Source organism: Vulpes vulpes, chromosome 11 (assembly GCF_048418805.1).
Source record: "Vulpes vulpes isolate BD-2025 chromosome 11, VulVul3, whole genome shotgun sequence".
NCBI lineage: Eukaryota > Metazoa > Chordata > Mammalia > Carnivora > Canidae > Vulpes > Vulpes vulpes.
Window position 1 is genome coordinate 54,721,827 of NC_132790.1, and position 117,426 is coordinate 54,839,252.

Genomic DNA, 117,426 nt, shown 5'->3' on the forward strand with positions numbered 1-117,426 from the left:
GAAAGAGTTCATAGGCTGGGAAAACACTTACCTGGCCTCCCCTCTAGATGTGCAGGGATACCCTAGCAACTTTAGCCAACACTGTTGGTGACTTCTTTTACAGCCTTCCGTGCAGCTAAGGATGGCTACCTGACAAAGGAGATGTGAAGCTGGGAATTTCTGGGAAAACTTTGTTCCTGATCATTTCCAAGGAGGATGGGCTGCTTTTACCTCTTCTTGCGTTCAATGCACATGTAATGCTGGAACATCCTGTGACCAGGGACAAAAGCCCAAATGCTATGGACAGTGGCAAGGATAAAGGAAGCTGAGTCCCTGAGGGCATCACTGAACATTAGAACCAAGGCCAGCAACTGCCTATGCACCCACCTCTTAAGTGAGAGAAAAAACAATCTTCGTTGAAATCACGAACCCATTGTTTACTACTAGCAGCCAAATATAATCTTTTTTTTTTAAGATTTATTCATGAGAGACACAGAAAGAGAGAGGCAGAGACACAGGGAGAGGAAGAAGCAGGCTCCCTGTAGGGAGCCCGATGTGGGACTTGATCCAGGACTCCAGGATCACACCCTGAGCCTAAGGCAAATGCCCAAGCGCTGAGCCACCCAGGCGTCCCACTATTCCCACTTTTCCATCAACCAACCAGCAAGCAAGGAAAGTTCTCATTTCCTGAGATTTCTCCAAAGATATTTTGGCCTCAGGTACAATAAACAGGCCTTTATGACTTCACAATACCAAGACCTTGTGGGTCTGGTGACTCACTCTCCAGAAAACGCCCAGGATTGTAGCAATTCTGCTACCATCCTGCAGCACATGAGCGGGTCCCACAGTGCTGCTGCAAGTCTTGGACTTGGAAAAAGCAGACTTGGACCACCACTAGGGAAGCTTAAGGATCATTCTCTCATCTGGAAACAGCTTTGAGAAGCCCACAGAAGCAAGGCCACTGCTTTTGGTATCTACCTGGAAAGAATTTACTGTGTAAAAACAAATTGTGGCTCTTAAGAGCAATAGAACCCCTATGTACCCACCCCTCCCATGTTTAACTGAAAAAAGAAACTTCCACCTACTCTGAGTCCTCTGTGGGCAATGTCTAGTTGCAACCAAATACCCTGTTATAGTAGATATCCCTATCTAAAGTGATTTCAGCAACAGAATAAGATCAAAGGTAAATTATGTGCTTTGTTATCCACTTTCCTCTCCAGGCCAGAAAGTGAGGAAGCACTGAGATTCAGCTGGTGTGCCATACTTCCCTATCTAAATGTGGTCTCTAAACTAGGGAGCTGAAGAGATATAGACAACAAAGGATGCTCCTAAATAGCAAACTTTGATGGATCTACAAAACATGATCTCAACCAGGAGGTCACCCAATATTTCCTTCATTCTTTTCATTCATTCATTTTTAAAAAATATTTATTTATTTTTTTTTTTTGAGAGAGAGAGAGAGAGAGAGAGAGAGAGAGAGAGAGAGAGAGAGCTTCAATCAGACTGAGATCCTAGCATTCTGAGATCGAGTCCTGCATTGGGTCCCTGCAGGGAGCCTGCTTCTCCTGCTGCCTATGTCTCTGCCACTCTGTCTCTCATGAATAAATAAATAAAATCTTAAAAAAAAAAAAAAAAAGTCTCGCGGGGGTTAGCAATGAGCCCTGAACTCCTTGGTAGCAGACTCTAGAACCAGTGCCTCTGCCTAAGGGTACAGGAGGATGAACATGGCCAGTGCCCTGAACCTGGTTTGTCTTCATCTATAATCTGGAAGCAGTAATTCCTATCAGACCAGTCATCTCTTCTTAAGCCAATGTTACTGGCCCTATGGGTTCTACTATGCATTTTCTGGTCCTTTTAGTTATAAGTAGGCAGAAAACACATCTACCTCCCCTTCTCTCTGCCCCTAGACGAGGTTCTGGATTGGCTACTCAACTGCTGACAGGTCTCTCATATTTTAAAACTTTAACACTAAACCTCAGAGGTTAAAATAGTCCAACTGTTGCAAGAAAGACAAAATGTACCATATGAGATTGTTCTGATAAGACCATGTTTTAATTGCCTATGACATGGATACAGCACATAATGGCTCAAAATGTAAGATTAAAGAAAAACATGAAAATGAGTTCGTGAATCCTTAATTTTAAGTAAGCTTCCAGCAAAAAAACCAAAAACAGGACCTCCCCCCAAAAGAACCCCGCCAAAAAAACAAAAAAGCAAAAACCAAACAAACAAAAAAAACCCACAGGGGTTAGAATCATTTTAAAATTGTATCTTCAAAACTAGCACCTTTCATCATCTGTCTTTTATTCATTTTGCTGTGATACAACTAAAAAGGCCCAAAAGTACTCCCCTCGGTCTCAAGTAACAGTTTTCTGAGAGCAAAAATGTCACTTTCTTTGTGCAGTGAAGGCTGGCATTTGGATGGGCTGGATCGGGTGGACAGGCTGGAACACTGGCTTCTTTCTCATTTCAGACAGTGTTTTCACTGCAGGGAGCAGCTGATTTCTTTTGATGATCTGTAAGGCCAGCTGGGTATTACCTATAAAAACAATTCCCATTAAAAAAAGGCATAAACAATACCACCACACACAAAGCAAGTCATCAGCATCATGAAACTAAGAGTTGGTAAGAGCAGTGGTCTGCAACCTTTGCTAGACACTGGAGCCACATCATGCCTCCATCCATCCCCAGAAATTCTTACTTAAGAGACCTGGGGTGTGACCTGGGCATAGGCATTTTCCAAAGCCCTAAGGTTTTTCTTAGATATAACCCAGCTTGCGAACTGGTCTCCAGGTAGACGGCATAGAAGAAGGGCGTGTGGGACCAATGCACTAACCCTAATCACACCTTTTATTTAGGAGGACAAGGCCAGCTGGGTACCAGGCACTTAACGCTATAAAAAAAATATCAAAAGAGGGAACTATGTAAGGATCCCCATGATTCCAAAAGGAGGCATGATTTATTTTATTATTTTATTTTATTTTTAAAGATTTATTTATTTATCCATTCAGAGAGAGTGAGAGAGAGGCAGAGACAGGCAGAGGGAGAAGCAGGCTCCATGCAGGAAGCCCGATGTGGGACTTGATCCCCAGTCTCCAGGATCACACCCCAGGCTGCAGGTGGCACTAAACCGCTGCGCCACCAGGGCTGCCCAGGAAGCATGATTTAAAACTTTTTTTTTTTTTAATTTAAAACTCTTAATATTTTAAAAGATTTCTTCCATTTGTGTCTCTTCTCTACTTCATTCTGTCTCTTACATAGGGCCCACAGTCTAATTTTTTCAGAAGCCACATCCTTAAAGGCTTTATGTGCCCCAAAGGTAGGACCTGGATTTAGGTCTGGATAACTGTCAGCAAGAACTGGTTTGCTGTAAAAGTCATTAATGACATTTCTATTCAAAATAATATAGTGTACAACTCTTAGCAACTGGCATTCGGACTCATGTTCTGTATTCAAGTCATTTGGCTGCCTAAGAAAGTTTAATTAGTAGGAATTAATTATAATTAGGTGTCAGAGTTAAGTAACCTCTACACCTAACATGGGGTTTGAACTCACAACCCTGAGATCAAGAGCTGCATGCTCCTCCAACTGAGCCAGCCATCTCTGAAGGAATACAGTCCTAACTAGAGAGAATTACTTACCATTTTGCAGTTCAAGGTAGACTGCCAATAAGATGGCTTCAGGTGGCACCTCTTTAGGATGGATCATTGAAGCCGCCTTTGCTCAAAACAAAAAAAGACACCCATGAAAAACCATCAGCTTAAGACACAAACACCAAGTAATGCTGGGAGGCTGGGGTGAGGGTGGGGGAGTCTACCAATGACAAGTCAGCAGACTTACCTAAGCTCATTCCCACATGACCTCCTAGGAACTACTACCATTCTGTTCTGATGTCCCTCAACTACCTTTGTCCTCATCCCTACTGATTAAACTAGACGTGTACTTTTTTGTTAAATGATTCGTTATTTTCCTTTACCTAGTCCATGAATTCTTAATAGGGGAAAGCTTTTCTTCCCTCTTGGTTTTCACCTACTTGGGACTCTGCTTCCATGTCTTGGCTCTATTTGGTTTTAATTTTTTTTTATTTTTATTTTTATTTATGATAGTCATACAGATAGAGAGAGAGAGGCAGAGACACAGGCAGAGGGAGGAGCAGGCTCCATGCACCAGGAGCCCGACGTGGGATTCGATCCCGGGTCTCCAGGATCGCGCCCTGGGCCAAAGGCAGGCGCCAAACCGCTGCGCCACCCAGGGATCCCGTCTATTTGGTTTTGAGAAGGGTGATCAGACACTCCTGATTCTAAACTCCAGTCATTGGTCCAGGTCTCTTCACCACATGGTTACACTTATATTAAAACATGCATGTCCGGGATCCCTGGGTGGTGCAGCGGTTTGGTGCCTGCCTTTGGCCCAGGGCGCGATCCTGGAGACCCGGGATCGAATCCCACGTCGGGCTCCCTGCGTGGAGCCTGCTTCTCCCTCTGCCTGTGTCTCTGCCTCTCTCTCTCTCTCTCTCTGTGTGTGACTATCATGAATAAATAAAATCTTAAAAAAAAAAATGCATGTCCATTTGTTTTCCTAATAATGACTCAGTAGTGTGGGTCCCAAGTTCCCAATGTCAGCAATAAGAATTCAAACTTAAAAAAGAAAAAAAAGGGATCCCTGGGTGGCGCAGCGGTTTGGCACCTGCCTTTGGCCCAGGGCGCGATCCTGGAGACCCGGGATCGAATCCCACGTCGGGCTCCTGGTGCATGGAGCCTGCTTCTCCCTCTGCCTGTGTCTCTGCCTCTCTCTCTCTCTCTCTGTGACTATCATAAATAAATAAAAATTAAAAAAAAAAAAAGAAAAAAAAAAAAAGCACCACTAGACATGTTCACTATCTCCATTCTTATGGACTGAAACAGTAAAAGTCTGTCAAATAAAATAATTTAATTGTTTAAGCAACATGCTGTTCTTTCCTGGATCTGAGAGTCACATCTCCAGCTAGCAGCTTCTGTCTGACCCAGTCCTGAGAAAAGCAGCCTGGCCTGCTCTGGTCAGCTGTGCCAAGATCATAGGGTTATTTCCTCAGTCTGGGCTCTGGGCTGCAGCCTTTTCCTGCCACCTTACTATCCCCTTGTATTCCCCCACCCAGTTTCAGGAGCTCTGGCTTCCAGGTTGTTCTGCTTTTTCCCTTCATCTTATCAGAAAATGTACTTGTAGGAACATTTATTAACCAGAGGTGGATGTGTGGGTAAGACAGGGGACTCATCCTGATCATAAACAGGAATGCAAACAACAATAATCCAAATTTACCCAAATGCTAGAGAGAAGAGTGAAAGTACTGTGACTATGAGAGAGAAAAAGGTTTCTTTTGAATGGAGAGCTTCAGGGCAAAGGGCACCTGCCTTAGTCCTCTCAGGGTAGACACTGGGTAGGCAGAAAATGGGGAGAAAGGCCTTGTATGCCAAGCTGTGAAGATGGAAGATGTCTAGGGGACCAGACGCTTGCTGCAGGGTCAATTCCCTGCAGCCTCAGAAGAGATTATGATGAGTGGGGACTCTTATCCAGGGCACACACTAAGTTCTTCATGCATGGAGCAGGGAGGCTTTTTTCCTCTTACCACGTCACTGAGGTATAATGACTCAGTTTAGAAAATGAGAGTTTACACTTATAGGCCAAGCTTTATACAGGCAAGGTCATCTGTACAGCACTTCGTGGGTATTAAAATCTCCATTTTGCCTCCCAAGTGACTGGTTAACAGAGGTCATTTATTGTTCTTTGAGCTGACCAAAGTCTGCAGCTTTCCCTAAAATACACGAATTCACAAGAGCAACTTTTTAAGACCTTTTTTTTTTTGTTTTAATATTTTATTTATTTATTCATAGAGACAGAGAGAGAGAGAGGCAGAGACACAGGCAGAGAAAGAAGCAGGCTCCATGCAGAGAGCCCGACGTGGGACTCAATCCAGGGTCTCCAGGATCACACCCTGGGCTACAGGCGGCGCTAAACCGCTGCGGCACCGGGGCTGCCCAACTTTTTAAGACTTAATGGTGCTCTGCTTACTGGCTGTTCAGAATGGCTACTGATGGCTACTGGCGGGCAGACAACCTTGGAAACATCTCCGCGGAGCCCTTTCAAACTCTTCACGTCACTGTCCTGCCCTCCCAGGCAGGGCGGCCTCCCAACTAACAAAGGTCCAGCCACTGGATTAACCTAAAAACCAAGGGACCAAACAAAACAAAACCTCCTTCAGACCCTGAGTCAGGTCTGACCTCGTTTGTCTCTCCCAGCGTGGCAGCTGCCAGGGCCACCTGCTGTATGAGAACCTTGAGCTAGACTGTGCATCCTGTAAATTTAGATCAAAAGTCCTGTCTGCTGCAGTCAACTCCTTCCCAATCAACTTGTATAACTCAACCATACAAGTGAGATAACAGCAAGTATGTTTCCCTGGATAGTCCATCACTTAACATTTCTGATTTTGGATCAGAATGCCGACCAGATGCCACTAAGTTAACTAATATCACTTGTGGTTATTTCCCACATGGTAAGATTCTTCACGGCTATACGCAAGGTGGTCTTCATAGGAAGAACATTTCCAGAAGCCACTATCTCTCTTGAGAATAGGTTTAATTTCAATTTCAACTACTGTGACAAGTGTACAGCGACACGGACTCTCTCCTGTGCTGCTGGTGAATCTATCATTTGGCACAAACTTTCCATATTAGAAGACTTAAACCTACAGATGCTCAGGAGACCTACTGATGATGTGCCATTTCAGTGGTAGGATTTAGAGGTGTATTTTATTTCTATGTTGCCAGTGGCTTTCTTTAGTGTACGTGGAGTTTCTTTGGCACCAACTTTCTTCTGAAGTCTCCCGTTTTAGTGCTCCAGCCACACAGTACTTATCCTGCTATCCCATAACCAATGTTGGTTGCTTCTAGCTTTTATACGCACATACACAATTTTAAAGGAAAGGTATTAAATCTTGGTCTTTTCGCTTAATATGTCTTGGATATCCTATTGTAATACAGAGTTTACAGCTGCACTGTGTTAGGCTGTATGGATGCACCATTATTTAAGTGAGCCCTCATTTAGATGGTTTCCAATCTTCTGAAATTCTAATTATTTTTTAAAAAGATTTTACTTATTTATTGACAGAGAGAAAGAGAGCACAAACAGGGGGAACAACAGAGGGAGAGGAGAAGCAGACTCTCCTCAAGCAGGGGCCCAATGTGGGGCTCGATCCCAGGACCTTGGGATCATGACCTAAGTCAAAGGCAGACACTTAACTGACTGAGCCACCCAGGCACCTCTAAAATTTTAATTATTAAAACCTTTGGGGAAAACCCTTCATTAAGTGTCTAGATTCATTTGTAATAGCTGATCAGTTGTTTGCCTTACATGACTATTTTTAAGCTTGGAAAAGTAATACTCCAATTTTTAACAAGCTGACCAGAGCCTCAAACAAAATAACAAAAGCTGCCGTTTGCTGGCTACTTAACAAGAGGGCTTGGCCCCGCCACCTCCAGCCTCACCTGATGGAGACACTTTCGAGCTTTGTCATATTCACTCCTCAGGCAGTAGGCGCTGCCAAGATTAAACAGCATCACGGTTCTGGCAGAGGTGACGGAACTGGGGTAGCACTGAGGGGCCCGCTTCCCAGCTGGGGAAAAAAAGCATGGACCCTGGTGAAGAGGCCGGGTCAAGGGCAAGAGGGGAAACCCAATCCACCACCCCAGCAGCTGCTCAGAATAAAGCACAGTGCTACTTCTTAGGCTGCCAAACGAAGGACACATCACAGAAGGCTTGAGTCTACATCTATGGGATGCAAACCAGGCTACTTTAAGTATTTACAAAACTTCTTACTCACAGGATTCCATTGCTTCATTTTCACCTTTGTCTGATCCTATAAAAACATGAAAATAAACCTGAGGAAGAAGGACAACAGAGTATATTTTCTAGAAACCTAATTTTTTCTTTTTATTTATTTTTTTAAAAAATGAAAATCTAGTATCAAAGCGATCTGTCACAGTGTTTACTATTCATGCAGTGTTAGTTCTATTAGAAGATATCAGAAGGTACCACCCACCACCTCCCCATGCCTTCATAATAATACTGAACAAGGTGAATGCCAGTCTCCCTTCCTTAAAAACTGAACCATGATTTAAAACTGACTTCTGAATGCTTATTTCTACTTTCCTCTGACTGCAGATTCCCTTCAAGGAGAAATATACAGTATGAGAATCAAATTTTTCTAACATTATCACAACCTTTCAAAGGTGACAATTTATTATTTATTTAAAAGTCTTTCTTTGGGGATCCTTGGGTGGCTCAGCGGTTTAGCGCCTGCTTTTGCCCCAGGGTGTGATCCTGAAGTCCCGGGATGGAGTCCCACATCGGGCTCCCTGCATGGAGCCTGCTTCTCCCTCTGCCTGCATCTCTGCCTCTCTCCCTCTCTCTCTGTGTCTCTCTCATGAATTAATAAATAAAATCTTTAAAAAAATAAAAAATAAATAAAAAAATAATTCTTTTTTCTTTCATTTTTAAAAGATTTTATTTATTGAGGGCAGCCCAGTGACTCAGAGGTTTAGCACTGCCTTCAGCCCAGGGTGTGATCCTGGAGACCTGGGATCAAGTCCCATGTCGGGCTCCCTGCATGTAGCCTGCTTCTTCCTCTGCTTGTGTCTCTGCCTCTCTCTCTCTCTCTCTCTCTCTCTCTCTCATTGGGCGCCTGGGTGGCTCAGTGGTTGAGTGTCTGCCTTTGGCTCAGGTCATGATTCCAGGATCCTGGGATTGAGGTCCGCGTCGGGCTCCCCACAGGGAGCCTGCTTTTCCCTCTGCTTACCTCCCTGCCTCTCACTCTGTGTTTCTCATGAATAAATACATAAAATCTAAAAAAAAAATTATGTATTTGAGAGAGAGATAGCAAGGGAGAGACAGAGCACACCGGTGCCCACAGCAGGCAGAGGGCGACAAAGAAGCAGGGTCCCTGCTGAGCAAGGAGCATGATGCAGGGCTCCATCCCAGGACCCCGGGATCATGACCTGAGCTGAAAGTAGACATTTACCTAACTGAGCCAACCAGGTGTCCCTTTCTTTTTCTTTCTTTCTTTTTTCTTTTAGGTAAGTCATCTCTACACCCAATGTGGGGCTTGAACTCATGACCCTGAGATCAGAGTTGCATGCTCTTCAAACTGAGCCAGCCAGGTGCCCCTCTAGAGTGAGCACTTAGACCATGTGATAATCAACTCTTATGTCTACTCAGAAAACAATTACTACAAAATATGTACAGCTAAAAATGTAGAAAGCCAACCTAAAACTTCTTTCCCTTGACAACTATGCCTTTAAATCTCTACACATCCAGGAAAGCAGTGGAAATGGTGACTTGTTCTGATCAAATGTATCCTCACTAACCTTGGTCCTGCTCATTTGAAGAGATCCCTAAGGAAACATCAGTGACATTCTCCGGGTTCAAGTGAGTAATGGCATCAGATATTCTGTCCAGAGAGATGAGGGCTTCTGCAGCATATAAATGGCCCAAAAACCTAAGATGATAAGAAAAGATTCCAAAACAGGTAGTAGGTTATCACAAAACACCCAATGTATAACAAGATTTGGTGTACACATGCTCACATATTTCATATATTTGAATTGAAATAAAAGTTTACAAATGGATCAATTAAAGATCACTTAAAAAAATAAATAGGGCAGCCCCCATGGCGCGGCGGTTTAGCGCTGCCTGCAGCCTGGGGTGTGATCCTGGAGGCCTGGGATCGAGTCCCAAGTCAGGCTCCCTGCATGGAGCCTGCTTCTCCCTCTGCTTGTGTCTCTGCCTCTCTCTCACTCTCTATCTGTGTGTGTCTCTATGAATAAATAAATAAAATCATAAATAAATAAAATAATAAATAAATAAATAAATAAATAAATAAAATAAAGGTCACTTGAATCTTATCTCTATAAAAATATCTTAAAATATACAATAATTTTTATATAGCTAAGCTGGAACACGTATCAAGAAAAAAGTTAAAAATTGGCAAATTTACTGTTCTGTTTATGCAGAAAATAACATTAACATAAGAAGGGAATGAAGTTCTAAAATAAGAGGCAGGTCCAAGGATGAATCCTCCAGTCTCTGCTGCTGGAAAAATCAAAAGACACCAGAGTACCAGACTGGACTGGGAACAGATTTGGGACAGATCAACTTTACTTCTATCCCAAAGATTCCCTGCTTTTCAAATAATCTTTTTTATGCCCATTGATGTTTTAGGACAGATATGCATCCTCCTGGCTTATAATAGCCTGCTTCTTCAGGTCTTTTACTTACAGGCCATGTTTCTCTATGATCACTTGATAGATTTTTCAAAATTAAAACAGAATGAGATATATATACCTTTGCTGAAAATCTTAATGACTTTTCCTACCTGAGAACAAAACAAAACTTCTATTTACAGTTTTCCACATTTGGTCCCACTTTTCTATATCTAGTCAATATTCCTACCCCCTCAAAAATTGCTCTGATCCTACCAGACAGTGTCCCGGGCAGGGTACACCTGCTGCTCCCCCGGGGCCTGGCTTTCTGGAGCAAGCCTGGTTTCATCTCCACAAGTCAAAATCTACTCTAAGATTTTATTTTCAAGTAATCTCTATACTCCTTGGGGCATGGGAACCAGGGCAGCCTGGGTGGCTCAGCAGTTTAGTGCCTGCTTTTGGCACAGGGCGTGATCCTGGAGTCATGGGATGGAGTCCCATGTCAGGCTCCCTGCATGGAGCCTGCTTCTCTCTCTGTCACCCCCCCCCCCCCACCTCTCTGCGTCTCTCATGAATAAATAAAAAAAGAAAAAGAAAAAAGAAAATAACTGAGCCAGTTAGGCATCCTCTAGTCCTCCTTTTAAATGGCCAGCTAGGTCTCACCTGCCCCAACTGAATCTGTCCCCATGAATCTCAAATCTTCAAATTTTAGGCTTTCTTTTCTTTTCTTTTCTTTTCTTTTCTTTTCTTTTCTTTTCTTTTCTTTCCTTTCCTTTCCTTTCTTTCTCTCTCTCTCTCTCTCTTTCCTTCTTTCTCTTTCTTTCTTTAAAAGATTTTATTTATTTATTCATGACAGACACAGAGAAAGAGAGGCAGAGACACAAGCAGAGGGAGAAACAGGCTCCACGCAGGGAGCCCGACATGGGACTCGATCCCAGGTCTCCAGGATCACACCCCAGGTTGAAGGCGACATTAAACTGCTGGGCCACCGGGGCTCCCCTTTTGGCTCTTTTCAATATGACTTTTTAAGGGATTTATAAACACTCAAGGGCTCTTTAATTCTTTTTTTTTTTTTTTTAAGATTTTATTTATTTATTCACGAGAGACACACAGACCGAGAGAGGCAGAGACACAGGCAGAGGGAAAAGCAGGCTCCATGCAGGGAGCCCGACGTGGGACTCGATCCTGGGTCTCCAGGATCACACCCTGGGCTGAAGGCAGCGCTAAACTGCTGAGCCACCTGGGGCTGCCCAGGCTCTTTAATTCTTAAGCAATTTCTTTTAACTACCAGGGGCTGCAATGATCTTTTATTTTGCTTGTCCACCAAATACCCTAACAGAAATGACAAGTTTTTAAAAAATCAGTAACTTTAATTATGAGAAAATATAATTTAAAAATTTAATTAAAGTAGTATCCACAAGCCAGTAACACATAAATTAAAAGCCAAACACATACATTCAAAGAACTACTTCAAAAACACTTAAAAGGCAAAAAAGTAATTTTACTTTGGAGATTATAGCTTATATACTCACAGGATGAATGAAAAAAACAACTGTCCTAACGTTATACAGAGTATTTGTAGTGTTGAATAAAATTTCTAGCTGGGCATCATACAAAGACTCAAAGAATGCTGCATCTCATTCAGTCCCCATAAAAGGAAAGACATGCTTTAGCAGATTGTAGAATGACAATGTTACTAATCTGAAGTTTGAATAAAATTCCTATAGTCTCAATTCTTATTTGTCTATTTAAATTGCATTCCTTGAAGCAGATCTATCATGCTGACTAAAGTCCTTTTTCTGTGGGTCTTCTTCCTGAGGACTGACCTTATTTTTGGGACTAATATGCGAAAACACACTCCAGTCTGGCCTAGTAGTGGACACTAGAGAGTGCAAAGTTGCTACCTCCTGATGCTCAGTAGAGTGAACACTATTTCCCTGAATCTCTGAGGTACAGCAAGGCTAAAGAGCCTAACACAGACCTACCAAATTAATGTTTCAATTAGTTGTTGCTTTGTCTAGATAATATATCCCACTGGGGGAGTAGCAGCAATATGCACCACAAACTAACTGAAAACCTCCAAACAAAACGAACCTGGGACACACAGGGCAAGTCACACTTACTTAAGCGATCCTGACAGCTTGGGCTGCTGAAGAAGTTTATCTGCATGATTCAAAGCCATAAGGTTATCACCCAAAGCCAGAGCCACGTAAGCACTACAGGCAAGTATGGAGCATCTGGAACACAAAAGGGAAGGGTTGAAAACTTGAATTACAAAATGGACAATGGTTGTATCTGCTACTAAATAGGAAAGAATGTCCTAATTATAGCTGTGACAATCTGGACACTGGAAAAGAAGAGAGGAAGCCACAATAGTAATGGTAAGAATTAGGATGACATAGAACTACCATTTGAGGCACAGTGTGGCTATTTGCCTAAACCATCTTTAGCTTCCATCCAACTCACCCCCATCTCCAACAAAACCAAAAGGAGTTACAATATATACTTAGCCTATAAAAAAAAAATAACATAGTTAATGGCCTAGTGAGAATTTACTTCCCACAGAACATTTAACACCCTAGAAATAAAGCTATAGAGGCAGATATTCTTTCAAACTCATTTCACTAAGAAACACAATTTACTCATTAAAAAATCCATTTAGCTTACTGTAAAGTGTTCTTCTCTGAACCTGTTAAGTCTATAGTTCTTAAGCAACAGTATCAAGAGTAACTAAAAGAATTTCATTCATATGGGTACTATCACCCTAAATGAATATTCAAGAAAGAAACAAGGCTGAATAAATACACGTGAAGGTAAAAAAAATTAAGTTATATTGACTTTGCTAAGGTGGGCTAGAAAGCTAAATTTCTGCTTGGTTTTCTACTTAACGGGCAGCTCATTTAAAACAGGCCCGTGCCTACGTCTTGGTGTCTTGAACTGTTTAGTGTAAGATGTCGAAAGACTTTTCTGTCGGATTGTCTCGAGGTATAGCAGATCATTGGTTCAGAGGGAGGCAAGTCTGCTTCAAGGTTGTGAAGACTATTTACTGGCTTCTCTTGAATATTTTAAACTGAATTGGCATTTTCAGTAATAACTGCAATTTCTTTTCAAAGCATTTTATAGAGGGGCTCTTAATTTTCTACCATTAGTATATATATCTTTTTATTAAAGGAAAAAGAATGTTCCAAGAATAATAAAGAATAAAGAAAAAAAAAAAAAACAGGTCTTGCAAAAGACTTGACACTAATAGATCACCTGAATGTTAAACAACTGCTCCAAAAAGCAATCTTAAAATAAACCTCTGTCAAATAGAAATGAGGTCTGAATGGCCAACCGCAAATGACCCAACTTAGATACAGGGTTTTGAGTTATGTTTACAAATTACAGTACATATGTGTATCATTAAGTGCATTCGGGTTGTAATTTCATTCTAAGGAAGAATGCAACTCCCATAGCACTGCAGTTTTCTAATAATCTGAAATTCTTATAGAAATGGCCCTTCTAAAAGCGCAGCTAGGCAAATCCAGAAGTAGCTTGCTGTATACTCTTCACTGAATGAGTTCTGGTTGTTGGGACCTTGGAAACTTGGGATTGTTGGGATCTGGGTTGTTGTTGGGATCTACACAGAAAAGTAGACTGGCCAGGGAGGAGACACAAGGAAATTTAGATTTATGGCCTCAGGCTATAATCGTAGGTGCTGAAAGGGTGCCTAATGTGGTCCCTTGTTTTAGGAAGGTAGAGACTGAAACCCAAAATTATTATAAATATATTCTGTAGCTTAGAGTATGTGATTAGAGTTAGGTCTAACATTTAACATCATGGACTCTGAATTCACTGCCCTTCCCATCCTATTACTTCACTATCAGTTCACAAGACTGCCTGAAAATAAAGTAGAAAGAAAAGATTGTTGTAGTTTTTCTAATGCGTATGTAACTGTGTATACAACTGTAGGTACTCAAGCTTGCCTCTTCATTTATTTATTTATTTATTTATATTTTTTTATTAAGTTTTTTTTTTATTTTTATTTATTTATGATAGTCACACACACAGAGAGAGAGGCAGAGACATAGGCAGAGGGAGAAGCAGGCTCCATGCACTGGCAGCCCGACGTGGGATTCGATCCCGGGTCTCCAGGATTGCGCCCTGGGCCAAAGGCAGGCGCCAAACCGCTGCGCCACCCAGGGATCCCTCTTCATTTATTTTTTAAAAAAGATTTTATTTATATATTCATGAGAGAGAGAGAGAGAGAGAGAGAGGCAGACACACAGGCAGAGGGAGAAGCAGGCTCCATGCAGGGAGCCTGATGTGGGACTTGATCCCGGGACTCCAGGACCACGCCCTGGGCCAAAGGCAGGCGCTAAACCGCCGAGCCACCCAGGGATCCCTTGTCTCTTTATTTTTAAAAAAGATTTCACTTATTTGAGAGAGGGAGCATAAGCAGAGAGAACAGAGAGCAGGGAGAAGCAGACTCCCCTGTCTGAGTAGGGAGCCTGATGTGGGGCTCGATCCCAGGACCCTGAGATCATGGCCTGAGCTGAAGGCAGATGCTTAACTGACTGAGTCACCCAGGTGCCCCATGCTTGTTTCTTTAAAAGGGAAGAAAACAGAATGTAATCCAAACAAAGTTTAAATTTTCTTACGAAGCCTAGAATTTAAAATCTGAACCCTGTTCACAGGAGTAAGAGCCGGCAAGCAAGGTCCTTCTCAAAGGGATTTTTTTGAGAAAAAAATCTGGGCTGCCCTGTGGCCACAACCTCTGGGGAGCATCCTCTCTCTGATGGAATAAGCAAGGGCCCAAAGATGGAAGGCACTGACTAGTTAGCTCCTTTGTGCAGAAGCTCCTCAGGGCTTACTCTGTGTTGTGAGATTAGGATGACTTAATTTCCTCTTTTGGCTTATTTGTACTATGTTAAAATGGCCATGAACACCCATTCATCAGGCAGGTGTGTACTGCTTATGAAGAAAAGGACTTTTTTTTTTTTTTTTTTAAGAAAAGGACTTTTAAGGCCTAGGTCTACAGAGGCCCAAGACCACTATCAGCCTGGGACCCATATGAATGAAACTCATAAAGTTTATTTATTTATTTGTTTGGTAAAGATTTTATTTATTTATTCATGAGAGACACACACACACACACACAGAGAGAGAGAGAGAGAGAGAGAGGCAGAGACACAGGCAGAGAGAGAAGCAGGCTCCATGCAGGGAGCCCGACGTGGGACTCGATCCCAGGTCTCTGGGATCACACCCGTGGGCTGAAGGTGGCGCTAAACCGCTGGGCCACCAGCGCTGCTCGAAAATCATAAAGTTTAATATCTGTTTTCATCTGTGATGTGGCCAAAGGTCAGGGCAAAATATAAGCCCCTTAAAAGCAGAAGCTTTGTGTTTCCTACACAAAGACTAGAGCAATTCCTCAGCATTTGTGCAGTAGGTATTACACAGGTCATCACTGAAGACCACAGCTCTGGATACCTTTTCACTCACTGCTCCAGGCACCCAGACCTCCACCTGTCTCAATGGTGAAGCTACCTCTTTCCCAGCTCCCACAGACAGGAGAGTCATCCTGCATGCTTTGGGGCCTATCATCTAGGACTGCCGCACGTCAGGCAGGCTCGCTGGGAAAAGCCTGCCCTGGCCTCTCCCGACAGTAGGGGGCTATTACTGCTCCAGCCCACTGTCAAGCCCACTTTGGGTCCAGAAATCAGTCATGTAAGATTGCAGCAGGTTCCTGTTATCCAGGAAGTCCAAACTACAGTTACGTACCAGGTAAAAATTTGTTTTCTTCAGCTTTTACCTCTTTTCCCAGAAGATATCATATCAAATCACAACAGTATAGAAGATTCTAATAATAATCTTTCTTTGCAAAAATATTTAAGTATGTGAATGCAGAACTCTGTGGCTGGCATTCTTATCAAGACTGACAGGATTAACCAAGTTTCACTGCACAAAACTAAAACTAACATTTATGGCTCCTCTTCCCTTAGTGCCTCACAACCAACCCCAACCTCTCACCACACTCACCCATCTTTCCTCTAGGAAACAATATTCCATTCTGCATAATTCCTACTGAATGGTGACACCAGAAGCACATAGAGATCTCTCTAGTAAGCCCCTGGAGAAATTACTTTACTTTCAAGAGTTGCTACTTAAAATACTGAACAGCAACCCCCCCCCCCCCCCCCCCATTTCTTCGAGTCACTGTCCAATCTGCTTTACCAACCACACAGTGGATCTGACAGTTCATCAGACTGGAAGAACCATACCTCAAGGGAAGAGACACACTAGCTTCCCACCCCTCCCATCCCCCCCACCATGGAGGATCTGACTCAACCCCACACTCTCCTCTCCAAGTGGGAGGAGCTTGCTCTAGATTCACAGAATGCCAACCCTTGGAAAAGAAAAAACAAAAAAGACAGGAAAAAAGAAAGGGAAGAAATGGGGGTGGGGACTTTCCTTAAAGCATCAAATTACAGCAACAAGGCATATAAAACTAGGCATTAAAATCTGTCAAGTCAGATATTCCGTGAGTTAAGTGAATCTAAACCAAGAGGTCTAAAATGGGGGTAAATCTAGTCAATCACCATGTGTCAAAAGAAAATAAAAACAATCTTATGGCAAACATGTTTGAAAAACTGGCCAAAAATCCAATGAAGTATCTCTTCCAAGATGAATATGGTTACTAGATTATATAATTAAAAAAAAAATCGGGCGCTTGGCTGGCTCAGTTGGTAGAGCACTCCACTCTTTTTTTTTTTTTTTTTTTTTAGCACTCCACTCTTGATCTCAGGGTCATGAGTTTGAGCTTTATAGTGCTATAAAGCAGAGTCTACTTTAAAATAAAGTCTGTCAACCTATTTCCATTTCTATAATAATCTAAAAAATGTTAAACTTGTCAACTTTCAAATCTTAAGAAACTTAAAAGTTGGGATCCCTGGGTGGCGCAGCGGTTTGGCGCCCGCCTTTGGCCCAGGGCGCGATCCTGGAGACCCGGGATCGAATCCCACATCAGGCTCCCGGTGCATGGAGCCTGCTTCTCTCCCTCTGCCTATGTCTCTGCCTCTCTCTCTTTCTCTCTGTATGACTATCATAAATAAAATAAAAAAAAAAAAAAAAAAAACTTTAAAAAAAAAAAAAAAGAAACTTAAAAGTTAAATGTTTTTCACTTCATGTGCTTTGTAAACATTTTGCTTTCTAGTAACAGATCTGTGCAAAAACGCTGACAAACACACCCCGAAATCCAAAACAAATAGAAGCCCAACACAAAGAAGCTGAAAAAAGGCTTTTTCAACTAAATCTAGGATCTCAAATGACCCAGTCCTAACCTAGGCAGCAAATAAAATTCATAAAGTCATAGACAGCATTTTATATACAAACGGGACCTGAAGACCACCCAACCCAATTCGCTTTCTTGACAGAAGAGAATTGTAAGGCCTATAGGGGTTAAATGATTTGTCCAATGTCAGCAGTGGCCGTATGGGGCTTACACAGAATGACAGCACACTGAAGAATTACTCGAACTCTGCCAATTGATGAACACTGTTGATGATGTGAAGTAAGTGCCACACATACAGGTTTTCTTTGGTAGGGCTGATTATAGATGGATACATTTCAGCAGGACCACACACTCAGTTATAAAAGCAACAGGAGATTCAAAAGATTATTAGCTATAATTCTGTTTTAGGTATGTCTCATGAGCTACAACAGGATAACACTAAAAGAAACTGGATTTCCTAAGTACATGAGGACTACCTATAATATTTATATTATCAACCATTTGTTTGATTCATCTTCTCTCATAAACACTGGGTCATGGGAGGGCCCTCTTAATTGAATGGGATATCATTCACTGAGTATTACAGCAGATTCTAAATGAACTAATAAAAGTTCTATTATTTATGCTTGTAGAGTAATTTGATCTGAATGCTTCTTTTTTTTTTTTTTTTAAAGATTTTATTTATTCATGAGAGACACAGAAAGAGAGGCAGAGGGAGGAGAAGCAGGCTCCATGCAAGAAGCCCGATGTGGGACTCGATCCAGAAAATCCAGGATCACGCCCTGAGCCAAATGTAGATGCTCTACCACTGAGCCATCCAGACGTCCCTGAATACTTCTTTTAATCCATTTTTGAGCTTCTTATATATATACAAAAAAGACAAATAGAAATTTCATTTTTACTCTGTGTGCTATTTTTAATTTTTTTAAAAAATTATTTATTTATTTATTCACGAGAGACACAGAAAGAGAGAGGCAGAGACACAGGCAGAGGGAGAAGCAGGCTCCATTCAGGGAGCCCGAAGTGAGACTTGATCCCGGGACTCCAGGATCACGACCTGAGCTGAAGGCAGATGCGCCCAACCACTGAGCCACCCAGACATCCCTATGATTTTTAATTTCTAATAGATATTTCCCATGTAGGTCCCCAAATTATTTCCTACCCTTTTCAAGTTCTGTTACACTTACTTCCGAGTTCTAGAGCAGCCTCCATTTTAGTTTTAGAGATTAAAAGTTCATTTAATATCACAATCTCAGAATGAGTAACAAAGATGTCCTAGAATATGCAATATTTAAGACTCAGTATACACCCAAGCTAGCTATTAAACCACTATGCAACAAGGAAATGTTAATATGTGATGAATCCTATGAACTTATTTCTTTCCTGTTAATAAAGCACTAGTATGGGGGCACCTGGGTGGCTCAGAAGGTTAAGTGTCTGCCTTTAGCTCAGGTTGTGATGCTGGGGTCCTGGGATCAAGTCCCACATCAGGCTCTTTTCCGAGCAGAGCCTGCTTCTCTCTCTCTGAACCTGCCCCCGATTCTCGTGAATAAATAAATAAAATCTTTTAAAAACAATAAGGTACTAGTACACAAAAGAATTAAGTTGAGCCCTTACTTCATATCATATATAAAAATTAATGGAAAAACAGGTAAAAGACCTAAATGTAACAGGTAAAAACTATAAAACTCTTAGAAGAAAACATAAGGGGGATCCCTGGGTGGCTCAGCGGTTTGGCGCCTGCCTTCGGCCCAGGGCGTGATCCTGGAGTCCCGGGATCTAGTCCCACATCGGGCTTCCTGCAGGGAGCCTGCTTCTCCTCTGTGTCTCTGCCTCTCTCTGTGTCTCTCATGAATAAATAAATACAATCTTTAAAAAAAAAAGAAGAAGAAGAAAACCTAAGGGCCAACCCTTATGACCTTGGATTTGGCAATGGATTCTTAGATAGGACACAAAAAGTACGACCAAGGGGCAAATGGGTGGCTCAGTTGGTTAAGTGTCTGCCTTCAGCTCAGGTCATGATCTCAGGGTCCTGGGATTGAGCCCCATGTCGGGCTCCCTGCTTGGCCAGGACTCCTTCTCCCTTTGTCCCTGCTTGTGTTCTCTCTCTCTCAAATAAATAAATATAATCTTAAAAAAAAAAAAAAAAAGTATAATCAATAAAAGAAAGAAAGAAAAACAAACAAACAAGAAGTGCCTGGGTGGCTGAGTCAGTTGGGTGTCAGGCTTAGTTTTAGCTTGAGCCATCATCTCAGGGTCCTCGGATCAAACCCGTGTTGGGCTTCATGCTCAGTGGGGAATCTGCTTGGACTTCCCTCCTTCTTCCTTTACCCCATCCTCCCACCACTCACGTTCTAAAATAAATAAATCTTTAAAAAAAAAAAAAGATAAGTTGAACTTTATCAAACTAAAAAATTTTCACTTCAATTTTATTTTTTTTTTACCTCAATTAAAATGAAAAACTTCTGTGACTCAAAGTTTACCTTCAAAAAAGTAAGAAGATAACTGATAGAATGGGAAAAATAATTGTAAATTATGATAAGGGTCTTGTGTCTAGAATGTATAAAGAACTCTTACAACACAATAAAAGGGCAATAACCCAATTACAAAATAGAAAGAAGATCTGAATAAACATTTCTCCAAGGAAGATATACAAATGCCCAATAAGAACATGAAAAGAAGCTCAAAAGCATTAGTCTGTAGGATGCCTGGGTGACTCAGCAGTTGTGTATCTGCCTTTTGCTCAGGGCATGATCCTGGGATCCGGGACCAAGTCCCTCATTCAGCTCCCTGTGAGGAGCCTGATTCTCTCTCTGCCTACATCTCTGCCTCTCTTTGTGTCTCTCATGAATAAATAAATCTTAAAAAATAAATTTCTTAAAAAAGACAAATAATCCAAGTGTCTATAATGAATGAAAGGATAAATAAAATGTGGTGTGTCCATATGATGAAATATTATTCAAAAAAACAAGTATGATACTTGCTACAACTTGGATAAACCTTGAAAACATTCACTATCCTACGTGAAAGAGGCCAGTCATAAAAGCCTCCAACATTGATTCCATCCATATGAAAGTCCAGAATAGAAAAATCTATAGAGCTAGAATAATTAGGGCTGGGGAGTATACTGGGGGCAAAGGGATGATAGCTAAGGGTTGCATGGTTTCTTTTTGAGGTGATGAAAGTGTTCTAAAATTGACGGTGGTGATGGTTGCACAACTATGCACTAAAACCCACTGGGTTGTAAATTTTAAATGGGTAAATTGCATGGTTTGTGAATTATATCTCAGTGTTTTAAAAACATAAGTTATCAGTAGAAAGTAAAAAAATGTTTTGTTAAATAAGATCTTAAAAATATACCCTTATAACTAATCATTGTATAAGAAAAACATTATCTCTCAAATGCATGTGGCAACATCAATATTTAAATCAAAGCAGATGGCCAAAATATCAGTCCTGCATAAGTGTCTCTATTCTTTTTTTTGTTTTGTTTTAAAGATTGTATTTATTTAAGAGAGAGGGAGAGAGAGAGCAAGCGAGCGAGCGCACACGCCCATGAGCAGAAGGAGCAGACTCCCCGGTTAGCAACAAGCCTGAAGACAGCCTGAATACCTTAGGATCATGATCTGAGCTGAAGGCAGACGCTTTACTTACTGAGGCACCCAGGTGCCTGACGGGTCTACATTCTAATAAGATTCATTTGGAAATCAGGGCTTTTTTTTTTTTTTAATTAGGGCTTTTAAGATAAAAATTTCTCGAAGAGATGGCTAAAATTATGGCATGTAAGAAAACTGGCATAGTAACAATATTAGACATTTGTAAAAACCATGTATCAACAAATACAAACAATTCAAACAGGGTTCTAAAAACTCAGAGCACCTGGGTGACTCAGACCCTTAAGCAGTTAAGGATCTATCTGCCTCTTGGTTTGGGCTCAGATGGTGATCTCATGAATGGTTGAGATCAAGCCTGACAAAGGGCTCTGCACTCAGCAGGAGACTGCTTGAAGACTGCCTCTCAATCAACTCATGTAAACACGTGCAGTCTAAGATAAAGTAAAAACTCAGAGAGCACTGTCCAATAGAAATGTAACTGGAGCTGTAAAGCGTACTTTACATTTTCTAGTGGACACATTAAAGAAATTAGAAGAAACAGGTGAATTAGTTTTAACATTTATTTTTTACTTATTTATTTTTTAAAGATTTATTTATTCAGAGAGAGAGAGAGAGAGAGGCAGAGACACAGGCAGAGGGAGAAGCAGGCTCCATGCAGGCAGCCTGATGTGGGACTCGATCCCAGGTCCCCAGGATCACACCCCGGGCTGCAGGCGGCACTAAACCGCTGCGCCACCGGGGCTGCCCAGTTTTGACATATTTAAAATAATCTATCTAAAATATCATTTCAGGGCAGCCCGGGTGGCTCAGCGGTTTAGCGCTGCCTTCGGCCCAGGGTGTGATCCTGGAGACCTGGGATCCAGTCCCGCGTCGGGCTCCCTGCATGGAGCCTGCTTCTCTCTCCCTCTGCCTGTGTCTCTGCCTCTCTTTCTGTGTCTCTCATGAATAAATGAATAAAATCTTTAAAAAAAAATCATTTCAACGTATAATGAATATAAACATTACTGATACATTTTACATTGTTTTTGGTAGTTTTGAAATCCCTTATTGTACCATACACTTAAACAGCGCACCTTTTTTTAAAAAATATTTTATTCATTTATTCATGAGAGAGAGAGAGAGAGAGGCAGAGACACAGGCAGGAGAAGTAGGCTCCGTGCAGGGAGCCTCAAGTGGGACTCGATCCCAGATCTCCAGGATCACACCCTGGGCTGAATGCGGCACTAAACCACTGAACCACCCGGGCTGCCCAATAGTGTAACTTTTATGTGCTTAGTGGCTCTGGTACTGGACACTGCAATCTTAGGGTTTAAGGAATCCATGTTATTTTTTTTTAATTTCTTCATTTTTTTAAAAGATTTTATTTATTTATAGACACACACACACACACAGAGAGAGAGAGGCAGAGACACAGGCAGAGGGAGAAGCAGGCTCCGTGCAGGGAGCCCAATGTGGGACTCGATCCTGGGTCTCCAGGATCGCGCCCTGGGCTAAAGGCAGGCGCCAAACTGCTGAGCCACCCAGGGATCCCAGGAATACATGTTAAATACAAATAGGTTTTTTGCTGTTAAGAAATTAAGTTTTTGGGACGCCCGGGTGGTTCACTGGTTGAGTGTCTACTTTGGCTCAGGGCGTGACCCCAGGATGGAGTCCTATATCGGGCTCCCCACAGGAAGTCTGCTTCTCCCTCTGCCTTTGTCTCTGCCTCTCTCTGTGTTTCTCATGAATAAATAAAATCTTAAAAAAACAAATCAGGTTTTCCTGTCCTGCCACCTTGTAAGTGATATGTAAGGGAAACTGACCATGTATCAGTCATTAGTGGTTAAATTATATTTCCCAAAAGAATATATTTAAAATTATATTAATTTTTGTAAAATTTAAAAATACTTCAAATTTTTTAGTAACCTCTACACCCAACATGGGACTCAAACTCACAACCTGAGATCCAAAGTCACATGCTCTACTGACTGGGCCACCCAGGTACCCCAATATCTTAAAATTTTAATGAGATATAATTTATATATACTAAAATGCATCACTTTAAGTGTAGTTTGATGAGTTTGAATATATACATGTAACCACTAGCCCAATTAAGATACAAAACATTTCTATCACTGAAGAAAGACTCTCCCAGTCAATTCCTCCCAACCACTGCTCTGATTTTTTTTTTAATTTTTATTTTTTATTTATGATAGTCACACACAGAGAGGGGGGGGGGGGCAGAGACATAGGCAGAGGGAGAAGCAGGCTCCTTGCACCGGGAGCCCGACGTGGCACTGGATCCCGGGTCTCCAGGATCACACCCTGGGGCAAAGGCAGGTGCTAAACTGCTGTGCCACCAGGGATCCCTGATTTCTATCAACATAAATTAGTTTTGTATAGTTTAGCCTGTCCTATAAATGGCATAAATGGAATGATATAGTAGGTACCTTATGCTGCATAAAAGAAACACAAAATGTTTGTGTGCAACAATTTGTTGCTTTTTATGGCCAATAAGTACTCCAATGTATACAGTAGATTATTAGTTATCCATTCTCCTAATGGTTACTGGGGCTATTTCTAATTTTTCTATCATGAGTAAAGCTGCTGTGATTTATTGTGTGGACAAGTTTTCATTTATCTTGGTAAGCACCAAGGCTAGCCCAGGTGGCTCAGTGGTTTAGCGCCACCTTCAGCCCAGGGTGTGATCCTGGAGACCTGGGATCGAGTCCCACGTTGGGCTCCCTGCATGGAGTCTGCTTCTCCCTCTGCCTGTGTCTCTGCCTCTCTCTCTGTGTCTCTCATGAATAAATAAATAAAATCTTAAAAAAAAAAAAAGTTTTCATTTATCTTGGTAAGTACCCAGAAATAGAATCACCTTTTATTTTGAAATTTTTAAGTCATAGCACTTATTTAAGGCTGTAGAATGTGTATGTGTGTGTATCTGTGTTTGCTTTCCTAATTGAATGAAACCAATGGCTTTGCAGAGCTCTGAGTGATTCAGCAACTGAACAATATTCTAATAGTGTTCATCTGAGCCTCACAATTAAACTTAGTTGATTTCTGAGATATTTCCTGATTTGGGGCAAATTTGTTTTAATTTTGAGAATATTCTTCTGTAAAACAATTTGAATTCTAATACAGAATCTCACAATTGCTTTAGGTGTCATCTGTCTTCAAAAATATACTTGAAACTTGGTTAGAATGAATATTTTTTGGAACCCATCTTCATTTATATACAAATGAAAAAAAAATCTAAGTATTAAAGAGGCTGTGAATCCATACTATAAGAAGTGGCCATTAGAACACACATGATAATTTACTGCATATTAGTTATGCTGGAAATAGAAAATGAGGTTTTACATTGATGTCTTGGATATTATAGGGCACAAAGGGTCAAATATAATAGTCCATAAAAGCTAAACTATACACTAGTCACAGACATTTCCAATCACATAAAAGAATTCAGGTCAGAAATGGATGGAATCTCTAAGAATTCCATGATCTTAACAGAAAACCAATCTACTCCGTCTTCTTCCTTCTACAGAAGACAGCTGGCTCCTGCCACAGAACTGCCCTTTAACACACCCAACTGCATTATGAGCTCTTATAGCTCTGAAAATTAGGACACAAATCTTTTACTACTCCTTTCCTGCACCATTTGTCTCCACATTACCATTACTACTGTCTTGCATAGCAGTTCTTTTTACAAATCTACCCTAAGGCTCCTTCCATCTTGTTCCATTTCCTTTCTCCCATCTGCTCCATAAGAAAAAAGGTTAATATATACCAGCAAACCCATCTTTACTTCACTTTATGATCATGGAATTCCCTAAGGAGACCCTTTGTCCCTGTCCACAAAAATAGGGAAGTAATTTTATTTTCTCTGAAAATCATCAATCCTCCTACTAGGGCATGTGGAAAGCAAAGAGTTGTGCCATGAAAGGTACAAAACTTAAAGAGGATGTATGCCACTCTGCACATACCCTTCTCTTTAATGCCATTTTCAGAAGGCAAAATTAATTTTCACAACTCTGCAGCTGTTCAACCATTACAGAATAATATACTTGTTAAATTGCATAAAGCCATCCTAAGATTAGTACTCAAATATATTTGTAAAAATTAAACCAAATTTAAAATTGTTTAAAATACTTTATTCATTAAGGATTCTCCTTAAAAACTATGTACAAAAAAAAAATAAATAAAAACAAAACAAAACAAAAAAAAAACTATGTACAATGATGTTCACTACAGCATTAATTTGTAACATCAACGACCGAAAACATAAACAGCTAAATATAAAAGAATGATAAATTATGGCATATCTATATAATACAATTCTATGCACCTATCAGAAAGGATGAAAAGAGCTTTGTACCAATACAGAGCAATCTCTAAAGATACATTGTCAAATGGGAAATCTCTTTTAAAGATTTATTTCAGAGCGAGTGAGCAAGCAAGAGATTCCGTGTGTGTGCCAGTATGCACACGCCCATACAAATGAGACGGGGGCCAGAGGGAGAGGGAGATGGACAGAAGCAGATTCCACATTGAGCGCAGAGCCCAAAACGGGGCTCAATTCCACGACCCTGAGATCATGATGTGACCTGAAATCCAAAGTTGGACACTTAACTGATTGAGCCACATAGGCACCTCTTCACTGGCAATGTGTTACACTATTTTTATTTCCTTGCTATCTTATGACTCATATGATAATTCAAGAAATTTTAATGAACTACAGATTACTGAATAAAACATTTAATTACCTTTGTCAGGCTTTAATAAAACAAAACTCTACTTTCAAAATCTTAAATGACCAATTCCTCATCTAACTAAACTTGAGATTTACGATTTTCTTCCATATAATCAGAGCATTAGTTCCTTCCCCTGATAATTTTTTTTTTTTTTTTAATTTATGATAGTCACAGAGAGAGAGAGAGGCAGAGACATAGGGAGAGGGAGAAGCAGGTTCCATGCACCGGGAGCCCGACGTGGGATTCGATCCCGGGTCTCCAGGATAGCGCCCTGGGCCAAAGACAGGCGCCAAACCGCTGCGCCACCCAGGGATCAGTTTCTTCTCCTGATAAAACCCAGGACAGAGAAAGCATTAATGCAAGTGAAAATTTATGGTACACTCTGACAGAATTAAATAAATTAAAAAAAAAAAAAAGTTGTCGTTTAGGTGAACATGGTGCATAAAGCCCTTTGCCCATGGACAACAATGCCCTGTCATGAACACACTGATCTGACAGCATCAGAAAAAGGCACATCTTTATTTAAATGGAAAGAAAGAGGGGGGGGGGGGAAGAGAGAGAAGGGCGTGACCAACTGGCCAATCTTCCTCCAAAAATACTAGACATGCAAGGAGGGGCATCACTAACAAGAATGAAATATCTTACTTTTTAAAGAGTTTGAAAAAACAGATACCCAAAAGAAAATAATCAGTTATTCCACCATGTAGGGATAATCATGAAGGTTTTGACAGATCCCTCTAAATTTTTTTTATGCAAATAAACATATACATGCTATTTTATAAAAATGTAATTTTAAATTGTTTAGACAAAATCTCAACATTTTATAGTTTCATACTTTATTTTTTAAAAAATATTTTATTTGTTTGAGAGAGAGCACAAGCAAGAGGAGAGACAAAAAGAGAAAGAAGCAGGCAAGCTACTGAGCAAAGGCCCTATAATCCCAGGATTCTGGGATCATGACCTGAGTGCAGGTCATGGCAGATGCCTAACTGATTGAGCCACTCAGGCACCCCTTTGTTTCTTTATTTGAAAATTAAATGAACAGATCTCTATCTTTTTTGCTTATATATAATACATTCTATTTTTTAAAAGATTTTATTTATTTATTCATGAGAGAAACAGAGAGAGAGAGAGAGAGGCAGAGACACAGGCAGAGGGAGAAGCAGGCTCCACGCAGGGAGCCTGATGTGGGACTCGATCCTGGGTCTCTAGGATCACACCCTGGTCCAAAGATGGCACTAAACCGCCGAGCCACCCGGGTTGCCCTATATGATAGATTCTAAATGAAACAAAAATTTAGATTGGTGCTTGTGACAGTGTTAGAAGAACACATGGGAGAATTATTTTCTAATCTTTGGAGGCAAGAAGGCCTTTCTACACATTAAATGAAATGGACAAAATGTAAAAAAGAGTGATAAATTTGATACTTAAAAAATGAAACTGTTTGACAACTAAATATCAAACAATCTCAGAAATGATAAAGGCCAATTTCTGTAATATATAAGAACTCTAATAAAAACAAAAAAGATGAAAAACCCAGTAAGAAAATGGTAAATTCTATGAAAAGGAGGTTCACAGAAAAACAGGTGCAAGTCATCAGTAAACCTTGTTATCAGATTGAGCACTCTGAGCAGATGGAAAGAAACAAAAAGGTCATATTTTCATTTCTCAGGGTACTAAAATATCACAAGAAAAAAAGAGACATCCCATATTTCACCACCTAATAACTAAGCTACTAAATAATATCATTTTTAAAAGATCTTATTTATTTATGAGAGAGAGAGAGTGAGAGAGAGAGAGAGAGAGAGAGAGAACATGACTGGGGAGGAGGGGCAAAGGGAGAGGGAGAAGCAGGCTCCCCACAAGCAGGGAGCCCAATGTGGGGCTTGATCCCAGGACTCTAAGATCATGACCTGAGCTGAAGGCAGACGCTTAACAGACTGAGCCACCCAGGCATCCCTATATCATTTTCTCCTAAGTATTTCCCATTTGCTTTTTTTTTTTTTAAGACTTATTTATTGGAGAGAGAGTGTAAGCAAGCGAGCACGCCTATGAGCTCAGAGAGGGGAGGAGGAAGAGGAGAGGGAAGCAGACTCCCCACTGAGTGCTAAGCAAAGTTCAGGGTCTGATCCCATAGTCCTAAAATCGTACCTGAGCTGAAATCAAGAGTCAGATACTCAACTGACTGAGATATCCAGGCACCCCTCACCATCTGCTTTTGAAGGCAGTGTTTTTTCCTTTACCTCTAATTCCCTTGTACCTTTCACAAGGCTAAGGCTAGCACTGTTTGTTGGAAAAAATATGGTAATAAATGAAATATTTTCCAAAAATAATCTATTAATTTACAATGCTACCAGCAATGAATAACTAAATAAATATTTAAATGTACTTCTGTCACTCTTCTGCAGTAGGCAAGAATTTAAGAAATCATGGCTCTTAAAATAATGGTTCTTTGTTTCCATTTTAATTTAAGTTCTATTATTGAAATCACTCTTAAAAATAATGCTATACCATTCAGCCTAGTTTCAAAAATAATATGAAGAAATTATGGTCAAAACATATCAAAAGTATTTAAAGATAAATTTATAGAAAGTCAGCTAACTCCAAGGCAAGAGTAAAAATGAAGAAAATCATACTCATCATAGTCTAACTGCTGAAAAACAGAGACAATCTATAGATAGACAGAAAAATACAATGACTATGAACTTCTAATCATAAATAACAGAGGTTAGGGATGCCTGGGTGGCTCAGCGGTTGAGTGTCTGTCTTTGGCTCAGGGTGTGATCCCGGGGTTCTGGGATCAAGTCCTACATCCAACTTCCTGCATGGAGCCTGCTTCTCCCTCAATGTTTCTGCCTCTCTCTCGGTCTCTCATGAATAAAGAAAAACTCTTAAAAAAAAATAACAGAGGTTGAAGATAATGCACTGACCTTTAAAAAGAGCTGACTGAAAGGAAAAATACACTCTACCAACCGAGAGAGTTCTGTTCTCAGCGAAAATATCCTCCAAGAATAAAGATGAAATAAAGACAATTCTTGGGCAGCCCTGGTGGCCCAGCGATTTAGTGCCACCTTCAGCCCAGGGCGTGATCCTGGAGACCCGGAATCGAGTCCCACATCAGGCTCCCTGCATGTAGCCTGCTTCTCCCTCTGCCTGTGACTCTGCCTCTGTGTGTGTGTGTGTGTCTTTCATGAATAAATAAATAACATCTTAAAAAAAGAAAGAAGACAATTTTAGATTTAAATAGTTAAAAAAAAAAACCCTAGGAAAATGAAGACCTGTATTATAAGAAATGTTGAAGGAAGATACTCAGAATGAAGGGAAATGGTATCTTATGGAAACTAGAATTCAGCTGAAAGTGCTAAGTATGTGGCTAAATATAAAAGGCTACTTTTTTCTTTCAGGATTTTTAAGTAATCTCTACATCCAGCATGGGGCTCAAACTCACAACCCTGAGATCAAGAGTTGCATGCTTGGGATGCCTGAATGGCTCAGTCAGTTAAGCACCTGCCTTCAGCTCGGGTCATGATCTTGGGGTCCTGGGATATAGCCCTGCATTGGGCTTCCTGCCCAGTGCAGAGTCTCCTTCTACCTTTCCCTCTGCCCCTCCCCCTGCTCATGCTTGCTCTCTCTCAAATAAATAAAATCTTGAAAAAAAAAAAAAAAAAAAAAAAAGAGTTGCATGTTCCACCAACTGAGCCCACCAGGCACCTCTAAAAGACTGCTTTAAATTAATTTATCTTTCTTTTCTTTTTTTTTTCTTTCCCTCTCTTTTAAAGATTTTATTTATTTATTCACGAGAGACACAGAGAGAGGCAGAGACAAGGCAGAAGGAGAGCAGGCTTCATGCAAGGTGCCCAATGAGGGACTCAATCCCCAGACCCAGCATCATGCCCTGAGCCAAAGGCAGATGCTCAACTGCTTGAGCCACCCAGGCATCCCTGATTTAAATTTCTTTTACATATGACTGTTCAAACCAATAAAGGGCTTATAGTGTACACAGACAAAAGTATATTTTACCCAAATTGACACAGATGAAATAGAAAATGTGAGGGGCATCCTGATGGCTCTCAGTTGTTAAGTATCCAGTTCACTGACTTCAGCCCAGGTCATGATCACAGAATCCTTGGATTGGAGTCCCACACTGGATTTCACAGTCAGCAGGGAGTCAGTTTGAGATTCTCTCTCCCCTTCCCTTTGCCTCCTTCCCTCTGCTAGCATTCCCATCTCCCCCCAATAAATAAATATTTTTTAAAAAAGGAAAGAAATCTGAATAGTTCTCATCTATCGAGGAATTTCAATTCAGTATCAAAAATTTCCCACAAAAAATTTTTAGGCCAGACTGCTTCCCTGGTGAATTCTATTAAACATTTGAGGAAGAAGTAATACCTATCTCACACAAACTCTTTCAGAAAATAGAAGAGGAAGAAGCACTTCTGAACTCATTTATATGGTCAAGTATAACCCTGAAACCAAAGCCTGACAAGAACATTACAAGGAAAGAAAAATATGGATCAACTTTTCTCATGAACCTAGAAGCAAATTTTTAGTTTTTATTTATTTTTTTTTAGAAGCAAATTTTTAGGTAAACTCTACCTCCAACATGGGACTCACACTCACGACCCCAAGAGATCAAGAGTCCTATGCTCTACAGATTGAGCCAGCCAGAAGCAAATATTCTTAACAAAATATTAATAAATCAAACCCAACAATTTGTAAAAAAGATAATACATTCTAGTTAGTTAGATAATACATAGATAATAAACTAGTTAGTGGGGTTTATCTAAGATTGAAAGGTTGGTTTAACATTTGACCTTCCATAAATACAATTCATAATATTAACAAAATAAAGAAGATTAAAAATAACATATGCAATATATGCTATATTAATTTTGTTTAGATACTCACTTTAAGTTTTCCAATTCCTGTTTTCTCAATGGAGAAGAAGGCGGAGCTGGAATGAATTTGTCTCCATCATGGCTTTTACTGCTAAAATAAAGATAGCTTCTGAATTATGAAGAGCAAATAAACAATTAAATATAAAATTTTGTTTCCCTATTCCCACTCCCATGCAATTTTTTTAATGCCAAATGTATACATGAGCAAAAAACAATCAATGAAAAATGCTTAGTAACTTGGCATCACCAATGTGTTAAAGCTATACTGTATTTCAGTTTCTTTCCTTCAATACACAATACTGCTTTTAAAAATTTCTAATTGTAAACAATATCTCTACAAAGGAAACCACCCCTATATTTTCACACATTTCTCAGTCTTCTGATTGTTTATCACCTATAATAAAACTTAACCCCTGGAGGATAAAACTAAACCCCCCACAATTTTGTTTCAAATTTTCCTTAATAAATATATTTCTTAAAAAAAAAAAAAATATATATATATATTTCTACCATAACTTAAAAAAATGCTAGGATGAAAGACTTAAATTTAAAGGTGCCATGTGTAAAAAGAACTTTATATATAATGGAGCTTTATTATTATTAGAAGCTCTCATAATTTCTAGAGACTGGGATAATACTGAACTTATACTACAAAACTAGAAATTTAAAGAAATATTCTGGAGGTTAATGGTTTACAGTATGTTAAGAGAAAAGGCAGAGATTAAGAAGAAATGGTAAGTTTTAGGATTTAAGTATTCATTTTCTTTATGATTTTTAAAATAATTTTTAAAAAAGATTTTATTTATTCATGAGAGACACAGAGAGAGAGAGAGGCCGACACATAGGCAGAAGGAGAAGCAGGCTCCATGCAGGGAGTCGGATGTGGGACTCATCCCAGAACCCCAGGATCATGCCCTGAGCCAAAGGCAGACACTCAACCACTGAGCCACCCAGCCGTCCCTAAATATTCATTTTAATGCAAGTAAAAACAAAGTGCGTCACTGAGTGCAACAAGATTTCTTTACACCTATTCCTCTTGTCAATGAGAAGCTGTTTCTTTCCACTTCTCTTCCAGTGTTCTCTCCTCACTTAGTCTTCGTGTTCTCTCTTCCAGAAATACTCAACATTCATATTTTCCTTTCTTATTATTCAAAACAGGGGATTTAGGGAATTCTGACTGGAGATTTTAGGAATTCATCTAAAGGACAAAGAGGCTTACAATGAAGTCCTTCATTCCCGAGGGGCTGCACCAAAGGGGGCCAAAGGGATTAGAATACCTGCAAGTTTCACTGCTTTCACTGCTCTCCGCGTTCCCACCTAACTGATTACTATTTTTAGATCCATTTTCCTGCTTTGGATCTTGCTGTTCTTCGGGTAACAGCAACAGGGCGTTTCTGAGACAAATGGCTGCAAACTCCATACTGGCTACAGGAATGGCTGAAGATTGTCCATCACTTAAAAGAACAAAACCAAATTAGCTAAATAATTTAAAAATAAATAAGACTTTTCAATTATCAGGAATAAAACTGATATAATTATAAATGAAAATTTGACGATAGGTAGAAATTTGAAAATAAGCAATTATGAGAATCCTAAAGAACCTAAATCCTAAATATTACATATAAAATGTAAAATGTATGAATAATAGATTGCAAGTATATACATCATACAAGTTGTATCTCTAGGAATGGGACTAAGGACAGCAACCAACTTGAAGGTTATCTGCAATGTCGATGTTAATGTAACTGAAGAGTAATAGACAAGGAAAATTGTACTGAGGGCTGGGGCAAGTGTAGAAAGAAAGACCCGGAAAGAAAGGAAGTAGATTTTCACATCTGAGCCTTATTTTGGTTGATCCTTGCTTTTGAAAATGCTTAATTTTTAAGTTTTGTCTTATAATTTTTTTTTTGAGATTTTATGTAACTTTCTATTGGTTTGACACACCACACTAAACTTTATTAGGAAAAAAAGTGAAAAGTAGTAATATATATATTTTTAAAGATTTTATTTATTTATTTATTCATTTATTTATTTATTCATTCATTTATTCATTCATTCATCCATGAGAGAGAGAGAGAAAGGCAGAGATACAGGAGGCAAAAGCAGGTTCCCCATAAGGAGCCTGATGTGGGACTCAATCCCGGATCCCAGGATCACACCCTGAGCCAACTGCTGAGCCACCCAGGCGTCCCGGAAAGTAGTAATAATTTTGAAGTTGTAGGAAATGATTCTTTACCTTAAGTCTTGAGAAAAAAGTCTGCATTATAAATTAAGACCAAAATATTGTGTGCCAGATACTATTTTAAAACTTTGGGGAAACTTTTATTATAACAATTTTATTTTTTGGAAAAGCAAAAAAATTCAGCAATTTTTTTACAAAGCCTACTACTTTAGAAATAATAGCAACTCTAAATTAGAATCTTTATACAAGATAAAGATGTTCATACTTAAAAGTTATTCATTTTTTTAAAAAATATTTTATTTATTTATTCATGAGAGACATAGAGAGAGACAGAGAGGCAGAGACAGAGGCAGAGGGAGAAGCAGGCTCCGTGCAGGGAGCCCGACATGGGACTCGATCCCAGGTCTCCAGGATCACACCCTGGGCTGAAGGCAGCGCTAAACCCCTGAGCCACCAGGGCTGCCCTTTAAAAGTTATTCAGCTGAAAGTTTACATGTGACAGCTTTTTAATGCTTTGGTTACTTTTATACGCATTAGTACCGTTGTCTCCAAATACTACAAATTAGCTTTAGGGACTATAAGAAAATACATAAATGAGGGACACCTGGGTGGCTCAGGGGTTGAGGGTCAGCCTTAGGCTTAGGGCATGATCCCAGGATCCAGGATGGAGTCCCACATTGGGTTCCCTGCAGGGAGCCTACTTCTCCCTCTGCCTATGTCTCTGCCTCTCATGAATAAATAAATCTTAAAAAAAAAAGAAAAGAAAAGAAAAGAAAATACCTAAATGAAAAGCATCAGTGATAAATTGCATAAAAAGGAAACATCAAGATGCCCTCTTCTGGACATTTTGAATAATGGTACTGAATAGAGCAGGGTCTCTTAGGGCATCAACAGTTTCAGCACAGATGTAATAAACTGAAATCCTACGTCAGGTAATATTCACTGCGAACGTATATATGGGCATCTATTTTTTTTTTATGGGCATCTATTTTTAGAAGCAGCAATAAAAGCCAGTTACAAAGTGGTTTCTCCTATAAAATGGTAAGTCTTAAGTATGTTCTTAAATTTCTTTCCTTTTTTTTAAAATTTTTATTTATTCATGATAGTCAACACACACACACAGAGAGAGAGGCAGAGACATAGGCAGAGGGAGAAGCAGGCTCCATGCACCGGGAGCCCGACGTGGGATTCGATCCCGGGTCGCCAGGATTGCGCCCTGGGCCAAAGGCAGGCACTAAACCGCTGTGCCACCCAGGGATCCCTTAAGTATGTTCTTATACAAAAATAACATTATGTGAGACAATATGAAGTATCTATATTTTCTCTTTGCAAAATACTTACTTATATACAGTATTCTGTATGGACTGTGATGCCAAAACTATTTTACGATGATAGCCTTGACCAACAATAGACTGTACAATTCCTTTCTTACTTGGAAGGCCTTTAGTTTCTTGTTCAGCAGTCTACAAAATACAAATGATTTCCAATTAATTTAATGCAATTACAAGACAGGATGTGAAAAATGATCTAATATTTCTCCAGTTAAACCAAGGAAGTTTCTAAGATCCATCAATGTGGAGTTTTGGTGATAAAGGAAAATAGGTTCTGTATTGAAGAGGAGTAGTTAATTAGTACATAGACCCAGACGTCTGTGATGCATGCTATATTGTATTATGAAGTTTGAGGTTATTTATTTATTTTTTTTAAAGATTTTATTTCTTTATTCATGAGACATAGAGAGAGGGCAGAGATACAGGCAGAGGGAGCAGAAGTAGACTCCATGCAGGAGCTTGATGTGGGATTCAATCCTGGAACTCCGGGATCACATCCTGAAGTGAAGGCAGAGGCTCAACCGCTGAGCCACCCAGGTGTCACGTTTAAGGTTATGCTAAGGAAAAAAGGCAAATCAAGATTGACTCAAGCGTTTATTTAGAATGATTTATTTAGAATATTATACATGGGGCAGCCCCGGTGGCGCAGCAGTTTAGTGCCGCCTGCAGCCCAGGGTGTGATCCTGGAGACCCTGGATCGAGTCCCATGTCAGGCCCTCTGCATGGAGCCTGCTTCTCCCTCTGCCTGTGTTTCTGCCTCTCTCTCTCTGTGTCTCTATGAATAAATAAATAAAATCTTAAAAAAAAAAAAAATCTTAAAAAAAAAAATTCTACATGCCAGGGACCATGCTGCATATTAAGGGCACTTTGACATCAGAGTAAGGAAACATAAGAGAGCCACAAAAACTCAGTGAAAAAGGGAAGCAACTCTGCCTTCTGAAACACATACCTTGTTCTTCTCCTTCTTTTTTTATTTATTTGAGAGTGAGCTAGTGAGCAAACATGAGGTAGGTAGGGGCAGAGAGAGAAGCAGACTCCCTGCTGAGCAGGGAGGCCAACATGGGGCCGTGATCTCAGGACCCTGAGATCCCGATCCAAACCAAAGGTAGACACGGTACTGAGCCACCCAGGCGCCCCAATCTTGTCCTTCTTATTGAAAACATTAAATGGTCAACAACTTATAAATTCAAACAAGCTATATGTTAAAATTAACATGGGCACAATTCTCGCCTTCTAGGAAATTAAAATCCCTAAAGCCCTGAAAACATTAAACTGAAAATATACATTTTATGGAATGTAAAGTTCCTTACATATATATAGTATTTTGGGATATTTCACTAAGATGCATCATCTTACTATGGGAACTTGACAGTGTCCAAACTGCCTTTATCTTTCCTTTCAAAGTCCTGGAATTGTCTGCAAGTGGATTCCCAACTATCATTTTATAGTCAGGCAGATTCTCATAATGCAGGAATAAACTGGAGCCAATTCATACGAACTTGCAGAGCTAAACTCTGCCCTGCAAAAAAGTCCTTCTCTAAGCACAATGTTTCTGTACTGTTACTTATTGCTCCTACTGTAAGTTTATTATGGTTATACTTCTATTTATGACTTCTAATAAAACAAGGGTTCACTTGCATATTCATTTGAAACAGAAAATATTACATAATGCTTAAAAAATACAACATGCTTAAAAAATACAAAACTGCTCTGTTTGGAAGAATTTTAAAAATATTTTATTTATTTGAGAGAGAGGGAGAAGGAAAGAGAATCTGAAGCAGACTCCACACTGAGCACAAAGCACAACTCGGCCCTTGATCCTACCACTGTGAGATCACGACCTGAGGAGAAACCAAGAGCTGGACACTTAATCCACTGAGCCACCCAGGTGCCCCTGTGATTGGAAATTTTGTGCTGAGGAGGCAGCCAAGCAATATTAATGAAAAATTACAGAAAATGGATATTCTGATTCATTACTAGGAGGGACTTCCATTCTGACTTCTTTTCCTAGTGGTGGTAATAAATTTATAAGGATTCATCCATATATTCTTTCCTGATCCTTAAGGTAACATAAGCTGATCAGATGGCTAGATTTAAAGATGCGACAGATGAAAACAAAGATGGGATGGAACTATAAATCCACAATAATAAAGTATACTTTCAATAATACACCAATAGGCAAAAAGTGTGTCAGATTAATCATGATGTAGAATTGCAATTAAAATATTACTTTACAGTGCCATAACAAATAGCACTCAACATATCTGAATTTCAGTAGCCTTCCCTTAAATTGCTTAAATATGCTCCCTACAATTGTCTATGTTTAATGATTAGCAGATCTTCTCTCATATATTAACCTAGCCAAGTAAGCATAAGCCCTACTTTTGCCAAAAGCAGTCTGAAGCAATGTGCCAGATAAACAGGACATAAATCATCTCCTTAGCATCACAAACTTAAAACTTAAGTTGGTTCTTTTTATTCAAAAATGTTATTTCTGAAGGTGCAAACTGCTTTGTTCAGTATTCCTTCTTTATTGACGATATACATTCTATGGAATTTTATTTGGAGTTTATAATATAATCTACAATATAATATCTACAATTGGGATTTTGCTTTCTGGTTTTATTCAAGAGTGTTTTGGGGGTTGCTTTTTACTGTCTTTTAGGGCACTTCAGATCCTTTTTAGAAGGAGAAGCATAGACAAAAGCTAATTATTTTTGACAAATTCCTTATTTGTAGCACAAATTGAATATTCTGAGATTCACCAAATTATGGCAATCAAGTCATCTTTACCATTTTTTTTTAAAGATTTTATTCATGAGAGACACACACAGAGAGAGAGAGAGAGAGAGAGAGAGAGAGGCAGAGACAAAAAAAAAAAAAAAAAAGAGGCAGAGACACAGGCAGAGGGAGAAGCAGGCTCCATGCAGGGAGCCTGATGTAGGACTCCTTCCTGGGTCTCCAGGATAATGCCCTGGACTGAAGGTGGCGGTAAACCGCTGAACCACCTGGGTTGCCCTACCATTAAAAAAAAAAAAAGATTATATTTATTTACTTGAGAGAGAGGGAGACTGCATGTGAGCAGGAGGATGGAGAAGCCCAAGCAGACTCCCGGCTGAGTGCAGAGCCCTTAGGCTGGGCTTGATCCCATGACCCTGATATGATATAGGCAGAAACCAAGAGTTGGATATTCAACCAACTGAGCCATCCAGGGCACCCCTACCATTTTTTAAAAATTAGAAATTTAGAATTCTGAAGAAGAAAATGGGGCGGGGGGGGGTTCATAATAAAATCCACAGAATGAAGACAATCCTAAAAGTACTATTTCTAAAAATAAGTATTTTAAAAAGAAATATTAAAAACCTTACTGTATTTCTCTACTCTTTGGAAGATATAATAATCCCCTGGTTTCCAGTAACTATTCAAATGAGATGCCTCCAACACTTAAATTCATGAATGGATTAAAGAGAATAAGCGATTTCTAGAGTTCTTATTTTTTTTTTTTTAAAGGATTTTATTTATTTATTCATGAAGGACACAGAGGAGAGAGACAGAGGCAGAGACATAGGCAGAGGAAGAAGCAGGCTCCATGCAGGGAGCCTGATGTGGGACTTGATCCCGGGTCTCCAGGATCATGCCCTGGGCTGAAGGCAGGTGTTAAAGAACTGAGCCACCCAGGGATTCCCCTAGAGTTCTTATTTTTTTTTTAATTTTAATTTTATTTTATTTATGATAGTCACAGAGAGAGAGAGAGGCAGAGACACAGGCGGAGGGAGAAGCAGGCTCCATGCACCGGGAGCCTGATGTGGGACTCGATCCCGGGTCTCCAGGATTGTGCCCTGGGCCAAAGGCAGGCGCCAAACCGCTGAGCCACCCAGGGATCCCCTATTTTTAAAAAAAGTATAAATACTCCCTAGAACTGTCAGGTAATTTAAGAATTATCCAATAAGAAAGTTGTCTTTTACTTTTTTAAAAAGATTTTATTTATTATTCATGAGAGAGTCAGAGAGAGAGGCAGAGACATAGGCAGAAGAAACAGGCTTCCTGGGGAGTCCGTCCGATGCAGAACTCGATCCAAGGACCTTGGGAACATGACCTGAGCGGAAGGCAGATGGTCAACCACTGAGCCACACAGGTACCCCAAGAAAGTTGTCTTTTAAAAGGCAAATTACAACTAAATAAATCACTAAAGCCCTTCAAAGATACCACTTATCTCTTTCCCTAGTGGTATACCCAAATCATAAACTACTTTTAAGTATCGTCTGAAAACTACCAGGCAAACATACTTCTCAATGGTAGTTTTTGCAGCTGTTTCTCAGGAAGTGCTGTTCAGCAGCAGGAGTACATAAACATCTATATCATCTATGGCAGGCAAATCTTAGGTGCCATACCTCCCAATCTCTACATGGCCAAAGGTGCAGCAAGGGTGGGGGGTGGGCAGGAAACGGGGTAATACAGGCATCTGGTAATTCCGATACAACCTGTCTCCTACCCTTCACTGACCACTCCCCACTTGAGATTCCCAAGGCTTCCACCAACCATCACATGCAGATATCATATGCAAGGACACCCATGTAAACTGGCCTATTTCTCACAGTCACTGTGGACAAAGATGTGAGAGAGACAGCCTGATAATCCTGAACCATTCACTGAATCAAAAGTAAAGTGCCTAGGCACTGAAGGAAATGCAGTGTCATACAGTTCTTTCCACATTCATGGTGTTGGTATCAGTCCTTCTCTAACTATCTGCGGCATGTACCATTCACACCAGCAGATAGATGATATGGCCCCTGCCCCAGGAGCCAATAGCAGCTAGCAGACCTCTATTCCAGCAGGCACAACCCTCTAATTGGCTTCACCTCTTTAATCTGCCTGCTGATACAGGCTGCTATACGTTAAGAACCAGAACGTTAACAAATGACTTTAAGAAACTAAACCTTTGTCCAATCTTTAAAGAACAGTTTATAAATTCCCTGAATTAAAAAGGGAATGAAGTCTTGTATGTTTCCAAATATTTTTTGCTATGTAACAAGTTGGGGGCACAGTATAGGTTCAAAAAGATACCCAAGGAGCACTCACCCCTTTATTTGCAGCAATGCAGCATTCAGCCAGCCTTAGCCAAAGGCGTGGATTTGCATGATAAACCTGAACAGCTTCAATCAGACACTCAAAGGCAGCAAGAGGTCTTCCAATGTGAAGAAGCTGAATGCCACAGTTATACAGCAACTCATACCTCTTGTTGGTTAGTAATGTACACATAGGTCGTCCTGAAAATTTTTTGCCTAATGATACAAATTAGGTAAGAAAGAAAACCATTAAAGTAACAGTTACATTAAAAACATTTATTCCACTAAATACTTAAATACTATCTTACTTAATACCAATGACCCCAGTGTGAAGTTGTAATAGCTCTTGACCAGTGAAGACCTTCATCCCCAACCTCACAAATATTCTCCAGTCATCTCAGTTGTCTGTGCTGGTGTGGCCAGAGAAGTCTCTTCTCATTTGCTAGCTCCTCAGGCAGGCAACAATGGTCCAGAAAGGCAAAAAGAGAGAGGACCCACTGACTCCTATGAATCTTAAACCATCTTTCCACCTTTTTAGAAGACTGCACTTTTTTTAAACTTTAATTTCAGTTAACCATTTTATGTCATGTGCTTTTCTTAGCCAGAAGTATTTTTAAGATTTTTATTTATTTATTCATGAGACAGAGAGAGAGAGAGAGAGAGAGAGAGAGAGAGAGGCAGAGACACAGGCAGAGGGAGAAGCAGGCTCCATGCAGGGAGCCCGACGTGGGACTCGATCCCAGGTCTCCAGGATCACACCTTGGGCTGAAGGCGGCACTAAACCGCTGGGCCATCTGGGCTGCCTTAGCCAGAAGTATTTAGCTAATGTTGGTGAGGGTTCAGGGAACTTTACTATGAAAATAAAAATTAATATACCAATACCCACAATGACTATGGTTCACTTGCTTATTCAAAGTTTCACAGTCTATAATAAAATAAGACTACTTATGATTCTGGATGCTTTCATCATTTTTTTTTTTTAATTTAAAAAAGCTAAATAAAAAAAAAAAAAAAAAAAAAAGCTAAATAATTGCTTTTAAGCATTCCAGGTCAAGCATCCATACCATATGAATAATAAATAAAGTTATAGACTTTAGGAATTTGCTCAAAGACTGTCAGGTGCAAAAAAAAGAAAAATAAAAAAGATTGACAGGTGCTGCCTATAGTGAAACCTTGGAAAGAAGCTATAATAAAACTAGGGGTGCCCAGCTGGTTCAGTCTGTAGAGCATGTGAGTTTCAGGGTCATGGTTCAAGCCCTAGGGTGGGTTTATAGCTTACTTAGAAAAAAGAAAACCAAAACAAAACAAAACAAAGTTTAGCACAGTCGAGAAATCTTAGCAACATATTTTGCTGTATAACATTACCATATGTGATTACTGATTTTCAAGTCCATGAAAAGTGAATGTAATTTAAATTTCCTTAATATTTGAAGTAGCAATTATTTACTAAAAATCTTGAATAAACCTGTTTTTTTTTTCCTTTTAAATAAACCTGTTGATCAGGGTCAATGTTAACTGTAGGTAGGCACATACGGATGCATTTTGACCAGACACTTGATCACTATCTACCTATTTATTCTTTTTTTTTTTTCTATTTATTCTTTTAGAAAAAATTACTTTTTAAATTCTAGTATAATTTATGTACCGTATTATATTAGTTTTAGGTATACAATACAGTGATTCAACAATTTTATATATCACTCAGTGCTCAGTTGCTTGCTCTTTAATATCGTGCTCTCCTCTAGTAGAAAAATATGACTATCCCCCAGCAATGGGCTCACCTGGATCAGTGCTGCCTGCACTGAGCTGTGCACAAACATTGTCATTCTCCTGTAAAGCCTTTTTAAAGTAGAAAATTCCCAGATTGTGCTTGCTCATGGCAAAATGAATGCAACCAAGATTATTCCAGAACATGCATCTCAAGCATTCACCTGAAAAAAAAAAAACACAAACAAATCTATCCTAAAATTTTACTGTTGATACATGCCACACAAGAACTGTCAATGAAACAGCAATTCCACCTAATCCTTATAGAAAAGTTGACAAGGCACCTGAAATTTGGGACATGCGAAAATTCTGTAAGCTCCTTTACTTTTAAAATCCTTTGTTTTAGGTGATAAACCAACCCTACCCATTGATTTGGTTACCCTGCTTAATCTTTTTTCTGATTTAATTTTTAATAATAGGCAAATGATACAATAGTGCAAAGGACAAAAAATACTTCTTAGTAACATTATATGTATTTTGTCCACAAAAAATATTATGTAGAAACTGGAAAGAATAAGTATATATGGACACATTTACTATGGCAACATATTAATGAGTAGCAGGAATGCATAAAACAGAATACATAAATTCCTGCTTTTGCTTGTTAAAGTCTCCACTGCTCTTTCAGTTCACACTTCTTTATTTTTTAACTCTTTTTTTTTAAGATTTTATTTATTTATTTATTCATAGAGACACACAGAGAGAGGCAGAGACACAGGAAGAGGGAGAAGCAGGCATCATACAGAGAGCCTGATGTGGGACTCCAGGATCTCCAGGATCACGCCATGGGCTGCAGGCGGCGCTAAATTGCTGCGCCACCGGGGCTGCCCAGGTGGCTCAGCGGTTTAGCGCCACCTTCAGCCTGGGGTGTGATCCTGGAGGCCCGGAGCCTGCTTCTCCCTCTGCCTGCCTCTCTCTCTCTCTCTGCCATGAATAAATAAATAAAATCTTTAAAAAAATAAATAAATACTATTATGGCTGAGCAGCTATCTTCTCATGCTTATTAGGCATTTGTACTTCTTATCCTGTAATGTACACACTGCTTCTTTCTTTTATCTATTTTTTAATTTGGTTACAGAGGTTTTTCCTATTGGTTACCTGTTAGTATGTTATAGAAATCTTCTGTCACATCTGTTTCAAATATTTCCAATGCCAGCATGTGATCTGTCTTGTGACCTGCTTCAGTGTGTAGGTGTTTAATGATAAACAAATTTTACATGATTATGTGGTTAATTTTAGTCGTCTTTTCTAAACTCTATGGTTCTTGCATTTTGGATAATATTTAATCAATTCCCCCAAATTAAAATATTCAAGTTTCCTTTAGCTGCTTTTATGATTGTATATTTCGACACTTCGTTTCTCTGGGCTTTCTTATGGAATAAACAATCCAAGCTTTAGTTTTCTTCTTCTAAACTGCTTCTCAAATACTCCAAAAGAACCTAATGAGTCCATCTTTTCCTCAATGATATAAAATGCTGGACTAGACTGACAAAATTAAGACTCAGGTTATTCAGGATGTCTGGGTGGCTCAGTGGTTGAGCAACTGCCTCTGGCTCAGGGCGTGGTCCCGGTATGGGGTCCCACATCAGGCTCCCAGTATGGAGCCTGCTTCTCCCTCTGCCTACGTCTCTGCCTCGCTGTCTCTCTCATGAATAAATAAATAAAATCGTAAAAAAAACCCTCAGGATATCCAAAGCTTAATACTAAAATCTAATTTTCTTCTTATGTGCTTTAAAATTGAGCAATGATTTTTAAAAAGACCAAAACTAGGCTTCAGGGCAAGATAGTAAGAAATATACTAACATATTTAAAGGAGGCTGCCTCTGGTTGTGGCACTGTCAACAATTTAAGAAACATTCTATTCCTAGAGCTTCTCTAATAAGTGTATTTTATCAACAGCAAAAACTAAATTTTACATACAAGAATATTTTAATTTTTTTTTAAACATACTTTATTTCATGATTGGAATTCAGTTAGAATTCTTGTCGTTCTCCAGACTTCTTCTTTTTTTTTTTTTTTTAATTTATTTATGATAGTCACAGAGAGAGAGAGAGGCAGAGACACAGGCAGAGGGAGAAGCAGGCTCCATGCACCGGGAGCCCAATGTGGGATTCGATCCCGGGTCTCCAGGATCGCGCCCTGGGCCAAAGGCACGCGCCGAACCGCTGCGCCACCCAGGGATCCCAAGAACAAATATTTTAAAATTAATAACTATAAAAATATCAATATATAAAATATATAACTACTGCATAAAAATCTCCCGTTAGATTTTTTTAAAAATTTTTATTTATTTTTGACAGTCACACACACAGAGAGAGAGAGAGAGAGAGAGAGAGAGAGAGGCAGAGACACAGGCAGAGGGAGAACCAGGCTCCATGCACCGGGTGCCCGACGTGGGATTCGATCCCGGGTCTCCAGGATCACGCCCTGGGCCAAAGACAGGCACCAAACCGCTGCGCCACCCAGGGATCCCCCGTTAGATCATCTTAACTGTTGACTAGTCAACTGCATGTCCTGCTCCTCACTCCACTGTAGAGCTTGACAATATTGATTCTGAAAACTGCATCAAGACAGTCCTAAGCAAAATTTTCTCAAGGATACTGAATTTTTAGCATGAAAGATCATTTCAGCGTTTGGGTATTATGGGCCTCTGAGGGGAAATTATGACAATAAAAACAGCAAAAATGAAAATTCAGAATTAAAAATGGGTACTCAGACAGAATATCCAAGTAAACTATAGTGGAACAAACTGCTTTTCTCCATTTTTACAACCCAGTGAACAGAACAGGCAAAGGGGCTGGGGGCAGTGGGTATGTCTGCAAGTGTGTTCTTTGTATCTGAATAGAATCTAAAATAAAAATTACCCAAAAACTTATTCATTCTTTGTATTTTAAGAGTTTATTTATTTATTTATTTATTAATGAATGAAAGAGAGAGGGCAGGCACATAAGCGGGGGAGGAGAGGTGAAAAGAAGTCTAAGCAGACTCCATTCTGAGCACAGAGTACCACATGTGGCTCAAACTCACGACACTGATACCATTACCTGAGCCAAAACCAAGAGTCAGACGCAAAGCCAACTGAACCACCCAGGCACTTCCATCCTTTGCATTTTAAACTTGGTGTAAAGCATTTTCAATAGTTTTACTTCATTTCTTGAATAAATGGATTTTCCTCCTTTCTCTCCAAAAAATAGCAATGATATGAATTTAAAGCCCCAAATTTTACCTTTTGTTTTTCCAACAGTATTAAGCAAATTTTTTTTAAAAAGATTTTATTTATTTATTCATGGGAGACAGAGAGAGAGAGAGAGAGAGAGAGAGAGGCAGAGGCACAGGCAGAAGCAGGCTCCATGCAGGGAGCCTGATGAAGGACTCGATCCTGGGACTCCAGGATTACGCCCTGGACCAAAGGCAGGCACTCAACTGCCCGGCCACCCAGGTGTCCCAGTATTAAGCAATCCATTAAAACTCTCTTTCTTGGGACGCCTGGTGGTCGTGGGATTGAGTCGCGCATTGGGCTCCCCACAGGGAGCCTATTTCTCCCTCTGGCCTGTGTCTCAGCCTCTCTTTATATCTCTCATGAATTCTTATTTTTAAAAACCTTCTTTCTTATTAAAAAATAAATAAAAACCTTCTTTCATTTTTATTAATTTTTATTTATTTATTTTTAAAGATTTTATTTACTTATTCATGAGAGACAGAGAGAGAGAGAGAGGGAAAGGCAGAGACACCGTGGCAGAGGGAGAAGCAGACTCCATGCAGGGAGCCTGACGTGGGACTGGATCCTGGGTCTCCAGGATCAGGCCCTGGGGCTAAAGGCAGCGGTAAACTGCTGAGCCACCAGGGCTGCCCCGAGGAGAAAGAATCTTAAGCAGGCTCCACACCCAGTGCGGAGCCCAATGTAGGCCTCCATCCAACTATCCTGAGATCATGATCTGAGCCAAAATCAAGATTCAGGTGCTTAATTGACTGAGCCATCCTGGTGTCCCTCATTAAAACTTTCTAATTAGAAAATAAATAATAATTATTTTCCTAACTTTATAGAAATATTTTTTGAAATATTTTTGACATAGTTAATAGTCTAAAAAATCATCATATGCAAAAAAAATCATCATATGCTCACAGCTTTATGGGAGAAAAGGGATAAGTATAAACATTATCAACTCATTTTCTTAAAACGTCTCATTTCACAAAGTAAAAGCCCAAGTACCTACGTATTGGATCTAATTTATAAGCTAGTATTAAAAAATAAAATGAGGGGTGCCTGGGTGGCTCAGTTGGTTAAGAATCTGCCTTCGGCTCAGGTCATGATCCCAGAGTCCTGTGACTGGGTCCCATATTGGGCTCCCTGCTCAGTGTGGAGGGAGTCTGCTTCTCCCTCCTCACTGCTCATGCTCCCTCTCTCTCTCTCAAATAAAATCTTAAAGAATGAAAGAAGAAAACGAATACAATGAGGGGAAAGAAAAGTAAAAGAAGTGAGGCTTCTTCTAAAATGGAAAACACGGGATCCCTGGGTGGCGCAGTGGATCCTGGAGACCTGGGATCGAATCCCACGTTGGGCTCCCGGTGCATGGAGCCTGCTTCTCCCTCTGCCCCTCTCTCTCTCTCTCTCTGTGTGTGACTATCATTTAAATAAATAAATAAATAAATGAATGAATGAATGAATGAATGAATGAATGAATGAATGAATAAATAAATAAATAAATAAATAAATAAATAAAATGGAAAACAAATATGGGCACCTGGGTGACTCAGTTAAGCATCCAACTCTTGGCTTAGCTCAGGTCATAGCATAGGATGGGCCAAGCCCCAGGTTCTGTGCTCAGTAGGAAGTTTGCTACTCTCCCCCTCTCCCCTTCTGCCCCCTTACCCCTGCTCACACACACTAAATAAATAAATCTATAAAATAAATAAAATGGAAATAATAGAATAAATTTCAAGATTTTTCTGCAGCAGAAAAAACATTACATGTAAAAAAAATTAGCAAAAATCACACTGAAGAGCACTGTAGGAAACAACAAAAGACAGAAGAGACAAGAAGAAAATACCAGAATTTCACGTTTTCTTTTACCTGTTTTCATGAATCCTGGATGCTCAGCAATGTTTGAACTATTTAATAGCTTCACAGCTTTTCGATAATTGCCTCTTAAGTACTCAAAATTGCTTTTAAGAAACAGAGAGGGTGCAGACTGTAAAGAAAAGGAGAGTTAAAAAAAAAAAGAAAGAAAAAAAAAAGAATAGGAGAGTTGCTTATATTTTGTTTTCAGATGCCTAATGAGAGATCATAATCATACTGCTATACTGGCATGTCCTGAAGAGCATAAATGAATCATTTAAGTCGTGATCACAAAAAACTATAGTCTCAAAATTTTTCCTTGCTTTCACAATCTAAAAAAATTAAACTTATCAGAGAGCACCTTATCAACTGAATTAAGAGTCTGCCTAAAAAAATACATACAGTATATAAGAACACAAGACTGTCTTCACCTATTATACTACTAACTGAAAACCAATTTAACTAGGCCCTTTACTTCAATGACTATGAGAGACTGGAAGTCTCCCATATTTTTTAGGGTACAAATGCACCTTCATTAGAACCCAAAGGGATACAAACAATCATTCAATGCTTTCCCAAATAGGAAAAAAAAAAGGTGTCATTCTATGGATGGAAGTATTGCCTAACAGAATGCCTTATTTTTGAGAGCTAATCTTCCTGTGACAAAAATCAGATTTTGGATAGTAAATCATGTTTCACTTCCCCTAAGCATCCTCCTAGTGGAGGATCACCTGTATAGTTCCTATTTAGAATGCATTTGCCTACATAGATTTGCACACTGAACATCCAACCAAGAGGACATGAGGAATCCTGGTCTCATCATTTATTCACTTTAGCTTAGCTACAGGCTTTTTTTCTAAGTCCCTGTTCTTGCTTTGCTCTGTACCTCCTGATTTAGGTACTACTTCTACCCTGCATTACAATATTTATTTTCCTGTTTCTCCCCTGTGACTCTGGCTTCTGTTAAGGCGGGGATCATGTCTTTGTCTCAAAAAAGCTTTGATAATGGTTGGCTGGCTAGTTAGGCTTTTCCCTCTTAGCCTCAAGTCTACCCTCTCAGACCTTGCTTACAATTTGTTTTCATCAAAAATCACTTGAGTACTGACCCAGGGATTAATCTGGATCCTGTCTAGGATTTTGAGGGTCAATTTTCCTGAACTATTCCTATTACAAACTGTATCCCTTTATGCCTTCATACTTAAAGTTAACAGTTTTCCTAAAAGCATCAAGAATGTTCACAATTCTGTCTTTTCCTTTCACAGTCTTAAAAAATTACGTATCAGTGGAGGAGTGGGGTAGAGGGAGTGGAAAGGAGTAAGCTTATCTCAAATAGTCTAGCTTAGTCAAACTGAAGTTATTGTCAAGCCAAAGATCACTGGAAAAGGGCAGGTTTGGGCTACAGATGAACTGTTCATCTTTACTAAATGTTCTGAGTATAAACTAAAAAAATCCTGAAGTGTCTAATAGTAAATGTTTACATGAATTATGATAAACTACTCCCAGAATACTAAGTATTTAAAATGGTGGTTTTGAGGACTATACGCCAAGGAGAAATGCTTGGTTTAATTTTAAGTGAGGAAAGTATTAAATTATAGACACAGTATGATCACCACTTCACAACTCAATGTCAAGGTTTGTATCTAGTGGTAAATATACACTACAAGAGACTAAAATAATTTAAAACTGACAAACACTTATTGTACAAATAAGATAGTTTTAGGACATAAAAATTACAAATTGAAAAAAAAAGTCAAAAAGAAACTTACATTTCCAGCTGTGTTCATCACTGACTTGATTTCCCTTTTGCATGCTTTCAGGGACTTCATTTGGATATAAGCTCTCACTTTATACTATCAAAGGAAAATGTGAGTATGTGAGAACTATGATGGATTTTTTTTTTTAAAGATTTTATTTATTTATTCATAGAGACACAGAGAGAGAGAGGGGCAGAGGCACAGGCAGAGGGAGAAGCAGACTCCATGCAGGGAGCCTGACGTGGGACTTGATCCAAGGTCCCCAGGATCACACCCCGGGCCGCAGGCAGCGTTAAACTGCTGCGCCACCGGGGCTGCCTTATGATGGATTTTTTAAAAGATTTTATTTATTTATTCATGCATGAGAGCCAGAGAGAGAGAGGCAGAGACATAGGAAGAAGGAGAAGCAAGCTCCTTGTGGGAAGCCCAATGTGGGACTCCGAATCCAGGATATCAGGATCATGATTGAAGGCTGACGCTCAACCACTGAGCCACCCAGGTACCCCAGGACTATGATGGATTTACACATGCTGAAGCAGTCTTATTTTCTAGTCAAAAGGAAATTCAACCCTATCTGTTTACAACATGGTTATACCAGGTACTGACAAAAGCAGGTTGTATATTATCTTAATCTATTTTTATTATACTCGTAGAAAACATCTAAAAAACAAACAAAAAAAAATGTGGTAGAATAAAATAAAATTTATATTTAAGTTCCACACAAAAATCGTAACAACTTTAAGCTTTAAAAAATTTTTTTATTTTTTAAATACTTATTTATACATGAGAGACACAGAGAGAGAGAGAGAGGCAGAGACACAGGCAGAGGGAGAAGCAGGCTCCATGCAGGGAGCCCGACGTGGGACTTGATCCCGGGTCTCCAGGATCACGCCCTGGGCTGAAGGCAGGTGCTAAACCGCTGAGCCACCCAGGGACCAACCCCCAAATTCATTTATTTTTAATTCAAGTATAATTAATGTACAGTATTAGTTTTAGATGCACAATATAGTGTTTCAGTAATTCTATAATTCCTATCAATTTTTATCTGCACGTGGCTAATTAAGAATGAATTTTGGGATCCCTGGGTGGCTCAGTGGTTTAGTGCCTGCCTTCAGCCCAGGGCATGATCCTGGAGTCCTGGGATTGAATCCCACAACAGGTTCCCTGCATGGAGCCTGCTTCTCCCTCTGCCTGTGTCTGTGCCTCTCTCTGTATGTCTCTCATGAATAAATAAGTAAAATCTTAAAAAAAAAAAAAAAAAAAGAATGAATTTTAATAGTCTACAAACTGATTTTATCATCCAATACATTCCCAGGCCATTTCTCTCAATCTCTTATCAAGAAATTGAAAGATACTGCATTATCATTTTAGGCAAATATAGTCAGAAGAATAAATGTGCTTTTAAATTACAATACTTCAAAGCTAAACAAACATACATGCCTCGAATTATTTACTTCTTTCAATGATTTATCACATTCTTTATCATTCATAACTATTAGTAAAATACATGATAATAAAATCTCTCTTAGAGTGTATGCTACCTGATGTATCTTTGATTTTGCAGCTTCTATTAGGGCTCCACTTTCAGCTTTATGATTAAATCCGTCTTTGTTGGTGTTATTACCAGTCTGTAGTGGTAAAACAAAGTTAACCAAAATTAAATATATATATATTTTACCATTATATATATATATTTTTTACCATAATTTAAATCAGTAGTTTCCAAGGGCGCTAATCTGAATCATCTAGAAAGCATTTTCGAACTACAGAATCCCAGGTCTCACTCTCAGATTCAGGTATAATAGTCTGGAATGAGTAACAGGAAACTTACTTTGTTTTGTTTTGTTTGGAGGAAACTACTTTTGAGAAGCTCCCATTGAATATAATGATATGCCAGGTTTAGAAAGCATGGATTGTACTCTGGCAAAACTCAAGATTATCTTTCTGAAACCCAGAACGGATCATGTTCCCTTTTTTGTCTTTTTTAACCTTTTGAAGCCCACATTTTTCTTTTTTAAAGATTTGTATTTATGTATTTGAGAGAGAGAGAGAGAGAGAGAGAGAGAGAGAGAGAGAGAGAAAAGAGTGGGCTAGGGTCAGAGGGAGAGGAAGAAGCAGATTCTCCGCTGAGCAGGGAGCCTGACGCAGGCAAGGCTCAACCCAGGACCCTGGGATCATGACCTGAGCTGAAGATAGACACTTAACTGAGCCACCCAGGTGCCCCCATGTCAGTCCCTTCTTAAAAACTTTCTCTGGTATAAACACTACCAACATCATATGCTAGACTCCTAGTTATCCTTCACAATGTCTCTTAGCCACTTTCAAGTATGTAATCCTATGGTTTTATTAACAATAATGACCATTTTGTATAGTGAATTATATTTCAATAAAGCTGTTAAAATATTTAATAACCCCAAATATTAACCATAAACTTTGATCACCTCAGAACACTTACCTCATTCTTCCCATTTTTGTTATTGTTACCCTGTGATATCATTTTTTCTAGGACAGCAAGAAGATGCAAAGCTTTCTCAGCTTGATAGGTTAATATATAAAGGTCTACAAGCAAAAAACACACCGCCTGGGCAAATTTTTCTTCTGGGGGAAAAGAAACAGGAAAAGAAAAGTTATAATCCAAAGTGAAGCAAACATACCAGACCACTCCTCCCCAAAAAGTTCTAAAGAGCAAAGACTAAGTTTTGTTTATGTTTTTTAAGATTTTACTTATTTATTTGAGAGAGAGAGAGAGAGAGAGAGAGAGAGAGAGCATAAGCTGAGGAAGAGGTAGATGGAGAGAGGCAGACTCCCCACTGAACAGGAGCCCGGTGTGGTACGGTGCTCTATCCCAGGGCCCTGGGATCATGACCTGTGTCAAAGGCTTAACTCACTGAGCCACTCAGGTGCCCCCTAAGAAAAATGGATTTGAATTCTATGGGATCCCTGGGTGGTGCAGCGGTTTAGCGCCTGCCTTTGGCCCAGGGCGCGATCCTGGAGACCCGGGATCAAATCCCACGTCGGGCTACCGGTGCATGGAGCCTGCTTCTCCCTCTGCCTATGTCTCTGCCTCTCTGTGTGTGTGTGTGTGACTATCATAAAAAAAAAAAATTTGAATTCTATCTAGTTGGTTGCTATATTCTATACTCAGCCACAATATAGATTAATAGGATTTGATGAATTGTTTCAGAAATCCTAAAGACCAGCTTTGTAGGGGGACCCAGCTGGCTCAGTTGGTAGAGTATGTGACTTTGATCTCGGGGTCATAAATTCAAGCCCCACTTAGGTGTAGAGATTACTTTAAAAACAAAAAAAACCAACAAAACCCCCAGCTTTTTGGAAAACACATCTGTGTCATCCTAGAAGTAGAATTCTGATTTCTAGTTTTATAGAGAAAGGTCACAAGTTATACCATCTTCACCACGGGTATTTCTCCTGCCCAATCTGCCCAGCCACCACACCCACAGTACAGAAGAGGAGTATCTTAAAAATGCCTCCCTAGATCCATAGTAAGCAGCTGTTCAACCAGTTGACAGCAAAGGCGATCCTGTAACTCTTCTAAAGCCCCACAGAGGTGCCATCACACTCTACCTCTTGTCCTGTGGGGACTAATCAGCAATCAGGTATTTATAAATCAGGAACTGGCATTAGTGTTTTAAATTCAAAAGAAAGTAATGTAAGAAAAAGACAAAAATGTGAATCACAACTGAAATCTGACTGATTGTGAGTTGGAAACAAACAGCCCTAACAACCATTTCCTGAGTCAGGCTTTGCTACTTTATTTGCTCCCTCTTTGTTCCTTTGCCTTCACCTTTCTTACCATACTTACTCAAGGCTAGTAACTGCAAGCTAATTAAGATATAGAAAACGCTAAGATAGTCTGTACTATCTATTCTATAATTACCCACAAAAATGTCAGTGAGGCAATGGACAAAAAAAAAAAAAAAAAAAAAAAAAAATTGTCCCTTAACATCCCCAAATACTCCTTAATACATTGTCCAAGTAACAAGATTGGGTACACTAGGTAGTGTAAAAAGAGCAGACAAAAATCACTAAATCTTTCCAATCAGAAACATCATTTTTTTAAAGATTTTATTTATTTATTTACAAGAGATAGAGAGAGAGGCAGAGACATAGGCAGAGGAAGAAGCAGGCTCCATGCAGAGAGCCTGATGTGAGACTCGATCCTGGGACTCTGGGATCATGCCCTGAGCCAAAGGCAGTCACTCAACCGCTGAGCCACCCAGGCATCCCAAGAAACATCATTTCTAACAGTTGTTTTTAAAAATAGAGTGAGGAGGAAATGCTGAAAGAAAACCTAGGTTCATCTAAAAGTAATGTCATTTTTATCTTTTCTGGCTATTAAGAAAATCTGACATAGCTTTTTTCTTTTTTTATAAATAGTAACAAGTAATTCCCTGATTTAGGTTAATTAGGTAAAAGTACCAGAGGCCATTGCAAGTATAAGAAGATACAGAATTCTTTTTTTATAGTGGGAGAGGGGCAGAGGAAGAGAGAGAATCCCAAGCAGGTTCCATGCCCACCCAACTTAGGCTTGAACTCACAACTCTGAGATCAAGACCTGGGCTGAGATCAAGAGTCAGGCTCAGTCAGACTTAACTGACTGAGCCACCCAGGTCCCCTGAAAATAGGGAAATTTTCGACAGAAAAATTTTGACAGAACATACCAAAAGGTTCTATGAACTGGTAAAGCTTTTCACCAACTGCTATCGCTTCTGTGTACTGCCGCAGATGATAAAGAATGACTGCCTGATTGTAATACAACATGCTGTTCTCTACATCATCTAATCCATCCATTTCTTCAACAGCTGAGTGGACCTATGAAACAATCAACAAAGAATATGTTCTCACAACAGTAAGAAAACAAAGAGCAAAAATGAAAGAATCTATATGAATAAAAAGAAACAACTCTGAATTTTTCCACATTTTTAACAGGACCTCTAGATTTTAATTATTCTCACATATTAAAAATTATTTTATTCATAATAAAATTCCATTAGGTAAGACGTTTTCATGGACTTTATGTAGTGCCTAGCACAAGGCAAGATAAGTCTCTTCCTTGCCACTGTGAAGATATCATCAATGTTTTAACTGCCAACATGGCTTCCAAATTGGATCCTCACTTTCTAGCCTCCCTGGGAGTGGGTAAAACTCAAAAGACCTTTCCCATATGCACTGTTTTATGCACTATGTATACATTAGCTGGATCCCATTTTGTAAAAGCTAAAGTAAAATTTAAATGTTAGAGGCGCCTGGTGGCTCAGTGGTTGAGCATCTGCCTTTGGCTCAGCTCATGATCCTGGGGTCCTGGGATCGAGTCCTGCATAGGGCTCCCTGCAGGGCATCTGCTTCTCCCTCTGTGTCTCTCATGAATAAATAAAATTAAAAAAAAATTTTAAATATTAATAAACAATAGCTAACTACTTAGCTATGTGCCAGGCCTACTACATTAAACCTTTTATAAAAAATACCTCATTTAATCCTTATCATACTTCTAGGACATAGATATCATCATCATTTGCATTTTATAAATAAGGAGACCAGCACAAAAAGCTTAATTATCTTGCTGAAGACTTTACAGCTAGGAAGTATATTTTCTGATTTTCTTCTTAAGTTCAGGTTTTTGTTCCCACTAACTAAAAAAATAAAATAAAATAAAGGCTTTGCTAAAACTAACATTTACATCTAATCCCAGAAAAAAAAATCACAATACTTTGCATTTTAATAAAGTTTTGCAACCATTCTGTAATTTCATTTAACACTCAAAACTGGAATTCTATTTATATTAAAAGTAATCTTTCTTTTTTTTTTTTAATTTTTATTTATTTATGATAGTCATACAGAGAGAGAGAGAGAGAGGCAGAGACACAGGCAGAGGGAGAAGCAGGCTCCATGCACCGGGAGCCTGATGTGGGATTCGATCCCGGGTCTCCAGGATTGCGCCCTGGGCCAAAGGCAGGCGCCAAACCGCTGCGCCACCCAGGGATCCCAAAAGTAATCTTTCTTTGCCACTACTGTGATTAGAATAAATTATTTTCTTAAGGACTTACTTGAGAGTAAGAGACTGAGAGAAAGAGAAAGAGTAAGCAAGAAGGACCTCAGGGGGGAGGGGCAGAGGGCGAGGGAGAGAGTCCGAAGCAGGCAAGGCACTGAGCTCTGAGCCCTTGACCACAACCTGAGCCAAAACAAGAGTTGGATGCTCAACCGTCGTCACCCAGGGGCCACCGAAGATTGGGACAAATTATTGAGCAATATTAAGCAATCAACTCTAAGGCTGACACTTCCCTAAATTAAGCAGTGGGACTTTGATATACATGACGAACTTAACAACCTTGGTTTGGCTGACAGCAAGGAACCGGAAGGTCCATGACAGACTGATTTGTAATCAGACATCTGCAGACTTCAGTCATCTACACAGTGCACTTGACAGGAGTACTGAAGTGTTAACAATTCGTCCTCTCAGACCACAAGCTCTTGCATCTCCTTGAGTTTGCACATTCTGTATAATCTTCACTTACCAAGTCACTAAAAACAGTCTCTTTAGAGAAAACTCAATTTCCAAAGAAAGACAATACTTCTTCATAGTAATGTAACAGAAAAAAAATGAGCTAAGAAAGGGTTAATTATTAGCCAGAAAGGGGACAAATTAAGGAATTTTGGTTTAAAAAAATGGTTGAGCTTATGACATAAATAACAGTCAGATTTTCTTTTCCCTTTTAAAAAAAGATTTATTTATTTATTCATGAGAGACACACACAGAGAGTGAGAGAAGAAAAGAGAGAGAGAGAGAGGCAGAGGGAGAAGCAAGCTCCATGCAGGGAGCCTGATGCGGGACTTGATCCTGGTACCCTGGGATCACGTCCTGAGCCAAAAGCAGACAGTCAACTGCTGAGCCACCCAGGGGTCCCAACAACCACAATTTCTACAACTTACCAAAAACATCTAGTAAGTACTCCAGCCAGAACAAAAATTACTCGTTAAATGAGATAAAACATCAAGAAAAATGGAATAGATTATAAAGCTATGTAACTATGCCAAGGATATGACTCTGAACAGAAGTGTGATTTAAAGAAAGCTAGGAAAAAAAATAAAGAAAGCTAGGGAACACAGGTACAAACACTTCTAGGAAATACAGGGATTTGGGTGGTATGAGGGGAATTACTGAACCAGCCTTATTAAGAATAAAAGAAAAAAAAAAGACTAAAGGCTGGTTAAAGCATTTCAAAAAGCAGTTTTCTTTGCTTAACAGGAAGTTTGAAAAAAAAAAAAAAGAAAAAGAAAAAAGAAAAAAAAAAAACAGGAAGTTTGCAGGAATCTCTTACTCTAGAAAAGTTTTTTTTTTTTTTTCCTAGAAAAGGTTTTTAAGGATGAACTTGTACTCAAAGACCAAATAAATGTTCCCTGGAAGACACAGTCTATGGGGTCATATGGACAAGTGTACTAGATATCCACAAACATCATCTTTCCTTTGATTCTGGAGCTCCAGATAAAGTCATGGTTAATAAGACTAGAGAAATAATGAAATGTGAAGTCATATAAATTTGTGAAGACTGGGGTAGTTACAAAAACAGGCTCACAGGTCAGAAGGTCTGAGGGTGCCTGGGAGGCTCAGTCTGTAAAGTGTGCAACTCTTGATCTTGGGATCATGAGTTCGAATCCTACATGTAGAGTTTACTTTAAAAAAAAAAAGTCAGAAAGTCTGGTTCAAATCTTGTTCCTCCCCTTCCGGCCTATGTAATTAAAATTATTAGGCTCCCTAAACCTCAGTTTTACAACTGAGATAACAAGCAACTATCTCAGGATTTGAATGTGAGGATTATGAGATAAAACATAAAAAGCAGTTAATATGGAATTTGGAATCACATTAAATATTTGATAAACACTGAGTATTATTCTCATTTTCTCTTTTTTTAATAGTCTCTACACCCAAGTTGGGGCTTTAACTCACAACCCAGAGATCAAGAGTTGCATGCTATACCAACTGAACCAGCCAAGCACTCCTCTTATTCTCATTTTCATTGAAGAATTGTTTTTTGTTTTAAAGATTTTATTTATTCTTTTTATGAGAGATACATAGAGAGAGGCACAGACACAGGCAGAAACAGAAGTAGGCTCCTTGCAGGGAGCCCGAAGTGAGACTCGATCCTGGGACCGGGATCATGCCCTGAGCCAAAGGTAGACGCACAACCTCTGAGCTACCCAGGCATCCCTTCATTGAAGAATTGTAATAGGGTTGAAAAAGTATCCGTGTAGGGATGCCTGGGTGGCTCAGTGGTTGAGCGCCTGCCTTTGGCTCAGGTCATGAGCCCGGGATCTAGAATCGAGTTCCACATCAGGCTCCCTGCCAGGAGCCTGCTTCTCCCTCTGCCTGTAGCTCTGCCTCTCTCTCTCAGTCTATGTCTGTCATGAATAAATAAATAAATCTTCCAAAAGAAAAAAAAAGTATTCCTGTAAAGAATTAGGAAGAGCCTGAACAGGTTACTTATTTCTAACTACACCATGTTTAGGGTGATACTGTAGAGTAGCTTCATTCTTATAAAAAATTACAAAGAGCCTGAAGGGATGAGTTATTTTTTTTTTTTTTTTAAGATTTTATCTATTTACTCATGAGAGACACATACAGAGAGAGAGAGAGAAAGGTAGAGACACAGGCAGAGGGAGAAGCAGGCTCCATGCAGGAAGCCCAACGTGGGACCCGATCCCAGAACTCCAGGATCACATCCTGGGCTGAAGGCGGTGCTAAACTGCAGAGCCACCCAGGCTTCCCGGGGTGACTTATTTCTAACTGTATCACTTATGAGGGAGACACTTTAAAACTGTCTACAGCATGATGCAGTAATCAGAAGAATAGGCCATAAAGTCAAACAGGACTGAGTTGATAGAGCTCTTTTCATTTAAGAGCTTTGTGTCTTTGGACAATTTATACAAGTTATGTGTACCTCAGTTTTCCTTCTGTAAAATGAGAAAAATTATAGTAGTTGTTTCATAGGACTACTGGGAAGAATACATGAGATGCTGCACACAAGGTTCTTAGCAGGATCTTGTTCCATCATAAGCAATAAATGTCTGCTATGTGATCCTAATCATCATCATCATCATAATTATTGTTATTAATTAACAATAATAACTCTCTGGACTATCCAAGCTCTAAATCTGTGATGTTGCTGTTATGACCAAGACAAGCTCCAAACCATACATAAATCAGAATATCTTCTATTTAATCAATTAATCATGTCCTGATCCAAAATGCTAGAACAATCTGACATTATAATCAGGTCTTTTAGAGTTATAAAAAAAAAAAAGATAATCTCGGCAGCTAATAAGCCTTTTCATTTATTTCCACTTTAATATAATTTTTCTCAAAACTCCAAAGCTCACTGAAATTTGGTGTATTAGTCTATTCCGTTCAAGTTAAAAATATAATAGAAGGGGTGCCTAGGTGACTCAATCGGTTAAGTGTCTGCCTTCGGCTTAGGTCATGATCCAGGATCCTGGGGTTGAGTCCCACATCAGGCTCTCTGCTCCAAGGGGACCCTGTTTCACCCTCTGCTAATTTTACCTCAAGCTAATTTTAAGGATTTTCTGTATAGATTATTCATAATGTCAGGCCAAGAATTTAAATTACTTTAAGAGAGGCATTTAATTCTAATAAACCAACTACTGGAAAAATTCTGAAATGATCTCTGTTTTTCCTGTCAGAGATTTAAAAAACTGAAAAGGTATACCTCGGCCAGAAAATAAAAGTTTGGTTTAGTTTGCCACTCCCTCTGCTTGTGCTTTGTCAAATAAATAAAATCTAAAAAACCCCCCCCAAAACCAATAGAAATTAAAGTTATACAACATACCTCTTATTTCCTGGAATAATAATTTCATACAAATAAAACTAATGCCAGGAGGTGCTTTAGATACATTAGAAACTGTGCTATCAATATCAGACATGTCACATTAATTTTCCTTAAGTATTTCTATTGCAAAATTGAGAAAATACCACCGTATTTTTACAGCTAAATTCATTTGTATATCACCTGATTCTTCAGCTGGTTAAGTGTTTGTCTCAAACTATCTGTTGTTGTTTGGTTATTTTTAAAAAACTCAGCCACTGCTGTATTCAAAATTATTTTATAATCATCTTTGTTTACATCTTGTAGGCAGGCAAGGTGCTGTAGACAGGCATCGTAACTTCCAGCCTAAAACAAAAAACAGATAAAATTACATATCAGCTTTATTTTTATTTTATTTTTTTTTAATTTTTATTTATTTATGGTAGTCACACACACACACAGAGAGAGAGAGAGAGAGGCAGAGACACAGGCAGAGGGAGAAGCAGGCTCCATGCACCGGGAGCCCGATGTGGGATTCGATCCCGGGTCTCCAGGATCACGCCCTGGGCCAAAGACAGGCACCAAACCGCTGCGCCACCTAGGGATCCCACATATCAGCTTTAAAACCATATATTCATTTCCAAATATATTTCACTCTTCATTTGAAAAACCCTTTCAAAAGACCTACAACAAAAGTAAAACAAAAGATTTACAGCTCTCCTAAATATACTAATTGAAGTCACTAGATGAAGTAATATTCTTATCAATTAAGCAATTGAGATATGTCAATCTCATCTTAATAAAGCTAGAAAAAAATTGTAGATATTTATATCCTAAGACTTAAACTCTACTATCAATATTTGTGTAAGACACTTAGACAAGGACGCCTGGGTGGCTCAGTGGTTGAGTGTCTGCCTTTGGCTCAAGGCATAATCCTGGAGTCCCGGGACTGGGTCCCACATTGAGCTTCCTGCATGGAGCCTGCTTGTCCCTCTGCCTATGTCTCTGCCTTTCTCTTTCTGCGTATCTCTCATGAATAAATAAATAAAATTAAAAAAAAAAACAACAACAACACATACACAGACACAGATATATACCTATATATGTATAAACAACATGATTTATATACACACATACGTATGTATATAGGTATATAATGCTAGTAAGGTATAAAAGCTGAGACTAGTGAAGAAAGGTAATGTGATTAATTATTCAAAATTTTAATTTCCAGTAAATACACTTTGAATACCCAAGTATCAAATTCTTCTGCTTACATGTACCTAACCTGATAATCAAGTAAGGTTTTTTTTTCCATATCATTTAATGTCAGAAAAGGTAGTTTTGACAAGAAATCTTTGGGGTTTCATTTTAAAGCATAGTCAAGATAAAAAATTGAACACAACAGTGAACTGAAAAGACTGACCCACATATTTACAAGTCTAAGTTTTTAAGACTTAAAAACAACACTGTAAGAGTTAAAACATGTTTATGAAAACACAAAAACTTGGTAATGGCTCAAATTACTCCCATTCCTTTTACCATATTTAAACTCTAATTTTTTAAATGTTAAAACTAAACCTACTATCTAAACTAAATTCTTGAATTATTACAGAATAAAAATTATAAATTTAAGAATTAATTGTGAAAAGATTCATATTCGACAGATCCTAAATATGGAGCAGATGGAAAGAAGAAACTACTGCTTACTGTAAAAGCTTGGAAAGCACTGGTAGACAACTCTTTCTCTTGATCAGTGATCCCAGAGGACTGACTTGTCCCTTCATGTTTCTCTGCTCCCTGGTCTGCAAGCACACAAGTTTTACAGTTGTTTAGAAATAAAGCTAAAAGAAAAAAAAAAGAAAAGAAAAGAAAAGAAAAGAAAAGAAGAGAGAGAGAAAGAAAGAAAGAAAGAAAGAAAGAAAGAAGAAAGAAAAAAGAAAAAGTAAGTTATAAAGAAAAAGTAAGTTATACAGCGAACGTCCCCTAGTTTTCTTCTTGTCTTCTTCCTGATGAAGTTGCCACAGTTAGGGTTCTCTCAAATAATGGTATATTAGTGTTACACGTGAGTTAGAAGCCACTCCTTCAAAAACGTAAAAAAAAAAAAATGTTTCTCTTAGCTATGGTCAGGCACAATGAACACCCACATTTATGTAAAGATTTACATTTATGTAAAGATTACAACTCAGTCCATTAGGACATCTGGGCTCAGACTGTTGTGTTCGCTTAAAAATATTAGATCTGCTCCCCAGCAATATACTAATGTCCTACATATTCAAGAAACTATGCCAGGCTTTGGAGACAAAAGGAGATTATAAGTGTATATACAATACTTTAAAAAAGTTTATGATCCAGTTTATAATCTAGTAACATTAAACAATTAGAAAACTACACAAGAACTCCTAGTTAATTTCTAGGCCAAGAATACTTTCATAGGCTTAGAAATCCAAAAGCCAAGGTTAACACGTTTAAAAAGCTTCCTGAAGGGACACCTGGGTGGTTCAGTGGTTGAGCATCTGCCTTCAACTCAGGTTGTGATTTCGGGGTCCTGGAATCGAGTTCTGCATCTAGTTCCCCAGAGGGAGCCTAATTCTCCTTCTGCCTATTGTCTCTGCCTCTCTTCACTTCCCATGAATAAATAAATAAAATCTTAAAAAAAAAGAATGTATATGGATACTTAATCGTGTTAAGGAAGGACATTTATTTACTTTAAAAAATTTTTTAAAATATTTTATTTATTTATGAGAGACCCAGAGAGAGAGAGGCAGAGACACAGACAGACGGAGAAGCAGGCTCCATGCAGGGAGCCTGACATGGGACTCGATCCCGGGTCTCCAGGATCACACCCCAGGCTGAAGGCAGCGCTAAACCGCTGGGCCACCCAGGCGTCCCTCTATATGCATTCTAAGATTAATGATTCCTGCCCTAGAATTTGGTATTACTAGGTAATACCTAGTATTACTACGTATTAGTTAGTAATACCTAGTATTACTAGGTATTATTACTAGTAATAATACCAAATTCCAAAATAAACATAAAAATCTCTGCTAAATCAAGTCTAAAACTACGTGGGTATAATACTTTTATTTATTTTTTAAAAGATTTTATTTATTTATTCATGAGAGACACAGAGAGAGAGAGAGGCAGAGACCCGGCAGAGGGAGAAGCAGGGTCCATGCAGGGAGCCCGACGCGGGACTCAATCCCGGGACTCGAGGATCATGCCCTGGGCTGAAGTCGGCACTAAACCGCTCAGCCACCCGGGCTGCCCTGTACAATACTTTTAACCGTTCTGACAAATGCTTCAAAAAAAAAAAAAAAAAAAAAAGTTTTCTGGGGCATCTGAATGGCTTGGTTGAACATCTGACTCTTGGATTTCAGCTCAGGTTATGATCTCCAAGTTGTGGGATCAAGCCCCTCATCCAGCTCCATGCTTAGCGGGGAGTCTGCGGGAGATTCCCTCCCTTTCTCTAAATGAATAAATAAATTTTAAAAAAGAAACCTTTCTCTTTCACAAAAGAAGAAACATCATCGATCCCAACATCTGGGAGCACAATTCAGTCAAATGATCTCATTTCTTCTGGTTTCTCTTTCTTAACTAAGCCTTCTTTACATACTGTGGTAGATAATTTATTGGGAGATGAGCTGACAGAAATCTTTCTTTTCCTTGGGATTTGGGGTCTCAATGTCAGGTAAGTGACAAGAACCTAAACCACGAAATCACTTTCTAGAGACAACACAACACTTATCTAGTTTTCACAAACTTTGAAGTTTGCTCTGTAAAATTACATAGCAGTAGCCTTAAAACATAGTTCCCATTCTACAGTAAGAAACATACCTGAGTTTTTAATTCTTTTTTTAAAGGAAAGGAGAAAAAGTGAATTATAAAAGTTAGTAAGAATAATTACTTCCAGGTAACCACATCTACAAAGCCAATAAGAAAGCAGCATCTAGTGCATCAAAGACCATAAAAAATTTTAAATCCTATAAAATCTTTCACCCTTTTCACATTTATTCAATGCAGTAATAATAATAATTAAGACTTTGGGAATGGGAATAGCAGGGTGGGGAGGAAAGTGACAGCACCTTGAGAAGGTATAGACAGCTATAATGCTATAGATTATTTTAACTTCATTTAATCTCAAATTAATCATGTTATTTCTTGCTTTTCCCTGAGATACTGAACTCAAAATATAAATTGTACTTACTCTAGATCAGTCTTTAGGGGCACCTGGGTGGCTCAGTGGTTGAGCATCTGCCTTCAGCTCAGGTCGTGATCCTGGGGTCCTGGGATCCAGTCTCAGATCGGGCTACCTGCAGGGAGCCTGCTTGTCCCTCTGCCTATTCTCTCTCTCTGTGTCTCTTATGAATAAATAAATAAAATCTTTAAAAAGGGACACCTGGGTGGCTCAGCAGTTGAGCTCCTGCCTTTGGCCCAGGGTGTGATCCTGGAGTCCCGGGACCGAGTCCCACATCGGGCTCCCTGCACAGACCCTGCTTCTCTCAGTATGTCTCTGCCTCTCTCTCTGTGTGTCTCTCATGAATAAATAAATAAAATCTTAAAAAAAATATCAGTCTTTAGAAACTATCCTCTACAATTTATAAGTATTTCCCACTTAGAAAACCTTCTTTTGATTTAAAAAAACCACCAATCAGGGGTCCCTGGGTGGCTCAGTGGTTTAGCTCTTGCCTTTGGCCCAGGGCGTGATCCTGGAGTCCTGGGATCGATCCCCACATTGGGCTACCTGCATGGAGCCTGCTTTTCCCTTTGTCTGTGTCTCTGCCTCTCTCTCTCTGTCTCTCACATGATTAATAAATAAAATCTTAAAAAAAAATAAACCACCAATCAATTTCTCTATTAATTTTTTGGATCCTTTTGTTCTCCAACCCCTCCCCCAATTTTCAATTTAGAAAATTATCATATGTACAGAAAAGCTGAAAGAATATGCAATGAACACCCAAGGGTGCCTGCTGGTGTAGTCAGTCAGCTGAATGTCCAACTCTGGGTTTTGGCTCAGATTGTGATCTAGGGTCATGATATTGAGCCCCACATCAGGCTCCCCAGAGTCTGCTTAAAATTCTCTCTCTCTCCCTCTGCCCCTCCTGCTCATGCTCTCTCTCTCAAATAAAATAAATCTTAAAAAAAAAAAAAGAATATACAATGAATACCCATATTGTCTTCACCTAGATTGTTTTTTTATGTTAAGCTTTTTAAGATAACTGTCAATTCACATGCAGCTGTAAGAAATAATTTTGAGGGGCACCTGGGTGGTTCAGTCGGTTGAGCATTCCATTCTTGATTTCAGCTCAGATCATGATCTCAGGGGTCATGAGACTGAGCCCCATGCCAGATGGCTCCACACTAAGTGGGATATTGGCTTCTTTCCCTTTGCTCCTCCCCCTGCACTTGAATGTGCATTCTCTTTCTCTCTAAAATCAATAAAAGTCTTCAAAAAAAAATTAGGGAAAAAAATAATGTTGAGAGATTCTTTGTATCCTTTACCCAGTTTCCCCCAATAGTAACGTCCTCCAAAACCATAGTATGGTATCACAACCAGGATTCTAACAACGATATGGCCAAGAAACACAAATTTCCATCAACAGAAGTATCCTTCCTTTTAATTTTTTAAAAAGATTTTTAAAAATTTATTCATGAGAGACACAAAGACATAGGCAGGAGAAGCATGCTCCATGCAGGAGCCCAATGTAGGACTCGATCCTGAACTCTGGGATCACGTCCTGAGCTGAAGGCAGATGCTTAACTACTGAGCCACCCAGGTGTCCCAGTATCCTTTCTTTTATACTTCATAGCCACACTCACTTCCTCTCTGCCTCTCTACCCCTAGCAACCACTGATTTGTCGCTCTCCGTTTAAACAGTCATTTCAAGAGCGTTATGTAAATGAAGATTCATAATTTTTAACATTTTGCCACATTGCTCATTACTTATTTCTTTCACTGAATCATTTGAAAGTAATATGACATTTAACTCCCCTACTTCAACATGCCTCTCCTATTATTTAAAGATATTCTCCTACATAACCAAAATAAAATCAGACTAAGAAAGGTAATAATAATTCAATAGTATCATCTAACAAATTGTCCACTAATTTCCATTCAAATTTCCCTGATGGTTCTAAGACATGTCTTTTAACTTTATTTTTCCTTCCCAATCCAGGGACCAATCAAGGCTTACAAATTTCCTTAAATAGCTTTCATTTATTTTAGTCTAGAACACCATCTTTTTTTGCTTATCAAGTCACTAACGGTTTTATTTATTTTGTTCTTGGGTTTTTAAATTTTTTTAGATTTTATTTGACAGCAAGAGAGAGAGCACCAGCAGGGAAAGTGGGAGGCGGGGAGGGGAGAGGGGAGAGGGGAAGAGGAGAAGCAGGGTCCCCACTGAGCAAGCAGCCAGCTCAATGCAGGCCCTGATTCCAGGACCCTGGGATCATGACCCTAGACCAAGGGAGATGCTTAGAAGGGAGATGCTTAATCCACTGAGCCACCCAGACACCCCTCTAACTGTTTTAAAAAGTCTAAGCTAGTTACCTCATAGAATGTTTCATATTCTAGGGCAGCCCAGGTGGCTCAGTGGTTTGGTGCCACCTTCAGCCCAGGGCCTGATCCTGGAGACCCGGGATCGAGTCCCATGTTGGACTCCCTGCGTGGAGCCTACTTCTTCCTCTGCCTGTGTCTCTGCCAATCTCTCTCTCTCTCTCTCTCTCTCGAATAAATAAAATAAATCTTAAAAAAATGTTTCATATTCTGGGTTTATCTGTTTCTTCATGCATAAAGTCTAACATTTATGGCAAGAATATTATGTAGGTGATATGAATATTAGTCTTTTTAAAAATATTAGTCATTTTTAATATTAATACTTTAAGTTGGTTTAAAAATCTGCCTTTCATTTTAAAAAGGTGACTTTTATGTTTCAATATCTCCCAAAGAATATTCCGGGCTTTTTTAGTTTTACTTACCAACAAAAGCTCCATGCATCCATCAATAATGGAATACCAATAAAAAGAAATATGACCACTGCAAAGTATGATGCAATGGGCTGCAAACATAGGCATGCGAGGGTGATGCCACTATTTATGACTCAGAATAAAGAAGTCTTTAGACTATCAAAGTCTTGTGATATTTGAATTTCTTATTTATAACAGGGACTTTTTTTTTTTCCAGATAGAATTGTTACTTCTGCTTGGAATCCAAAGACCTCCAAAGCTCAAAGACAGGTGCAAAATGGGAATAAGAATACATTTTTTAGAGTTATTGGGAGGCTTTATTAAGAATATATGTGAAGTGACTGAAATGTATCTGGCAGATTAAGTCCCCATATGTAGCATAATAGTACAGAATTTATTATTTTCAACATACAGATGGGACCAGGTAGCACAGTGAGATGGAGACAATACCTGGAATTGAAATAAGATGGCAAAAACTCTAGAGCCGCCTCTGAAATTAAAAGGATTATGTAGAAGTGGAACTGGGGCAAACGTCAGTTTCCCTGTTTACTAAAATGAGCAGCTCTATTAGGTGACTTCCAGAGTGCCCTCCAACTCAGAAATTCAGTAACCTCAAACAAGTTTAGAGAAACAGCTATGTTTGTTCACAAAACAACACTTATATTCAACTAAAGTATCAATGGAAGACGAATTTCCACATGGGGGGAAAAGGCAGATAATCTCATCCTCCAAATTTACTATTCAATAATTCCTACAACCACTACCATTACCACCACCCCAAGTGTCTCAGAAGACATTGTTCACTCCTTAACTCTGGCCATGCAGAAACACACAACATTTGCCAGGAATTGTTTTGTTTTGTTTTAACTATGATAGCTTGGCTTGTACATAATAAATCCAAGCCATGCATTCAATTAATAAATAACTCAGAGACCACTATGGGTCAAGCACTGTTCTAAGTGCTAGGGATGTAAACATGAACCACACAGACAAGATTCCAGCACTTGTGAAACTCAAAGACTCCTTGGGGAGATAGGATGCAAATATACAATTCCAGATGTGAATAATGCTATGACAATAACAAGGGTGTGTGAAAGAGGAGTGGGAATGGGAGGTGAGTTTGAACCTAAATCAGAAGTCAGGCATGGGAAGTCCTGAGGAAACAGGGCTCCAAATGTAAACTGCTTGCAGCTTTTAATTTTAAACATCCATCATTCTTTCTAGCCCCTACTATGCCAGGTTCTAGCTTGAGAAACTATCTGTTTCTCCATCTTACACTAACCTGCAATTTCTGCCTAACTGTAACAATAGCAGCTAACATTTATTGAGCACTCACTCTGTGTTACGCATGTAAGCACTTCAAATAGGTTAACTCATTTAATCTTCAAATCGATCCTTCAGGAGCCTAGTGACTGCTTCTGGGTCTGTGAGGAGTCTTTTTTTTTTTTTTTTTAAAGATTTTATTTGTTTATTCATGAGAGAGATAGAGGCAGAGACAGAGGGAGAAGCAGGCTCCCTACAAGGAGCCTGATGTGGGACTCGATCCCAGATTCCCGGATCAGGATGTGAGCTGAAGGCAGACGCTCAATTGCTGAGCCACCCAGGCGGCCCCTGTGAGGAGTCATTAAGCTCTATTTACATTCATGATGTGGGCTTTTGTTGTTGTTGTTAACATTCCAAATATATATAAAATTATGGAACACTTCATGAATTTGCATATATCATCCTCACACAGGAATTGTGCTAATCTTCTCTGTATCATTCCAGTGTTAATACATGTGCTGCTGAAACAAGCATGACGTGAACATTTTTGATAACTATCTAGAAATCTATAGTCCAGGAGCATTTCAAAGAACCAGTCCTCCACAGAGCTGACTCTGGGAGTCCTGGATTGGCACATGGCAGTCAGTAAAGACTTCCAACTTCCCTCTCTCAAGAGGGAAACACGGTGCCATGAAAGCAGTACAAGCCTTGGAATCAGTCACATCTTTGGTCTGGTCTCCCCTTGGCCACCTAACTCTCTGCCTGGAGATAGGAAATACATATTAGCTCCCTTCCCCTTTCCTTTTGACAGAACAACTAACGATTCTTACAGTTTCTTAAAAAATATATACTTATTTCTGCACTTTAAACATACAACTTGGGACTCCTGGGTGGCTCAGCGATTGAGCATCTGCCTTTGGCTCAGGGTGTGATCCCGGGGTCCTGGGATCGAGTCCTGCATTGGGCTCCCCGTGGGGAGCCTGCTTCTCCTTCGGCCTATGTCTCTGCCTGTCTCTCATGAATGAATAAAATCTTTAAATAAAATAAAAATAAAAGTCTAAAAAGAAAGTAAGAAAAAATATACAACTTAACAATGAAATTAGACTTAGTATGACTTGATTATGGAATAGCTCTTAGATTACTGTGAAATCCCTGGTAGACTACATGTTCTTTTGAGAAACCACTTAACACCAAGAACAAAATATAACTTGTGCTTAAGTGAACTTATCAAAGACTTAAATCTGCTCTACAAAAAAATGGTATTTTGGTATTAAAGTTAGTAGATAAGGAGTGCCTGGCTGGCTCAGTCAGAAGACCATGCGACTCTTGATCTCAGGGTCATGAATTTGAGCCCCACACTGGGTGCAGAGATTACTTAAATATATAATACTTTAAAAACATAAAATAAATGAAAAAAGTTAGCAGATAAATTAGTATTTCATTTCCACTTCAGTATACAGATAAATAAGAATTGAGTCCTAATAGGGAGGAGGAAAACTAAGTTTATTAGAGGAAGTTTAAAAGGACACTGTTAGGGGCATCTGGCTGGCCCAGGCAGTGGAACATGCAACTCTTCATCTTGGGGTTGTAGGTTCAAGCCCCTCGTTGGGTATAGAGATTACTTAAAACATGAAAAAAAAATTTTTTTTAAAGGACACTCAAACAGCCTTTTCTTTAGAAAGCCAGGTGACATACATACATACATAATTTATTTTAAAAAATAAATAAAAATTTTTAAAAAGCCCAGTGATGAGTTATCATTAACCTATTTAAACACGACACATCTATTCTGCAAAACTTTCAGGTGTATAATAAGAGTAAGGACCAATTACTTTTATTTATTTATTATTATTTTAAGATTTTATTTTGGGGGTACCTGGCTGGCTCAGTTGGTAGAGTGTGTGCTTCTTGGTCTTGAGGTTGTGAGTTCAAGCCTCACATTGGGTATAGAAATTACTTAAAAATAAAATCTTTATTATTTTATTTTTTATTTTTTTATATTATTTTATTTTTTAATAGTAAAACTGTTTTTTTTTAATTTTTACTTATTTATTTTAAAAAAGATTTTATTTATTTATTCATGAGAGACACACAGAGAGAGGCAAAGGGAGAAGCAGGCTCCATGCAAGGAGCCTGATGGGGGACTTGATTCTGGGACTCCAGGATAACACCCTGAGCTGAAGGCAGGTGCCCAACCGCTGAGCCACCCAGGCATCCCTATTTAATTATTTTAAATTCTATTTTCTTTTAAAAGATGTTATTTGAGAGAGAGGGAGAGGGAGAGAGAGAGCGAGAGTGAGCATGTGAGCAGGGGAAGAACAGAGGGAGAGAGACAACCAGACCCTGCCCTGAGTGTGAAGTCCTATGTGGGGCTTGATCCCATAACTCTGAGATTATGACCTGAACCAAAACTAACAGCTGGATGTTTAATAGACTGAGACACCGGGGTGCCCCAGATTTTATTTTTCAAGTAATCTCTACTTAACGTGGAGCTTGAATTCACGACCCTGAGAGCAAGAGTTGCATGCTCTACTCACTGAGCCAGCCAGGTGCCCCAGAGCCAATTACCTGTAAATGTGTAAAAATGGGACATAGGATTTTGGGACCAGAAAGTGAAGAGTGTGTTCAGAGTGAAGCATAACCCTCAAACGCATGTACAACTGTCATACAATTTTAACAATGAACACACTTTAAAAATTTTTAGGAAACCCAAAATGTTTACTACATTTATCTTTCCTCATAAGGAAGTACATACACTAAATTTAAAACAAATGCCAAAATTTCTTAGTTTGCCATCAAGCTACCTCCATACCTTCTTCTAAAATATACCCTCTCTAGGTTACAGTCTTTAATAGGACTTCTGGGCCCAACTGCCGAAGAGTGATTTATAAATACTTCAAAGCAACGGGAAATAACGCAATAATTCATCAATGCACTGAAGAGTTTAAGCTTCTACTTTCCATCATTATCCTCCAGGAATTGTAAAAGTCCCCTACAATCTTCCTGGGAAAGAGAGAAGCCAACTTTAAGATAAATAAATAAACCAGACTCTAAGGCTTACAAGAGACTCTGAAATTCCCATTTCTAGACATTTCAGAGAACTGAGCTCAAGAATTAGCCTTTTACAAGTTAATCAACCATTATTTTATCTGCATTTTTTACTTCAAAGTAAAACTTTAAAACAAAAGCACTCCCATGGGATTACTATTTTCCTTGTTATCTTTCTGTACTTTTCGAGTTTTCTGTAAGGGATAAGTGTTATTTTCATAATCAGTTTCTAAAACATTATTTGTAACTTCTGAGTTCTTACCAGAAAGAGCCTGCACATAATTCCACAATGTGTCTTTATTTGTCCAAAAGTAGTCTCCATTGCCAATTGTAAGAGTGTATGGCCGTTCATCCATTAGCTTGACTTTCCTTCTACTCTGGCTTAATGAACATGGTTGACCTTCCAGGCATACAGAGCTCTTAGGCACACAAACCTTGACACCCTTTAAACCAATAGGCTTCATTTTGAACCAAACAATTTCCTTTAGGTTTGAACTAAGTAGAAAAGAAATACGCTGCTTTTCCAAAACTGAAAGAAGTCAGTTAACTGAAAGCACAGACACATTCCAATACAGAATGTTAACAACTGAAATCTGATTGGAGGAGGGTCTTCCACACAAAGTACACTTTTCAAAATACAGCTCCAATGATGTTCAAGAAAGACATTTTTCCCCCAAAGGAATAAGGAATGTTAAGGCCTAAGAAAACCTACCAGTAAGGTCACAAAGTAGTGACCTTGATGCCTTTGTGAAGGTAAGTTTAAAAAAAAAAAAAAAAAAAGCAGCATGCCAGTGCACCTGGGTGGCTCAGTGGCTGAGCAACTGCCTTTGGCTCAGGTCATGATCCTGGAGTCCTGGGATTGAGTCCCACTCAAGCTCCCCATAGGGAGCTTACTTCTCCCTCTGCCTATGTCTCTGCCTCTCTCTCTCACGAATGAATAAAATAGAATTAAAAAAAAAAAAATAAAGGATGCCAGTTCAAAGAAAAATAATTCAGGTTTGCCGAAGTCACCATACAGCTGAAGTTCACAAATCTCACATGTGGTTTTCTATCACTTGGACAAGTGTCTCTGACTTATCAAAATCCTACATATACCAGCTGATTACTACAAAGCTTAGAGAAATATGTGACCAGCAATGCCTGACTTGAGTACCTTGTCCATGAAAAATAGTCAAATAAATCATCCTAAAACACTGTTGGTATTTCCTTGGTCAAAAATGAAAGTTTCACGTTACTTTTATAGTTATATAGGGACACAGACCTTGTAAATCTCCCACTGCCCCTTTGATCCTTGTCTTTGGTTGGTCTCCCATCAACCCCTCCTCTACAATTTGATTGAAATACAAATCAGGGTGTGAGAACTGCTGGTAGATCAGTCACTGAGAAGCCACACAATCCAGAAACACAGGTTACTTTGTTACTCATGGAGTCTTTACCAATTGGAAACAGGGAATGGGAGGAAACTGGACAGATAAATTATCCCTTTTTTCTCTCTCATATGGACTATTCTGAAGTAGTTTCTCCTTGAAACCCTTTCAGAAAAATCGCTTATGCAAGTGACCTGCTCTGCCTCTTGGCTCAAGGTGAAACAGGAGCCAGGTATGTAATATACTACACCTTCCTTTCTTCTCTCTCTCACTTCTACTGTGCCTTTGTACCTTTCAAATAAAAAGCACTTTACCTGGGCTCTGCTTCTCAGAGGAGATGAGCTAAAACATACACTTTACCTCAGTTGATACACCCAAGCTACAACTCTATGAGGTAAATAAATTAAGATGCTACTGGGGGCACCTAAGTGGCCCAGCTGGTTGAACATCCAACTCTCAGTTTCAGCTCAGGTCATGATCTTGCAGTTGTAGGATTGAGCCCCATGTCATGCTCCATGCAGAGTCTGCTTCAGATTCTTTCTCCCTCTTTCTCTTAAACAAATAAATAAAATCTTGAAAATAAAACTTTTTTTTAAGGTTTTATTTATTTATTCATCAGAGAGAGGCAGAGACACGGGCAGAGGGAGAAGCAGGCTCCATGCAGGGAGCCTGACGTGGGACTGGATCCTGGGACTCCAGGATCAGGCTCTGAGTCGAAGGCAGGCACTAAACCACTGAGCCACCCAGGGATCCCCTTGAAAATAAAGCTTAAAAAAAAAAAGCTATTAGTAAATTAGGCTGGCCCAGATGGTAGTGCGTACAACTCTTGGTCTCGGGGTTGTTAAGTTTGAGCCCCACATCAGGTGTAGAGGTTACTTACAAAAAAAAAAAAAAAAAAAAAGTTAGAAAACTGTTAGGATGCCCATTTTACAAATGAAGAAACTGAGGTTCAACTAAGAACCTTTCCTAAGGAACAAGTTTTTCTGCTCACCTACTACACCCAATCAGTCACAAATTCTGCCAGTTTCATTCCTTAAACATTTCTCGTATCTGCCTCTCCTCACCATCCTACCACTTACGTCAAAGTTAATATTATCCTACATTTAAAAAAAATTAGGGCCTGACATTATGTCATTTTAATCCTTTACTAATGCTGAGACATAGATACTGTTATCATTCTCGTTCTACACAGAGGAAAGCTGAGGCTTAAAGGGTCTTAAAATTTAACCAAGGGGCACCTGGCTGGCTCAGCTGGTTAAGCATCTCACTCATTTATATATTTATGAGAGAGAGAGAGAGAGAGAGAGAGAGAGAGAGAGAGAGAGTGTGTGTGTGTGTGTGTAGGAGAGCGGGACAAAGGGAGAATCTCAAGGAGACGCCCTGCTGAGCATAGAGCCCCACAGGGGCCTGATCTCGCGACCCTGAAATCATGACCTGAGCGGAAATCAAGAAACCACTTAACCAACTGAGCCACCCAGGTGCCCCAAATGTCTGACTCTTGATTTCAGCTCAGGTCTTGATCATAAGCGTCCCTGTTTGTTTGTTTGTTTGTTTGTTTCAGAGATTTTATTTATTTATTCATGAGAGACAGAGAGAGGCAGAGACATAGGCAGAGGGAGAAGCAGGCTCCCTGCAGGAAGCCTGATGCAGGACTCAATCCCAAGACCCTGGGATCACGACCTGAGCCATCCAGGTACCCCGTTTACATGTTAATCTGTGTTTCATACCATAAGATTCATGACTAAAGAGATTGTTAGTGCCTGGCAAAGCAGGCCACGGGTAAATATTTACTGAATAAATTAATAGCACAACATGAGCTGGCTTTAGCTCTTCTCTGGGCTTCCAGTCTTGTTGCACTTAAATCTACCCCTCCCACACGGTGATCACTTACTTTCTTACCTAATTAAGAATAAGCACACAATACCCTCCAGGACAGGGAACTGAGCCCAGGAGCTCAGAGATGAAGCAGCATATAAACAGACTTCGAGGAGAGTGTTTACCAGATAGAGAAGAGAAAGGAGGGCATTACTACTCAGCAGCTCAAAAGTACACAATGCTTTTGAAGAGAGTCATTTCTGGTGTGAAGAGCTAGGTGTGTCGATATAGAAACATCAGCCGGAAACAGACCAAGAAGTTTCACAAATAGCATTTAGGAGTGAGGGTTTGAGGCACACAAGATGGTACAATCTTAGGAAGTTTATAGGCACGGGAATGATATGTTCCAATTAGTGTTTTAGAAATAAAAAGACAGCAGTGAAAAAAAAATGGGCTGGATAGGAAGAGAACCAAACAGCAGTCAGAAAGCTGCTTAATGCGAAACAGACCACATTAAGAGATAAAGGCTAGAATCACAGCAGGTGAAATGGGGATGGACAGGAGAGATTCAAGGGAGCCACATTAAACAGTCATCTACTTAACACAAATTTAACATTACCTAGTTAAGAAGTTTCCTACAATATGGCCAATAAACTTCAACCAAAGACACAGCCCCAAATAACTCTGGACCTTATTCCTCCACTATACGTATTAGATAGCTATGTTACATGGCAATATTACATATGTACTACCAACGGATGTGCCACTATGATAGGTCTGTCTCTCTCAGACTGAGCAGCTGGTCCTCAAAGGCAGGGAGTGTGTCATATCCAATTCTTCAACATCCAAGGCAGTGCCTGGTACTCAATCTCTGAGTGAATCAACAGGTAGAAGAATGCTCTTTGACAGGTAGGACTTGAAAACTAGAAGGGCTTTCGGCCTAAAAAGGTTATTCCAGGCAAGTGCAATGATATGGTTAAGTAAACCTGGGGAAACAGAGACACTGCCTTCAGTTAGGAAGATGTGGGTCCCTTGATCCAGCCTTGGACAAATCATGCTTATTTCCTCCTACCTGGAACATTCTCCTTATCCATTCCACCCCATTCCATATGGCTCACTCCTTCACTTCATGCGGTATCTGCTCAGATAGCAGCACCTCAGCAGAGGCTTTCTGTGACCAGCCTACCTAAAATTCTACAGCATACTCCATCATCATCGCTTTGTAAACCTTTCCTCTATTGTTTTTCTTCTCGGATTACCGATGAGATCTTTCAACAATTTCATTCATCTGCACCTATCTTAGGACTAGCTCACTTTCACTTCAAATCAAGTCCATCTGTCAGTTCTCGAGTATTATTGAGACTCTCCTTTCTTTCTTTAAAATTTTACTGTAAAAAGTCTCAAGTGTTGACCGCTTGTAAGATCTGCCAGTTAAGTTCCCCCAACATAACTTATGCCACCGAGAACATTAATTTCTTTACAGGACACCGTAGGCGGACCGTCCCAGAGGCAGGCAGGAAAGAACTGTACATAACGTAATGGAGAAGATTCTAGGAATGGGCCAGTAAGTAATCCGTAAAGAAAATAATCGAGATTAAATTAATTAACCGTGAGGAACTAGGAGAGAATGGGTTGTCAACGCAAGGTATTAGAGAGCACACAACGACGAGAGACACTCCAATCTTAGGTCTACTGGCGCAGTTAGGTCGTCTTCTCAAAGCTACCTTCACAGTCCGTCGCTGACCACAGGCAGGGTCCTGTGCGGCCAAGGAGCGCGGGCGAGTCCCATCCTGAGCCAGGGGACACGAGGCAGCTGCGCGCTCGGGCCCCACGGCGAACTTTCCACGTTCCGCTTCCCCCCTGGAACCCCGAAGAGCCTGTGAAGTGGCTGGTGAACTTAAATCAGATATTCTGCAGACGGGGGCAAAGGCGATCGCTAGCGGCTTCATACTGCACTTAAGTAAAAACCTCTCGGATCTGGGCTGAAAGGCTCACACGTGGGACGGCTGCACGTCCAAACGACAGTCGCCCCGGGGTCCCCGCCGACTCCGCGCCAGGGCCAACCCACCCCGGGGTCCCACCCGCATCAGCGCCCGGCCGCGGGCGCCTCACCTGCGGGCTTGTCTGCAGCCATCTTCCTACCCCAGTTCAGGTTCTTCCCCGCAGGTGGCGTGGCCTCGGGTCCAGCCGCCCAGCCGGCTCCGGGCCCGGGCTTCGGAAAACCAGTGCACCCCGGCTCCGGACCCCCGGGGTCCGGCCGAGGAGCGGGCAGGCGGCGCGCTGAGGAAGTGACGAAGGCTAGTTCGCGTCGTCTAGCAACAAGAGGCGGCGACCCCGGCCGGGGCGGCCCACCGGATCCCGCCAGGCGCGCCTTCCGGGCCGTGGCATCCCTGGACGCACCACTTCCGGGGGCCGCCGCGGGTGTGGGAACGGAGCCCGGCCACGCCCCACGCTGCGTCCCGGGGCGCCCCGCCCCCTACGGCGTGTGCGTGCAGGCGGCGTGCACGCGCCCGACCCGCTGCTCACGTGCCCGCTGGGGGCGGGGGGCGGGGGTTCTGCGCTCGGTTACCTCTCCCCCCGCTTAAAATTCCCCAGTGTCTGGGTTTCCCTCCTGCATTTTACGTGGGATCACGGTGATGCCGCCTGGCCCCCGTGCGCCCGGTACTGCGGCCTGCGCTTGGCCTGTACGCTTGTCACGCGTTTCTCACAACTCTGAGAAGGCACGGTTGCAGTTCCTGTTTGTTTATTTTTGAATATATTTTTAAAGGTTTTATTTATTCATGAGAGACACGCAGTTCCTGCTTAAAAACAAAACATTTTACTTTAGGGGATCCCTGGGCGGCGCAGCGGTTTGGCGCCTGCCTTTGGCCCAGGGCGCGATCCTGGAGACCCGGGATCGAGTCCCACGTCGGGCTCCCGGTGCATGGAGCCTGCTTCTCCCTCTGCCTGTGTCTCTGCCCCTCTCTCTCTCTGTGTCTATCATGAATAAATAAATCTTAAAAATTTTTTATTTTTTTAAAATTTTATTTATTTATTCATGAGAGACCGACAGAGACACAGGCAGAGGGAGAAGCAGGCTCCATGCAGGGACCCCGACGCGGGACTCGATCCCGGGTCTCCAGGATCACGCCCCAGGCTGCAGGCGGCGCCAAACTCCTGCGCCACCGGGACCGCCCTGTATTTTTTTATTTCACCAGTTTCCCCCAAGGCCCCTTTTCTGTTCCGGCATCCTGTCAAGGACGTTATGTCACATTCACTCACTATGTCTTCTTAGGCTAATCTTGACTGTGATAGTTTCTCAGTTTTTTCTTGTCCTTGGTGATTTTGACAGTTTTAAGGAGTACTGGTCAGGTTTTTTGAAGAATGCTCATTTAATTTGATTTGTTTCGTTCATGGTTATGAAGCTGGCATCCAGACATCCATCTTGTCAGTTCAGAACAGAAGCAGTCACGGTGTGTCCAGCCTCAGCTGGACCAAACACAAACACAGAGGCCCAGCCCCCAGGGGTAGGAGTGCCTGCTGTATGGTTCCAAGTTAATCAGCACTACCCGAGAGATACTATTTCCAAATATACCTCATGAAATCATTAACATAAAGAATAAAGGTATTTTTAAGATTCCAAGTCTCTTGAAATGAAAAAGACCTCTGTGGAACGGGACAAAGTGGCACCAACCCTGCTAACAAGACTTCACGGCCCTCAGTCAGTGGGGTCTACCTTCTCGGGACATCCCTGCCCTGTTAGCTAGGAGGCGGCAGGGGAGTCACTTAGATCAGAGGGCAGAGAGCCTCTGTAGAAGGGAGAAGGCAGAAGGGACAAAAGCAGAGAAGGAATGGGTTTGTTTTGCAGAACCAGCAGTTCCAGCCAAGAAGACTACCCAGCTAGGTGTTCTACCTAATAGCCCCTTACCTGAACTAGTTTGAGCCACACTGGAACTGAGGATCTATGCAGAAGCCCTCCTGAGTTGTCTGGGTTTTTTTTTTTTTTTTTTTTTAAGGATTTCATCATCATCATCATTTTTTTTTTTTTTTTTTTAAGAGAGTGAGAGGGGGTGGGAGGGGCAGAGGGAGAGGGTAGCTCCATGGCCAGTGCAGAGCCTGACACAGGGCTCAATCTCACAACCCTGGGATCATGACCTGAGCCAAAATCAAGAACTGGACACTTAACTGACTGAGCCACCTTGGCGCCCCCAAGAAGATTAAAAAAAAAGTTTTTTTTCTAAACGTTGCATCTATTCATGAGAGACAGAGAGACGCAGAAACATAGGCAGAGTGGGGAGAAGCAGGCTCCATGCAAGGAGCCTGATGCAGGACTTGATCCCGTGAATCCGGGATCACGCCCTGAGCCAAAGGCAGACACTCAACCACTGAGCTACACAGATGTCCCAGAAGATTTTATTTTTAAGTAATCTCTACACTCAAATGGGGGGTTGAACCATATGCTCTAGCAACTGAGCCAGCCAAGAGCCCTGTTATTTATTTATTTATTTATTTATTTATTTATTTATTTATTTATTATTTTTTCCCCCTGAGTCGTCTTGAAGTTGCGTTTAGCCCATTATAATACTAAGATCCCCTCCCACAGTTGGGGTTTGCTGCCATTTTTGAACATGCCTATATGTGCTGGCATGTTAACATGTTAGGCAAGCACAGTTAGAGCAGAGCCTAAGTAATATGTATAAGTTGCTTAGTGTATATGTGAGCTGCCTGCCCTGCCCGCTAATACAATGAATAAAAGCATCCTATGTGGGCAGCCCAGGTGGCTCAGTGGTTTAGCGCTGCTTTCCGCCCAGGGCATGTTCCTGGAGACTCAGGATCGAGTCCCACCTCGGACTCCCTGAATGGAGCCTGCTTCTCCCTCTGCTTGAGTTTCTGCCTCCCTCTCCCTCTCTGTGTCTCTCATGAATATATAAATTAAAAAAAAAAAGCATCCTGTGTTTTGAGAGCTGTCTCATTATATGTAACAAGTAATAAAAAGTTCTTTGCTTTCAACAACTTCTTTAGGTGATATTTAGTTTGATGCACCCAAAGCACAGCACAACCTTGAGTTCAGTTCCAGTTATACTAGGACTGTGGGTTTTTAGGAGGAAAACCACAAAACTGACTTGCCATTCTCATAACATCAAATGAAGCGTACATACTAGCAAACGATGATATTAACTTTGCTCACCTGGCTCAGGTAGTGTCTGCCAGGCTTCTCCACTATAAAGTTACCTCCACACTACTCTTGGGAAGTGAGTCAGTAAGTGCAGTTCACACTCAGGTTGGAGAGTGGAGGATGTTTTAAACTCTATCTCCTGGGGCACCTGGGTGGCCTTTGGCTTAGGGTATGATCCTGGGGTCCTGGGATGGAGTCCTGCATCAGGCTCTGCGTGAGGAGCCTGCTTCTCCCCCTGCCTGTGTCTCTGCCTCTTTCTGTGTCTTTCATGAATAAATAAATAAAACATTAAAAAAATAAATAAACTCTACCTCCTGCTGTAAGGAATATGTGTGTAGATTATCTTCACTAAGGGAGATTTGTTTCGTCCCCGATTTAGTTACTTGTTAAATCATAAATTTTATGAGTATAGACTCATGATTCTGTTGACAACCCAATATTAAGTTATTTTGTTGCTGAAATTGTTTAGAGCTTTGTTAATTGGGGGCTTTTTCAGGTAGGCTCCTATGTCCCTTTAAAGTGGTTGCCCACTCTTCAAAAACCTTTTTTTAATTTTAATTTTTTTAAAGATTTTATTTATTTATTCATGAGACAGAGAAAGAGAGAGAGAGAGAGGCAGGTAGAGGGAGAAGCAAGCTCCGTACAGGGAGCCTGATGTGGGACTGGATCCTGGGTCTCCAGGATCACACCCTGGACCTGAAGGTGGCGCTAAACCGCTGAGCCACCCGGGCTGCCCTCAAAAACCTTTTTTATTCACATTAACGTACACATAGAAAAGTGCACAAATTGTAAGTACAGTTTATTGAATTTTCAACGTAACCATAAAACTAGCACCCAGAGAAAGGACAACAAACCACCTGCATCTACAGGCGCCCCCCCCATGCTTCCTCCCACTTCTTTACAAGGGTAATCACTGTGATGATGGCTAACACCACGGATTAGTTTCACCTGTTTCAAATTTAATATAAATGGATCATACAGCATATTTTTATATATTTTAAAGATTTATTGATTTTAGAGTGAAAAAGTACATGGAAGTGTGAGGAAGGAAAGAGGGAGAGGGAGAGAATCACAAGCAGACTCTCCACTGAGCATGAAGCCAGGGCTTGATCCCACAAACCTGAGCTGAGATCAAGAATTGGACACTTAACTGACTGAGCCACCCAGGTGCACCCATATAGTGTATTTTCTTTAGAGTCTAGCTTCTTTTGTTCAACATTATGAGATTCATCCATGATGTTGAGTTTGCAGTTCATTTCTCATTGTCATGTAATGTTCCATTATGTGAATTATGCTGTAATTTATTAGCTCATTTTATTGTTGAGTATTGGGGTATTTTGTCTATATTGGTTAAGGCCAATATGAATATTCTAGTATGTCTTTTGATCATTATGTTTGTAGGGGCTCAAGGGTAAGCTCTCCCAAGATAGGTCACTTTGGCATGGGAAAAACTTTATTTTCGAAACATCTCTCAGCTTCCTGCTAATGATTTTTTTCCTCTTTGTATCCTCAGACCCCTATCCTTTCCTTAGCTCATATAAGCCTCATGTTACTCACTGTTGTTGGAATTTCCATGTCTGTGTGGATTCCTCATATGGATGCTATTAAAGTTTATTTTTTCCCCGCTAATGTGGCTCATCTCAGTTTGATTCTTAGTCCAGCTAGAAGATCTTTGAAGGACGGAGGAGATTCTTTCTTGTCAACATGTTGGAGCTCACATAAAAAGATGCCTGAAGTGCTTAATGATCTTGCTTAAGGAAGGAGTCGCTCAATAAAAGGGAATTAGGAGGAACCTCTTAAATAATTTGGATTTATGCTAGATGATTTTTTTAAAAGATTTTATTTGCTGGGATGCCTGGGTAGCTCAGTCCCTGAGTGTCTGCCTTCAGCTCAGTTCCTGGGATCGAGTCCCACAAGGGGCTCTCTGCCTCTCTTTCTCTGTGTCTCTCATGAATAAACAAAATCTTTTTTTAAGTCTTTTTTTTAAGTATCTTCTTTTTAAAGATTTTATAAAAATCTTTTTTAAAGTATCTTCTTTTTTATTTTTTTTAAGATTTTACTTGCTTTACTTGCAATTTAGAATTTGATTCACTCAGGAAATAGGCAATTTAGTGATTGTCTTAATTTTTATCTAGGAGACAGGAGGATTAAAGCAAGGCTCGAGTTGTCATTGGTCAAGGGGCAGCATCCCTCATGTTAGAAGGGGGTGTTCCCTCATTTTTATGGTTGTGGAGGTCTTTGTTTCTGCCTTATTCCAAACACAGTCATGATGTAAAGTTCTTTGAACATTGCTCATATTCTGTGATTGTTGTTTGTGTCCATTTGGAAACATTCTGCTCTGAAGGATTGTTTTTATTTTCTTAGTAAGGCCTAGATGTCAGCAGTCATTTTTCACTTTCTCACATGTGGTCACTTTTTTTGTTCTTTCTCCTTTCATAGATAAGAAAACTGAGGCATGGGGCAGCCCCGGTGGTGCAGCGGTTTAGCGCCGCCTGCAGCCCAGGGCGTGATCCTGGAGACCCTGGATCAAGTCCCACGTCAGGCTCCCTGCATGGAGTCTGCTTCTCCCTCTGCCTGTGTCTCTGCCTCTCTCTCTGTGTGTGTCTCTATGAATAAATAAATAAAATCTTTAAAAAAAAAAAAAAAGAAAACTGAGGTATAGTTGTTAACTCACTTTCCCAAGTCATAAGATGAGTAAGAGACTATTATCTTAACCACTACATTCAGCTTTAGAGTTTATAGAATTTGCCTGCACTGAAGATATCTTGGGTCTCTTTTCTCACCTCTCAGTATTGGCAGTTATCCCTTATTCACATATAGGGTGACATCAATGATGGAAAGGAGTCAAATCAGAAGTGAGGGGCACCCAGCTGACTCAGACAGTAAAGCATGAGACTCCTGATCTTGAGGTTGTGGGTTTGTGCCCCACATTGTGTTATTTTATTTTATTTTTATTTTTCCCCACATTGTGTAAAATTATTTAAAAATAATTTTTTAAAAGATTTTATTTATTTATTCACGAGAGACACAGAGAAGCAGAGACATAGGCAGAGGGAGAAGCAGGCTCCCTGCGAGGAGCCTGATATGGGACTCAGTTCCAGGACCCCAGGATCATGACCTGAGCCGAAGGCAGACACTCAACCATTGAGCCACCCATGCATCCCAAAAAATAAAATCTTAAAAAGAAAAAAAAAAAAAAAAGAAAAAAAGAAGTAGGAGGTGGAAAATCTCAGTGGAACTTTGTTCTGTCACCAACCTTGGCTCTGCACTTTCCCTCCAGTCAGTGAACAGTGCCTTAGACTGGATGTGGTCCTCATTACTTGTGTGAGACTATCTCCAAGGATAGTTGTCAGCAGTTATTCCTGTCCCAATATGCATATACTACTCTTCCTCTCCCTTTGAAATTGAGCTGTGACTTGCTTTGACCAACAGAACACAGAAGTGATGTTGAGCCACTTTTGGGCCTAGTCCTTCAACTTTATGGCAGCTTCCACTTTTCCTCTTTTGTTCTCAGCCACCGAGGTGTAAGGAAGCTCAGGCTGTCCTGCTGAAGAGAGACCATATGACGGAGACCCAAGATGCCCCAACTGATAGCCTGCACCAAGGTTCCAGACATAAAAATGAAGCCTTCTTTTTGTTTTTAAGATTTAATTAATATATATTTGAGAAAGAGTGAGAGAGAGAGTGTGTGAGAGCATGTGCACGAGAGCCAGGAGAGGGCCAGAGAGGGAGGGAGGAAGAAATGCAGAGAATCCCAAGCAGATTCAGCACTGAGCTTGAGCTGACACCAGGCTCAATCCCAGGACCCTGAGATCATGACCTGAGCTGAAACCAAGAGTTGGATATTCAAATGACTGAGCCACCCAGGTGCCCCAAGAATGAAACTTTTTTTTTAAAGATTTTATTTTTTATTTATTCATGAGAGACACAGAGCACGCGCGCGCGCGCGCGCGAGAGAGAGAGAGAGAGAGAGAGAGAGAGAGAGACAGGCAGAAGGAGAAGCAGGCTCCATGCAGGGAGCCCGATGTGGGACTCGATCCCAGGTCTCCAGGATCACGCCCTGGGCTGCAGGCGGCGCTAAACCGCTGCACCACCGGGGCTGCCCATTTTTTTTTTTTTTTTTTTTAAGATTTTATTTATTTATTCATGAAAGACACACAGAGAGAGAGAGGCAGAGACACAGGCAGAGGGAGAAGCAGGCTCCATGCACCGGGAGCCCGACGTGGGATTCGATCCCGGGTCTCCAGGATCGCGCCCTGGGCCAAAGGCAGGCGCCAAACCGCTGCGCCACCCAGGGATCCCCTCATTTCATTATTTAAATCTATTTTTAACAGTTACGATACAATTAACATACGATGCAATTCACCCTTGTAAAGTGTGCAATTCTGTGGGGTTTTTTGTACTTTCATGAGTTGTACAATCATCACCAATATCTAACCCTAACATTTTTTTTTAAGATTTTTTTTTTTTTTAAATATCAAGCCTGGGTCCAGTTTGTGCTTGGGGGTGGAGCCTGCTTAAGATTGTATCTCCCCTGGGCACCTGGGTGGCTCAGTCAGTTAAGCCTCTGCCTTCTGCTCAGGCTATGATCCCAGTGTCCTGGGATCAAGCCCTGCATGTTGGGCTCCCTGCTCAGCTCTCATGCTCTCTCTCTCACTCTCTCTCTCTTTATTAAGAGATTAATAAATAAATCTACAAAAAGAAAATTCTCTCTCTGTCTTTCCCTCTGCCCCTCTGTCCCTCCCTGCCCCCTCCCTCTCATGCACATGAGATCTCTCTCCAAAAAGCCAAAAAAGATATATATATATATATATATATTTTTTTTTTTTTTTTTTTTTGGTGGAGGGTAGCAGAGGGAGAAAGAGAATCCCAAGCAGGCTCTATGTCCAGCTCACAGTCCATGCAGGACTCGGTCTCAAGACCTTGAGATCATGAGCTGAGCCAAAATCAAGAGCCAGACCCTTAAACGACTGAGCCACCCAGGAGCGACCCAACTTCATTCTTTTGCATGTGGATGTGTAAGTTGTTCTTTCAAATCACCAGATTTGGGGGTGCTTTTTATGTAGCAATAGATAACTGAAACGCTGTCTTCCAATTCTTCATTCCCCATCTGGTTCAATCAACCAACCAAGGTCTGTGGATTCTAACTTCTCTATATGATGGATCCTTCCATTCTCACTGCCACTCTATTCCCAAGTCATTATCACCTCTGAGACAAATGCCAGAGCAACCTTGTTATCCAGTCTTCCCCCTTCCAGAATACCTTCATTTAGCCAGAGATAGTTTTTAACATAATGCAATCATGTTCATGTCCCTTTAAAACACTTCATTGCTGGGATCCCTGGGTGGCTCAGCGGTTTAGCGCTTGCCTTCGGCCTGGGGTGTGATCCTGGGGTCCCGCATCGGGCTCCCTGCCTGGAGCCTGCTTCTCCCTCTGCCTGTGTCTCTGCCACTCTCTCTGTCTCTCATGAATAAATAAATACAATCTTAAAAAAAAAACCCACTTTATTGCTTTTAGCACCAATTCCAAACTCCTTAAAATGACTTTTAAGAACTTTCATAACCTGCCTATAATCCCTTTTCAGCTTCCACCACATACACACCCTCCTTTGGAGCCAATGCCCATGTTTCCTTCCCAGGATCATTTTCTCAAGAATATGTTCTTGACTGCCAAAGATTGTGCTAGCACCTTTCAAATCTTCTATTTCACTATGGAAACAATCTCTTGGTATGAATCCCCTCTTCATTACCTCAGTTGTACTCTCCAAATACTGTCTTTTAAAAAAAAATATTTTTTTAAGATTTTATTTATTTATTCATGAGAGACAGAGAGAGAGGCAGAGACACAGGCAGAGGGAGAAGCAAGCTCCCTGTGGGGAGCCTGATGCGGGACTGGATCCTGGATCCCAGCACCCCGGGATCACTACCTGAACCAAAGACAGCCGCGCAACCACTGAGCCACCCAGGTGCCCCAAAATACTGTCTTTATTTATTTTTTATTTTTTAAAGATTTTATCCATTTATTTATTCACGAGAGACACACAGAGAGAGGCAGAGACACAGGCAGAGGGAAAAGCAGGTTCCATGCAGGGAGCCCGATGTGGGACTCAATCCCGGGTCTCCAGGATCACACCCTAGGCCCAAGGCAGCACTAAACCGCTGAGCCACCAGGGCTGCCCCAAAATACTGTCTTTAAATATCATCATTATATTGATGCTTAGCAAGTATATCAAGATCTATGAATGCAGCATGACTTTAAGATAATGAGAATTCTGGGGCACATGGCTGGCTCCGGTCAGTTAAGCATCTAACTCTTGATCAGGTCATGATCACGATCATGCTCAGGTCATGATCTCAGTATTATGAGATGGAGTCTCACATTGAGCTCTGCACTGGGTGTGGAGCTTGCTTAAGATTCTCTCTCTCTCACCCTCTGCTCCTCCCCTGCAAAGATGAGGATTTTTCAGTGTATTAGGAGTATTGACATTTTTGAATGGTCATTTACTGTTTCATGAAGAGGTTTTGCAAAGGTTGTTTCTTTTTGTCCTCAACATTCTTGTAATATGGGTATTAAAACCCATTTTATGGATGAGGAAATTGAGGCTCTAAGAAGTTAATCAATAATCAACTTGCTCATCTAGTTAAGTGTCAGAACTGGAACTTGAAAAAAGGTCTTGGAATCTAGATCTTGCTTTTTTTTTAGGATACAAAGGGCTAAATCAAGTGTTATTCCCATAATCAAGCTTCAGGTAGAAAGTACAAATTATTTGGCAACCAATTCATCACAGTGAATACATAATTACTAAGAAATACTACAAAGGGATCCACAGTGAATACATAATTACTAAGAAATACTACAAAGATACGAAAGCATAAATGTTTACCCTTTTTGCCAAAGCAGTGAGATCCAAAGGGATCCAAAGCTGGGACATCAAGCTTATGTCCCAGCTTCACTTTTCTTTTCCTTTTTTTTTTTTTTTTTTTTAAGATTTTATTTACTTATTCATGAAGGACACAAAGAGAGACACAGGCAGAGAGAGAAGCAGGCTCCATGCAGGGAGTCTGATGTGGGACTCGATCCCGGGACTCCAGGATCATGCCCTAGATGGAAGGCAGATGCCTAACTGCTGAGCCACTCAGATGTCCATTAGCTTCACTTTTCCTTCACTGTCTATTCAAGTCAAGCTTCTATGGCACACATTTAAAGTGTGCCAAGAATCATTTGACCCAAATCTGGTGTATTTTATAGGACCCTAAAATGGATCCAAACAGTGCTGAACACTCACTTCAGGTGCAAAAATTTAAGGAAGTGCCAAAAAATTCAGTAATCAAGACAAATCATATTTTAAGGCAATATTTTTAAAAATTAGGTATTAATGTATACATGATGAGCAGTATATCAATATTTTAAGTAAAGGCAGGATTGGTATTATTGATTTTTCTTTTTGCCTTGGGTTTCAATATCTCTCAACACAGCAATGTTAATGGTCCTCTCATACTAAAATTTTTGGTATTTTGGTCTTGGTGAATTTTTTGTATTCATTTTTATTTAAAAATATTGTATCAAAAATTGTATCAATACATTATTTATCTTGATTGCTTACTAAGTTTTTTGGCATCCCATTAAATTTTGCTCCCAAGGTTAGTGCCTCACTTGCTTTACCCTATGTCTGGTGCCATATCCAAAGGTTATGTCACCAGATTGTTTGGAACACAATGACATTATCCAATTTTGCGAAATAGTCTTTCCTGCTATCTTACAGATGTACAAATTAGGATAAGTTCTGTTTTTTTTTTTTTTAAGATTTTATTTATTTATTCATAGAGACACACGGGGTGGGGGGGGAAGGGAGAGAGGCAGAGGGAGAAGCAGGCCCCATGCAGGGAGCCCGACGTGGGACTCGATCCTGGGTCTCCAGGATCACACCCCAGGCTGCAGGCGGCGGTAAACCGCTGCGCCACCGGGGCTGCCCAAGTTCTGTTTTTTGTACAGTTGGGTGTATAAGTTAGTTTTGTTTTTAAAACAAAAACAACGAAATAACTCCAAACTTCATTTGGAGTTATACTTGGTATATGGTATACAGTGTGTAAGATAAAATTTTAAGCACACAACGCCCAGTTAAGTTTGAATTTCAGATAAATACTAAAAATTTTTTGTTATAAATATATTTCAAATATTGAATTGTTTATCTGAAATTCCTATTTAACTGTCATCCTGTGTCTCTCTCTCCCATTCCCTAAATCCGACAACTCTAGGTACATAGGAGTTGAGAACCATTTTAAAAATAAATATAAGAAACAAGAAAATTTAACTATAACTAATTAAGGTTACAACCAGTGGGATGGATCCTCTCTGTCCTCAGGTCTCATTTTTGCCCTTGCCCTGTTCTGCTCTGCTCTGTATCACTGGGCTGACTCCAACAGGTTGTTTCCCAGGCTCCCAGGTCAGATGACTTCTGGCTAAGTCCAGCTGTGGGAGGTATTATTGGAAATCAGAAGGCAAGAGGAAGGGGGAAACCAGAGTGTTTCTCCTCTTCCTTCTCTGCCTCAGGTAGTCTTTCTGGTGAAGACTTCATCCCTCAACAGGCTCAGGGTAGTTCTGATTTTGCTCAATGACCCCAGCCCTTGGGCTCCATGAACACCTCTGGCTTCCTTTCTTTTCTCCCTGTGCCCCCAGAGGAGGCAGTAGTGGTGTCCTGCTTCCTGCTCTTGCTCTTTTGGAATTTTCTTGCTAAGGGCTGGGTTGCCTCAACTGCCTTGCCAGGTTCCTCAGCTGCTCCATTCAATTCCCTATAATAGGTTCCCTCTGGGGTTTTCTCCCGTTTTAAATGCCTAGAGTGGTTTCTATTTTCCTGGTTAGGCCCTGACCAATATAAATCCTTTGGCAAAAGATCTAGAAACAACATATTGAGTCAGGTAGTCTCTTCTTATCCCAAGCCCTCCTGAAGGAGATTCTTTATTCCTTCTGGAGGTGTCCAAAAAAGTTTGTTAGCATTTAGGTTTGTGTCTTTATCATTGTTTCTGAACCATTAATATGCAAATAAAAGATATTGTTGATAGAAGTCTTAACAGTATACATGGGATTTTCATAATTATATCTAGTATCCTTAAAGTAATTATTCTAGGGATGCCTGGGTGGCTCAGCGGTTGAGTGTCGGCCTTTGGTTCAGGGCATGATCGTGGGGTCCTGGGATTGAGTCCCACATCGGGCTCCCTGCATGGAGCCTGTTTCTACCCTTGCCTATGTCTCTGTTTCTCTCTCTGTGTCTCTCATGAATAAATAAATAAAATCTTAAAAAAAAAAGAAAAAATATTCTATCACATAGCCTAGTGTTTTTGTGACTCTTTGGTACCATCTCCAGTGGACATTTCTAATTTAAAAGTGAAGAAAAAAATGTACTATATTAAATATACTTTTATTAGACTCTAAAATATGATTTTAAGATTATTTCAATTATAAACATGGGAAAATTAACTACAGTTCTATCATCATCATCATCATTGTAATTATGAGATATTTCAGAACACAAAAAATGAAGAATATGACAAACTTATCTACCACTCAGAATCAACAAAGTTAATATTGGTCACATTTGGTTTGGATAGTCTTTTGTAAAATATGCAAATCAGGGCAGCCCCAGTGGCGATGTGATTTAGCGCTACCTTCAGCCCAGGGTGTGATCCTGGAGACCTAGAATCGAGTCCCACATCAGGCTCCCTGCATGGAGCCTGCTTCTCCCTCTGCCTGTGTCTCTGCCTGTCTCTCTCTCTCTCTCTCTGTATCTCTCATGAATAAATAAATAAAATCCTTAAAAAAAAGAAAAGAAAAATATGCAAATCATTATTAGTACAGATGAGTCCCGGTTTATATTACCTTCCTGATTGCATTTCCTTTACTCCCTTCCCAGTGATATCCACTATGCTAAAGATAGTATGTATCCTTCTAGCCCACGTTTAATACATTTAAACAACACATTCATTCAATTTTATGTAAGTATTGCACAGATGATATTATTCTGAAACTTGCCTTTTTTAACCCAACTTTGTATTTTTGATATTGAAATATATACTTATAAAATACATAGTATTCATATAAAAGTTTATATTTATATAAAACATGTTAAAATATATATTTGTATTAAACTATATAGTGTATTTTAAAGGTTCAATATTCTCTTAAATGATTAAATGATTATCACTTCAGTATACTTTTGTAGCATGATTCCTCAGTAAGTCTTTTCTTTTTTTTAAAGATTTTATTTATTTACTTATTTCAGAGAGAGATAGCATGAGTGGTGAGGAAGGGCAGAGAGAGAGGGAGAAGCAGACTCTTAGCTGAGAAGTGGGCCCAACATGGAGCTTGATCCCAGGACCCTGGGATTAAGACCTGAGATGAAGGCAGACACTTAACTGACCCAGCCACCCAGGCACTCCCTAAGTAAAAGTCTTATAAGTAATATAGACATTAATTATCACCTTGATGGAAATCTACAAGTAGGATGTTCCATTTTATTTTATTTATTTTATTTTAGTTTTAAAAAGATTTTATTTACTTATTCATGAGAGACACAGAGAGAGAGACAGAGACACAGGCAGAGGGAGAAGCAAGCTCCATGCAGGGAGCCCGAGATGGGACATGATCCCAGGTCTCCAGGATCCCGCCCTGGGCTGAAGCCGGTGCTAAACCGCTGAGCCACCCGGGCTGCCCAGGATGTTCTATTTTATTTTATTTTATTTTATTTTATTTTATTTTATTTTAATTGTATTATTTTATTATTTAATTAATTAACTAATTTATTTATTTTGTGGGGTGGAAGATCCGAGGACTTTTTTTAAAAAAATCTTTTATTATTTTTTATTTATTTACTTATGATAGTCACAGAGAGAGAGAGAGAGAGAGGCAGAGACATAGGCAGAGGGAGAAGCAGGCTCATGCACCGGGAGCCCGACGTGGGATTCGATCCCAGGTCTCCAGGATCGCACCCTGGGCCAAAGGCAGGCGCCAAACCACTGCGCCACCCAGGGATCCCCAGATGTGAGGACTTTATTTCCGGTCACCACCCCTTGGATGTTCTATTTTATTTTATTTTTTTATTTTTAAAGATTTATTTATTTATATTTATGATGGACAGAGAGAGAGAAAGAGGCAGAGACACAGGAGGAGGGAGAAGCAGGCTCCATGCGGAGAGCCCGATGTGGGACTCGATCCCGGGACTCCAGGATCATGCCCTGGGCCAAAGGCAGGCGCCAAACCACTGAGCCACCCAGGGATCCCCGGATGTTCTATTTTAGATAGAGATTCTGCAATGTCAGGATTCAATTTGGCATCCCTGGGATTCTTTTGTCTTCTCCTGGTGGTCCCAAGATAACTGCCATAGCTGTGCCATTGCCTGACAGTGTCCAAAGGAAAGGGAGGAAGGGGAGAAAAGAAAAACTTCCCTTTTCTAGCCTTTTTTCCTTACAGATAGGTGTCATATTCCATCAATTGTACAGCTCACATTTTTTTAACTACTAAAAACCCCAATTCCAACACTGAAACTGACACTTCCTTATCCCTTAGAATTTTTCTTTTACGCCCTTAAAAATAGCCCTTTTAAACGTAGACATAAAAGTTTTAAAATTATATATTATTCTTGAGTATACAAAATAGGAAAATAGAAATGAAATAAATTGGTTAAAGGTATTTTCAGAATGTCTTCTCACCTTAGTTCCACCCTAAATCACTTTTAAAATCGATGCCTTCCATGTCCATGTTCCCCCCCCAAATGTTACCCCCTGTGCCACAAGGAACACTGGCAGTGCAGCATCTCCTCAAAGTATGCCACTGTTTTCTCAAGAAGACCCATTCTGCATGTTGTAATTCTAGTACTTTCTGGATCTCACCAAAAAATAGTCACAAGGGGTGGGTTTTCAGATTATGTTTGTGTATACACAGGGTTGAGAGACACACTACACCAGTAGTCCAACGACGTTGCTTGTGAGATGCTATCAATTGTGAGAAGCCTGCCAATTTCAGAAATGAAAGAAAGATTGTGTGCCTTGGAATCAAGGAAGTATGGTGGAACTCACTAGACTCTCACCAACATTTCCCTTGGTTCTCATTGGCAAACTTGTTGCCTGCCTGCCACTGCATCAATCACTGCTAAGAAATGAGATTCCAACACATGCCTTGGATTCATCACACTGCATTCACAAAATATTTCTATGGGGAAATAAATAAAATCAGGAGTTTGTTAACTAGGAGGAATGGGGTATGGCTGCTGATATATTTACCTCTATTTATCTCTTCTTTTATTCACAGACATTGAACTCATCTCTGATTTTCATTTTACAAAGTACAACTCACTCTTGAACATGATGCACAGTTATAAGAGTTTCTCTAAGATACATACTATACAGTGGGATGTAGCTGAATAATGGTGTACCCATATTTTTGGAATTTTTATTGTGAAACTTTCCAAATATGCCCCAAACCAGAAAGTATAACAAACCTCATGTGTCCATCCCCTAGCTTCATTTAACCCTAAACTTGTTTCATTTATCTCTTCCCCCTTGTTAGGTTTTTTGCTGGGTATTTTAAAGCAAATCCCAGACATTGTACCGTTCGCCTCTAAACACTTCAGTATGCAACTCAAAAAGGAACCTCCAAATATTTCCTTGCATGGCCACAATGCCATTATCACATCTAACAAAATGCAAATAATTATTTAATATCATTCAATTACCAAGCCATACTCAAATTTCCTCTATTGTATAAAAAATTCTTTTTGTAATTTCTGTTTAGAATCAAGATCAAACAGGATCCGTTTTATTTGGTTGTTATGACTCTTGTGTTTCTTATAAGTCTTTTAAGTCTTAAGTTTCTCTTAATCTAGAACAGTCCCCTCCCCTTTTATTTTTCCTTTCATTGACTTGCTGATGAAATTAGAGTCTAATGTAAAATCCCTCCTTTGAGATCTTGTATATTGCTTCCTTGTGGACTGCATCTTTCATGCTCAATATTTCCTGTGGACTAGGGGTCAGTTTTAAAGGTTTGATTGAATTATTATTATTATTTTTAAAATATTTTATTTTATTTTTTTAAAGATTTTATTTATTTATTCATGAGAGACACCCACACACACACACAGAGGCAGAGACACAGGCAGAGGGAGAAGCAGGCTCCATGCAGGGAGCCCGATGTGGGACTCGATCCCAGGTCTCCAGGATCAGGCCCTGGGCTGAAGGCGGCGCTAAACCGCCGAGCCACCCGAGATGCCCAAAAAGATTTTATTTTTAAGTACTCTCTATACCCAATGTGGAGCTCGAACTCACATCCCCGAGATCAAGAGTCGCATGTTCCACTGACTGAGCCAGCCAGGTGCCTCAGTTTGATTGCATTATGATTCAAAATTTTTTCCTGAGGATCCTTACTAAGTGGTGCTACTATGTACTTTCTGTAACCACATCAGAAGGCATGTACTGTTGGTTGCCCCACTTTTTGTGACATTAAGATTGATCATTGGGGGCAGCCCGGGTGGCCAGCGGTTTAGGGTCTGCCTTCAGCCCAAGGGCCTGATCCTGGAGACCCTGGATCAAGTCCCATGTCAGGCTCCCTGCCTAGAGCCTGCTTCTCCTTCTACCTATGTCTCTGTCTCTCTGTCTCTCTCTCTCTCTCTCTCTCTTTCTCTTGAATAAATAAATAAAATCTTAAAAAAAAAAAAGATTGATCATTGGGTTTGGATGGTGACAACCTGATTTTTATACATTTCCTATCAGCTTTTCTTGTAGCTGTTTTGGCAGTATTAATGACTAGTGCCTGAATCAGTTACTTCACTAATGGTTGAAACAATTTCCTAATTTGGACACTCCTGCATTTAACTAGAATCAGGGCTAGGTGAGTGCCTCCTTGAATTTTTCACTCTAGGCAATTGACTCACCTAACCCTCATCCCAGCCCTAGCCAGAATTCTTCTGTACTGAAACTCTTTCCCTTATCCATGGGGATATTAGGCTATACTGAAATTCTATTTATATTAGAAAAGCAGGAATGTTTAGTTCAATTTTCAGAGGAATAAATTGATGGCCTGGCTATCTCTAGGACTATTTCCTTTCTAAAAAATTATTCTGAACTCATGACTTTTTATATATTCAATATGTTTTAATCAACTGCAGTCCTTAACCTTTTTGAAATTAAAATTATTCCATGTGTGCCTGTGGAAGCACACAACCCCAATGATTGTTTGCTATTATAATTCTACCATGCTTTTAATCCCTTACTTGGCTGTTGTTGTGTTTGTTTTTAGATACATCCTCATGTTCATCAATTTCTTTGTTTATCCTTGCTTCTTTTTAAAAAGAAATAGCTATTTGAGATATCATTCATAAACCATTAAATTCACCCACTTAAAGTGTGCAGTTTGGTGGGTTTTAGTATCTTACCAAGTTGTGCCACCATCACCACTACCTAATTCCAGAACATTTTGTCTCTCCCCGAAAAAACCACCCATTGCTAGTTCTTTCTTACTCCTCCCATGACCTGGCTCCTGGCAATCACTAATCTGCTTTCTGTCCCAGATCAACTATTTGAGGATGTGCCTATTCTGGACATCTTGCACAAAGAGAACCATACAATGCTTTCTGTGACTGGCTGTTTTCACTTAGCATAATGTTTTCAAGGTTCATCTGTGTTATAGAATCCATATAAAAGCACTCCATTCCTTTTCATGGCTGACAAATATTCCATTGTTTGAAAATACCACATTTCATTTATTAATTCATCAAGTAATGGCCATTGGGGTTATTTACACTTTAGGGCTATTTTTTTTTTTAAAGGAAATATGTTTTATTTATTTATTTTATTTTATTTATTTATTTTTTTTATTTATGATAGTCACAGACAGAGAGAGAGAGGCAGAGACACAGGCAGAGGGAGAAGCAGGCTCCATGCACCGGGAGCCTGATGTGGGATTCGATCCCGGGTCTCCAGGATCGCGCCCTGGGCCAAAGGCAGGCGCCAAACCGCTGCGCCACCCAGGGATCCCCACTTTAGGGCTATTATGACTAAAGCAACTTCGCCTGTTTTAATTTATCTTACCTTTTTTTTTTTTTTCTAGCAATCTCCACACCTAACATTTTTTTTTTTTAAGATTTTATTTATTTATGCATGAGAGACACAGAGAGGCAGAGACATAGGCAGAGGGAGAAGCTGGCTCCCTGAGGGGAGCCTGATGCAGGACTCGATCCCAGGACCCTGGGATCATGACCTGAGCCAAAGGCAGACACACTCAACCACTGAGTGAGCCACCTGGGCATCCCAACCAACATGGGGTTCTAACATCAAGAGTCACATGTCCCACCAATTAAACCAGCCAGGTGCCCCTCTTTTCCCATTTTAATTTCTTTTTAAGTTTAAAAATATTTAATATTTTATTTTTATTAATTTTATTTATTTTCCAATCTGGATGCCTTTTTTATCCTTGCCTAGTTTCCCTGACTAGAACTTCTATTACAACTTTGAACAGGAATAGCAAAGGTGGACATCCTTGTTTTATTCCTGATTTAAGGGGGAAAACATCAAGTATTTCACCATTAAATATGTTAGTTGTGAGTTTCTTATAGATGCTCTTTTGTCAGGTTCCCTTCTTGTTGAAGTTTGTTGAGTGTTTATGTTTTTTTTTTAATGACAAGGTGTTGAATTTTATTTTATTTTTAAAGAAGATTTTATTTATTTATTCATGAGGGACACAGAGACAGAGAGAGAGGCAGAGACATGGGCAGAGGGAGAAGCAGGCTCCATGCAGGGAGCCTGATGTGGGACTCGATCCTGGGACTCCAGGATCATGCCCTGGGCTGAAGGCGGCACTAAACCGCTGAGCCACCAGGGCTGCCAAAGGTGTTGAATTTTATCAAATGCTTTTTTGTGTCTATTGAGATGATCATGGGATTCTTTTTTTGGGGGGGGAGGGGATTCATTTTTCACTTTAGTGATATGATGCATTAAAATAATTATTTTTCAGATGTTAAGCCAAACTTGCATTCCTAGGATAAATCTTTCTTGATCATGGTGCATCATTTTTGAGTTGCTGCATTTAGTTTGCTGGTATTTGAGTGGCCATGTTTTTCTCTTCACACACTTTAGTTTCTACTTTTATGTTTTAAATTCACCAATAAAGAGTGAACCTGGAAAACCTTAGGCAACCCTCCCCTGACCCCAATAAAGGCAAAACCCCAGGCCTATGCTCTCTCTGTCTGTACCCGATCTCACTGTATGGCCCTGGGTGTGCCACGTATCCTCTAGGACTTGTGAGTAATAAACCTTGGGTTTTTTTCAAAGTTTCCTTTTTTTTTTTAAACATTTTTTTATTATTTATTTATGATAGTCACACAGAGAGAGAGAGGCAGAGACACAGGCAGAGGGAGAAGCAGGCTCCATGCACCGGAGCCCGACGTGGGATTTGATCCCAGGTCTCCAGGATCGCCCCTGGGCCAAAGGCAGGTGCCAAACCACTGCGCCACCCAGGGATCCCCAAGATTTTATTTATTTACTCATAGAGACACACATACACAGAGAGAGGCAGAGACACAGGCAGAGGGAGGAGCAGGCTCCATGCACTGGGAGCCCCACGTGGGGCTCGATCCCGGGTCTCCAGGATAGCGCCCTGGGCCAAAGGCAGGCGCCAAACCACTGCGCCACCCAGGGTTCCCCAAAACAGATTTTTTAAAAAAGATTTTATTGGGCAGCCTGGGTGGCTCAGTGGTTTAGTGCCACCTTCAGCCCAGGGCCTGATCCTGGAGTCCCGGGATCGAGTCCCACGTCAGGCTCCCTGCATGGAGCCTGCTTCTCCCTCTGCCTGTGACTCTGCCCAACCTCCCCCCCCCCCCCCCGCCCCGCCCGTGTCTCTCATGAATAAATAAATAAATAATCTTAAAACAATCTCCCTGGGAGGGAGAGAGAGAATGAGCTAGGGAAAGAGAGTTTCAAGCTCGACGCAGGGCTTGATCTCAAGATCCTGAGATCCTGACCTGAGCCGGAACCAAGAGCCAGGCACTCAACTTACTGAGCCACCCAGGTGCTCCAATGGAATAATTTTTTGAGAGCGGTATTTGAGTTGGTTCTGATCCCAGGCAGGCTCCTCCTCTCTCTCTTTCCCAGGTTTTCTAGCTGGCCTATACTTTGCCTGTACCTATATTATTCTCCTCCCACTTGTGTTTCACCGCAATCTCTTCTATTTTTGAGAGAACCTCAGGCTTGAACGTCTCCACATTGATAGCAAATGAAGTCAGTTCCTTTGGGAAGAGAGTAAGAGCTGCATTTTTATTTTTTTAAAGATTTTATTTATTTATTCATAGAGACACACAGAGAGAGAGAGAGGCAGAGACACAGGCAGAGGGAGAAGCAGGCTCCATGCAGGGAGCCCAATGGGGGACTCGATCCCAAGTCTCCATGATCACGCCCTGGGCCAAAGGCAGCGCTAAACCGCTGAGCCAGCCGGACTGCCCCTAAGGGCTGTATTCTTCATCCCTCTTCCCTTAGGCAAAATCTCTGAGCTGTTGCTCTGAAGAGTGGTGTAGCGTTGGCACGCTTCTCTCTGAGTGACATTCTTGCCCTAGGAATTGAGCACTCCGTAGAGAGGGCAGTAACATCACATCTGGGCTTGCCTCTTCCGTGGAACTACTGCTTGGGGAGCTGAGGCAAGGACAATCAGAGCCCAGTGGATTCTCAGTGGCGCCACCGCAGGGTAGAGCCTCAGTGCCTAGGTGGGATCTGGGCAGAAGAAAGAGCCCTCATTTCTCAGCCACATTCATAGGAAGTGAGCCTCAGCCACAGATTGATGGGGACAAGATGAGAAATGCTAATGTCCTGCCCCTCATAGGAAATACCCCATGTAGGAAATAGCTGGGGGAGGAGAGGGAGCCATCTGTTCTTTCTTGGCTGTACTGGTTTTGAGTGTCCATCTTGCTGAGTTTGAGTGGGGGAGGGAGGGAATGGGTCTCAGCTTAAATACCATAGACACTTAGTGTTTGCACTGAATTTTTGTTCGTTTGTTTTGTTTAACTAAATGTTTCTTGGTAGGCTTTATGTCCTCAGGACCATTTCTAGAGATTTTATTTTAAACATTTTATTTATTTATTCATGAGAGACACACAAAGAGGCAGAGACAGAGGCAAGAGGGAGAAGCAGGCTCCATGAAGGGATCCTGATGTAGGACTCGATCCTGGGACTGTGGGAGCCAAAGGCAGATGCTCAACCGCTGGGCCACCCAGGTGTCCCCATTTCTAGAGATTTTAAATGATTTTGTTGTTTTTTTTTCTTTTTCAACAAGAATCAGCTTTTTTTATTTGTTTATTTCTTGCATGTGAAGTATCCTTCGATGACATCCTTGGCCTGCTTTGCCTTAAATACCATGCAACTGCAACCAACCATTTTATGGAGTTTTCTCTCTGTTGATTTTACAGAGGCCTACCCATCCTCCTAGTTTCTTGTTGTCATCAGCTTTAATTTGGTGTTCAGCACAAAGGGCATCCATCCACCTGACATACATAGGCTCATCACTGTTGGATGCAAGCACACAGAGATGGGCTTGGAGCTTGTCTAAGACTTTGGCCACTTAGCAAATTCCATGAGCTAGGCCGCTGTGGATGAGGGAGGTATTCAGCATGTCTTGCAAAGCAGTGTGAACACCCATTACAGCTCCAGCAGCCATGCCTTCCTCAGCCATGGCAGTAGTTTCCTGGGGGAGCTGAATCTTGAGCGCACCTGAGCCTCTGCCTCAATGAGACTCACTGTCAGTGTCAGGGAAAAACAAAGACTGATTTTGTTTGTTTTAAAGAAAAATGTTCAACAGTTTCACTGAAGAGGTCCACAGTATATATATATATATATTTTTAAGATTTTATTTATTTATTCATGAGAGACATAGAGAGAGAGAGAGAGAGGCAGAGACAGAGGCAGAGGGAGAAGCAGGCTCCACGCAGGGAGCCCGACATGGGACTCCATCCAGGTCTCTGGGATCACAGCCTGGGCCAAAGATGGGGCTAAACCACTAAGCCAGGGGAGCTGCCCCACAATGTCTTTATGGTACTCGTGGGAGTCTTCCCCTCCACCCTGGTTTCTTGCATCACACCTTTGCTTTCTTAGTTTCTTTTCCTAATCTAGAAGTCCAAGATATATTTTGTTAGAACTTTGTTAAATTAACATTTGTTGAAGAAATACAAGATGTGGATGTTGCTGTGGTTCAACTAAAGATTATGAGAGAAATAAAAATAGACAAGGATTTTTACTCACAAGACCTGGAGGAAGTACACAGTATGTGTCAAGGTGCCACTTGGGAAGGTCAAGGCAAGTGCAGGCAGAGAGTGACAGGACCTGGGACACACGACTTTATCACTCTCCTTGGGTGGGGTGGGCTTTGGGGTTCCTGAGTGAAGGCCAAATTGGTCAATTCAGACCCAAAACAGTGTGGTCTGGGGAAACTCCAGGAGGATTCTTATCTCTAGGGCGTACAAGAGGAAGGTTCTGGGAGAGGACAGACAGTTGGTCACAAGGGCTGTTGAGGAAGTCCTGTCAGAAATTTACATTTGCTTGTGACTCTGCAGGCCGTTGCCTAGGACAACGGTTGCTTTTGGGGGGGGGGGGGGGGGCGGCTAACGACGTGAGTTAAGCCCCCTGGTGGCTGCTTGGCTAAACCAAATAAAAGCCAAGGCAGCAATAGGCTAGCTAGTTTAGCTAAACTCCTGACATATTTCTTTTAATGGTATATATATATTTAAAGACTTTATTTACTCATAGAGACACAGAGACACAGGCAGAGAGAAGCAGGCACCATGCAGAGAACCTGACATGGGACTCAATCCAGGGATCCAGGATCACGCCCTGGGCTGCAGGCGGCGCTAAACCGCTGCACCACCGGGGCTGCCCACTTGTGGCATATTTCTTACTAAAACAAGGTTGTTACAGAACTTCACTTAATTGCCCTCGGTTTTTGGTCACACCGCTTTGGAAGAATGAAGAGGTAGACCAGATAGAGTGGTGGGCAGCAAAGCAAAGTGGGCAGTAAAGCTCACTTTACTTTTGAGCAACAGTAAAGTGATAATACAAAGCTCCAGAAGAGGGAGGGGACCCGAGAGGGTTGCTAATTTGACATTTAAATCTAGGGGTTTTTATGGGCTTGTTGGTGGCTATTTTAATTTGATTAACCCTCATGCACTTGTCATCCAATCAAGTTTTATCATGTGGGAAAGGAGCTCCTTCCAGGGTGGTGTAAAAATACTTTTAAAGGTTTCCTCCTAGGGTGCAGCACCTTGTCTCTTCCCGCCTTTCTTCCAACTATCCTTCATCAAGGCAACAATTTTAAACCCCTTCTCTCTTTTTTTTTTTTAATTTTTCTTTATTTATGATAGTCACAGAGAGAGAGAGAGAGAGAGAGAGAGGCAGAGACATAGGCAGAGGGAGAAGCAGGCTCCATGCACCGGAAGCCCGATGTGGGATTCGATCCCGGGTCTCCAGGATCGCGCCCTGGGCCAAAGGCAGGCGCCAAACCGCTGCGCCACCCAGGGATCCCCCCCTTTTCTTTTTTTAATAATTTAATTTTTTAAAATAAATTAATTTTTTTAATAAATTAAATTTATTTTTTAAATAATTTTTTTAATAAATTAATTTTTATTGGTGTTCAATTTACCAATATACAGAATAACACCCAGTGCTCATCCCGTCAAGTGCCCCCCTCAGCGCCCGTCACCCATTCACCCCCACCCCCCGCCCTCCTCCCCTTCCACCACCCCTAGTTCGTTTCCCAGAGTTAGGAGTCTTTATGTTCTGTCTCCCTTCCTGATATTTCCCACACATTTCTTCTCCCTTCCCTTATATTCCCTTTCACTATTATTTATATTCCCCAAATGAATGAGGACATACACTGTTTGTCCTTCTCTTTTTTTTTTTTTTTAATTTTTATTTATTTATGATAGTCACACAGAGAGAGAGAGAGAGAGGCAGAGACACAGGCAGAGGGAGAAGCAGGCTCCATGCACCGGGAGCCTGATGTGGGATTCGATCCCGGGTCTCCAAGATCGCGCCCTGGGCCAAAGGCAGGCGCCAAACCGCTGCGCCACCCAGGGATCCCTGTTTGTCCTTCTCCGATTGACTTACTTCACTCAGCATAATACCCTCCAGTTCCATCCACGTTGAAGCAAATGGTGGTAAACCCCTTCTCTTTAAAGCAGTATGAAGTATATGTAACAACAGCTGTTAGATATAATAAAGTATTAACACCAAAACATATTTAACTTTTTTATGTGACATCTGACATTTGCAGAACTACATATTGTATTGTATTTATTGTATTTTATAGGAAGATCTAGGCCCAACATGGGGCTTGAGCTCATATCCCCAAAATCGAGTGGCATGCTCTATGGACTGAGTCAGCCAGGTACTCCACAAGAATACCTTTTTAAATTTTTTATTTATTTATTTTATTTATTTATTTTTATTAATGAGAGACACACAGAGAGAGGCAGAGACATAGGCAGAGGAAGAAGCAGACTCCCTGCAAGGAGCCTGATGCAGGACTCTATCCCAGACCCCAGGATCACTCCCTGAGCCAAAGGCAGATGCTCAAATGCTGAGCCACCCAGGCATCCCACCATACCTTTTTTTTAAAAAAAGACTTTACTTTTAATCAATTTTAGAATTATAGAAAAGTTGCAAAAGTATTTCAGAAAATTCCCACATATTTGCACTTTGCTTCACCTAATTCTAGCATCTTACATGACCAAAGTACAGCGATTAAAACCAAGAAATTAACCTACTATTATCTAACATACTGAACTTATTAGAATGTCAGCAGTGTTTCACTGATGTCCTTTTCCTGTCTTGGGATTTTACAGAGCTTTGAGCTGTTATTTCTCTTTAGTGTCTTCTAATCTGACAATTTTGTAGTCTTTCCTTATCTTCCAAGACCTTGACATTTTAAAGAGTATTGGTCAGGAATTTTGTAAGCTATCCATCAATTTGGGCTTGTTTGATGTTTTCTCATGATTGGAATGAGGCTATGCATTTTGGGAAAATGATTTTTTTGTCTTTCTCAGTGCACCGTATTATGGAGTTTATGACATTGTTATGCTATTACACCTTGGGGTACCTGGATGGCTCAGTGGGTTAAGCATCTGCCTTCAGCTCCAGGGGGAAGCTGTTTTTCCCTCTCCCTGCTCTTGTGCTTTTGCTCACTCTCTGTCTCTCCTCAAATAAATAAAATCTTTTAAAAAAATTGTCACAGGTTAACCTTGATGATTTGGTTAAGCTACAGCCTGTACAGTTTCTCCACTGTAATGTTACTATGTTCCCCTTTTGTTCATAAATATCTTGGATAATATCTAAGATTATCTGAATATCCTGTTTCTTTTTATTTTTAAGATTTTATTTATTTATTCATGAGAATACACAGAGAGGAGAGAGAAGCAGAGACATAGGCAGAGGGAGAAGCAGGTTCCATGCAGGGAGTCTGATGTGGGACTCCATCCTGGGTCTCCAGGATCACACCCTGGGCTGTGGGCAGCGCTAAACCACTGAGCCACCGGGGCTGCCCAATATCCTGTTTCTCCTCCAATTTTGCCTGCTGATTTTAGTATCCACGTTGTCTGCAAGGAATTAATACAGTGGTACTTATCTAATGTTGATTTTTCTCTTTCCCTCCTTCTATCTACTTGTATTAGTTGGAATTCTGTAAGAATTCTTTCCCATTTATTTATTTATGTCAGTATAAGTTTATCATTTTTATCTTATTCTATGGGTTATAATCCAACACCATAAATTTATTTTAATACTCAAATTGTTCTAACTCTGGCCATTCAGAACTTCTTCAGGTTTGGTTCCTCTTCCTTTTTTTCGGCATTTCCTTGCTTTCTGGCACCACAAAATATTCTGTATTCATCTTATATTTTCCCTGCCACAGCCCTTGAATCAACCATTCTCCAAGGCATTCTGGTTCTTTTACTGAAGAATGGTATAGAGAAACCAATATCTGGGTGCTAAGTGTGCTCACTACTACTGAGATCTCATTGCTTCTAGGCTCCTTCTGTGGAAAATGCTGGAAATACATGTATCTCTACTAATCCACGCACATATGCATCTGTGTTTATTTATTTATTTATTTTTTGTGTGTGTTTATTTTTTTTAAGATTTTATTTATTTATTCATGAGACACACACATAGAGAGAGAGAGAGAGAGAGAGAGAGAGAGAGAGAGAGGCAGAGACACAGGAAGAAGGAGAAGTAGGCTCCATGCAGAGAGCCCGAGTGGTACTCGATCCCAGGAGTCCGGGATCATGCCCTGGGCGGAAGGCAGACACTCAACTGCTGATCCACCCAGGCGTCCCTGCATCTGTATTTCTATATAACTCCATCTGTATACATATTTTATAACCATGATTTTATGCAATATCTCTGATTCCAATCCAATACTATGGGGTTTCTTATTTGTAACTTTTTTTCAGTGGTGAGAAACCAGCCTCTCCATTGTACACAATATTCTTACTTATTTATTCATAAAGTATACATAAAGTACCCATACTCCTTTGAAAAATACATTTCTATCTTAGATTACAGTGTTTATATAGCATTTATTTTCATCTTTAATTTTTTTCTATTTTTTAAAAAATATTTTACTTATTTATTTGAGAGAGAGAGAAATAGAGAGATAGAGAGAGAGAAAGCATGAGCTGGGGGAGGAGCAGCGGGAGGGGGAGAAGCAGACTCCTTGCTGAGCAGGGAGCCCAATGTGAGGCTCGATCCCAGGACCCTGAGATCATGACCTGGGCTGAAGGTAAATGCTTAACTGACTGAGTCACCCAGGAGCCCCCGTCTTTAACCTTGTATTATGCAGTAAGATCCTGTTTTCTTTTCTTTTCTTTTCTTTTTTTTAAGATCCTGTTTTCTAAGATTACTTAGAGTAGTTCTTTTCTTCCTCACCTTTAGTGAAATTTTGTTATTTATTTATTAAAGATTTTATTTATTTATTCATGAGAGACACAGACAGAGGGAGCAGCAGGTATTCCGTGCAGGAGCCCAGTGTGGGACTCGATCCCAGAAATCTGGGACCACGCCCCGAGCCAAAGGCAGATGCTCAACCACTGAGCCACCCAGGCGTCCCTGTTTTTTATTTATAGTCCAGGTTCATGTGTTAACTATTTGTATTATATCTTGGATTCCCAACACATCTGGATAGGTCTTAATTACTTGTTTATTTTTGGGGGGAATGTGAAGGGCATGTAAACATTATTATGGCTCTATAACAGAAAGGTATTCCCAAAGAGGTATAACTCTGTCCTCATCTGCATTACTCCATTCCCATTCTCCTCTTCTTTTTACCCTTTTCCAACCACTCCTTATAACCAATTTCTTAAATTTCTACGCATTCCCTCCCATTAAAAAAATAGTAATATGTGAGTCTGTCTGAAATAGACACCATTAGTCACCTATTTCAACTTGTCTTCATCTTCCAAAGTCATACAATCTCTGATTTTAGCTGGTCACATAATGACCTGGATCATATGGTTCCATTTTCCCAGTCTCCCATGAAGCTAGGTGTAACCACATGGTTAAATTCTTGCCAGTGAGATGCAAGGAGTTAAAATTCATTTGGCAGCTTTGGGAAAACTGCTTTAAAAGATTGATACATATCTTTTCTCTCTCTCTCTCTTTTCACCTAGTATTCTATCCTGCGGCTTAGAATGTAAATGTGATGGCCAGAACTCCAACAGCCATCTTAGACCATAAAGACAAGAGTTCTGGGAATGGAGAAGTGGAAAGCTTAAAGAGCTTATGTTCCTGATGATATTTTAGAGTCTCCATACCAAACTGGATTTGTGTATCTATGTATATGTGTGATGATGAAACCTTATTATATGTAAGACATTCATTTTTTAAAGTTTATTTATCTTTTTTTAGTAATTTGTATATAAAGTGTGGGACTCAAACTCATGACACTGAGATCCAGAGTTACGTGCTCTTCTGACTCAGCCAGCCAGGAACCCCAAGACTTATTCATTTTTAATTTGTATTTTCTATTATATGCAGCTGATATTAATCCTAACTGTTCAATGTCTAAATCAAACTAAGCAAATAGATCTAGATCTGATTTGATTTTTTGTGTTATTTTAAATTTATTATTTAATTATTTACAGTCTCATGTAAATCCTGTACCAGGTCAGAATGAAAGCAGTACGTTTATGTTAGAGCCTGTAGTATTGTGGGGGCGCCTGGCTGGCTCAGTCAGAAGAGCATGCAACTCTTGATCTTGGTGTTGTGAGTTCAAGCCCCACATTGGGTGTAGAGATTACTTAAAAAAAAAATCCTTGGTATCATAATACAGTCAGGATTAATATATAGTTGGTGTTGACATGTACACTTATGCTGGTAATATATGGCTATCTCAAGTACTGAATGAGAAGCATCTGTATCATATTAGTTGGTAAGCATTTTGAAAATCACAAGTAAGAATTGCATTCGCTGATACACACATTTAACAAACAGTTATGGAATGTTTTGTGCTAGGTGTTGATGCAATAGAATGAAAATGAACACAGGCCCTGTCTACTTACACACCAATGAGGCTAAAGACATTAATCAAAACAGTTGTACGTGTCTATACACATGAATATATATTATGACAAATGAGAGGTCGAAGGATGAGAAAAATGCTGTTCTGAGAGTACATATTTGTAGGAGTGGAAAGCTTAAAGTTTAGGGGTTCCTAGTCAGAAGAACAGGGAGAGCCTGAGGAGGCTGAGATCTGAAAGCTGGGTGGTAGTTAAAAACGTAAAGGGAAAGGATGCCTGGGTGACTCAGTGGTTGAGCGTCTGCCTCCAGCTCAGGGTGTGATCTCAGGAGTCCTGGGATCGAGTCCCGCATCGGGCTCCCTGCATGGAGCCCTCTTCTCCCTCTGCCTGTGTCTCTGCCTCTCTCTGTGCCTCTCATGAACAAATAAATAAATCTTAAAAAAAAAAAAAGATAAAGGGAAGAGCATGTGCAAAGGCCCTGTTGTGAGAGGGATCCTGGTGTGAGGGATGAACACATGCTCAGTGTGGCTCGAGCAGAGAGAACAAAGCATAGGATGAGGTCCATGAGGCAGGGAGGAGTTAGACTGTGCCTGGCTATACAAGCCATATTATAGAGTCCCATAAGGATTACTGTCCTTTATTACCTGATGCCCAATATTTTGAAAACCATTTTTTTTCTTTTTTTTTATAATTTTTATTTATTTATGATAGTCACACACAGAGAGAGAGAGAGAGGCAGAGACATAGGCAGAGGGAGAAGCAGGCTCCATGCACCGGGAGCCTGATGTGGGATTCGATTCCGGGTCTCCGGGATCGCGCCCTGGGCCAAAGGCAAGCGCCAAACCACTGCGCCACCCAGGGATCCCTGAAAACCATTTTTAAATGCATTTTTGTTCTTTTGTTGTTCTATTTAACTTTTCCTTAAGGTTACCTAGGATTCCATGGTTTGGATGTGTCTTGATTTACATAGCCAATACTCCACAATAATCACTGAGGTATCCTCATATTTTTTTTTACCATTTCAGTGTTACCATCAACATCCTGATATATATATATATATCACTTTTTAAAAATGTTTATTTATTTGAGAGAGAGTGAGTGCACGAGCAGGATGCATAGAAGAAGAGGGAGAGAGAGAAACAGACTCTCCACTGAGCAGGGAGCCTTTGGGGGGCTCGATCCCAGGACCCTGGGATCACGCCTTGAGCCAAAGGCAGACAGACACTCAACCACTGAGCCGCCTAGGTGCCCCTAATCATCTCTATTCTCAAGAAATGCCTCCCACAGTCTTTGCCCATTTCTACAGAAATTGCTAACACCTGCTAGCACTCACATGGTCTCCATTTCTCTATGTATTTGCCACGTATGTGGCTTGAGTAACAGATAAATTGGACAGTACCTGTCTGGACTTTTGACTTTGCTTATCTACCCTGAACTTAAAAACAAATTTACCATTGACCAACAGGTGGCACCATATCCCAAATTACAATACTACATTGAGGATAGGCATTCTTTTTTTTTTTTTTTTTAAGATTTTATTTATTCATTCATGAGAGACAGAGAGAGGCAGAGACACAGGCAGAGGGAGAAGCAGGCTCCATGCAGGGAGCCGATGTGGGACTCGATCCTGGGACTCCAGGATCACGCCCTGGGGCCAAAGGCAGGCACTTAACTGCTGAGCCACCGGGGCTGCCCAGGGTAGGCATTTTAAGACAGCTTTCTTTGGGAAGCCTGGGTGGCTCAGTGGTTGAGAGCCTGCCTTTGCCCCAGGGCATGATCCTGGAGTATCAGAATCAAGTCCCATGTTGAGCTCCCTGCATGGAGCCCCCTTCTCCTTCTGCCTATGTCTCTGCTGCGCTCTCTCTTCTCTGTGTTTCTCATGAATAAATAAATAAAAATCTTTAAAATAAAAAAAAAAATAAAACAGCTTTCTTTGAGAATGTCTCGTCTGACCTCCCTCTGGAGTGTCAAGTTTAAATATTGTGGATCCAGTCCCAATATGAATTTAAAGAACCTTATAACAAGTAACCAGATAGTGAAATTGGCTGTGGTCTCTAACTCTGTTCCTCCCCTGTTCATTCTGTATTTATTGAGTGTCTACTATGGATTAGCCACTGCCTCTCTGTAGAAATAAGTCTTATGACTTGCTTCCTTTTTTTTCCTTTTCTTTTGATTTACTTCTAACTGGACTGCCAGATATTTCTGTCCATGACAATCTCATGTGTCTCCTCCTTAGTTCAACTGGTTTAGTGTCAGAACTTACCAACTGGGCATAACCTTCCACCTTTGCCCTTTCACTTATCAGTAATACAGAAGGAAGAACAATAGGACCACAAATCCTTTCTCTACGCAAGTACAAGGAAGCCAATGCCATATAATAGTATAGCAAGCAAGGCAAGAGGAAATAAATCAAGATACCTTCTCTTGTAGGTAACTTTGATTGTTCTGGTTCCTTGTTACTTTTTAACTTCCTTGGATGATTGTAGTCATATGTCATAAGCCCTTCAAGGAGCTGAACCTTGCTTAGTGCCACCAGATGCTGGGAAATCTGACCCAATTGTCCTTCCATCTTATCCCATTGTACTTGCAAACTGACAAAACTATCTGATTCCCTGTGATGGCATTTTGCTTTATTTCATGTCTCTACCATTGTTGATTCAAAGCATTTTCAGCCCATAGTCTATATATCAAGATCCCTTTTTGAACTATATGGTGACCACTCTGTGAAGAACTTTGTCCCTGGCAAAGTATTAGAGGATGCAGAAAATTTTAAAGTAGGGAAAGTGGAGAAAGAGTTTGACAGTTTAGTTTCAGTGAAAGATCACAGCCCTGTTTACCGAGGTGGGAATCCCCTGCTGGTTTGTATTTTCCTTTAACTCTTTCGAGAGAAAACGGAAACTGAGAAACCAGCAATGTAGGGTTAACCTATTTTTGGTTTGTGAAATTCAAAGCAATTCTTGTTTTCTTTTTTTTAAGTTTTTTTTTTCAATTTTTATTTATTTATGATAGTCACACACACACACACACACACACACACACACACAGAGACAGAGAGACAGAGGCAGAGACACAGGCAGAGGGAGAAACAGGCTCCATGCACCGGGAGCCCGACGTGGGATTTGATCCCGGGTCTCCAGGATCGCGCCCTGGGCCAAAGGCAGGCGCTAAACCGCTGCGCCACCCAGGGATCCCCAATTCTTGTTTTCTGATCACAAACTTCACGTTTATTTGTGGATAGTAATTTGTGTACACAGTGCAGAAACAACATAAAGCTCTGACTTTTTTCAAAGTTTGGCAAATATGGGAACTTGGGTGGCCCAGTTGGTTAAGCATCTGCTTTTGGCTCAGGTCATTAGGCTCAGGTAATGATCTTGGGGTCCTGGGATTGAGCCTTGTGTCAGGGTTCCTGCTCAGCAAGGACTCTGCTTCTCCCTATCCCTCTGCTTCTCCCCCTGCTCATGCTTGCTCTCTCTCTCAAATAAATAAAGAAAATCTTAAAAAAAAAAAAAAAAAAAAGTACAGGTCCAGCACTGTCCTGGAAAAGCAAGTGGCCTGAACTTCAAATTTGAATTGCCCTTCTTTGTCACAAATATAAGACACTGGCTGCTATTTTCATTTAGGCCTCCTTTTCTTTATCTATGAAATGAGAGGATTAAATGAAACAATGTAGGGAGAGATGTGAAAGATGCTGAAACAGAGCCATCAGAGCCATCTAATGACTGAGTGTGTGCAATGGAAAAACAAGTGGATCTATTTAACCAAACTCACTGGGTAATCCTTGTCCTTGAGCACTTTTGTAAGTCTATGAATTGTAGAGAGCAAAGCAAATGGCTCTTGCCCACAGACATGCAGATAAATTTCTATATGTGCAAATGCAATCAAATTCCCTATCTCCTCAAGTTCTTCTAGTTTTGCCCCAATTTGTAAATACATTTCAGCATCATTGACTGCTTATATATATGCGGATCTTTGAATAATTCTTTGAACCAGTTGTAATATCTTAGTTCTCTAACTTGTCAGTGAGTTAAGTAACATCTTTGACCTATACTTTATTTTATATTTGCATGAGAGTCAGGAATTTATTCTGTAAAACACTAGCTGTTAGCAACAATTGCTCAAAAGTCCAATGTGGGAGTGCCTTGGTGGCTCAGTTGTTAAGCTTCTGCCTTTGGCTCAGGTCATGATCCTAGGGTGCTGGGATTGAGCCCTGAGTTGGGCTCCCTGCTCAGTGGAGAGTCTGCTTCTCCATCTCCCTCTGCCCCCTCCCTGCTGCTTATGCTTGCTTCTGCTCTATCTCAGATAAATAAATAAAATCTTAAGAAAAAAAAAGTCCAATGATCACAAATTATTTGGTCAAGAAACCATATAAATATTTTTTAGTAGAATACTATGGTAAAAGTGATAAATTGCTTAAAGTTGCTTAACTTAGTCCATGTGATAATTATAACCAGGAATATGGACAAAAGAGATCAAGTGCTAAAGAATAATGCGTTTATCAAATACTCCAGGTGTCTGCTTTGAGTTAAGTAGAACTTGTAGTTGAAGGTGCTTTCTGAACAGAAATTTTTTTTCAAGCTTTTTTTCTTTTTCCTTTTTAAGAATCTATTTATTTGAGAGAGAGAAGAAGGAGCAGAGGAAGGAGCAGAGGAAAAGCAGACTCCTTACTGAGCAGGGAGCCCAACTTGTGGCTGGATCTGGGGACTCCAGGATCATGACCTGAGCCGAAGGCCAATGCTTAACCAACTGAGCCACAGAAATTTTATTGGCCAGGTTTGTATCTGAGATTATTCAGAGTGAAAAGATTTCCATAGTAGGAACTCTTTGCCCCCGCCATATATTAGTAATATGCCATCTGTGTCTACTTTGGGCTTTTTGCAGAGAGAAGTGGCTGTGACTTACTGCACTGGAGTGGTCTCACCTAAGACCACACTGCAAGAAGTGATGGTAGAATGGAATTTGGGGCGGGTGGCCTTGAGAGAAGGAGTACATATGGGAGGAAGGAATTCTTACATGAATCTTCACAAATCTGGAGTAAATCTTATTCCTTTCCTTTACTGTGTATCTTTGAAAAGCTGATTCTATAATCTGAAAAAAAAAAAAATTTTTAAGGATGGGGTAGTTGGGTGATAGACATTAAGGAGGGCACGTGATACAATGAGCACTGGATGTTACATACAACTGATGAATGATGAATCACTAAACTCCACCTCTGAAATTAATACTACACTATACATGAATTAACTTGAATTTAAATTTAAAAGTTTTGGGATCCCTGGGTGGCGCAGCGGTTTGGCGCCTGCCTTTGGCCCAGGGCGCGATCCTGGAGACCCGGGATCGAATCCCACGTCAGGCTCCCGGTGCATGGAGCCTGCTTCTCCCTCTGCCTGTGTCTCTGCCTCTCTCTCTCTCTCTCTGTATGACTATCATAAATAAATAATAAAATAAAAAAAGAATGCTTTTAAAAAAAATAAATTTAAAAGTTTTAAAAAGAAATTTTATAGCCTGATCTCCCTGAAATCAGACCTTACCATTAAAACTTATATGCAAGTTGTTTATTTGGGGATGTGATCCTAGGCAACTTGAGTAAAAACAGGGATGGAGGAAAAGCCGATGCCTATGCTCATGTGTATATGTTAGGGTTTGGAACTAGGGCAGATGGGGCCATCCTGTACAAGGCCCCATCCCCTCCCAGCCCTGGCAATATACTTGAGATTTCTCTAGCTTTTCCTTCAGAAGGAATATGTGCCTTGTGTAGGTTATGGCTTGGAATTAGGCAGATGTGGGTACCCCCAATAGCTCACTCCCCAATCAGGCCTCTCCCTGTAGCTGCCCTGTTTCAGATGCTTGCCCACCCTGCCCCCCATGCAGAGACCATCTGCACTCTGTCTACCAGCCTTGTGCTCTCAGGGCCCTTCAGGCCTGTGGGGCTCAGACCAGTCCTTAAAACCCATGTAGCCTCTGGGGAAGAGGGTGTCCATGCCCAGAAAAATCTTTCTAGGCATCAGGTTTAAGTGATAATAGTTTGTTCCCATTTAGACTGGCTGCCTGAGGCATTCCCAAGCTTTCTCAACCATCAAGGCTCCCAGATATCTGTTACTAGAGGGTACTTGAGCATCCCCCTTGCCCAGCAGTGGGGGATATACACATGTGTGTAGGTTAAGACTTGGAATTAGATAGATATCAGGTACTCCCAACAGCCCCCTCCATGAAACGGCCTCAAGATACATGGTCCTGTTCTAGGACCTTGGCCACCCTAACCTGGGCAGCTTGAACAGGCACAGTATGTAGCCCATCAGTCTGGTAAGGGCACCAGGACCTCCAGACTGTGTGCCTGGTGTCAGTTGAGAATCACCCCAGAGCAAAGAAAGCCCATTCCACAAAAATCCTTCTAAGGCAACATTCTTCAATTGGTTGACAGTGCCCATTTGGACTGGCTGCCTGATGAAGTCCCATGCTCTCCAGTGATCAAGGCTCCCAGGTACTTCTCGTGGCAGACTATCTCTGCAGCCAGTCAGAACCCGCCTTGGCAAGACAGTCCAGATTCTCCAGCTTTATCATAAGGTGGAATAAGTATGTACATTGGTGTGTATATTAGACCTTGGAAATAAGCAGATGCCTTGTACCCCAACAGTTCATCCTTTGATCAGCCTATCTGGACTTTTGCCCAATTGCAGGTCCCCGGCTACTCTGACTTGCAATGCTCCTGAATGAGCGCTATGAATTTTGATACTGTAGGATGGATAGCCAAGACCTCACAGGCCTAAAGAGATCGTTTGGTCCTTAAACACCTGCACAGCATTGAGCAGAGGGACCCTCCCCCCACAAGGTTCCTTATTAGGCAGTAGGTTTAAAACTGGGGACCTACAGTCCCCAGGTGGACTAGTTGCCAGATGGGTCCCTGGCTCATCTGCCCTTCTTCTTGGTGGTGGGGGGATATACTTCATAAGGAACAGCCTCCTAGAAGGGCTATTCAGGGTGTTACAATATACATCTTGAGCTCCAAAAGCCTGAAAGGCACCTAGTACCATCAACCTTGAGGGACCAGGGCCTCAAATGAGCTGATAGGGTACATATTGTGCGTGTGCCAGCCAAGTCAATGAGGGTTACCAGTGACCCAACAGAACAAGTGTCTAAAGAGACCAGGTCACGAGAGCAGGCTGTTGAACAGACAAAACACTTATCTCCTTCCAAGCCCCTAAGCAATACAAATACCCATGTAGATTCCTTCCACAAATAAAGCAGGAGGAGTCTGGACTACCTTGACAAGATGGGACTCTCTAACAGAGGTGGGGCTGAGCCCACTTGTCTGGACTGTCCTCTCAAAGGGAAACCACAAATGCTTGACAGCAAGGGGTCAGGAAGGACCATCCTTGAGCAGACTGTTGGAGGGGCACCCGGGTGGTTCAGTGGTTGAGCATCTGACTCAAGTCCAGTTCAGGTCATGCTCCGTGGGGAGTCTCCTTGACATTCTCTCTCTCCTTTTGCTTGTCTTGCACATACTGTCTTGCTAAAATTAAGTAAATTTAAAAAAAGTGGGGGGTGCTTGTACTTGGCAGTACAAGCATCCACCCCCTTCCAAGGCCTCACCTACACAAACTCACATACCTATTCCTTCGGAAGGTGAAGCTGGAGCAGCAGGGACCGCCTTGTGCAGTGGGGGTGTCTCAGGCAGCTGGGGCTCCTCCAACGGGGAACACCTGGTCACCAGGGGGCCTGGGACCCCATCGGGTCAGTGCAGACAGGGACTGAATGGGGGCGGTTTCAAGCTGCCATCTTAGAAAGACGGGCTTCCTCATCTGCTGCCCAGAGCCCCAGCAGGTGGTTTGGGACCCAGGGAGCTGCTCAGGCTCCCAGGGTCTGGCTGCACCCAAGAAGCAGATGCGGTGCTTAGAGCACATGCAGGAGACAGGCAAGCACCCTGTGGCCAGAGTCTGGGAAGAGGCCTAGTGGAACAGGACAGGCGGGTTGAGGCTGCTGTTGGTGTTTTCTGACAGCCGCTCATCCAAGCCCTGACCTACACAAATGTGTGTATTACCCCTAGCTGGACTGCCTTACCAGGCACTTGGCAGGCTGTTGGGCTACCTTCAACAGGAGACACCTTGGAGGCTGGAGGGAGCTGGAGATTCTATCAGGCAGCTTGTCCACTTGGTATGCGGACTGGCACTGCCATTTAAAACTGCAGCCTCAGAAAGATTTTTTTGTGGGAGTTCTCCCAGCCCCCTGAAGGTTATTCAAGTGGTTTGGGGTAGATGGATACTGTACTGGCCTGAACCCTGCCAGCTGCACCCTGCTGGCTTGGCGATGTGCCCACTGGACATGGATGTGCTGCTCGTGTCAGTGGGTCTATGGATCTGAGGCAGGGCAGCTGTAGGAGAGGCTGTGTCCTGTTAGTGGGCTATCCTAAGTATGTGGTATCCTCATAATTCCAAGGCACAACCCACACTGAAGTGCATATTCTCCCTGAAGGCAGATGTGTAAGAAAGAATCTGGACTGTCCTGAAGGGCAGGTGCCCTTTGGAAAGGTCAGGCTCCCCTCCAAAAAGAGAAACTGAGGAGGTCTGATTGCTGGAGAAGCCCAGAACCTGTCAGGTAGTCAGTCTTATTGGTGACTTTCTATCTCCATTTTTTTTTTTTTTAAGATTTTATTTATTTACTCACAAGAAACACAAAGAGAGAGGCAGAGACACAGACAGAAGCAGGCTCCATGCAGGGAGCCCAATGAAGGACTTGATCCTGGGACTCCAGGATCATGCCCTGGGCCAAAGGCAGATGCTCACCCAAATGCCTACTGTCTCCATTTTCAATGTAGCTCAGAAACGGTTTCTTGGTATGGTTTCCCTTCCCCCCTGAGGCCGTTCAGGTGCCCTTGGTGGGCTGTCAAAGTGCACACGCGCCATCTGGGCAGGTGAATGTGTCAGGGACCTGGTACAAGGCGAAGCCTGCGAGTCTGTTCACAGGGCTGGGCAGGTGGGGTGCATGCCATCTGCCTGTTTCCAACCGCTAATCTACATGAACCTGCGTATACTCCCTGGAGGCAGAGGTGGGGGGAATCTGGAAGCTTGCAATGGCTGATTTGTACTTGCTGACTAGATTCCTCTGGCAGGCATTCAACTGCTGAGCCACCCAGGCATCCCTCACCCTCTGAATCTATATCACTTGCAATCTTAATCAAACACAATCATATTTTGTGACTGTTTCTCCTTTGATGCACATTCTTTTACACCATATGTTAATCACCAGTATAAGCAGTCATATTCCTAATATTATCATTGTCAGCATGAAAAAGGAGGCTCTTCAACATGGGACCATGTGCAATCACCAACTCACCAGAAGTCAGTGCAATCCCTTGACAATTACTTTTCCAAGTAGAGCTTCCAGGATACAGGCTTACATAGCACTATCAAGCATGCATTCCTTTGCCAAAACATCAGAATCCATGGTTTATCATTATTTTAGGGAATGCGTGTTTTTTTTCTTTCAATTCCTGCAAAATTATTTTGACTTTATTAGTTCAAAATGCTCTTTTCTTGTGTTCAGTGTTCAGTTTTCCAATGTATAATTTACATTTACTACATTAACTTTCAAAAGTCCAACGTGAAATACATCTTTGGTTCCTTTATTTTCTTTAACCTCGAATGGTGTTTTTTCCTCCTACTGTCACACCCATTGTCTATTTTAGTTTTATATGCTTCATCGTCTGAGTTCCTTGGTTTTCCTTTGACTGCAATAGATTAGTGTGAGGCTGGTGGAGGGTGTACTTTCCTGGACCAGTTTTTCAACTTAGGTATAACTGGTTGAGGAAGTATCAAGGCCATGGTCAGAGATTATACCAGAGGTGTAGGCACAGGTGTAACAGTAATAAAGGTATTTTGGTTCCCTTCCACCAACATATCCTTAGGAACATGTTTTCCTTCTGTCATGAGAGGCTTGTAGGCTCCACTCTCTTTTTTGATATTGGGGAACCACCTAAGTGTGGAAACTCAATGTCGTGTTTCCTCAGTTGGTTTCAGTAATCCAATTCTATAGCTGACTAAGGAATCATAGCCACTAGGATGTGTGGTATTTACTCTACTTCAGCTGTGTTGTCACCATAGATAGGTGATCAGGATTGTCCCGAGAATATTAGGATGCCTGGGTAGTTCAGTGGTTGAGTGTCTGCCTTCGGCTCAGTTAATGATCCTAGGGTCCTGGGATCAAGTCCTGTATCAGGCTCCCTGCATGGAGCCTGCTTCTCCCTCTGCCTATGTCTCTGCCTCTCTCTCGGTATTTCTCATGAATAAATAATTAAAATCTTAAAAACAAAAAATCAGAGTACTGGTTTCAGTAATAGCTCTAGCTTGGGAGTGGTCTTGACATAGCCCTTCTATGTTTCAACAGTGACACCTTGTGGGGCAGAGATAGAAGACACTGGGTCTCAGAACTAGAGCAGTTTTCTTTCATTACTTCGTTTCCAACTTGCTTTTATTTTTTATCCCTTGGACTTTATGGAGGTATAAGTGACAAAGTTGCGATCTCTTTAAATTGTGCAATGTGATATTTTGATATACATTGTGAAAGTATTCCCACCTTCCTTCACCTTTGTGTGTGAGAACCTTAATTTCTCTTTAGCAGATTTCAATGCTTTCATTAGATCCTCTATTGTTCATCTTATGACTGAAAGTTTATGCCATTTACCAACCCTCCCTTATTTCCTGTCCCCAGCCTCTGGCAACGACTATCCTACCATGTTTCTGTGAGTTTGATTTTAATTTTTCCCCCTCTGAGTCCACATGTAAATGGTACAACACTGTATTCATCTTCCTCTGTCTGGCTTATTTCACTTAGCACAATGCCCTCCATGTTCATTCCTGTTGTTGCAGATGACAGGGTTAGCTTCCTTTTATGTCTGGACTTAGATACACATAAAATTGTGTATTTTCTGTCAGCAGACACTTGGGTTGTTTCCAAAACATGGCTATTGTGACTAGGGCTACAATGAACACTGGGGTACAGATACCTCTTTGAGATAATTACTTTGTTACCTTGGATATGTACCCAAAAGTAGGATTGTTAGATCATACGGTAGTTTTATTTTTAATTTCTTGACAAAACTTCATTTTCTTTTTCAGAATGGCTGTACCAGTTTACATTCCCACCAAATGTGCAAGGGTTCCCTTTTCTCCACATCCTTGCTAGTGCTTCATATTTCTTGTCTTTTTGATAAGACACGTGTTCTAACGGGTGTGAGGTGATAGCTCATTGCAGTTTTTTTTTTAAGATTTTATTTATTTATGCATGAGAGACACAGAGAGACAGAGGCAGAGACACAGGCAGAGGGAGAAGCAGGCTCCATGCAGGGAGCCCGATGTGGGACTCGATCCTGGGTCTCCAGGATCAGGTCCCGGGCTGAAGGCGGCGCTAAACTGCTGAGCTACCAGGGCTGCCCTGACATATGGTTTATAAATATTTTCTCCCATTCCATGGGTTGTTTTTCTGTTTTGTTGATGGTTCTTTCTTTCTTTCCTTTTTGCTGTGCTTTTTAATTTGATGTAGTCCCACTTCTTTATTTTTCTTCTTGTTGTTTTTGCTCTTGATGTCAAGCCCAAAAACTCATTGCCAAGACTAATGTCAAGGAGATTATCTCTTATGTTTTCTTCTAAGAGTTCTTCTTAAATTCAAGTTTTTAAGCCATTTTGAGTTGATGTTTGGGTATAGTGTAAGATTGGAGTCCAGGTTCATTCTTTTGCAGTTGGATATACAATTGTTGCAATACAATTTACTGAAGGGACTTTCCCTATCCTTTCCCTATTGTATATTCTTGGCTCCTTTGCCAAAAACTAATTGACCAAATATGCATGGATTTATTTCTGGGCTCTCTATCCTATTCCATCAATCTATGTATCTGTTTTTATGCCAATACCACACTGGTTTGATTATTATAACTCTGTAATATAGCTTGAAATCAGAAAGAGTATGCCTCCAGTTTTGTCCTTTCTCCAGATTTTTGGGGCTATTTGGGGTCTTTTGTAATTTCATAAGAATTTTAGAGTTGTTTTTCTATTTCTGTAAAAAATGCCATTAGAATTTTAATAGGGATTGCATTAAATCTATAGACGGCTCTGCATAGTATGGACATTTTAACAATATAACTCTTCCAATCCATGAACACAGGCTAGCTTTGCATTTTTGTGTATCTTCTTCAGTTTCTTTCACCAGTGTTTAATAGTTTTGAGCGTATAGATCTTTCATTTTCTTGGTTAAATTTATGCCAAAGTATTTTACTATTTTTGATACTATTATAAATGAGATTGTTTTCTTAATTTTGCTCCAAAAGTTTATTGTCAGTGTGTAGGAATGAGGTTGAATTTTTTATATTTTGTATTTTTAAACTTTATTAAATTGTCCATCTTTCATTCTTAAAGCAAGGTTGATCCTTTGGATCATTGGATCCTTTGGATTCTCTTCCTGAGCCTACCATGGAAGGACACAAACATACAGTGCATACAATGTATCATGTATACTTGCTAAATATATATATGTTGGAACCTATAATTTATATGTTTGTATATTATATATGCTTAGAATACCAAATATTCCCAGGTAGTCTCCTTTCCAAGTACTAGCCAGACCCAACCCTGCTTATCTTTTGAAATCAGGTACATTCCAGGCAGTTTGGGCACAGACACAACTGTTTAAAGTGAATGTTAAAAATAGATACATACAAAAAAACAAGTGACAAAATGGTGATATAAAATATATGACAAAAGAATATTTTTTTCATAAACAAAGAGCACTTATAAGTCAGTAAGGAAAGAAATGAACAATCCAATAGGAAAAGGGTGAAAGGATAAAATAGGCAGCTACAGAAACAATACAAACAACTAACACTTAAAAATAGTTGTTAGGGATGCCTGGGTAATTCAGTTGGTTAAGTGTCTGACTCTTGATTTTGGCTCAAGTCATGATCTCATGGGCCATGGGATTGAGCCCCACATCAGACTCCACACTCAGCGAGGCATCTGCTAGAGATTCTCTCTCTCTCAAATAAATAAATAAGTCTTTTTTTTTTAAAATAAATAAGTCTTAACAAAAGAGTTCTTATTTTATTTATATTCAAGTTATTGAACATGAAGATTAAAAACATAGTGAATGCTACTCTTCATCTAACAGGTTAATAAATATTAAAAATAAAATATTAAAAATAAATATTAAAATCAAAAATCAAAAATCAAAAATATAATTTTTTAAAGTAAAAGATATTAAAAAGCAATAAGTAAAAAATAAAAAATTAACTAAAAATTAAAATTAGTATGAGGGTGAGGTGTGAAGAAACTCTCACAAACTGCTAATGGAAACAGTGAAAAATTTTGGAAGGTAATTTAGTAATATAATACATATTTAAAATGTACATAATTTATAATCAATAATTTCATTGTTAGGGATCCCTGGGTGGCTCAGTGGTTGAGCGTCTGCCTTTGGCTTAGGGCATGATCCCGGAATCCGGGATCAAGTCCCACATCAGGCTGCCTGCATGGAACCTGCTTCTCCCTCTGGCTGTGTCTCTGCACCTCTCTCTCTCTCTCTCATGAATAAATAAAATCTAAAAAAAAAAAAAAAAATTCCATTGTTAAAAATTTATCAGTGTTTTACAATTATTTTTTGTTTATATATAATTCAAGATGAATTCATTTGTAAGTAATAGAAATCCAACTCAAACAGGTTCAAATAACAATAGGGTGGTGGACCTCCCTCCCACAGACAGGGTGGGCTTTAGCTCTGGTTTGATTCAACATCTCAGTGATACCATTAGTTTCTTTATAGCTTTCCATCCTTGACTCTCTGCATGTCAGTTTCATCCAAAGCCTAATACCCCATCAAGGTTGCAAGATAGTAAAAACTCCCAAGGCATAGCTGACATGTGCATTCTTTATGCCAAAGAACAACTTTAAAAACCCTTCCTATAGGGAGTTCTCTGTTGTATGAGTCCTTAATTCACTAATATGGAATCTAGAAATTCTGTTTTACAGCTTGCTGCATGGTCAGTGCCCTTTCTGGGCATTCAGATGGAACTTGGGGACACGAAGGTACAAGAACCATGCAGAAGCCTTATGGCAAGGTACTATCTCCAGAGGCTACAGTTGTAGAGGTTCAGACAGAAGACCCCTGGGCCCAGCACCCTTTGCCTGTGGAGTATTTGTGCTCAGTGGGCCAGCAGTGATATTTTCCCTAGAGCAATTATGCAATAGGATATATTCTGCTGTATGGCCCTGAAGCCTGATTTTCTGGCCTTCTCAGAAATTCTGTGAACTCCCTGATATCCGTCAATACATTTATTTTCTGTTTACACTATTCACAGTTCATTTCTATTGTGCAAAAGCAAGAACTCTGACATACAGAGAAATGTTTCTGCATCAGATCTAAAGTAAGGAAGGTCATATTCACAAATTCTCCTAAAAGAACAAAAAGATGTTTCTTTCTCTGAGACCTCTGGCAAACCTTTTTTATCTCTCAAAAGCCAGAGTTGGGTCTTTTTTTTTTCCCCCCTGAATTACTGGGGCTTGAGGATGGGATTACACTAATGATCTAAGG

The 117,426-nt window shown here is 40.5% G+C and overlaps 1 protein-coding gene, 1 non-coding gene and 1 pseudogene across 12 annotated transcripts; all 3 read right to left on the reverse strand.

Moving 5' to 3' along the window:
• Positions 1-2,009: 2,009 nt before the first annotated feature.
• Positions 2,010-74,622, reverse strand: CNOT10 (CCR4-NOT transcription complex subunit 10). Of its 11 annotated transcripts, none has more exons than XR_011995214.1 (19): positions 74,284-74,622; positions 59,423-59,517; positions 57,920-58,081; positions 52,562-52,712; positions 50,335-50,477; positions 49,421-49,507; positions 47,892-47,975; positions 46,141-46,258; positions 41,084-41,233; positions 39,316-39,518; positions 34,247-34,368; positions 32,001-32,177; positions 30,734-30,814; positions 12,332-12,445; positions 9,375-9,505; positions 7,832-7,889; positions 7,497-7,624; positions 3,621-3,696; positions 2,010-2,518 (listed from the first exon to the last, which is right to left on the reverse strand). XR_011995214.1 is itself a non-coding variant. In XM_072726352.1 (19 exons), exons 1-19 carry the CDS (start codon positions 74,303-74,305, stop codon positions 2,367-2,369), a joined length of 2,229 nt encoding a protein of 742 aa, XP_072582453.1. In that variant the 5' UTR covers positions 74,306-74,622; the 3' UTR covers positions 2,010-2,366. The 11 variants fall into 11 exon arrangements, 9 of the variants coding, with proteins under 9 accessions (XP_072582453.1, XP_025872163.1, XP_025872161.1 ...); XR_011995213.1 differs by having other exon boundaries at positions 59,423-59,556; positions 74,284-74,546; XM_072726352.1 differs by having other exon boundaries at positions 7,832-7,867; positions 30,734-30,811.
• On the reverse strand, positions 66,367-66,475 carry LOC112933290 (U6 spliceosomal RNA). Its single transcript, XR_003237633.1, has one exon. It is a non-coding gene; the product is annotated as a U6 spliceosomal RNA (small nuclear RNA).
• A 21,028-nt stretch (positions 74,623-95,650) lies between the features above and the next one.
• Positions 95,651-96,026, reverse strand: LOC112933218 (small ribosomal subunit protein eS12-like; annotated as a pseudogene).
• Positions 96,027-117,426: the final 21,400 nt, after the last annotated feature.

Coding starts and splice junctions, on each gene's coding strand:
- CNOT10 (XM_026016376.2), bottom strand. CDS start 74,305: ATGGCTGCAGACAAGCCCGCAG. Junction 46,259..47,891: donor TGATGAACACAGCTGGAAAT/GTAAGTTTCTTT, acceptor TTTTCTTTACAG/TCTGCACCCTCTCTGTTTCT. Junction 9,506..12,331: donor AAGCTGTCAGGATCGCTTAA/GTAAGTGTGACT, acceptor TTATCATCTTAG/GTTTTTGGGCCATTTATATG.